The sequence below is a fragment of the Hemiscyllium ocellatum genome, chromosome 15, assembly GCF_020745735.1.
Source record: "Hemiscyllium ocellatum isolate sHemOce1 chromosome 15, sHemOce1.pat.X.cur, whole genome shotgun sequence".
Lineage (NCBI taxonomy): Eukaryota > Metazoa > Chordata > Chondrichthyes > Orectolobiformes > Hemiscylliidae > Hemiscyllium > Hemiscyllium ocellatum.
In genome coordinates, this window is record NC_083415.1 from 32,358,108 (window position 1) to 32,495,086 (window position 136,979).

General features: G+C 40.9%; 2 protein-coding genes across 8 annotated transcripts; one reads left to right on the forward strand and one right to left on the reverse strand.

Moving 5' to 3' along the window:
- Positions 1–19,407: 19,407 nt before the first annotated feature.
- Positions 19,408–35,234, forward strand: LOC132822739 (acyl-coenzyme A diphosphatase FITM2-like). 2 transcript variants are annotated; one of them, XM_060836027.1, is made up of 3 exons: positions 19,531–19,618; positions 22,660–22,790; positions 33,837–35,234. In XM_060836027.1, exons 2-3 carry the CDS (start codon positions 22,756–22,758, stop codon positions 34,435–34,437), a joined length of 636 nt encoding a protein of 211 aa, XP_060692010.1. In that variant the 5' UTR covers positions 19,531–19,618; positions 22,660–22,755; the 3' UTR covers positions 34,438–35,234. The 2 variants fall into 2 exon arrangements, with proteins under 2 accessions (XP_060692009.1, XP_060692010.1); XM_060836026.1 differs by lacking the exon at positions 22,660–22,790 and having other exon boundaries at positions 19,408–19,618; positions 33,837–35,233.
- Positions 35,235–46,419: 11,185 nt separating this feature from the next.
- On the reverse strand, positions 46,420–109,406 carry gdap1l1 (ganglioside induced differentiation associated protein 1-like 1). 6 transcript variants are annotated; one of them, XM_060836028.1, is made up of 7 exons: positions 109,206–109,406; positions 91,524–91,532; positions 89,889–90,081; positions 68,772–68,945; positions 61,127–61,221; positions 57,698–57,812; positions 46,420–46,763 (listed from the first exon to the last, which is right to left on the reverse strand). In XM_060836028.1, the coding sequence occupies exons 1-7, from the start codon at positions 109,404–109,406 to the stop codon at positions 46,420–46,422; spliced, it is 1,131 nt and encodes a 376-aa protein (XP_060692011.1). The 6 variants fall into 6 exon arrangements, with proteins under 6 accessions (XP_060692011.1, XP_060692012.1, XP_060692013.1 ...); XM_060836029.1 differs by lacking the exon at positions 91,524–91,532; XM_060836030.1 differs by lacking the exon at positions 91,524–91,532 and having other exon boundaries at positions 68,772–68,932; positions 89,876–90,081.
- Between the last annotated feature and the right edge of the window lie 27,573 nt (positions 109,407–136,979).

Genomic DNA, 136,979 nt, shown 5'->3' on the forward strand with positions numbered 1-136,979 from the left:
AAAGCTCTCAGAAATCTTTTTATCAGGTACAGCATGTTGTTGTTGAGGGTGAATCGCCAACTCCAGAACAGACCTTACTCAATTGACAATGACATTGAACAAATTATTTTCATTGATTTTCTTCAGTGAAATGGGCTGTAAATTTCTAATTTACTTCTTCTCCCCCTTTGCTGATGGTGATAATACCTTTCCTCATTAGATTTGAACACATTATCCACTGGAAGCATTCTCCCATACATCCCCATAAGGTAACTCCTACAGAGATGACTATAACTTGGATAATAAGCCACCACTTCTGGGAGTTCTGTGTCATACAGTCCTGCCTGAATGGATTTGCTGATGTCAGACTGCATTGGCTTTACCAAGACATCTTCTTCCTTCAGAATGCTGATCACAGAGCTCTCTCTGTGTACCTTCTAGAAGAAATGCAAACACATGTTATCCTGTTCCATGGAGCAGATGCTGGAGCAGAAAGTAATCTTAAAAGCCTTTCAGGCAAACAGCAAGGTTTTTTGGCTTTTCACCACTTGGAGATCCTTCTTGGCATTGACTCCCCATTGACTGCAGCTGGAGTAGCTTCTGCAATGTGTTTCTGTTGGCCTAGATGTCCCTCATCTCTGAGCACTTTGAGCCAGAAGAACCTTTTGATGTTTACCTTCATTGCTTCCCACCAGAATCTTGGAGAGTCAAACAGGACTTCATGGATCTCCAGCCTTTGGGATCCCTTTTCAATTCCTTGATGTTTCCTGGGTTCAGAAAACCTTCTCCTCTTAATTTCCTTCTCCCTCTGCCACCCTTCTGGTATTCCTGTAGGTGACAGTCAACCATAAGGTGGCAATAGTCAGGGAAAGACACCAATCTGAGGTCAGTGGATTTGACCATGAATGCATGGTACACATACAGGAAGTCTATCTTGGAATGACAGATCTGTCTAGTCTTGACCATGTGTATTTACTCTGTACTCAGTCGGCAGGGTTGCTGAAGAAATCATGCAGTTTGGCATCTTTTACTGTTTCTACTAGGAATATAGAATGATGTGCAGTCTGCTGCCATCTCTGCAGAATCTCTGCCTCATCTATGATGTAGTTGAAGCCACTGCCCAGAATAACTTGCCAGATTCAATAGGTTAAAAGTATCAAGTTAGACAGAATGCATAAATTCTGCAGACTAATTTTATGTAGTTTGAACAGTTCTAATCATGTTAAAGGAATAGTTACTGCAGTTGGGTGTCTTATATTTTAAAGTGCCATCTGTTGGTCAATAGCATACACTTCACAAAGTCTAGATTAGAGTGGTGCTGGAAAAGCACAGCAGGGCAGGCAGCATCCGCGGAGCAGGAAAATCGACTTTTCGGGCAAAAGCCCTCCATCACGAATACTTTTTTTACCTACACTTCACAAAACCTTGGACAAAATTAACTCCATCCATCGATTTTAACTTATGCACACTTAATGTTATAATAGTTACTTAATTTGAGTCATCTAGCAATTTGATTTGAAATAATTCAATTAAAACACTTCCACTGAAATTGTAACTGAAATCTGTTGATTATTTTAACTCTTCCAATTCAATGTATTCAAATGTCCAACTCAATGGGGGTCTTTACCAGAAATAAGTGCCGCTTATTTCAAATTCAATCTTGTTCCAGCAAACCAAAGTGGTTATCATTCCTGGACTATTGGACTTTGTCTCACTTGAACAGGCAAGTTCATTCACCAAAGGATTTAGAGCTGATTCCAGTTCCTGTATTGTGAATCAACAATTTCAGTTATCATCAAACAAATAAATCTAACTTTTGATGGGGAAAGTGAATTACATAGAAATATAGAAATCTGGAATAAGAATAGGCCATTCAGCCCTTTGAGCCTGCTCTGCTGTTCCGTGTAGTCACAGTTGGCTTCTACCTCAATGATCATATTCCTGCTTTCACTTCATACCCCTTGATGTCCAGCCCTGATAGAATTTTATACATTTCAATCAGATTGCTCTCATTCCTCTAAACTTCATTGAATACAGGCCCAGTCAAACCAATCTCTCCTCCTATAACAGTCCTGCCATTCCTGGTTAGAGACCAAAAAAACTGCAGATGTTGGAATCCAAAATAGACAGGCAGGAGGCTGGAAAATATAGCAAACCAGGCAGCATCAGGAAGTGGAGAAGTCAACATTTTGGGTATAACCCTTCTTCAAGGCTGGAGGTGGGCGTGGGGACAGCTGCAGATAAAGGGGGTGGTGGGGGCAGGGTAGTGAAGTGAGGATAGGTGAAGACAGGTAGAGGGTACGGCCTGGTTGATCAGTAGGAGAAATGAATCGTTACACTGCTCTCTCCTACCAACCAAATTCATTCCTCCCATTGACCAACCAGGTCATACCCTACCCCTTGACTTCACCTATCCCCATTTCACCACCCTGCCTCTGCCACCCCCTTTATCTGCATCTCCCCCTACAGCCACCACACACCCCCCCCCCCCCACCCAAAGAAAGATTATACCCAAAACGTTGACTTTTCCATCTCCTGGTGTTGCCTGGCCTGCTGTGTTCTTCCAGCCTCCTGCCTGTCTATTCTGCCATCCCTGGTAGCAACTTAATGAACCTTTACTGCACTCTCCCTAAGACAAATATATCATCTCTTACTTAAGGAGATCAAAATTACACACAAGAGCCCAGGTGTGGTCTCACCAAGACACCATATAGCTTCAATGGTGCAACTCTACTTCTGAACTTAAATCCTCCTGCAATGAAGCCAGCATATATGGAATCCTAATTGCTTGCTGTACCTGCCTGTTTATTTTTAATAAATGGAGTACAAGGACACCCAGATCCCTTTGTACATCCATATTTCCCAATGTGTCACCATTTAAGTAATACTCTGCCTTCCTGTTTTCACTGGAAAGTGGATTACTTCAGATTTATCCACACTATGCTGCTCTGCCACATGTTTTCCCACACATTCAACTTGTCTAGATCACCCTGAAGCCTCCTTATATCCTTCTCACAATTCACAATCCTACCTAGTTTTGTATTGTCAGCAAATGTGGAAATACTGCATTTGGTTCCCTCATTTATATATATCATGAACAAGTGGGGTCCCAGCACTGATCCCTGCAAGATACTACTAGTCAACCCCTGCCACCCAGTAAAAGGCATATTTCTGATGTGAAACCAATTTGCTATCCATGCTAACATATTACCCCCAATGCATGTGCTTTCATTTTTCCTACTAGCCCCTTGTGTAGAACCTTATCAAAAGCCTTACTGAAATCCAAATACACCCCATCCATTAATTCTCCTGTAAATATTCTTCTAGTTACCCCCTCAAAAAATTACAGTAGAGCATATTTTCCCTTTCATAAACTAATGCTGACTTCGTCTGGTTCCATTTTAACCAAAATTTAACATTTTCACCAAATTATGTTCTGACTGTAAGTGTCATAACAATAAAAGTTTAAAAGGTAATTCTGATGCTCTTTGGGATTGATGGCTCTTTAAAATAAGCATCAATTTTCGAGCAACCCAACCAAAATAATCACATATAAATGTTTCACATTTTACAAGTTTGCTATAACAAATAAATTAAACCAACGTTGATTGAACATTATATAGTAGACAAATAACAGACAAAAGTGCAGAAAAGGCATTTTTCACATTGCTAATTGATACAACTGAAAGCCTCACACCATGTTTAAACATCAGTCAATGAATATGCAGCCTTGTATTTAAGTCTCCCCAATATTCCATCAGGTTATCTCTTCCCTGTCACATCAGTATGTACCAGCCAGTATTCTTTTCAAAGTTCCAACCTTCAAGCTCCTGACTACAATTGAATTAGCTTCTAGCATCAAGGCTTTCTCCAGTGAATTCCTTCTTACCAACATTCTGCCTGATGATTAATAAAAACAGCCTTTCCCCTGCATAGCAACCACTATTTTTAACCTTCCTCTCATGTTTCTCTGTCTAACCTGAATTTTCACACAGTCAGTGAGATTCTGGAAAACTTCCAAAATGACAGGCTGGACCTAAATTTGGAAATTCTGCCCTTATTCCCAAACTTCCCATTTTCAGGTACAGGATAGGTGGTGGGCTGTGAACAGCCCATACAGGAACTCAGCATACTATTTGAACTCATTCCTGAATTCAAACAGACCCATTTTACACAGGCTACTGCTCTGGATACATCAGTTAAAATTATAGCTTGAAAACTAATAATCAATTAATCAATAATTCTGTAAATAACAGCTCCTCACTTGAACCTTGGAGATAGTGTCCAGGCATTGAGGAGATAGGAGGTCAGATAGTTGTTGAAGGATTTCCAGCCCGAATCTGTTGTTTGAGCTATAGTATTTATGTGGCTAATTCAACTCAGTTTCTGGACAATGGAAAACCCAGGATGTTGATTGTGGGGAAATCGATGATGGTAAAGCCATTGAAATTCAAGAAGTGGCTATGCAAGCAAGACCACTGCATTTTTCCATTATCAGTTTTTGTAGGAATGATGACTGCATAGTCCTTATGGATGCAAAGTCCCATCTTTTGTATACCAGATTCCATCCAAATGTTGTGAGGCACTATTACTGTGCAAAATGGAATAAGTTCAGAGCAGATCCAGCACCTCAGAACTAGTTATCCATGAAACAGAGATCTGTGTTTAAAAAAAAAGTGTAGCTATGGCTCAGCAATCTTCTAACTCTAATATAATGATCAAAGCAAGAAATAAATACATGTTAAGTGTGGTGTGTGGGATTACATATCAGGATCCGTACTTAGCATACCTAAAAATGGGATATCAACCTGGTGAAGCTACAACATAGGACCATGTTAAATAAAGAAGCATGGTACTGTAAATTGTGCCAATCAATCCCACAGACAATGAATCAGGTCAAAGTTTGACAGATTTGCCACATCAGGCCATGAATGATGGTGGGCATTTAAACAACTAATTGGAAGTGAGGGTTCCATGAATATCGCAGTTCCTAGTGATGATGAAACCCAGCACATGAATGCAAAAATCCACTTGGGCCTCTTCTTGAGATCTGCAGCATCATAGAAGCCAGTCTTTATCTGATTCAATTCACTCCATGTGATATCAAGAAACAATTAAGCATGTTGGACACAGCTAAGGCAATGGACACTGACACCTCTAAGTTGTTTTATTGAATATTTGTGCCCAGAAGTAGCTACTTCTACCACCAAATGGTTCCAATACAGTTACAAAACTAGCATGTATGTGACAAAATTGAAAATTATCCAGATATGAGCTGTCTGCAAAAGAAGAACAAATCTAATGCAGGCAGTCAGCAACCCATTGCTATTTTCCTGTTCAACAAACAATGGAAGGTGCCATCAACAGTAATATCAAATGGCACTTGCTTAGCAAAAACCTGTTCATTGATGCACAACATGATTTTTACCACAGACATAGCTTTGGTTCAAATATGGACTCAAAATAACTGAATTCCAGTGATAAAGTATTACACGCCCCGATAACAAGGAAGCATTTGACTAAATGTAATATCAAGGATCCCTAGGAATATTGATTAATAGGTATCAAGGAAAATCTCTCCCCTAGTAGAGTAATATCTAAAATGAAAGAAGAGGATTACTGAAGGCCAGTAACCAGGATATCACTCCAGAAGTGCCTAAGTGACTTATGCCCAATAATATATTGACTCATCAATGAACTTGTCACCATGATAAGGTCAGAATAAGATCTGCAATGATGATTCAGGAGTGTGCAGTTTTGTTTAAAATTGTTCATATATTAGAGTAATCTGTGTCCTAATACAACTACACCTGGACAATATTCAGGCTTGTTTAATTGATGGAACAGCATTAATGCCATAGGATTTCCAAGAAAGCATATTCTCCAGCAGAGAAAGCCTACATTTTATGGCACATATCAAACTTCTGTCAAAGTGTGTCTACTACTGTCTAGGCTGAAAATGTGTTGCTGGTCAAAGCACAGCAGGCCAGGCAGCATCTCAGGAATAGGGAATTCGAAGTTTCGAGCATAAGCCCTTCATGAAGGGCTTATGCTCGAAACGTCGAATTCCCTATTCCTGAGATGCTGCCTGGCCTGCTGTGCTTTGACCAGCAACACATTTTCAGCTGTGATCTCCAGCATCTGCAGACCTCATTTTTTACTACTGTCTAGGCACAAGTCAGGAGTATAATCAAATTTTTTTCATTTGATTTGGATGAACAGAATACCAATGACAGTCAAGAAACTCTGCACTAACCAAGATGAAGAAGCCCATTTGATCAGCCCAGGCAGTCCTTCCATTGCAGGTTCACAGTGGCAGTTGTATCTATAAAATGCACTGTAGCAATTCATCAAGCTTTCTTTGACACCATCTCTCAAACTTGTTATCTCTACAGTCTAGAAGTCAGCAAATTCCTCTTTATGTCACATGCCATTCTGAATTCAAAATATATTGTCATTCCTACAGCATCACTGAGCCAAGATCCAGAAACCTACTCTCCATTAGCGCAGAGTGTATCTTAAACACATGAATGGCAGAGATTCAAGTGCAATTGGCATGGGCAGTAAAGGATGGTCTTCCAGTGACACCCACATTCTGTGAACTAATAAAAACAAAATCATGTGTGAATAAGAAAAAAAAAAGCAAATTACTGTGATGACTTGTACCAACATTATTGGGAAACAAAAGAAATACTCGTGATTGGGAATTCTAATTTCATCTCCATTTTGATGTTGCAGTTACTCTATTGGTATCTTATAGAAAAAAAAATAGAAATATGGGCACAAGCATTCTTGGTGCATGAAAGGCTGGGAACAAAGCCTTTGCAAGGTAGAAAAGCCATGTTGATAGATGACAATTTTGGGGCTTGTATTAAGTTCCTACACCTAAGGGCGAAATCCATTTGTAAATTTTGCAGATGTATACATTCAGCTCACCACACTCAAGGATCATAAATAGACACTGATAGTCAGGTATAATGCTGTAAATTACTTTTAAAGTTAGTATTTTCTGTTACTGGTTCCTGTAGTTATAAGATTTGAGTCCATTATCACTGTTGATAAGAAAATTCTAATGTCAAGATTGCTGACAAATATGAGCATTGTTTTTTTCTATGTACTGATGATGATGTGCAGGATATTCCTTATGATGAGAGTGGGGAAGAGATCTGATGACAAGACAATGCTGAGAAACCAGGCCCATCAAAGCTATAGCATCTCGTTCTGTACAATTTTTACAGAAAAAAAATCACAAGATGTATCAAATATCCCCCAAAAGAAATTCTGTGCAGATGAATATTTATATATATTCACTACAAACATACCACAGTCACAGAATATTTTGAGATGACTGAACTTTGGTTTGCAATCAAGTTTCAGTCAGAAGAAGACAATATCATTGCTCTGATCTTTCATAATTTTTCCCTAATGTTTCTATGGTGTTTTTGTACAGCATTGCTTCACCATAATTACTTCATTCCAACTGCTAAATAGTACCTTTAGTGAATTTTGAATTTTATCTAACTATTGGGATTTACCCAATTTACTATTTACCCAATTGTCTCAAATCTCTCAGACTTCCCTAGAGCTTCATGGATGCCTTATTATTTGTATTTTAAAAGTCCTGTAATATTTGTTGTGACCCTTCCTTTCATGGTGCTGTTCCTACATAATGAAGCAAATTGGAAATGCTACGGGTGAATTAGTGAGAAACAAATCCCCCCAAAAAAGATTATTTAGTGTTCATAAATAACTTCATAACCAAAATGAATAAATCATTCCTGCTTCAAGTAAATCCCCATTTCTAAAAAAGAATTGTGTTGATGGTGAGACAGTTTGTAAGTTGCTAAGCAACAGACTTACAGCTAACTGAAGGCAGAAAACAAAGTAGCTGCAGTGGCTAGATAACTGAAACAAAAGCAGATTGTGGTTGAAGTACACTACAAATCAGAAGAACTGACAAAGAGCCAGAGATAAATAACTGACAAATTGTTATAATGGGTGTAGACAAGCAGATATTACCAATAAACAGCACTGAAAAAGAAGAAAACAGAGGAGAGGGAAATAGCATGTTCATGGGGAAAAAAAACCCATAAAACATTCAAGAAGAATTGGAAATTCCTTGATGGCTGATAATATCTGTGTCAATTGCAGGTAATATGAGAAAAGTTCAATACACTTAAGTCTCCGAGACAATGTGAATATTTGCAATAAGACAGAAGCACCAGAAACCAAAATTGTGAATTAATCTCCATCCCCACAGCAGCCTAGCAACCCAAGATAACAAGAAGCATTTCGAAACAAAACAGAACGTTCTGGAGAAAGTCAGCATGTCTGGCAGCATTTGGGGAGAGAAAACAGAGTTAACATTTTGAGTCCAGTGACCCTTCTTCAGAACTGACTGTAGCAAGGAAAGAGTGGTAAATATATTGAAAATAGGGTGGGGTGGATAGAGGGTGAGAAGGAATGAGCAACTAAGTGGATATATTACCCAGAGAGAGAGAAAGACAGCTAGGCAGACATAAGGTTGGATAATAGTAAGCCAGGTAGAAAGAAAATCTGATATTGTATGGGAAAATGGGTTGGAAGCATGACAAGGCCTGGGGTGAGGTTGGGGGTGGGGGTGGGGGGGTGGGGGGGTGGGTGGTAAATGGTAAAGATATGGAAGGAGGTGTTCAGGTTCTAAAATTATTGAACTCGATATTGAGAGCAGAAGGCTTCGGGCTTCCAAAGTAGAAACTGAAGTGCTGTTCTTTCCTGAAGCATTGCAGCAAGCCTGAGACAGAGATGTTGGCCTGGGAACGCAGTGGTGTGTTGAAGTGTCAGGCAAGTGAAAGCTGGTGGCCATTTAGTAGACAGAACATAAGTGTTCTACAAAGTAGTCACCCAGTCTGCATAGATCGACACTGAAGGCAAAGGCTATCCACTAAAGAACATTCTACTGATAAATTTTAATGATGGGTCTATATTCCAAGCACCAAACCAATCCTCTCCCCAGTCATTTCTTCCTTTAAAGAGATATAGTAAAAATTTACAATATTAACTGATTGCTTCCCTCCACAGAAGCTGAGTTACCGGCTGAGTGCTGAGCATAGTGAAAGCTGCTTCCACTATGATGCAGCTGATGCTGCAGAAATTACACCTGTGACAATGATGCTCCTTTAACAAGGTTATGCTGCCCTTTGCTTTTCTTTCAGAGAGGTCGTAAAAACAACAATTCCAAAAAGTCTGAGTTTAACTACTTGTACTATGAAAGGGGAGTGGCCAGTTCTCCCAGCTCAGCTTTTGTCTGGTTTGGTTTGGTTTTAGTAGTCTGGCTGCTTACTGAAAACAGGCAGTCAGTTGTGAAGCTGCAAGACGCAAAGAAGCAGGTCCATGCTGATCCTTCCTCTCTCTGATATTTCTTCTATAACATCTTGTGTTTCATTTTACCTTTTTTGACAAGAGGTGTTTATGGGGATTATTGCACGTATTTGGAAAAGCATCATTAAGTTGGGGTGATTTGTTGGGCTTTCAGATAGGTTAAGTTATTCCATATTCTGTTCTTCTTTATGTTTCATTCGATAGTCTTACAAGTAAATTCTGTTTTGTTTAAACTGTGTGCTGGCCAGCTGCATCACTCCTGGAATATCCACATTACACCTGCTTAAAACAACTGGCAAAGTTAGGGTCTGGGGTACTTTCTTGAAATGTTGTGAGGGGGTCTGGCCTGATCCGTAACAGTACCCATGTTTGACAAATGAACTCTATGCAAGTCCAATGACTTAGTGAGGGCATCCACAATGACTAGGAATTTAAGCTCATAAAGCAGCTAGCAGAGTCAACATGTAACCAAGTCCAGGACTTACCTAGCCATTCTGACAGGAGCTGCTGGTCTCTCTTTGAGTTTCCAGCAGAGTGGTGGGAAACAGGCAAAGGGAACATCAAGAGGCACTTTATCCTCAAAGATGTTCATAAGGCAATTGAGAGGTGGGCAAAACTGTCCAAACTCTAGAAAAGCATACAGAACCTACTCTTGCTACCGACAATTGTAGTCAATGTCATGAAGGATCTCCAGGAGGTGAAGACCCAACAAGCCTCGCACTTTGTCTCCGAGGCCTCCAAGATAATGTTTTGGTTCAGGTTCCACACTGTGGAGCAAGATGAGACATGCTTGCATTTCGTCTTCCAGAAAGTGCACAAGGAGAACTCTGTGCTCAGCAGTCTAAAGGAAGAAGATGTCATTTCAGTCTTACACACTGAGGAACAGCAAATCATTTTTGGTCAGACTTTATGACATGAAGCTCGTAGACAGAACAACCTTTCAGTCGTTCCTGTCATCTATCATAAAGGTCTTAGACAACAGCATGTGGGAGATGCTTGACCAGCTATTATCTCTGGATGAGGTGAACAAGGCTCTCAAGTCCACAGAAAATAATAAAACTCCTGGAGGCGATGGCTTACCAGCTGAGTTGTATTCAGCTCTTGGGATTTGATTGGCCAGGAAGTATATGACAATATGTTTCTGGCAAGTACCATGTATGATTTGATGAGGAAAGGTAATATTTCCTTTATCTTCAAGTGGATGGGGGAGAGGAGGAAAGTAGAAATTGGCAGCCAGTATCATTGCTGAATACAGACTACAGACTACAAAATTCTGTCTAAGGTCATCGCCAACCAGGTCAGGTCCACTCTGGGATCGGTGATCCACCCCAACAAATCTGTGCTGTGCTCCTCAGGGATATGATTGCCTATGAGCAGGACAGGGGCTGATGCATTGCTCATCAGCCCAGACCAGAAGAAGGCCTTAGACAGGTTGCCATCCACATACATGTGAGGAAAGTGAGGACTGCAGATGCTGGAGATCAGAATTAAAAAATGTGGTGCTGGAAAAGCACAGCAGGTCAGGCAACGTTCAAGGAGCAGGAGAGTTGATGGAGACTCTCCTGATGGAAAGCTTATGCTTAAAACATTGACTCTCCTGCTCCACGGATGCTGCCTGACTTGTTGTGCTTTTCCAGCACCATACTTTTCAACATACATGTGGGACATGCTCTCCAAAATGAGCTTTGGGGGGAAATTCTGCCATGGATCCAACTGCTCTATGCCAACATCGTTAGTGCAGTCTCAGTCAATGGGTGTTAATCAGAAAGCTTCCTGATCAGATCCAAAGTCAGGCAGGGCTGCCCGTTCTTTCCTGCCTGGTTTAATGTTGTATAAAGCCCTTTGCTGAGTCGATCAGGAAGGATGTGACCCTGAGAGAAGTGACTATTCCAAGGAGCAGAGACCAGCAGGTCAAATTGCCCCTGTACCCGAATAGCATTGCCATTTTCTGCTCGGATCCATTGACAGTGTGCAGACTGGTGAGCATTTGCGACCGGTTCGAAGTGGCCTCGCGAGCCAACATAAATCAAGGCCACGTTCTTTCGGAACCTGGCTTACCAATCCTTCATTCCCTTCACCATCAGGACAGATTTCCTGAAGGTGCTGGGAATATGATTCGGAGGGGTCAGGGCATGCACAAAATCTTGGGAGGACCATATTGCTAAGGTGATGCAGAAACTGGTCTTTTGGACGCTCTGCTCCTTCTCCATTGCGCGTAAAAACCGGATCACTGGATGTGAGACACTCTGTCTGTTGTTGCATGTGGCACAGGCCTGGCCCATTCCCTGAAACTGTGCTGTTAAAGTTACCCGAGCCATCTCCTGTTTCATCTGGAAGCCTACGGTGGATCAGGTCTGCAGGAACTTCATGCACAAACTCTGGATGGCAGGGAAGACCATACCTAATGTTGTCCTCATCCTGATGGCCACCTTTGTCTGTGGCTGCATCAAGCTGTGCATTGATCCTAGGTATGCAAACACCAAGTCCCCCCAGTCCCCGCTGTTGCGAAGGATGAGACTGGCCTCACTGCTGCAGAATGCTCCCAAGTAATTAGACCGTTCTGTATTACTTGTCAAGAAATTTGCAAAGAAAAACACCTTTGATCACCAGTCCATCAGGAAGTGATCAGCACACTGCATCCTTGAGACACTGAGGGAAAGAGAGAGAGTGGATCGTGTTGCGTGGTTCCCTAAGCAGACTGTCAAAGTCATTCGGCAGAATGCCTCACGATCAGAACTTTCTAACAAGCATCAAGACCTCGCTGAGCTGGTGATGAGAAGGGCACCAACAATAAGATCTGAAAATGTGTTGCTGGAAAAGCGCAGCAGGTCAGACAGCATCCAAGGAGCAGGAGAATCGATGTTTCGAGCATGAGCCCTTCTTCACCTATGAGATCCTTCATGCATGCCTGTTTGGTCTGCGCCACAGTATACTTGCCTCAAAGTGGCTCCAGGGGGTGTTGAGAGTGTCACATGTCTCCTTCTGGAATGTGCCTTTGCAAAGGAAGCCTGGAGGAAGGTGCAGTGGTTTGTGTCGAGGTTTGTCTTGAACAGCTCTGAGATGCAGGGCTCTGTGTTCTATGGTCTACTCCCCAAGTTGTACACTCTGTCAGACATCAACTGCACTTGGAGGACCATCAACTTGGTGAAAGATGCTCTTTGGTCTGGCTGAAACTTGTTGGTCTTTTGGAACAAGGAGTTGACCCCGACTGAATGTTGCAAACTGGCACATTCCAAGGTCCAGGACTATGTGCTGAGGGATGCACTAAAGCTTGGGGCAGCTGCTGCAAAGGTGCAGTAGGGAAAGACCACTGTCTGAGGTCTTCTTGTTGAAAGTAAATGGGGAGGGGGGGGGGGTCTGTTGGGTCATCAGACTCTCCTAATGCCTCAAATATATGAAAATATTAGTTTTGCATATGCAAAGGGATGTCTTTTTTTTGGATAGTGTCCCATTTACTTGATATGCAACTGTACAGAACCAAACTGCTTTTGTGACAATGTATATATACAAACAGACTTTTTAGGAGTAAAGTATATTTTTGAAATAAAAAAAGAAAGGGCTGGCAGTAATTTTTGTCCTTGCTGGCATTCTGGCCAGTGCCACTGCATCCATTCCTGGCCACCAGACATAACTTCATGAGAACATCTTCATTTTGGAAGCCCCTGGAATGACCCTGGTAGAGTTCAACCAGGATCTGGCAGCAATCTTTGCTTAGGATAATCAGTCTTATTGCTCATAATAATATGCCATCCCCTACTGTGATCTAGTCTCGCTGGGTCTAAAAAGGTTTCAATTCTAGTTGTGACAGCTCTTTTACTTCCCCCTTCACCATCAACTGTTTTAGTTTTGCCAGGATGAGATCTTTTTCTGTTGACAGTTGGATATTGTCAGCGTTGACTGGAAGGGTGTCCACAAAGTTTAAAACCAAACAGACTGTTCCAGAAGAGGCACCAAAAGCGGTGTATCTGCCAATGGGAGATGGCTTGAGGGATCTGCCTTTGCCACTTGGCCTCCTGAATGCTGTTCTGACTTGTAATCATATGCACTGAGTGTAAGGGCCCACTGCTGAATTTGACCAGAAGCTATGGGCAGCATGGCCCTGTCTTCTGTACGTAGCCCAAGCAGGAGTTTGTGGTCTGTTACTGTTACAAATTTACATCCATAAAGATTAGATTAGATTACTTACAGTGTGGAAACAGGCCCTTCGGCCCAACAAGTCCACACCGACCCACCGAAGTGCAACCCACCCATACCCCTACATTTACCCCTTACCTAACACTACAGGCAATTTAGCATGGCCAATTCACCTGACCCGCACATCTTTGTGACTGTGGGAGGAAACCGGAGCACCCGGAGGAAACCCACGCAGACACGGGGAGAATGTGCAAACTCCACACAGTCAGTCGCCTGAGTCGGGAATTGAACCCGGGTCTCTGGCGCTGTGAGGCAGCAGTGCTAACCACTGTGCCACCATGCCGCCCACATATTGATGGAACTTTCTCATACCAATGATGATCGCCAAACCTCTCTTCTCTATCTGGTCATATGTGTGTTTAGCATAAGCTAAAGTCCAGGAAGCATACACTATTGGGTATTCCTCTCTGCTGGGCCTCTGGTGAGCCAACATCACCCCGATACCATACTGGGAGGTGTCACATGGCAGCGTTACTGGTCACTTCTGATCATAGTGAGTGAGCACCAAAGATGACGATAGCCACTTTCCTGGAGGCTACTTCTTGGCTACGTGACCATTTCCAAGGCTGACCCTTTTTCAATAGGAGGTGTAAGGTTGCCAAGATGAAGGAGAGGTTACGTATGAACTTTCCGTAATAATTCACCAGCCCAAGGAAAGACCTAAGTTCCCATAAACAAATGGGAGCCGGGGCATCTTTGATCGTCCTCACTTTATCTTCAAAAAGGTGTGACCCAGTCTTGTTGACTCAGGCCCAAGTAGGCCGCTTAGGTTGTCTGGAACACACATTTTTTCCTTCTAAGGCATACGCTTCCCTGGAGAAACTTCTAAGGACTGAGTCCAAGTTCTCTAAACGCTCCTTATTGGTCTTCCCTGTTATTAGTATGTCATCTGGACAAATGACAATCTGGGGTAGACCTTGTAAAATGTTCTCTCTCATCCACTGAAAAAGGGCACAGGCTAATGATACCCCAAAAGGCAGTCTTGTATATTGGCACAAACCCTTATGGGTATTAATTGTGGCATACTACCTGGACTCCTCATTTCATCACAAATCCAAATATGCCTGGCTCATGAATGAAAACTCCCCAACCCCATTAAGGAAAGGATTTACCATTTACTTAAAATCCCCACAAAGGCAAACCAACCTGTCAGGCTACACAATCGATACGACCAGTGTTGCCCTCTGCAAAATGCACTGGTTAGATGATTCCTTCACTTTCCAGCCTCCTGATTTCTGCCTCCACTTTTGCATGTAAGGTAAATGGCACTGGGCAGCCCTTGAAGAAATGTGGAATTGCTTCCTGGTCAACATTTAAGGTGGCCTTGGCACCGTTGATAGTCCCTAGACTAGGGATGGGGAACCTGAGTACTTTTGGGGTACTAGTTGTGATCTTCTGTCTATTTGTCTGGAAATATTAAATCCACATTTTTAAAATCTGAGTACCATTTTTAGAATTTTTACTGGTAACCCAGTCACGTCAAAAACAAAGAAAAGAGCATTAAAGGAAGAGAACAGAGTATTCAAGACAGAATGGGAATTTCAGTATTAGGTGGTTGCTGTGAAAGTAAAATGGCATGTTTGCTCTGCAACACTATAATTGCAACAGCGAAGAAATACAATGCAAATCAGCATTATGCAACTCATAAGGATCATAAATATGCTAAACTGGAAGGAGAACCCTGAAAATCTGTACTTAAGGAAATGAAAGATCAAAAGCAGCAGCAGCAGCCAGTATTTAAAACAATGTCTGGACAAGGGACTGACCTCACCGTAGCAACTTATAAGCTTGCATACATACTTGGAAGAAGAGGTAAGCCATTTACTAATGTGGAAATCATAAAAGAATGCATTGTTGAAGTTGTCAAATGTTTAGATTCAGATAAGGTTAATAAGTACAAACAACTACCTCTTTCAAGAAGGACTATTACTGATCAGCAACATGAATTAGCCCTCAATGTAACAGAACAACATCATACAATATGCCAAAGTGAAGACATTTATTATTCGATTGCCTTGGATGAATCCACTGACATTACTGACTCAGCACAGGTGTTATTTTTTATTTGTCCTGCCATGAGGAATTATTGGCTTTGGTGAGGACACATGGAATTGATATACAGAATAAAAGAATCTCTACAGAGTGGTCAACATTTGGTCAACAAATCTATGCTGACCCTCTGAAGACTAACCCACCTAGATCTATTCCCCTGCCTTTAACTCTACATTTCCCCAGACTAAAGCGCCTAACCTACACATCCCTGAACACTATGGGCAATTTAGCATGGCCAATTCACCTAACCTTTAATATCTTCACTATCTTCAAAGAAAAATGCCATGAAATGAAACTGAATTAAAGTAATTTAGTAAGTGTATGCAGGGATGGTGCACTTTCCATGAGAGGAAAATTTGAAGAATTCATTGCGTTATAGCAAAAAGAATTGCCAGATCCATATACTTTGATTTCCTTTCATTGTCTTTTGTATCAACAGAATCTCTGTGCCAAATCTACTATTTTAAGTAACACATTAAAGAAAGTTTTGGTACAGTAAACTACATTTGAGCAAATGCATCATGGCATTGCCAGTTTCACAACATGCTTCAGCTTGATGGTGAAACATTCAATGTGGATTTGCCATATCATTCTCAAGTGCAGTGGTTGTCATGAGGACAAATACGGGTAAAAAGTTTATCTTTGCAAAAACAAATCACAAGATTTTTTGAGAAATTGAATGAATCACATGAATTGTCAAAAGAGCATTTCTGCAGAAATGCTGCATTTTCGTGTGATATAATGTCAAAGCAAATTATCTGATTTTTTTTGCAAGATGAAGCTAAATCTATAAATGATACGTGGCTAAAGATCCAGGCATTTCAGAAAAAGCTGACCTTTTTCTAAACTCTCCTTACTGAACGAAACTTTTGATACGAACAAATCATTAAAGAAGTGTGACGTGAAGCTGTTCTAGACTCCTTGATTAACACAATGTGAAAAACAGGATCTCACACTGAAACTAGCTTTTCAACCACACCTGGTTTATATCTTCAAAGCACCTGATGATTTACAGAGAGAATTTATTGAGCTCTCAGAAGATAATATTCTGACATCTCTATTTTATGCTAAGAAGGATCCCACTGAAATATGAAAAAATGTTGTTGAATACCCACATCTATACCAACATGCTCATCGAATGCTGTCTTGTTTTGGCATTACTGAATGTTGTGAATCAATATTTCATATGTGATACAAATTAAAATGCACTTGAGATCTCAGATGATGGATATTCACCTGAGACCAATTAAAACTAAGGCCAACGATGTTGCAACCAAATTTCTGATTCCTATTTCACAATAAGCAATCACAAAAACGTAATTGAATGGCTTGTTGCCTAACTTTTTCACTTATTATTAGCTCTATTGTCAACTTTGCCAAGCAAATAAAAGTGTCTGCTGAATTTTTATTTTGTTTAAAGTCCTCATATAATAGCAGGCTTTAATTAAAATTAGTAAATATGTTGATTTACTAATGCTAAAAGTGGCTTAATAGGATCTCAGTAAACTAAAACATGGCCTTCCAATGTAAAAAGGATCCCCACTCCTGTCCTAGAACTTCCTGAAAATCTTGCGAGTATTTCATTAGGACTTCACTTAGGCCACCATTTTCTAATCAAAACCTGTTGAGGTGAATCAAGGTGAATCTTTCTCAACCAATTCCACTCCATCAAGCTTGGGTCCAAGCCTTTTACTGCAACCAGTGGTAAATGCACCAACCGCTTCTCATAGGAGACCAGAACCCTTAATCTGTAACGGTTACCTGGTATACGTTCTCAGTCTGGCTGAAGTCTTGCACAAATTTAAGCATTGGAGTTCAGAGAAAATCTTGTTAAAGACTGGTTCTGCAATTATTGATAGAGTTGCACCAGTATCGACCTCCATTAGAACCACGTGACCATTTAACCAGGCATTTATTTTGATTGGTTCTGTATTGGATGTTGTTGAGCAATTTAATGTTCCAAACCACATGTAGGTGGGCTTTTCAGGCTGTGTGCTCTCCTGGATAACGGCCCATGAGTTCTTTTACTCAAGTAAGGCCTTGTAAAACTCCTTTATTGTCTCATGTCCACACACCAGCAGCACCGTTTAGCTATTTGGCTGAGGTTTGGCTTTGTTTTGTGGTTTGTAGTGGGCTGACCTATGGTCATTCTGATCAGGAAGTGTCCTGTGTGAGGCTATTCAATTGCCTACACTCAAGTGATGTTCCCTGAGCTCAGTTAGACAGGTGAGGGTTTCCACTTCCTGTGGGATAGCCTGTAGCTCCCATGCTCCACTTGCTGCATATTGTAAAGACGAAGCCAGTTGTAGCACCTGTGTAAAGTCCTGTTGGGCTTCAGCTGATAGGTGCTTTTGCATGGTTACATCATGAATCCCATATACCAAACAGTCTCTCAGCATCTCATTCATGGTTAACCCAAAATCAAATGTCTCCGCCAGTCATCTTAACCCCAAGAAAAAGTCCAATACAATTCACCCGTTCTCGAACTGCCAAATTAAATTGATACCGTCTCAGATTTAGAGGAGGCTTGAAATCGTAACATTCCTTAACTAAATACATCAATTCCTGAAAAGCTTTAGAATCTGTTCCCTTAGGATCAGGCTCCTAATACCTGAAAATGCTGCAGGTCCACATGCAGTCAGAAAATTTACTCATTGCTTTTCATCTGCCCCAATATAATATGTTTGGAAAAAATATTGCATTCTTTCCACAAACTGGACCCAGTCTTTGACATCAGGATCTAATGAGTCCACCTTCGCAAATAAAGGCATTTTGCCAGAAATGCTTACCCCTACTCAAAGATGACAGTTGCAAGTACATTTTCTTTAGGAGTGTACTGTTTTCTCTTGTCACCACTGAAATAACTCCATTGTATCATATCACCAGGTCACTCTTTATTTACACGTGCACAGCATATGAACTCTGACCAGTTAGCTCAAGCCAGTCCCTCGAATGAGGAGAATCTCCGAGATTCCTTTTTATACCTGCCAGCCAGGACTTCCTGATTTACTTTCATGTTAACAGCCCCAAATAGAGAACTCATACTCAATAAGATCAACCCTGGCTAACCTCTTTCCATCAGGACACGTGTTTAGGTTGGAATTATCTCCCTATGCGTTTCTGCTTTGTTACTTCACTTCCCTCCTTTAAGTCACTCTAGCGTTCCTCTTTGACCTAACCTTAGGGCATCTTATCTTGTCATGTAGTTCAGTGTTATACTTTGCTGCAAAATTGGGCTGTTTATGTGTTAAAAGCATCATAGAAGTATAGGTTACTGCAGTTGGTTGGGTTGTATGCCATCTTTGATGAATACATCTCTCATTCATACATGATTTGGAGGTGCCCGTGTTGGACTGGGCTGTACAGAGTTAAAAATCACACAACACCAGATTTAGTCCAACAGGTTTAATTGGAAGCACTAACTTTCGGAGCACCGCTCCTTTATTAGGTGGTCGACAACCATTAGTGCTTCCAAATAAACCTGTTGGATTATAACCTCATTCATACGATAATTGACAGTCAAACACAGGAATGTGAATCTGGACTGGTCTCAACAGCGAATTGTAATGTAGAAGGTCGGGCTGCTTTTGGCCAATCCAGTCGAGTGGGTCGGATTCTTTTAACCAATCCAGTGCAGCGGGTGGGACTTATCCCCAGACTATTCAACTTGATGGGCGGAGCCTGAGGTCTCCAGTACCTGCAATAGGCTGGCACGTTCTCATCAAACCAGAGGAAATGGGCGGGGTTGGATATCACCAATCAGGGGCCGTGATGGGTGACGGGACTCACCAATCAGGTGGCAATAGGTGAGGGATGGTCATCACCAATCAGGGGCAGTGAGCGGAGGCCGCCTTCCCCGGGTGAAGATGTCGTTTGATGGCGTCGTGCGGTCTTTAACGGCCCTTCATCGGGCCTGCCTGTACCGGTATGGGGCGCCAATCCTCGCTCTCATCACCCTGGGGGGCTCGCTGCTGAAAGCGAACCAACCCCTGGCCGACTCCTACTTCTCTGACCGGCGGAATGCCCTGAATATGTGAGTACCGAAGGCCCCGGGCTACGGCTGTCACCCAGTGCGCGTGCCCCAGCGGCGGTTATGGTTTGACTCTTCGTCTCCCGGGCGGGTAGCCGCGAGCTGAGCCCAGCCCAGCCTGAGTGACAGCAGTGAGAAGGAGGTGGGCGATCCCACTGTAAATGGGAGGAATCGTCTCTGATTAGTGTTTTTATGTTATCGCAAAGTGATTGTCTTAGCCTCCTGCTCCTAACATGCTGCTAAGATCATGGTAATGGATGTTAGACAAGAACAGCAGTGGGCTGAGCTCTGATGTCTTCAGTGACCGAATAGCTGGCTGATAATTACAGGGGCGAGGTCTGAATTGTTGCTGACCTTGCTCAGAAGATCATTTTTGACCTGTTTAGCCTGCTCCGTCGTTCGTTTCGATCATGACTCATTTTTGCGCAGAGAACTCTGGAGAAACTCAGCAGGACGAGCAGCATCTGTGGGGAAAGAGTTAATTGTTTCCAATCTGGTATGACTGTTAGCAGGGCAGTTTCAAAATTGATTTAGATTTCCTGCATCCTCGGTACTTTTCCTCTTACCGGGTCTCGGCTGCACTTCTCTGCCTACTCCCCATATCCTTTGTAAAATTAGATTAGATTACTTACAGTGTGGAACAGGCCCTTCGGCCCAACAAGTCCACACCGACCCGCCGAAGCGCAACCCACCCATACCCCTACATTTACCCCTTACCTAACACTATGGGCAGTTTAGCATGGCCAATTCACCTGACTCGCACATCTTTGGACTGTGGGAGGAAACCGGAGCACCCGGAGGAAACCCACGCAGACACGGGGAGAATGTGCAAACTCCACACAGTGAGTCGCCTGAGTCGGGAATTGAACCCGGGTCTCAGGCTCTCAGGTCTCAGGTGAGACAGCAGTGCTAACCACTGTGCCACCGTGCTGCCCACAACCATCTACAGGCCAAAAATCTATGAGCAGCTTAAAAGTATTTCGTGATGCAGACTCTCAAGGTGAAAAATTCTAAAGATTTATAACCCTTTGATAATGAAATTTCTCTTTGTCTGAGGCTTTACCCTCAAATTATGCCCCATGTTTTAGATTCCCTGACCAATGATCTCTTGGCATCTGTGCTTTCAAACCTCCTTGAAATCTTGTATGTATCAACAAAAGCATCTATCATTCTTCTAAACACCAAAGAATGATAGATTTTGCAACTTTTTCATATTTCTGGCTAGTTCACCCACATTCTACATTTTCCCTGATCAACTTGTTTGTAGTTTAGTTTTTAGTTTTGTTAGTTTTTAAAAGACACTTTGAAATATTCTCTATAATATTTATTTCCCATCATTCTTACCTTATAAAAATGTCTCTACATTAGCGATTAGATCTAATTAATTTGTCTCTGGTTTTGCCACTAAACATAGGAACAAAGCCATTCCGACCTTCAAACCTGCTGGGCCAATCAGTATGACCGTGGCTGATAATCCAGCTGGATACCTTGTTCCTGCTTTTTCATCCTGTCCTTTGATCTCTCTTGACCTAATATCTATCTACACCTTTCTTGAAAGATCATATAGCAGATGATTGTGCATTCAGACAAGAAACCTTTTGAAGTTATTTGTTTTATCTCTTCCTGAGGAAGAGGTGAGTTAGAGAAGGAAATATTTTCCATTTATCCATGCTGCTTTTTGATGTGGAAAGCTCGTGCATGACTCAGAGCTAGTGTGGAGGAAAGTGGTACAAGTGCACCAATTGCTGTTGAGATGTATCACCATATATCTCCATGTTAGGTAATGCTTAAAGGAAATGCGTTAATTCCAAACAAGCTGGAGGAAAGTGTATTATTTTCTGTGGAGTGTTACTGTTTCCTTTATTGAAGGTTTCTATTATTTGGATCCTCATTGCCCAAAAAATGCTGGATTTTGTTTTGGATGTGATTGCTGTTGACAAGACCAACATTTGTCCCAAATTGTCTTGTAGCAGTGATTTGCATTCTTGAACTGCTGCAGTCCATATGGTATAACTATACATGGGGTTGTTACGAAGGGACCTTGTTGCTTTTGACCTCGTAATATTGGAGGATATACTCCCAAGTCAGTGTGACATGTCCCTTGGGAGGGGAACCTCCAGAAAATGATGCTTGCTTTCTAGTGGTAAGAGGTCACTGTTTGGAAGTAGTTTTGCAACAATTGGTGTTTGGCTTATCTGAGCAGTAGTTCTTTGTTTTCTCCCACCTGTCTTTCCTGAAAAGTGATATAAAATTTGGCAGCTTCCAATCTGATGTTGCCCTACCCAAACCTTAGAAATATTGGAGGGGTCTGAGCAATTTGCTGCACTACCTCTGGTATATCATGCATTTTACTTCCACTGGTAGTTGGTGGCAGATTGGGTACCGATCAGATTGGCTGGCTGCTTTGTCCTGGATGGTGTTGTTGGAGCCGCATTGATGCTGGCAAGTAGAGAGTATTCCATCACGCTTTTTGACATGTATCTTGTAAATGGTGTTCAGACTTTTGCAGAGTCAGGACATGAATTACTCACCACAGAGTTCCCAGACTCTAACTTACCTTGTAGTTCCAGTGTTTATACAGCTGGTCCAGATAATCTCTGGTCAGTGATAGATCAATGGGATGTCGATGTTAGGGGTTCGGGGTGAGAATCAGGAGAATGGTTAGGCTCTCTTGTTGGTGAAAGTCATGGCAGAGGACTTGTATGGTGCATGTATTATTTGCCACAGCCTAAGTCTGGTTGGTGTCCAGGTTTTGCTGCATATGTGCATAGGTTGCTTCAATATCTGAGGAGTTGCCACTGGAACTTGCTATAATCCAGTTCAGGATCGTTAATATTCTTTAAAAAAAAATCTGAATACCTAGTTAGAGTGAATAGATTTTGCATCTTAAAACAAAAAAAGATTTTATAAAATTAAACAAAACGACTATTAGCTTAATAATATAATTTAGAATTATCTGTGTTATGCATTCAGGTTTACTTATGATTTCTCCCAATAACTCTCTTTGTAAGTTATATTGATCTTAAAGCTATTTATTTCTCTAGGGATGATCCATAACTATACCACAGTCCTTTTGGAAAATCCTCCTCAAGAACAAAAGCACAAGAAATAGGAACAGGACCAGACCATATGGTCCATCAATGATATATAATTTAGTAGCTCCAGACATTCTCAGGTAAAACTTTTATTACAATCTTGTGACTAGATGCCTCACTTCCTTGTTCTAGTGTCTGTTCAATAGTTCTAGGCTAATTCAACAGGTTAGTTTATTTTGTAATAAGACACTATGGGGGCCATTGTAGATCCTCCTAATCACTTCAACCTGGGCAATCTTCCACCTCTTATTCCCCTCAAAATTCAAACAGGGACTAAAGCAAACCACATGAGGTCTAAACTGCAAATTGAAACTCTCAGCAAACATAATGTGGGGCTTATAGAGTCATAGTCATAGACATGTACAGCATGGAAACAGACCCTTCGGTCCAACCCGTCCATGCCGAACAGATATCCCAACCCAATCTAGTCCCACCTGTCGATTTCTCCTGCTCCTTGGATGCAGCCTGACCTGCTGTGCTTTTCCAGCACCACACTCTCGACTCTTAGCAAACACCCAGATAATTCAAAACTATCTCCTTGATGATGAAGCCTATTGTGCTGTCCTCAAACCTTTAAATTAATATCTCTCTCTTATAATTTCCTTTTTGATCTGATTTGAGTAAATGGGTTTTCCAGTCTTTCAATGTTTACTCAATGCACTTAAACTAATTTAGTGACTATATTAAACAAACACAGGTTTTTTTTTGTTTTCTGGCAGTCTCTAAATTCCAACATTTTAGTTATCATCTTAACCAGCTGTTGACCCCTCAAGGAAATATGGCTGCTAACTTGCTTTAGTTGCAATTATCCCTTTATCTACATAAACTTTACTTTCTAGAGCTAAAACATATATACAAAAACACATGAATCATGGAATGAGTAATGGCAACAAACTGAACATTGTGCAAGTATCAGTGAACATGTTTACTTTTAACCTTATCATGGTGGGAAAGGCATTGATGAAGCAGCATAAGATGTCTAGGCCTAGGACATTATCCTGAAGAACTCTATAATAATTGCCTGGAGTTGCAGTCTTTGGTCTGCGCCACCTTTATGCTTGTTAGAACCCCAAACAATGGTGTGTTTTGCCCGATTCCAATTAACTTCAATTTTAGAAGGGCTTCTTAAAGTAATGCTTGGTTAAATGCAGCCTTGATGTCAACAGTGGTTTTCTCCACTTCACCTCTGTTATTCATTTCTTTTCTCCATATTTAGACAGAGGCTTTTATAAGATCTGGAACAATGTGGCTCTGATGGAATCCAAGTAGTATTAGTGAGCAGGTTTATTTCTGTGTTAGCCTGCTTGATGGCACTGTCAATGATAGTTGCTATCACTTTAAGAGCAAGCTGATGGAGCTGAAATTGGTAGGGTTGCTTTTTGTGATCAGAACTTGTCTGGGCAATTTTTCACATTGATGCTTAGATCCCAGTGTTGAAGCTGTATTGAAACAGCTTGGTGATGGATGTGGTTAGTTCTGGAGCAAAAGTCTTCAGAATGACAACTGGGTTTTTGTCAGAGCTTATAGCCTTTGCAGTGTCCAAATTATTTGGCAATTTTCCTATAGTAAAATAAAGTTGCCATAGAGCTGCTATCTCAGATGCAGATGACTGGTGGCAGGTTTAACCTGAGGATTGCCATGCCTCAGGTGAGGGGCGAGGTTGAGAAAGCGAGACATTCATGGTACCCTTGTGGTACTGAAGCTGTACCTGTACTGTTGACATTACTGCGCTGTAACCAGCTGTCCAGCCAACTGAGTTAATTGACCCTAATACCATGTGAAATGAATTACTTTGGCTACTGTGATTCTGGGAATCTTGGGAAGAGGCTAAAGTGGGTCATTCGCTTAGTACTTCTGGCAGAAGATGAATTTTCGCACTGATGGGCAGCCCTTCCACATTATCAGGAGAATGAGATGGTTTCAGATACAATCAGTAGTTATTTGTTTCATTGTCCTTGAATATTCATGACTGAATGTAGCAGGGCTGAAGAGTTTTGATCTGTAGAGTTAGTTGTGGGATCTCATGTTCATCACATCTTGCTTCTGTTGTTTAGCACTGGTATAATCCTATGTGTAACTTTACCAGAATTGATGCCTCATTTTTAGCAATGCCTAGTTCTGTTCCTCACATGACCTCCTGCATGTGTCATTGAACCATTATTGAGCCCATGGTGTGACGGTAGTGGAAGAGTGAGATTGCAGACTGCTGAATGATATTCAGCTACTGCTCATGGCTGCCAGTGCCTGAAGGATTGCAATTGATTAGGTCCATTCTGAATTTGACCCACTTAATACAGTGGAAGTGCTGCACAATATGACGAGCAGTGCTCTCAATGTGTGGCCTGGGCTTGTGTCCACAAGAACTATGTGGTACTCATTCCACCCAGTATTGTCGCGTGAAAGGCACATTGGTGAGGATGGGCCTAGTACATTTCTATCTCCCATTGGTTCTCCCAACGGTTGCTGTAGGTCCTGTCTGGCAGATATGTGTTCAAGGCTTCTAGCAGGCCCGTCGGTCATCATGCAGCTGCACTTCTCTTGCTGATGGACATTGCAGGCCCCCACCTAAAGTACATTCTGTGCCCTTGCTACCCTGAATGCCTCTTCCAATAATTATTCAGTACAGGCTCTCCTTGATGTTTCAAGGCATGAAAAACATCAGCAGTGGGTTAGAGTCCATGTTGAAGTTCTTGAGTCAGCTCTTCTCCAGCAATTATACATCACAGTGCTACTACCTATAGTAGGTTTATCCTGCCAGTAAAACAGGACATATCCAACGATATTGATGGAGGAGTCTGGAACATTTGTCTTCAAAGTATGATTTTGTGAGTCTGATTGTCAGGCTGGAGGATAGCTCTCCAATTCCGATGCAAATTCCCTGATGTTAGTAAAGAAGTTTTGCATGGTTGACTGAATATGGTTAGTGCTGAAAATGTGCTGCTGGAAAAGTGCAGCAGGTTAGGCAGCATCCAGGGAGCAGGAGAATCGACGTTTTGGGCATGAGCCCTTCAAGAATCAATGTGTGATCTGGGCTTGTGTCCACAATGACTATGAATATGGTTAGTAGTTGTTTCTGATGCCTTGTTTGATTCATCCATAGTGCAAATATCACAGAACAGGTTTCAGTGCATGATGTCTTATTTTCCTCCTGGACTTTGTTGTATCGTATATGATATAACTAACAACTTTTATTTGTATAGCAACTTTAACACAGTAAAATTCTTGAGTGTAATCAGATGTAAATTGATACTGAGCCAAAGAAAGTGATGGTAGAACAGGCGCCAAGAACTTTGACAAAATCATAGGAGATGAGGATTCTCTGAATGGAGAAAAGTTATGATCATCTAGCTTCTTTTTCTGACCTCCATGCTATTGTAAATTGTGTGCATTTCCTCGAGAACCTTAGCTCCCTCCCTTTAAAAATCTTCATACTTTCTCAAAAAATAGCTACTGTTTACCCTTCAGTTCTTGCAAACCGCTCCAAAACCCTTGACCCTATTGCTCAACAAGTCCATTTCCAACTCTCTGAATTTCTCAATTCTAGCATTTGTCTGTATCATAGACCTCATTTTATGAAATGACATTCAGAGTGTGAACATAATGTATTCTCCCTGTTTATTACTGACTTATGAGTCTTCGTCTGAAAAGCTACAATAATCAAAATCCTCTCCTGAGGCACCTCTGGTGTTTAGCTCAGTGACACCTTTGTTTTTGTTTGGGTCATCTCTTTGGGAACAAGACATCTCCAAAAATTGGTTCTTTTTCCATTCCTGTGCTATTCTAAGGATCTGTCCTTGGCTGTCCAGTTCCTCATTTACAATTCTCTTTCATAATACCTTCAGCAGACTGGGGTCATTTTTCACACATAAACTGAAGATATCCGGCTCGGTCTCTCCACATATCTTGAAGCCTGCACTACTTTGATTCATATTGTTTAATGACCACCTGGATTTTAGGGAAACAATTATTTATTAAGTATCAAGACGGGAGCCAACTCTTCAATCTGTCAAACTCCAATCCTATTGTCACTGATTCTGTCCATGTTCCTAACCACTTGTCAGGCTGAATGAGACTGTTCACAACCTTTAGGGTGGTGTGTGAGTCACAGCTGAATTTCCTAATCTCCTATCTGTGACATTGTAAAGATTACTTTGTTCAAACTAGGTCATTTGGCCCAATTTTTGTCCTCCTACCTTTCTATCTGCTGCTGATACCTTAATCGTGTTATCTTCTCCAGACTACATTGACTGAGTGCTATCACAGCGTTCTGTTCCCATCCTCCTGAAAATCAGTTCATCCAAAATTCTGCATTTGTTATTTGCAAAAACCAAGTACTATTCAATTGACTCTCATCATCACTCCTCTTTGTTAACTGCATTGGCATCTGTCTACCAACACTTAAAATTCAAAGTTCTCTTCTCTGTTTAGATTTCTCCAGACCGTACCTTCCTCTGTCTCAAATCTTCTGCTGAACTGCAGCTCTATCCTCCCCCACCAAGGAACATCCCAACCTATTACTGCTTTATGCCTTTTACTCGACCATTAGTGGCTATTCCTTTTATGTATGTAAACTGGAGTTTTCTTTGTAGACCAGTGTACCCGTAACCACCTTCTCATCATTTAAGATACTTACTAAAACCAATTTTAAAAAAATCATTTGTCCTCTTTCTGCAAGGTTGCATGGCATTTGCTTTTAGTTTTTTAACCACGGCATGGTGGCTCAGTGGTTAGCACTGCTGCCTCACAGCACCAGGATGCCAGGTTCAATTCTGTCTGTGTGGAATTTGCATATTCTCCCTATGTATGCATGGGTTTCCTCCCACAGTCCAAAGATGTGCAGGTCAGGTGAATTGGCCATGCTAAATTGCCCATGGTGTTAGGTGCATTAGTCAGAGGGGAAATGGGTCTGGGTGGGTTACTCTTCGGAGGGTCGGTGTGGACTTGTTGGGCTGATGGGCCTGTTTCCACACTGTAGGGAATCTAATCTAATGTTGTGGTTCTGTTCGCCGAGCTGGAAGTTTTTGCTGCAAACGTTTCGTTCCCTGGCTAGGGAACATCATCAGTGCTATTGGAGCCTCCTGTGAAGCGCTGCTTTGATGTTTCTTCTGGTATTTATAGTGGTTTGTTCTTGCCGCTTCCGGGTGTCAGTTTCAGCTGTAGTGGTTTGTATGTGGGGTTCAGGTCGATGTGTCTGTTGATGGATGTTCTTGCCGTTTCCGGGTGTCAGTTTCAGCTGTAGTGGTTTGTATATGGGGTCCAGGTCTATGTGTCTGTTAATGGAGTTTGTGGATGAATGCCATGCCTCTAGGAATTCCCTGGCTGTTCTCTGTCTGGCTTGAGTAAAAAATGAGGTCTGCAGATGCTGGAGATCACAGCTGCAAATGTGTTGCTGGTCAAAGCACAGCAGGCCAGGCAGCATCTCAGGAATAGAGAATTCGACGTTTCGAGCATAAGCCCTTCATCAGGAATAAGAGAGAGAGAGAGCCAAGCAGGCTAAGATAAAAGGTAGGGAGGAGGGACTAGGGGAGGGGCGATGGAGGTGGGATAGGTGGAAGGAGGTCAAGGTGAGGGTGATAGGCTGGAGTGGGGTGGGGGCGGAGAGGTCAGGAAGAGGATTGCAGGTTAGGAGGGCGGTGCTGAGTTGAGGGAACCGACTGAGACAAGGTGGGGGGAGGGGAAATGAGGAAACTGGAGAAATCTGAATTCATACCTTGTGGTTGGAGGGTTCCCAGGCGGAAGATGAGGCGCTCCTCCTCCAGCCGTCGTGTAGTTGTATTCTGCCGGTGGAGGAGTCCAAGGACCTGCATGTCCTCGGTGGAGTGGGAGGGAGAGTTAAAGTGTTGAGCCACGGGGTGATTGGGTTGGTTGGTTTGGGCGGCCCGGAGGTGTTCTCTGAAGCGTTCCGCAAGTAAGCGGCCTGTCTCACCAATATAGAGGAGGCCACATCGGGTGCAGCGGATGCAATAGATGATGTGTGTGGAGGTACAGGTGAACTTGTGGCGGATATGGAAGGATCCCTTGGGGCCTTGGAGGGAAGTGAGTGTGGAGGTGTGGGCGCAAGTTTTACATTTCCTGCGGTTGCAGGGGAAGGTGCCGGGGGTGGAGGTTGGGTTGGTGGGGCGTGTGGATCTGACGAGGGAGTCACGAAGGGAGTGGTCCTTGCGGAACGCTGATAGGGGAGGGGAGGGAAATATATCCTTGGTGGTGGGGTCCGTTTGGAGGTGGCAGAAATGGCGGCGGATGATACGTTGTATGCGCAGGTTGGTGGGGTGGTAGGTGAGAACCAGTGGGGTTCTGTCTTGGTGGCGGTTGGAGGAGCGGGGCTCAAGGGCGGAGGAGCGGGAAGTGGAGGAGATGCGGTGGAGGGCATCGTCGATCACGTCTGGGGGGAATCTGCGGTCCTTGAAGAAGGAGGCCATCTGGGCTGTGCGGTGTTGGAATTGGTCCTCCTGGGAGCAGATGCGGTGGGGACGAAGGAATTGGGAATATGGGATGGCGTTTTTACAGGGGGCAGGGTGGGAGGAGGTGTAGTCCAGGTAGCTGTGGGAGTCAGTCGGTTTATAATAGATGTCTGTGTTGAGTCGGTCGCCCAAGATAGAAATGGAAAGGTCTAGGAAGGGGAGGGAGGAGTCTGAGACAGTTCAGGTGAATTTGAGGTCGGGATGGAAGGGGTTAGTAAAGTTGATGAACTGTTCAACCTCCTCGTGGGAGCACGAGGCAGCGCCGATACAGTCATCGATATAGCGGAGGAAAAGGTGGGGGGTGGTGCCAGTGTAGTTGCGGAAGATGGACTGTTCCACATATCCTACGAAGAGGCAGGCATAGCTGGGGCCCATGCGGGTGCCCATGGCAACTGGCATAGCTGGGGCCCATGCGGGTGCCCATGGCAACTGGCATAGCTGGGGCCCATGCGGGTGCCCACTATGGAATCCCCAACGCCTTATTTTCACTATGGAATCCCCAACGCCTTATTTTCACTATGGAACTCATAGTCCCACAACCCCGCACCGCCCGTTTCTACCTCCTGCCCAAAATCCACAAACCTGCCTGCCCCGGCCGACCCATTGTCTCAGCCTGCTCCTGCCCCACCGAACTCATCTCCCAATACCTCGACACGGTCCTGTCCCCTTTAGTCCAAGAACTCCCCACCTACGTTCGGGACACCACCCACGCCCTCCACCTCCTCCAGGATGTTCGCTTCCCCGGTCCCCAACGCCTTATTTTCACTATGGACATCCAGTCCCTGTACACCTCCATCCCCCATCACGAAGGACTCAAAGCCCTCCGCTTCTTCCTTTCCCGCCGCACCAACCAGTACCCTTCCACTGACACCCTCCTTCGACTGACTGAACTGGTCCTCACCCTGAATAACTTCTCTTTTCAATCCTCCCACTTCCTCCAAACTAAAGGAGTTGCCATGGGCACCCGCATGGGCCCCAGCTATGCCTGCCTCTTCGTAGGATATGTGGAACAGTCCATCTTCCGCAACTACACTGGCACCACCCCCCACCTTTTCCTCCGCTACATCGATGACTGTATCGGCGCTGCCTCGTGCTCCCACGAGGAGGTTGAACAGTTCATCAACTTTACTAACACCTTCCATCCCGACCTGAAATTCACCTGGACTGTCTCAGACTCCTCCCTCCCCTTCCTAGACCTTTCCATTTCTATCTCGGGCGACCGACTCAACACAGACATCTATTATAAACCGACTGACTCCCACAGCTACCTGGACTACACCTCCTCCCACCCTGCCCCCTGTAAAAACGCCATCCCATATTCCCAATTCCTTCATCTCCGCCGCATCTGCTCCCAGGAGGACCAATTCCAACACCGCACAGCCCAGATGGCCTCCTTCTTCAAGGACCGCAGATTCCCCCCAGACGTGATCGACGATGCCCTCCACCGCATCTCCTCCACTTCCCGCTCCTCCGCCCTTGAGCCCCGCTCCTCCAACCGCCACCAAGACAGAACCCCACTGGTTCTCACCTACCACCCCACCAACCTGCGCATACAACGTATCATCCGCCGCCATTTCCGCCACCTCCAAACGGACCCCACCACCAAGGATATATTTCCCTCCCCTCCCCTATCAGCGTTCCGCAAGGACCACTCCCTTCGTGACTCCCTCGTCAGATCCACACGCCCCACCAACCCAACCTCCACCCCCGGCACCTTCCCCAGCAACCGCAGGAAATGTAAAACTTGCGCCCACACCTCCACACTCACTTCCCTCCAAGGCCCCAAGGGATCCTTCCATATCCGCCACAAGTTCACCTGTACCTCCACACACATCATCTATTGCATCCGCTGCACCCGATGTGGCCTCCTCTATATTGGTGAGACAGGCCGCTTACTTGCGGAACGCTTCAGAGAACACCTCCGGGCCGCCCAAACCAACCAACCCAATCACCCCGTGGCTCAACACTTTAACTCTCCCTCCCACTCCACCGAGGACATGCAGGTCCTTGGACTCCTCCACCGGCAGAACACAACTACACGACGGCTGGAGGAGGAGCGCCTCATCTTCCGCATGGGAACCCTCCAACCACAAGGTATGAATTCAGATTTCTCCAGTTTCCTCATTTCCCCTCCCCCCACCTTGTCTCAGTCGGTTCCCTCAACTCAGCACCGCCCTCCTAACCTGCAATCCTCTTCCTGACCTCTCCGCCCCCACCCCACTCCAGCCTATCACCCTCACCTTGACCTCCTTCCACCTATCCCACCTCCATCGCCCCTCCCCCTAGTCCCTCCTCCCTACCTTTTATCTTAGCCTGCTTGGCTCTCTCTCTCTCTTATTCCTGATGAAGGGCTTATGCTCAACGTCGAATTCTCTATTCCTGAGATGCTGCCTGGCCTGCTGTGCTTTGACCAGCAACACATTTGCAGCTCTGTCTGGCTTGTCCTATGATGGTAGTGGTTTCCCAGTCAAATTCATGTTCCTGGTTGTCTGAGTGTATGGCTACTAGGGATAGCTGGTCGTGTCGTTTTGTGGCTAGCTGATGTTCATGGATGCGGATTGTTAGCTGTCTTCCTGTTTGTCCTATATAGTGTTTTGTGCAGTCCTTGCAAGGACTGCACAAAACACTATATAGGACAAACAGGAAGACAGCTAACAATCCGCATCCATGAACATCAGCTAGCCACAAAACGACACGACCAGCTATCCCTAGTAGCCATACACTCAGACAACCAGGAACATGAATTTGACTGGGAAAACACTACCATCATAGGACAAGCCAGACAGAGAACAGCCAGGGAATTCCTAGAGGCATGGCATTCATCCACAAACTCCATTAACAGACACATCGACCTGGACCCCACATACAAACCACTACAGCTGAAACTGACACCCGGAAGTGGCAAGAACAAACCACTATAAATACCGGAAGAAACATCAAAGCAGCGCTTCACAGGAGGCTCCAATAGCACTGATGATGTTCCCTAGCCAGGGAACGAAACGTTTGCAGCAAAAACTTCCAGCTCGGCGAACAGAACCACAACAACGGACACCCGAGCTACAAATCTTCAACCAGACTTTAAATCTAATCTAATCTTTGGCAGTGTCCATTTTTATGTTGTGCATTGTTGCCAAACTAAGTGACAGAATATTGTCCTTTAGGACAGATGGACAGCAGATTCCTGTGACTGTTCTTATTGAACCTCTAATGTAATTTAGTTGTGTATAATGTTGTTGACAAGCTATGGCATCGAAGCAAACTAGGTTGGTCTGGAACCTGAACATTAATTGATGAGTAATGATCCATGCTTTTCAGTCTATTCAGTCAGTAAAATAATAACATCTCCATAATTGATTTTATAGACTAGACTCTATAAAATCAGTACAAAAGTTATTCAACCCTTAATTCTGGGCTAGTATTTTTCTTTGATCAATGCAAGTGTATTTCCACTGCCCCACATTCTCCCTATAATTTTGATTCTACCAAATAACTATTTAAAAAAATGTTGGTGTAGTGGATCGTGAAGAAGATTCACTCAGTACAGTGATCAAGATCAGATGGGTCAAGAAGTGGCAGATAGAGTTTGATTTAGATAAATGTAAGGTGTTGCATTTTGGTAAGGCAAATCAGGGCAGGACTTATACAGTTAATGAGAAGTGTTGCTGAACAAAAGGACCTAGGATGCAGGTACATAGTTCCTTGAAAGTGGAGCCGCACGAAGATAGGGTGGTGAAAAAGCTGTTTGTTAAGCTTGCTTTCATTGGTCAGTGCATTGAGTATAGGAGTTGGAATATCTTGTTGCGGCTGTACAGGACATTGGTGAGGCCACTTTTGGAATACTGCATTCAGTTCTGTTCTCTCTGCTTTGGAAGGATGTTGTGTAACTTGACGTTGCAGAAAAGATTTACAAGGATGTTGCTGGGGCTGGAGGGTTTGAGTTATAGGGAAAGGGAAAGGCTGAATAGTCTAGGGCTTTTCCCCTGGAATGTTGGAGACTGAGGGGTGACCTTATAGAGGCTTATAAAATCATGAGGGGCATGAATAGGATAGATCGCCAAGGTCTTTTCTCCAGGGTAGGGAAATCCAAAACTAGAGCGCATAGTTTAAGCTGAGAGGGGAAAGATATAAAAGGAACCTAAGATGCAACTTTTTCATGCAGGGTGTGGTATATACATAAACTACCAGAGGAAGTGGTGAAGGCTAGTAGAATTACAACATTTAAAAGGCATCTAGATGAGTATATGAATAGGAAGAGTTTAGAGGGATATCTGCCAAATACTGGCAAATGGGACTAGATCAGTTTGGGATAGCTGGTTGGCATGAACAACTCTACAATTCTTTTATTAAAAGTGTTGCTTCAATAAATTTTGCTTCAATAGGTTTGTGATGGGAGTATTTCACATTCATTTATTTGTTGAAGTGTTTAAACTTCCTCTTCGATTCATTAATGCTTTAGAGAGAACTATTAAAATGAGTAATTTAAAAAACCTACCAGGAAAATTTCAGTTATTCTGTAAGTAATTGGGATAATCTGGTTTATAAGAAATACTTTGGTTTATTAACGGAAAACTTCAATAGTTACCACTGACAAAAGCCCTACATTGACAGTTGTGATTATTCAAGACCTATCTTGGAATTCAAGTTATTCACATTTTGTTTTGGCAGGTACTTCGTCAAATTTTCATGGGGTTGGACCGTGGGCCTGCTATTTCCCTTTATTTTCACTTCAAATTACTTTCTTCAAAGGGATGTTCTGTTTGCAGTACGTCGTGTAACTTCATGTCTGGTAGGAACTGGTGTTTGGTTTCTTAGCACAAGGACTTTTCATATTATTGAAAATTTCACAGGTGAGTGCTACGAATCCCAAAATATGACTGTTCTTCATGAACTTGATAACCTATACACCTGCAAGAAAAATGGCCACATTTGGCTTGGCTTTGACATCTCTGGACACTCCTTCTTATTGTCATACTGTGTACTAATTATGACAGAAGAAATAGCTGTCATGAATGAACTTCACAAAGTGGAGCAAAAGCCAGGAAAGGCCATAGCAACAATCATTAAATCACTGTTTATTGCTTTAAATGCCTTGCTTTTGTTGTGGATTTGGATGTTTTTTTGTACTGCAGTGTATTTTCATGATATGCCTCATAAAATAATTGGAACTGCTTTTGGAATTTCTGCCTGGTATGGAACATACAGGTTTTGGTATAAGAAACCTTTTTCTCCTGGATTGCCACCTGAAACTGGGAACAAAAAGGAGTAGTATTCTGAAATCTTCAAGTATTGATGTAATTTTTGCCATTCTTGTATACAAGTTCTAGGCATTATTGAATTTGTATTTTTGCAATGTGATGTACGTGTAAATATTTACTATTCTCCCGACATGAAACTGGCTTATTTGTCGAGCTCCGATTAGAGGAAAGTATTGATATTCAACACCGGTTGTGAAGTGCATCTAATATAATCAGGTTCAAAATGACAATACAAATAATATAACTGAATATAACTTTAAAACGCTAAGGATTTGCTTTTCAATTGTTTCTTCACTGGGGTGGATTTTAAAGTTGTTACCTGCAGTACAGAAAATTAGCTTTCCAATTTCTGTGTCAGTCTAAACCAATGGAAGCAGCTTTATTTTAAATGAGGAACAGTTGTTTGCAGCTTGCATTGCCTTAGCATGTCTGTGTACATATAGTCACATAGCAGCCCAGGTGTAATTACAGAATAATATGTCATGTGGATCTTTATTATATAAGATGCTGGCCATTATTCTTTTTTTAGTTGTTCAACCACAAAGTGTAACAATATTAGCAATTTTTAAAACTTTAGTCTCCTCTATTTTTGTTTAAAATCAAATAATTACATGAATGAGTAGAGCTGGTGGCTATTCTATCCATTTTCTAAAATTTACATTTCTCCGCTTTAATTTTGTTCGTCCATTCTTCATTATTTCTGTTTGCATTATATTAAGTGCAATGTACACTTATCTGTATTTCATCTTTTTCAATCTGAAAATCTGTGATTTTTAAAGCAATTATGTAAGCAATGCCTGTAATCAGTAATTCTATCAATAATCTTATGTCTCCATTGCTTTTTTGGATGTTGTTTAAAAACATTTTGAGTATAAATGTGATTGGAAATATTCACTCACAGTATTTAATATAATAAAAGGCATAATAGATTTAGTTATAATTGCTGCTACTTAGTATAAGTACATACGTCTGCTAAACCCAATATTCAACAGAAGTGTAATCAATTAGCCAGTCTAACTTTATAAAAACAAAAGTAAGTCAAACAAATCGATTCAACATGCTTATTGGGCAGTTACTTTGTTACTGCACCTTTTCAGTAATCTCTTTATATAAATTGCAGCTTTATCTTTCTAAGCCCTCACTAAACTATGAAATCAGAGTTGAGTAGTATTTGTTGAATGATGTCTACATTTGTTCTTGCAACTCTTATGTTTATTTCTCAAGAATAAATTAGAGTTATTTCTCGCCTGCACTTGAGTTGTTGCTTAAACTGTTAACTTCATTGTGCCTAAAATATTTTGCCTTCAAAGCATAGTAATTGTCAACGTTCATTGCTTATGAAAGGCGTTGCTGACAAGTTTTGTATAACAATATTTATATGGTCTGATAGACTTAAGAAATTATCTTCTATCTTATGTGTTGAAGTCCAGTTGTTTTGTTGTAATCAACTGAAGATTTTTTGTGGAGAGAAAATTGCTTGGATAGCGATGTTTGTTTTATTCTGTGTATGTGTTTTTTAAGGGATAAATATGGTTGAAAGAAATCAAACTATAACATTTTTAGACATAAGGTAAAACTGTAGCATGTGTTTTCCTTTTAACCAGCTTCTACTCCCATAGGAAGAACTTACATGAAAAGTGTTTATCTGATGTACATTGTATACTTTAAATATAATGAAATATGTTTTTGAAATGTAAGCTGGTGCTGTTAACCAACATGTATGTAGAGTTAAGAGTTGCTATTGGATGCATACATGCTCGGAAATGATCCATTTGTAATTAATATGTCTATTTAAGAAAAAATGTTTTGTAAATTGGATGGCACATAGATATAATGGTTTGGGAATTGGCACTGCATACCTAATTTACTTTCTTTGCATAAGTAACATTTTAAAAAATGCTTTTAATGCAAGTGAGATTGTTTTTTTTAAAATGTAATGATGCACTGTGATATTTAGATTTCTCCCAGAATCTACAGGAATTCTTTGACCTACCTGGCTCCATTTGAAACACTATACAAAGGAATAAGGCATATTATATGTTTAGAATTCATTAGCTATGTACTTCTCATTAAATATTTAAACATTTTTAACTATTATTGAGTTTTGCCTTTTCAATTGCATCAAAGGTGATCGTTCACCTTCCTATCGCCCTCCATTAAGACCTCTGTTTCAGCTATGGTTGTTCCATTTAGTCGTCTTTGGCAGCTATGTTTTCAGCCAATTCATTCTGATACCTGGCTTTCTTGCCCCAAAATTTATTCTTAAGGTGTGTTTAGTTGGCTAGGCTTTAAGTCATCCTTAACAATACATCTTGTACTTTTGTGAATCGTGCATTAGAGAGGTTTTCCCTTGATAATTGTTATAAATAAGCTGACAGTATGAATGCTGAGGGTTCTGTATTAAGTCAAACAAACTAGAGAAATAACTTGAAGCCAGTATCTAGAAGATTATGTTGCATATGGTTTTATATGAAAAATAGACAACTAAATAGAGTATCTAACATCCAATCTCTGTGCATGATACTTGAATATTGACATGTCTGTCTTGTCTATTTTATTTATCATTATTTCTTGGTTTGGACAGGAAAATACAGAAATGTAGGTGATCTCCTCCCACCATGACTTTTAATTGCTATAATTGAGTTGCTTGCTTGACTGGTCCATGGGTGAGTTGGCCTCTGTGTGGCTGTGGAAATTCAGGGAAAAAGGACTTGCCAATTGAGAAGCAGCTCAATAATTTAAGCATATTTTGTAGTTTGCATTTATGAAGGTCCATAATATTATTTTGAGAAGATGGGCTCAAAAGTGGAGGGTGAAATTGATTCTTGTTTTCAGTTCTGTCCAGTGCACTTCAGGAGAAATCTTATAGTTCAGAGATGGATTTGCTACAATCCCATTTCTTTATTGCTGACCTTGCACATGGTCACTAAGATCTCTACCCTACAGTGTTGCGATTGAGATGGGAGGGGTTCACTGTCTTTGGCTCGTCCCACTTTTCTGTGGAAGACAACATAAATTATACTGTTTTTCCAGATCTGGTCAGTCGTATGCTTTCTTGTTATTAGACTTGGGTTACCTGGTTGATTTTGATTTTAATATAAATACAAAATTATTGATTTTATTAAAACAAAACTTATTAAATGACAATGTGAAACTGGCTAATCCTTAGTTCATACTATGGAAATATAAATGTGGACCCTTCTAAATAAGCCAAAATATACAAAAAAACACTTTCACATTCTACATGAAGAGAAAACAAAATTCTTTCTGTGGTAATTTACTCTGGGAGAAGATAAAACACTTCTTGCTTAAATGTTAGATCCTGAAGGCAAAATAAAAGACACACAAGATGTGTAATGTTCAGACAACTGTCAGTCTAATGTTCTGATGCAGAAAGATGAATCTCACTAAACACAAGCAATTGTCTCTGAGATCTTAGCATGTTTCTTAAATAAGCTGTGTTGGCATTCCAAGTTTTTAGAAACATAGTTATGGGTTGGACTAGAGCAATATTCCAAATACCACACTGGGCCCACAAAAAGGCATTTTACAAAAGCAGAAGTGCTGGGCTGAGAAGCTTTTCCCCTTTCCAAGGCTGGCCAACAACTGAAGAATTCAAACAATCTCCAAACAAACTGCAACCTGAAAGTTGTAAACCCACACAGGGGTTCTACATGAAATAAGCAGTTACCATAAAATGTGACTTTCAGGAAGTGCCTTGCTTAAATAATGATCCTTCGAACCTAATTGCTAAATATGAAGAAAGAGTATTTTTAAAATGCTTAAACATGAAGTCACAATATTAGCATTTCAATATCTAATGCCAATACAAAGTATTAGAGCAACTCAGCAGGTCTGGCAGTATTGTAGAGAGAGAATCTTCTTTTGTATCTGATTTTATTGTTGTTTATTAGATGACCACTTTTTTGGAAAGGACAATCCAAAAATATCTTCACCTTCTCTTGCCATGTGCTGTGGCCAATTTGCTCATACAAAGTCTCATTCACCCATTATCTGTGTATGTAACACAAACATTTTGAAGCCAGTGATGTTTCTAATTATTAGATTGTCGCTAAGTTCCATGTGTTTTCTCCTTTACATCATTCTAGTTAAGTTTCTGCTAACCCAGCAAAATTTAGGTTGATATCTACACACCCTAACTCTGTTATCTCCTCCCATTCTGCACTATGTACAGATCTGTGTACAGTTCCAGTTCTGGCTTTTGAGCATCTCTGACATTCACAGTTCTACTTTTGTTCACTGTACTGCCATGAATGAGTTCTGAAATACTGTATTCAAACCTCTACCTCTCTCTCTCTTTGGTCTTAAGCAGCATCTTAAAGAAGGAAATACTGTTTATGACTAAGCTTTCAATTATCTGCCTTTTTTTTTGTAGCTTGACAGTGGAATATATTTGATTACACTCATTGTAGCACTGTGGCACATTTTACCATGTAAAAGTGCAACACATTGAGCACAACAAACATTAACTCCACAAACCTCATTTTATGAACTTGAGCAAAATCATACTGCCCTTAGACACTGAAGATCCATTATGGCCAACATATTGCACCAATGCATATATCATTAGCAGTCCCAATTTTTACAATTATTCTGTCTAATTTAAAAGATTAGTAATTGCTTGAATTTCCACCAGCAGCTACTGGCGGAGTCAGTAGGGATTGGGAAGCTAGCTCAAGATTCCTTCACAATCAGTTTGCATTTGACCAGCATAGCAATGACAATGGAGTCACACAGCACAGAAACAGACCTTTCAGCTCAACTTGTCCATGCTGACCAGGTTTCCTGAACTGAACTAGTACCATTTGCCTGCATTTGGCCCATATTCCTCCAGATCCACTATTACTTTGCTTCAAGGGAGCTCTCACATGCCTGAAGCACAACTGAAGTTCCGAACTGGAAAGCTCCAGTTTGATTCCTGCCAAGTCAAACAGGTAACAAAGTCAACCATACCCTTCCCACCAACTAGCTTTCTCTCTTTTTCTCCCACCAGCCCCACCTGCTTTCTGAATAACCAAAACTAGCTCTTCTACTGTTAGCATCTCACTCTTGCAAGAATCAAACTCAAGTTATGGTACACATCTACATTCATGTTAAACAATTAATTTGTGGTCTTTTCCAGCAACCGTGTTTCCTGGATGAACATTCCAAGTACTCCAATCCTAATTGCAAATGCATATAATGGTACTGTAGTAGTGACAGACGAAGTTCAAATCCAAACTTTTTTTTTAATTTTATAGTGTGTCACTCATCAGGCATCATATGGCAGCTCATTTAGAGGATTGGGATGTTGGAAACATTGAAAGATGACATGATGATTGATGGATGAAAGATAGCTGCTTGATGCTATCTGCAGTGACCAGAGAGTAGCTGTAATGTAGGATGTTTGCATAATGGAATGTAAAAAGGCAGTTACAGAGTATTGTCAATTCTGGTCTAAAGCAAGAAATCTTTAAATGGCATTGATTTTGTCCATACATATCTACTCTGTTCAAACAATGCTTCTGATTGTCTCACTAGTTTTGCAATTGCATTACAATTTCATAAATTTGTAACAGTATTCAGATACATTTTTGTGTTTGTTTAAAAATTCTCCAGCTATGCACATGCTACAATGTATAAGGGATAACTTCATAAACTAGCTTTGAAAACTTTCAAAATAATTGTACTTAACCTAGAAATTATCTGGTATCACTGAGAATTTGGTATATCTTGTTGGTCTTCCTCCATCTCTTTCCATTTTGAAATGAACGGTAAACTTGACCTGACTTTTTATATTTATATTATGGTTTGATCTTCTAAACACTAATATGCAGCAGCTGGCTACATATGCTTTTTCTTAAATAAAACCTAGAATAGTGTGTTATTATTCTGGGGCAGCCACATTTAAAGTAGGCAAGGTGCAGATCAACTTTTAGCTCTGAGGGCATGGGATATGCCCCTCTGTAAAATCCATCCCACTTTTTAAGATCTCTGCGAAGATCTGTAGCTCAGGCCTTGGATGAGGTAGTTGGTTAGTTTGCCAAGCTGCTGGGTTATGGTGTAGACATTACCGTGCTAGGTAACATCATCATTGTGACTTCTGTGAATTGCTGTTGTTCTGTCCCGCTTAGTTTTTTATGTGGTCCGATCTGTTGGGGTGAGTGTCACTTTCAGGTCTGCCTGAGCGGTTTGTAAGGCCTTCAACAAATCCAGAAGTAGACCCAGTGTACAAACTGCTGCAGAGAAGACCCTGGAGTGGACACTCGCCCCAACAGACTGGACCGCATAAAAAAACAATTGGGACAGACAATAGCACTTCACGAAAATCATGCTGATGATGTTACCCAGCATGGTAACGAAACATCTGCACGATAACCCATCAGCTGGGTGAGCTAACAAAGTGCCTCACCCACTGTGGGAGCAAAGCACCTGCTTACACATACAAAAACACTTCTCTGCATTATTGTACACTTGGTATTAGTGATCCTCAGATGCCACTGCCATTTTACCTACCACTCATACACAATTACTCCATTTACCAGCACTCAACTTCCTCCCCCATTCTAACGGCTCTTTAGTCCAAACTGAAGGTAGCAAGTCAACAAGACACATCACATCCTGTCTTTGTCTATTGGCAGCAGTGCATCACATAATTTGTCAATTGTCAAAGGGCTCTTCAGATGTGTCTGAGTCCAAGTGGTGGCATTTATGCAAACCGCAATTAGGTTGAATAGTATTTAGCATTAATAGAGTTGGTGAACTGGGACTCCAGCTAGAGCATTGCTTGCTCACAACCACAATAACTCATTGGGGTCTATTCACACAAAACTAGTTAATTTTAACATTTAGACATCCACAGGAACAACATACACATTTTTAAACAGTGATTTCTTTTATGTAATATTTTGCTTCTCAACTCATTTCCTTTACCAAATTAGTCTGCACAAGAAGGTACATTTTATATGGAAAGGAACTGAGAACTGAGTAGAACATTAATTTATGGTCTTACTGCTAATTAAGTAATTTTATCTTAAGTGAACAGTACAAAATAAGGCAGCAGTGTTGCTGGAAGACAGATAAATAAAAATGACAACGCCTGTATCATCACTTGACCATCTGCAAGACTCTAAAAGGTTTATATGAAGCTAATAACTGCTGTTGCCTAGAAGTTACCAAAATATGGTGACCATTCATTTATTTAACATGTCATCACAAAAAAAGGTAAAACAGTAATATTGATATTGTCATACATTGTATATTATAAATCATTTTCGATTCAGTATCTGAACAGAAATGAAGTATGTTTGCAAGGTGAATGTCATCAGTAGTACAGTACATTGTGAAATTTTCAGTACTTAGTCATATTTGACGTCGATTGCTAAATCGTTTATTAAGATCTATGTCAAGTCCTGATGTCATAGTCAGGCAATTAGACATGAGCACAATCCTGAATTATTTGTGAATGGCTCTTTTTTTTGCACTGGAAACTTGGTGGGAAACTGGCATTGCAATATGTTGTTTGCTGTTTCATAGCCACTGACCTGCATTCAGGAACTGAGAATGGACAATGGCTTCAAAATACAAACATAAAGAAAATGTACTATTTTGTTGTTTCACGGTTTCTTTTTGATAATTACAAGAAGAAAGTCCTTCAGTGGCCACAAGCTAGACTTCTTTTGTTATGAATTCTGTTATGGATGCAGATGCACTTTCTATAAATGTTGTAAATTCTGATCTGTTGGTCCAATAAAATTATCTCTCTTATAAATGAGCAGTTTTCATTGTTTTTCTTATTTATTTGCACTGGCCATCAATTGCAGAGTTTGAGTGTATTTTTTTGCATTACACATTAATGGTAGATAGATTGATTGAACATGTAATGCTGTTATTTTGGGTATTTGAAGCTAAGAACTACTTTAAAATGATTTTGTATTCTATTACCTTTGTAACGTTTAAGGATGATTTTGGCAAATGCAACTGACAATCAGAGAATTTACCCAATCTATTGTAAACTCCAGTGGCTCCTCATAGCCAAACATTAGCATGCTTATATTTTGTCATGTTATTATGTGATATTTTGCCCTGTATGCACTGCATTTAGAGTTTATAGCAAGTTTGAAAATGCATTTATGAAATTTTAAAATGTGATACACACGTAATATTCTTTCCTGTGACATGGGTCTTTACTCTTCAAGGCATCACTTATTTTCCTTTCTCTGAAAAAAGACACCTTTTTTTCAGGGCAAAACAAAATACTAAGAATTCATGGTATATCAATTAACTAGCTAGCTGGTTTTAAAACCACTTTTTGTACACAATTGCTACTTCATCATTTGGAAAGAGAATTTGGAACTAATAATCAGTCTATTCACATTACTAGTAAACTGAAATACTGCCACATTGCATTTTGATTTCTTCAAAAGAAATTTACAATCAAATAGAGAATGTATTATTTAAGAAATGTTCAAAATGGTATCATTGTGATGGTGTATATTTTAAGGCTGCTGTATTCTCAGGAAGGCTAGATTCCTGATGTAAACATTGAAGATGAGGTCCTTCCTCCTACATCAGGTTACTATGATATCCATGTTAAAGTCAAATTTTAAAGATACAGTGGCTTGTTTAGCAAAGCATCTTGTTTGAAATCTTCAGTAGAGGCAAACTTAAATTACACTATTAAGACTGTTTGTTTAAGTTATTCATTTTTTAAAAACCTCTACAGAATTTTGTAGAAGGCAAAGACTGTGCTTTGACCAGTATTTATTATTTCAGTTTCTGACTAAAAGGAAACCACAACACAATTTTTTTGAGTGACCATTTTAAATTGCCAAAATTGATCAGTGATGAGGATGCATTGATTCTAATCATGGCCATCCAGTCACAAAAGCTCTTCCTTTTTTTTAAAACCATCTCAGTGGAGTAATTGGGGAAACAGGAATTGACATCTCCACAACATCTAATGGCAGTCCACCTATTGATGACTTTTTGTAGTTTCTGTGATGTAACTAGTCGTGGTCTAAATAAAAATTTAAGTCCGTTATTAGAATGGGAATGTGAGAACTTATGTCCACAACTGTTATGCATAAAGGGAACATCTTAAAATACTGCTGAGGTTATTTGAAATTTACAGTTTTATGTCATGAACCACTGATTTGTTTTCTCTTTGAGAGAAAATGGCACGTGTTTGAAATTTCTCAAAGAGAAAACTGAGTTGTATTCATTGTGGAATATTTTCATAGGATAATAATATTTCAGATCGCACAAAGAAATATCAGGCAAAGGTGGAATAGATTACATTATGGTTCTTATCCAGGGACCCCCATTAAAGATACTAACATAAAGTATGAACAAATACTGAAAACATTCTCTTGTTCTGGTTTCATTGCTGCCTTCTGAATTTTCACATTGATCAGATGGGCCAAAGGTCTGAGGAGTGGCAGATGGAATTTAATTTAGGTACGTGTGACATGTTGCATTTTGGTAAGGCAAATTAGGACAGGACTCATACAGTTAACTGGGAGTGTTGCCAAACAAAGACTTAGGGGTGCAGTTCCTTCAAAATGTCGCAGGTAGATAAGATGGTGAAGAAGGCTTTTGGCAGACTTGCCTTCATTGGTAAGTGCATAGAGTATAGGAATTGTGAGGTCATGTTGCAGCTGTACAGGACATTGGTGAGGCCACTTCTAGAATACTGTGTTCAGTTCTGGTCTCCCTGCTTTAGGAAAGATATGAAGTTTGAAAGATTTCAGAAAATGGTTACAAGGAGGTTGCCAGGATTGGAGGCTTTAAACTATAGGAAGAGGCTGAATTGACTGGGACTTTCTTTCCTGGAACATTGGAGGCTGAGGGATGACCTTAAATATGTTTATAAAGTCATAGGGGACATGGATAGGGTGAATAGCCAAATGTGTTTATTTTTCCCGCAGGGTATGGGAATTCAAAGCTAGAGGGCATAGGTTTAAGGTTGAGGGGTTAAGGTTTAAAAGGGACATGAGAGGTAATCTTTTCACGCAGAGGGTGATGCATGTATGGAATGAACTGCCAGAGGAAGTGATGGAGGCTGGTACAATTACAGCATTTAAAAGGCATCTGGTTGGGTACATGAATAAGAAGGGTTATGAGTGATATGGGCCAAATGCTGGCAAATGGGACAAAATGAGTTTAAGACATCTGGTTGGCATGGATGAGTTGGACTGAAGGGTTTGTTTATGTGCTATAAAACTCTGACTGTATAGCAGTTTCTGTACACCAATCTGGGCGTGTATATGGTTTGAGTTATGACACCAAGATTATCGAAATTTATGTTATCATTAACAAGCTTTTTGTCGGTTTTTTAGGGTTTGTTTCAACTCCATTGCCATACTGGCATGTCATTTTTCACATAGGTCATTTTTGTATGTATTTTAAATTCCAACTTCATTCCAGTGTATTTAGATGCTTCTTGTTTTATGTGTTCAATAGATATGTTTTGACAAATATTGAGCTAATTAGACTTTGATATTATGATAGATCTTATCAAGAGTAACCATCTCATTACATGCAATATGCCAAGTGGGCAGGGATTGGCCACTACCATTCTAATTTTTGTTTACTTTTTAACTAAAGTCGAATGTCCCTTTCTGGCAATTTTCTCAAGTTCCCCCAGTAGCAGATTAATTAAGTACATTGTAATGTATAACTGAACAATGGAAACTCAAAATCTACCAGGTTGAAATTATTATCTCTAACAGCTAATTCTGGTTTGGGCACTGGGTAGATATCATGTTGGCCTTTGCATCCCTGGATTATTCAATAAGGCTTCTGTTCCAAATAGTTTAATGTTTGGACATCAAGTGAATCTGAGCTCATATTTGGCTGTGGTGGATTGTACCAATATTCTGGGTAGCAGGCTAATTAGTTTGCCTAACTGAAAGGGCTATTTGTGATTTGCAGCGAAGGATCAAAGATAATAGTGGAACAATGTCTCAGCATTAATTTGCTGTCTTTGGAAAGAGGAGAGTGACGTAGATAAAATATAGGCAAAGGCCAGAAAAGAGAAGAATTTATGACTGAATAAACAGCACATGATGTATTGAGAAGTGAGTAATGAAGAATAAGCTATTGCATGTAAATCACAATATGATTAACTCATGAATTCTGCAGGAATGTAGGGTAGAACTGCTAGCTGCATTAACAGTATACTCAGTGGAAAAGAAAAGCTGAAAAATTCACATGGATGATTATTGCTCTTCAGTCACTGAATGCAGACTCAAAGGCCCAGGTGCAAATTGTGTAGCATCCCCTGAACTGCAGAATGATCTAAAGAAACCTTAAATGGGGAGTATTGACATGTTTTCAAAATAAAATTGCAATTATAAGTCAAGTAAGTGCACTTCATTTTTTTAACACAATTATGAATGTTAACTTCATCCTTTTCAAGTATGAAATACATTCATAATTCATTCAAAAGTAATAAATGTATGTTTGAAAATTATCCATTAACACCTCTCAAAGCAGAGTTCAAACTCAAAATCAGCAAAAGAAAATATGGTTGGACCAAAGTGGCTTTGTATAAACCTGATCATAAAATAATTTGAGCAGATTGACTTAGTAGAAGTCAGTGACATGTCTCATGAAAATGTGCTTTAGTCCAACTCCCTAGAGCCTGTTTATTTCTAAATATTATCAACAGGGCAGAGTTTTGCTGGATTGCTAGCTTTTCAAGTGTAATATACAATGCAATTTCCTAACTGTCAATTGATTCACTTCTAACTTAGCTATTTGGTGGGATTTATGCTGCTTGATGAAGTTCAGGTCTGAAGTTGCATGGGAAATCTAAACCTATGCATTTAAAAAAAAACAGCAGTGAAAGAATATGTGCTGTGTAATATACCATTCTATGGCATGGAATGTTAACAGTACTACAGAGTTCACCTACTGAAATTAGTCACATTTTTTAAACATTCCATAATATCACACATTACATGGACCGCAGAATTACACTTACTCCTTTACATATATTTTTTCTTGAGATACCAGTAAGCAAAATATCCCATTCCACCAAGGGTTCCCATTAAAAATGAGGCGCCAAAGAAAGAAGGTGGTTTTCTTTTCACAAGGCGGAATGCGTTAGGCAAAACAGCTGACAGCAATGTGGTATGTATGTCTCCCAAAACCTTTCGAAATGCAGTACGTTTCTGCACTCTTTCAAAATATGCTTTTAAATTGGGTCGATCTGCATTTCCCCAGTACTTTTTAGCAAGCCCCAAGAATTTTAAGCGATGTAACGTTGCTCCAAGGGAGATATCCGCTAAGGTAAAAATTGATCCACAAAGCCACGTTTCACACTTCTGTCCTGGAAAAACAAAGGATGTAAAGTCTTGCATGAGATGTTGCACTGAAACTTTCAATATTCCAGTGTTGTAAAATGCTTATCATTTTAAGAAATAATATAAAAGTTGTATTTCAGTCAGCAATGCTCTTTGATGACTTTGAAGTAAGTTCCAACAAACATGTGATGATTTCTGAGATGTGGATTTCCCCTTTCCCAATATTAGGTTGTATCTGGTACCAGGTCAGTGGATTTCCAGGGATCTGGCAACAGTGATGTCATCAAACAGGTAGATAGCCTACATGCAGCATTCTTACAGGCAACAAGTGGGAAATTGAATTCTTCAAATTCCAGCACTTTGATTTTATTGACAGTGAAATTAACAGTTAGGATAGTCACATGGTTTAATATAGAAGCTAAGTCATAAACTATTATTTTAAAATGAAGTTTTTTTCTATTTGTTATTCAACAAATAGAAGTTCTTGCTGAGTCAATGATGGTCTTTACAAGTAATTATGAATACAGCATGTTATTAAAAACATGGCTTCACCTTATTTAACAAGATAAAACTTTTCAAAGGGTTTTACAGCCAGTCTAATACTGTATTAGTGAACATTATTGTGAATTAAATGATTTTAAATTTGTTTTCTTTTGAGTGGGCTTCAACAGTGTACCCTCCAATGAAACACATTATCACAAAAGCAACATTTGAATCTTTGGGTTTGACATGTGAACTCCAGAAGTTGCTGTCAGGTTCAAAGGACTAGCAATGGTAAATGCTGACCATTTTGCCATGAACTAGGCAAAAGTGAGGACTGCAGGTGCTGGAAATCAGAATCTATGATGAACGGTCTTTGCCCAAAACATCAATTTTCCTGCTCCTTGGATGCTGCCTGACCTGTGCTTTTCCAGCGCCACTCTAATCTAGTTTCACTGTCACTACTGCTGTAATAACACAATGATAATATGACAAAACATAAAATAGATAATTTACTGATACATTAAGTTCTCAGCAAATGTTGGTGTCAATCCTATCTACACTTCAAACTAAAAAATGACACACCACTCGTGGCTAAATCAAAATGTAAGCCAGCTGAATGTAAAGAGTCTCAAAGCACCCATATTAGTTACAAGAAGCAATGATTAAGGAGGAAATAGAAACAGAAAATGGTGGAGAAATTGAGCGGGTCTGACAGCATCAGTGAAGAGAGGAGAGGTAATGTTTTCAGTCTGGTTGCACTTCTTGAGAAGAATAGGGTTTAGCCATTTGTCAAGATGAGGATATGCTATACCCTATTTCAATGTAAAGTCTATAAATAATAGTCGGCTGCATTTTAGTATGTTTACTAAATCAAAACACAGTTTACAATTTACTAACTAACATTCCTAATCATGAAGTGCGAGGAAGGAGTCACTTTTCTATTGTTGTGCTCAGTTTTCCAAATGTGTAAAGTTAGCCATCTGACATAGATCAGATTTAATGTGAAGGTGACCTCTATCTCTTGTGGATTCTTTTCTAATGCCAGAGGAAATGAACAGCAGAATTAGTTTAATTCTCAGTGATTGTTGTGCATTATCCTTTCTTGTCCTTGTTAATCCACTGCAATCTTCAGTATAATTAAACTTATACCATCCTTCAATGCCAGTTTTCCATTATGCAGTTTGCTGAGCCTGTCTTTGCTTGGTTCAACTCATATATCCACTTATAAATTATGTATCTTTGGTAATGGCCTCTTTAGACCTGAAACTGTACTCTTAGGGACTGGTAGTATCCATCCCTGCCTTCACCACTTTATCTTATGTATGTTAAAACTTGATTTCATGGTCTGCAGATATGGTGTCAATTTCCAAATGAAAGCTAGGACTACCGCTATATAATCACATTCAGCACTCTGTTACATCAAACCTCTGACTGAATGTTGGACAATTTTCACAAGCTAAACTTTCAGAACTCAAGCCATTGTTTCTGGGCTGAACACACTTCTCACTCTTCTCTGTGGCTCAACTTGAATTAGATCATTCATAAACTTGATTACCCCTAATCTAAGAGTTTGACTCACCCTAACCTGAGTTGGCTTTCAGTTCAAAAACACCCCTGAATTTGTTTTTAGGATGATTAGACATTTTTGAGTTCTCTGCATGTCTACAACTTCTTCTGGTCAAAACATTAGCTCTTCCCACCCAAACACCAAGCAAATTCACAACTGATCTTGGAGAAACTTGTTTGGGAGAGATCTCAACACAGAGACAGCCTTGCTGTAAGTCTTCAGTAGTGAATAGAGTGGATTCTTTCTTAATTATATGTCTTACTGAGATCTGTCCCTTGATTAAACGTAAAAATATAAGCCACAGGTATTAAGTTAGCTTGGAGTGGTGTTTTGTAGAGGAATAGAAGGGGTTATTTTCTGGGTCTGCAGATTGGAAGAAGCAAAAATGGCCCTTGGTAGAGTGCCATGGTCGTCTTGTCAGATGTGGGGGTTTAGGAAGAGTTTACGTGTTAGTGAGGATTATAGCTGCAATAAATGCTGTAGGTTGTGAATCCTATCAGATCAAATGGAATGGTTGGAGCAACAGTTAGAGATACAAAAACAAGGGGGTGTGATGGACGGCAGTTAGAGGAAAAGAGAAAAGTTGCAGATACAGTCACATAGATGGGTTAACTCCAGGAAAGGTAAGAGTTAGGCAGGTAGTGCAGGAGTCTTCTGTGGAAATCTCCATTTCAAACAAGTATGATGTTTTGAAAAATGTAGAGAGTGACGGATTCTCAAGGGAATGTAGCACGAACAGCCAAGTTTCTGGTATCGAGACTGCTCAAATGCAATGAGATTACAAGAGATCGATTATGTTAGAAGACTCTAGTCTAAGGTTTCTGTAGCCAGTAGCAAAAAAATCAGGATTGTGTGTTGCTTCCCTGGTGCCAGGATCCAGAATGTCTCGGAGAGGGTGCAGAGTGTTCTCAAGGGGGAGAGGGCTCATCAGGAGGTCATTGTACACATTGGAACCAACAATAAAGGAAGGGAAAAGGTTGACATTCTGAAAGGAGAACACAGAGGGTTAGGCAGGAATTTAAAAATGAGGTCCTTGAGTAGTAATATCTGGATTATTCCTGGTGCTACAAGCTAGTGAGGGTAGGAATAGGATAGCGCAGATGAATGCATGGGAGAAGGATTCACATATTTGAATCGTTGGAAGCTCTTCTGGGATGAAGTGACCTGTACAAAAAGGATGGATGCACCTAAATTGGAATGGGACTAATATACTGGCAGGGAGATTTGCTACAGCTGCTTGGGAGGATTTAAACTAGTAATGCAGCAGGGGAGGGTGCATGGTTAGGAACATGGGACTGGGATATCATAGCAGTTACAGAAACATGGCTCAGGGATGGGCAGGACTGGCAGCTTAATGAGCCAGGATACAGATGCTACAGGAAGGACAGAAAGGGAAGCAAGATAGGAGGCGGAGTGGTCTTTTTGATAAGGGATAGCATTACAGGATATTCCTGAAAATACATCAAGGGAAGTTATTTGGGTGGAACTGAGAAATAAGAAAGGGATGAACACCTTATTGGGATTGTATTATAGACCCCCGCCCCACCAATAGTCAGAGGGAATTTGAGAAACAAATTTGTAAGGAGAACTGTTATCTCATAATAGGGTGGTTATGATACGAGATTTTAACTTTCCAAACATCGATTGGGACTGCCATAGTCTTAAAGGTTTAGATGGGGAGGAATTTGTTAAGTGTGTACAAGACAATTTTTTGATTCAGTATGTGGATGTACCTACAAGAGAAGGTGCAAAACTTGACCTACTCTTGGGAAATAAGGCAGGGCAGGTAACTGAGGTGTCAGTGGGGGAGCACTTCGGGGAGAGCGACCATAATTCTGTTAGTTTTAAAATCGTGATAGAAAAAGATAGACCAGATCTAAAAGTTGAAGTTCTGAATTGGAGAAAGGCCAGTTTTGACAGTATTAGGCAAGCTCCTGCCCCACTGAACTCATCTCTACCTACCTCGACACTGTCCTATCCCCCCCAGTCCAGGAACTCCCAACATACGTTCGAGACACCACCCACGCCCTCCACCTCCTCCAAGACTTCCGATTCCCCGGCCCACAACGCCTCATCTTCACCATGGATATCCAATCCCTCTACACCTCCATCCGCCATGACCAGGGCCTCCAAGTCCTCTGTTTTTTCCTTTCCAGACATCCCCAACAGCACTCTTCCACCAACACTCTCATTTGTTTGGCCGAACTGGTCCTCACCCTTAACAATTTCTCCTTTGAATCCTCCCACTTCCTCCAGACCAAAGGGGTAGCCATGGGCACACGTATGGGCCCCAGCTATGCCTGTCTCTGTTGGCTATGTAGAACAGTTGATCTTCCGTAATTACACCGGCATCACTCCCCACCTCTTCCTCCGCTACATTGATGACTGCATTGGCGCCACCTCGTGCTCCCGTGAGAAGGTTGAGCAATTCATTAACTTCACCAACACATTCTACCCTGACCTTAAATTTACCTGGACCATCTCTGACACCTCCCTCACCTTGACACTGACATTTTTTACAAACCCACCGACTCCCACAGCTACCTGGATTACACCTCTTCCCACCCTCTCTCTTGCAAAAATGCCATCCCATATTCCCAATTCCTCTGCTCCCAGGAGGACCAGTTCCACCATAGAACACACCAGATGGCCTCCTTCTTTAGAGACCGCAATTTCCCTTCCCACGTGCTTAAAGATGCCCTCCATCGCATCTCGTCCACATCCCGCACCTCTGCCCTCAGACCAAACCCCTCCAACCGTAACAAGGACAGAACGCCTCTGGTGCTCACCTTCCACCCTACCAACCTTCGCATAAACCAAATCATTCGCCGACATTTCCGCGACCTCCAAAAAGACCCCATCACCAGGGATATATTTCCCTCCCCACCCCTTTCCGCCTTCCGCAAATACCGTTCCCTCCGTGACTACCTGGTCAGGTCCATGTCCCCCTACGACCCACCCTCCCATCCTGGCACTTTCCCCTGCCACCGCAGGAACTGTAAAACCTGTGCCCATACCTCCTCCCTCACCTCTATCCAAAGCCCTAAAGGAGCCTTCCACATCCATCAAAGTTTTACCTGCACATCCACTAATGTCATTTATTGTTTCCGTTGCTCCCAATGCGGTCTCCTCTACATTGGGGAGACTTGGCGCCTCCTAGCAGAGCGCTTTAGGGAACATCACTGAGATACCTGCACCAATCAACCACACCGCCCCGTGGCCCAACATTTCAACTCCCCCTCCCACTCTGCCGAGGACATGGAGGTCCTGGGCCTCCTTCACTGCCGCTCCCTCACCACCAGACGCCTGGAGGAAGAACGCCTCATCTTCCGCCTCGGAACACTTCAACCCCAGGGCATCAATGTGCACTTCAACAGCTTCCTCATTTCCCCTTCCCTCACCTCATCCTAGTTTCAAATTTCCAGCTCAGCACTGTCACCATGACTTGTCCGGACTGGTCCAACCTGCCTATCTTCTTTTCCACCTATCCACTCCACCCTCTCCTCCCTGACCTATCACCTTCCTCTCCTCCCCCACTCACCTATTGTACTCTATGCTACTCTCTCCCCACCCCACACCCCCCTCTAGCTTATCTCTCCATGCTTCCAGCTCACTGCTTTTATTCCTGATGAAGGGCTTTTGCCCGAAACGTCGATTTTTCGCTGCTCGTTAAAGGATGCTGCCTGAACTGTTGTGCTCTTCCAGCACCACTGATCCAGAAGAACTTTCAAAAGCTGATTGGGGGCAGCTGTTCACAAGTAAAGGGATGGCTGAAAAATGGGAAGCCCTCTGAAATGAGATAATGAGACAGTATATTCCTGTTAGGGTGAAAGGAAAGGCTGGTAGGTATAGGGAATGCTGGATGACTAAAGATATTGAGGTTTTGGTTAAGAGAAAGAAGGACTCGTATGTCAGGTATAGACAGGATAGGTTGAGTGAATCCTGAGAAGAGTACAAAGGCAGTAGGAGTATACTTAAGAGGGAAATCAAGAGAACAAAAAGGGGACATGAGATAGTTTTGGCAAATAGATTTAAGGAGAATCCAAAGTATTTTTATAAACACATTAAGAATGTTAGGGGAACAAGGGAGAGAATAGGGCCCCTCAAAGATCAGCAAGGAGGTCTTTGTGTGGAGCCACAGGAAATGCGGGAGATAGTAAGTGAGTATTTGAACTGTGGAAAAGGACATTGAAGGTATAGAATGTAGGAAAATAGACAATGACATCTTGAAAAATGCCCATATTACAGAGGAGGAAGTGCTGGATGTCTTAAAATGCATAAAGATGGATAAATACCCAGGACCAGATCAGGTGTACCTTAGAACTCTATGGGAAGCCAGGGAGTGATTGCTGGGCCTCTTGCTGAGATATTTATATCATTGATAGTCACAGGTGAAGTGCCAGAAGACTGGAGGTTAGCTAACGTGGTGCCACTGTTTAAGAAGGATGGTAAGGACAAACCAGGGCACTTTCAGGCTGGTGAGCCTGACGTTAGTGTTGGGCAAGTTGTTGGAGGGAATCCTGAGGGACAGGATGTTTATATATTTGGAAACTTGCTTAAAAATGTGTTGCTGGAAAAGTGCAGCAGGTCAGGCAGCATCAAAGGAGCAGGTGAATCGATGTTTCGGGCATAAGCCCTTATGCCCGAAACATCGATTCTCCTGTTCCTTTGATGTTGCCTGACCTGCTGCGCTTTTCTAGCAACACATTTTTAAGCTCTGATCTCCAGCATCTGCAGTCCTCACGTTCTGCTATATATTTGGAAAGGCAAGGACTGATTAGGGATAGTCAGAATGGCTTTGTCTATGGGAAATCATGTCTCAAACTTGATTGAGTTTTTTGAAGAAGTAACAAAGAGGATTGATGAGGGCAGAATGGTAGACATGATCTATATGGACTTTAGTAAGGTGTTCGACAAGTTTCCGAATGGAAGACTGGTTAGCAAGGTTAGATCTCATGGAATACAGGGAGAACTAGCCATTTGGATACAGAACTGGCTCAAAGATTGAAGACCAGAGAATGGTGGTAGAGGGTTGTTTTTCAGACTGGAGGCCTGTGACTAGTGGAGTGCCATAAGTAGTTGGGCCCACTACTTTTCATCATTTATATAAATGGTTTGGATGTGAGCATAAGAGGTACAGTTAGTAAGTTTGCAGATGACACCAGAATTAGAGGTGTAATAGACAGCAAAGAAGGTTACATCAGATTACAATGGGATCTTGATCAGGTGAGCCAATGGGCTGAGGATTGACAGATGGAGTTTAATTTAGATAAATGTGAGTTGCTGCATTTTGGGAAAGCAAATCTTAGCAGGACTTATACACTTAATGGTAAGGTCCTGGGGAGTGTTACTGAATAAAGAGACCTTGAAGTGCAGGTTCATAGCTCCTTGAAAGTGAAGTCGCAGGTAGATAGGATAGTGAAGAAGGTGTTTGGTTTGTTTTCCTTTTATTGGTCAGAGTATTGAGCACAGGAGTTGGGAGGTCATGTTCCGGTTATGTCGGACATTGGTTAGGCCATTTTTGGAATATTGTGTGCATTTCTGATCTCCTTCCTATCAGAAGGATGTTATGAAATTTGAAAAGATTCAAAAAAATTTACAAGGATGATGCCAGAGTTGGATGATTTGAGCTATAAGGAGAGGTTGAATAGACTAGGGCTATTTTCCTTGGAGTGTTGGAGACTGATGGGTGACCTTATCGAGGTTTATAAAATCATGAGGGGCATGGACAGGGTACATAGACATGGTCTTTTCTCTGGGGTGGGGGAGTCTTGAACTAGAAAGCGTAGATTCAGAGTGAGAGGGGAAAGATATAAAAGAGACCAAAGAGGCAACTTTTTCACCAGTGGGTGGTACTTATGTGGAGTAGGCTGCCAAAGGAAGTGGTGGAGGCTGGTGCAATTGCAACATTTAAAAGGTGTCTGGATGGGTGTATGAATAGGAAGGGTTTGGAGGGATATGGGCTGGTTGCTAGCAGGTGGGACTAGTTTGGGTTGGGATATCTGGTTGGCATGGATGAGCTGGACTGAAGGATCTGTTTCTGTGCTGTACATCTCTATGACTCTCTGACTATCCCATTGGATTTAGCATCTTATACATTCCATTAACCCCTTTCTATTATTGATTTCAGTGCTTTCTAACCTAGACCCCTTCCCTTACCTCACTTCCTCAATTATGTTGCTTCACCATCTTCATTTCTCTATAGAGTAAAGAGAATTATAGTTGGCTGATAGTTATAGTTGAGCATTTGCTATAAGGCAGTTGATCGTCACTGGAGTGTATATTTTCTGATGCCTGTAACTTACCTACATTTATTTTGTTTTGTAAATAAGGTGATGCACCCAAGCCACTCTTGGTGATGGACACTGAAGTCCACCACCCACAGTACATTTTGAGTTCTTGCCATCCTTAATGCTCTATCCAGGTTGTGTGCAACACTACCTCCACAATCAACGCTCAGTAGCAGCTGTGAATGCTTCTTTAGACAGTACATTAGATTAGATTAGATTCCCTACAGTGTGGAAACAGGCCCGTCAGCCCAACAAGGCCACACCAACCCTCTGAAGAGCAACCCAGCCAGACCCATTCCCCTACATTCATCCCTGACTAATGCATCTAACGCCACAGGCAATTTAGCATAGCCAATTCACCTAACTTCCACATCTTTGGACTGTGGGAGGCAACTGGAGCACACCCATGCAGGCACTGGGAGGATGTGCAAACTCCACACAGACAGCTGCCCGAGGCAGGAATTGAACCTGGGTCTCTGGCGCTGTGAGGCAGCAGTGCTAACCGCTGAGCCACCGTGCTGTCCTTTAGCAGTGGGAGTCGAACCCACGACTCTGCTGAGGTTGTAAACCTGAACCCAGCGGCTTAGAACGCTTGACCATGTTTGTATCTTGTGTGCACATGTTTTGTGTGACACCTTCCATATCCATGACCACTACTATCTAGATGGACAAGGGCATCTACAAATCCCCCTCCAAGTCACTCACTATCCTGACATGGAAATATGTCACTATTCCTTCAGAGTCACTAGGTCAAAGTCCTGGAATTCCCTCTCTAATGGCATTGTGGGAATACCTACAACACATGGATTACAGTGGATCAAGAAGGCAGGTCACCATGACCTTCTCAAGTACAACTACAAATGGGCATTAAATGCTTGCCCAGCCAGCAATGCCTGCATTCTTTGAATGAATAAAATAGAAGGCTCTCTTGATCATATGAGGGTTTGAGATATTTGAAATTACATCCTTGGTTTGAATGTGCTCATTGAGATCAAGCATAAACTATTGTTCTCCCTGTTAGATGAGAAAGAGTTGACAAGTATGCTTCTCTGGAGACAGATTCAGATTATCTGTCTTATAAGATTTATCTACGTAATGAAATATGGACAGAGGAAGCTACAGACATTCATAAGTGTGCTCTCTAGAATGACAGTAGAATAGAATGAGTGCAGTGAAAAGTTTCCAATGTCGCTTTCCGGTCCCATCTTAGCCTTACTATCTATAATGGATCATTTCTTGAAAATTTGCTTGAGTCGTACACTTGGGCCACAATGGCCAAAAAGCTAGAGCACTTTCCATCAAATATAATCAGAAGTAAAGGTTGTCTGAGAGTGCGTTAATCGCAATATTGTGATGAAGGTTGGCCAGGCAAGAAGGCCTATTAGCTTTGCCTGAAGACGTATTTCACATATTGACAGCATTTTGTGATTATAGATGACATACTGGTGTTTGACAGATTGGCTGTTCTAGCCTTACTGATGACTAAATCCAGGACAGGAGACACCAGGTTCACTTAAAGATAATCAGGTGCAGAGCCAAAGTTCAAGTGCTGATGCAGTCAGAGATGTCAAAGGAGTTTATAGATCCCATAGCTGACTGAGAGACTTGTGTTGTCATGGGACTGAGCAACATGAGTCACTGATACCCACTACTTTCTCCAACAGACTGTGGGAACCAATGCAAATAGAGCTACTTATGTTTGATGGACAATCTTTCTTCAATTGCTGTCAGCTAATCTTTATGATAGATAGAGTTACATACCACCAACACATGGAATTCCTGAGGTAGTTGTGTCAAATAATGGACTACAGTTTACTCATTATCTTCCAGCCAATTTGCAGCTAGTTCTAGATTTAAACATGTAACATGTTTGTCAGCATGCTCACAAAGGAATGGGAATCTGAATATTTCCTGCTCGTTGGATGCTGCCTGACCTGCTGTGCTTTTCCAGCACTACTCTAATCTTGACTCTAATCTCCAGCATCTGCAGTACCCACTTTTGCCCAAACTGAATGTGGTCTAGACAGTCATTCTCCTTTTGAAGCAAGATGCTGACTTTCCTACAGCATTATTAAATTACCACTCCACCCTGCTTCAATATGGCTCATCATCACAATTGCTGCTGCGCAGAAAATTGAGGAACAGCCTTGATGGGCTGAATGGACTACTTCTGCTGCTAATTCACATGTTTGTATCTTGTGTGCACATGTTTTGTGTGAGTGCAATTACATTTTAGGTGTCATGAAAATAAATATCATTCGTTTCTATTTATTCAAAGTTACAAGAAAGCTTGTTTGTCTCTCCTTAAAAGTCATAGCACTGAAAGGGTTAAAGTACTCCTCCAAAATACATCTTGTCAGGAAAGATGTGTGAAAAGGAGAAAAAAATCCCATAAGTCTCCCTTACTACTGCCCTATTATGTATGTTGATTGGAAGGGTAGATTTAAAATGGGAGCAAAAGATGTCTTTTACTAGTCAGACCAGCACGGTAAATTTCAGTGAAGCACCTGATGTTGGCAGCTTTATGGCAACTGTCCATTTATGATGTACTTTAGACATTGGATGGCACAAGCACATATGATGGACTCACTGCCAATATCTTCTTTTAATAACTCCATACCTGCTACTTCATGCTTTCGCTGTTCAAGCTCTGCTTCCACTTGATCTAAAACTTTTCCTAACTCACTAAGAATTTTCTTCAGATTGTTCACATCGTCATGGTCAAGTATCTTAGTCTAGGAAGAATAGAGAAAAGGATATTACTGTGTTTTAATCTTACTTGGTAATAGCAGAACAGTCCTCAATATGGCCAGTGGTGTGAACATAGAGCGTAGAATTGGCTTGCTACTGATAAGCTTATTGAATTGGGAAAAGTGACAGTCTGCTCATTCATACAAACAAGAAGCCCTGCTTGCTGGCCTCGAGTTTCCTGTGATAGTTTTAATATTTGAGATTACTGATGTAAAGTCAGTTATACACTGACTTAAACTGCAACTTTGACTTTTGACTTTGTAACACTTACAATGACACTGCAACTAAAATACAACACAAATATTATGTCTACTGATTGACCTTACTAAATTGAAGTAAAAACTCAGTTACTGTAAAGTCACCTATAGGCATAAAAGAGAAGTTTGTTTCAATTAACATCCAGACAAGCTCAAATATTAAGTAATTTTTTTTCATGTTGATGTTAAAATAAATTGAATCTTACTTCTGAAAGCAACATTTTCAAACTGCCTGCACATATATGGAGAATGTGACACTTGAATTAAACAATGAACATTTGTTTGGCATGCCATGCAGCACAATGCACATTCCTAAATATATTAAACAAACAATGGAAAATTCTTGGGAAATGACTTGACAAAATGAGATCAGGCCTTAAACATTTGCAATCTAAGCAGACTACTTTTCAAAGTATTTCAAACAAAGTGTATAGTTTTTGCTTTTTTTTTCTGTTTCCATGGTATATATGATGTTAGCAGGGCTACATTTACTACTGCCCCAGTTGTCCTGAACTGGTGGTGATAAACCTTCACCTTTACCTGTTGGAGTCTTTGTGATGATTGTGCTCCTACAAAGCTGGTATCTACATATTCCACAATATTGATCAGGCCACAATGAAAAACACTGATATACGTTTGTGTTTGTCACGAGGATGAAATGTCAAGGACACCTCATAGAAGATGGCATGAAAGATGTGGTATTTTTGCCCGCATTATCAGTCATAGAGATTGTTTTCGTTGCATCTCCTCCAATGACAATCTTGATAAGTTACTGCAAATAAGGCTACATAATAACTAGAGTATGCCAGTAACTGAGGAGGTGATTGTCTGGATGCTGATCTGGCAAATGTTCACTTTATTGAGTAATTGTAGACTATCTCATCTTGGCAACTGACGAGTATTGCATTACATTCTTGACTTGAATATTGTAGAGGATGGAGAGGAATTGAGGGTTCAAGAGCTAGACCAACTAGTGTAGTGTTTCCAGCATCTTGTAGCTATGGGTTTGATAGAGCTAACCTAGTTATGTTTCTCCTTTGAGAAATTCAATCAGCCAATGGGCGAGGTAGTGTTAAATTTGAATGGATGCGAGATATTGCCCTTTAGCAAGGCAGGATTTGTACAGTTGATGGTGGGGCCCCGAGTAAGGTTGAGTGGAGAGGCTGGGGGTGCGGGGGCGGAGGGGTTCAGGTGTGTAATTCTTTGAGATTGTGTCACGGGTGGACAGGGTGGTTGGGCGGATGCTTGGTGCAATTGTTTTCATTTCTGAGCTGTGTTGATGGGGTGTTTGGGGACAGGTGGCGGGGTAGGTGAGCAGTGTCGGGAAGAAGGGGTGGATGAGCAGTGTCAGGGAGTTGAGCAGGGTGAGCCGTGTCGGGGAGGGGTGCAGGTGTCGGGGGTGGGTGAGCCATTTCGGGGAGGGGAGCAGGTGTCGGGGAATGGGGCAGGTGTCAGGGGATGGTGAGCCTTAGCGGGGAGGGGAGCAGGTGTCGGGGAGTGGGGCAGGTAGCAGGGAGGGTGAGCTTTATTGGGAGGGTGAGCCATGTTGGGAAGGTGGTCAGGTGTTGGGGGAAGGGTGTTGAGGGAGAGTTAGCCATGTCGGGTGGGGAGGTGAGGGGTGTGGGGGCAGGAGTCGGTGGAGGATGATCCGTGTTGGTGGAGGATGAGCCCTCTCGGAGGAGGGCGATCTGTGTCGGATGAGTGTGGTCTTGAGGGAGAGGGGTATTGGGGGGTGGTGAGCCATGTTGGGGGGTCTCGGGGGGCGGGGGGGGTGAACTTGTTGGGGTAGGGTGTCAGGTGAGGGCGAGCTATGTCGGTGACTGGGAGTTGGAACGTTGTGTTGAGGTTGTGTGGGGCGTTGATGGGGACTCTTCTGGAGTGCTGTTCTGGTCCCCTTGCTATGGAAAGGATGTTGTTGGATTGGAGGGGATCAAGACGATTTTCAGGAATGATGCCAGGAGTGGAGAGTCTGAGCAGAATTGTGGGGATGGGCTGGGACATGTTTCACTGGAGTGAGGGAGGTTGAAGGATGGGCTTGTGGGATCATTTAGGGCATGGATAGGGTGAATAGCTAGGGTCTTTTCCCTAGGGTGGCAGAGTTCAAAACCAGGGGGCATATTTTTAAGATGAGAAGAGAAAGTTTTAAAAAGAATATGAGGGACAACGTTTTTACACAGAAAATGGTTCATGTGTGGAATGACCTGCAACAGAAAGTGTAGGTACAATTACAACATTTAAAATACATTTGGATAAATATATGAATAGAAAAGGTTTGGAGCGATATTCACCAAATGCAAGCAAGTGGGACTAGTTTAATTTGGGAACATGATCAGCGCGAACTGGTTGGACTGTAGAGTCTGTTTCCATGCTGAATGACTCGAAGATTTTCACAGTAGGAGGCTTGATGATTGTTCCATTGCTCTTGCTACATTAACAGTGTTATGCAAAATGCATGTTGTTACTGCTGTTGTTGTGTATGGCAATGGTTGCAACTTCTCTCGTTCATGATGGTGATAATCTGGTGCTAATGTATTGTGAATGCACCTGTCACTTTCAGCCAAAGTCAAGGTATTGCTTAGTCTCTGCTGTAGGTTGACATGACCTGCTTCATTACGAGGATATATTAATAGATCTGAAAACTGAGGTATTGTGAATGAAATAAGGTAAATTATTCTGAGCCTGTATCAAATTTTGCTTTGGTCACAACTAGAGTATTGCTGTTAAAAAGAACTTGTTGCAGAAGGCTTTTGTCTTTCCTCATCAGAACAAATGCATGAATGTTAAATTGAAAATAATCATGCCAATTTACTCTAGAGGAGAAATGGTGCAGCAAGATTCTAATTTGTTTGTAGAGAAAGGCAAGATAGGGAACACTTAATTTTTACTGGAATAAAGTTTGTCTTCACATAGCTTATAGCTCAAGTAGTTCAATATTCCATATCAGGTCTAATGGCAACTTGTTTGCAAGAATGCTTAGCCTGAAGCGAAAATTGACACCTTCATTTTAGAATCAAGTTGAAAGTAAACTGTATTTATATTACCATAAGTTTTTTTTGTTTGGAAAGGTATGGCTCTGTAAGTTGAGGTTGTTCTTGGTCAAGCTTCATGAGTTCTGCAGCGGTGTTTACTAAATGTCCTGTCAGAAGAAAAGTCAAAGATATATGATTTCATATCTATTATGCCTTGTACAACATGAAAAAAATAATGGTACACTGAAGCAAAACTCATTGCCACTGGTACAGCTTTTGGTCTAGAAAAACATATTTCTAATTACTATTTTGATTAAGAAGATTCCACTAAAGTTCAAAGTCCTAGCTGTACATGGGATGACAACCAAACTTAAATGTTTGAATTAGTGTCATTTCTTTTCATATCAAGTTATACAAAATATTCTAGCAATTATTCCAAAACCAAAATGGGTTACAGTAGAGCTCACTGAAGTTGAGTTTACCTGACAATACAATGTTCAAAGGAAATACCTATTATTTTGTGGGAATTTAATTTGCAATTACCTTTGGACACACATCCATATCACACAATGTGAATGACTGATATCAACTTATGTTATATTTGATCTGAGCAGAATCATAAATGCTGCAAAATGAGGTACTATTTCAACTTGTTAAACAAAAGTTGCTTTCACATTTGTTCTGAGAAAGGGCCTCTGGATTTCTCTCCAGAGATACTGTCAGACCTGCTGAGCTTTCCCAGCAATTTCTGTTTTTGTTACTTTCACATTACCCATTCTCCCTTCATTAGTTCATTGTGTTTAATGAAAAGCATTATACACAACCCAAAGCTCCTATGACCAGTGGTTATGATGGGGTTCCATTAAGTAGTTGGCAAAAGAATTCAACATGCCACTATCCGTTTCATTACTTGCATTCATGTCCAATCATGTATCATCCTTTGGTAACTGACTAACTCTAGCTCTCAGTTCATCAACTCCTCTGTTTTAAAATTCAAATTTTTACTTTCAAATCTCTCCCAGGTCTCACCTCTTCTGCTCCTGCCCATGTCCCAATCCCTGCAACAGCATCCTGACAGCACTGAAAGTGTTTTGCATTCTGCCAACTTTGCCCCTTGCAATTGTACTGCTGGGTAGTATTGAATATAGCTATGTAGAAACTCATACAATTATCAGTTCCATAAATTATATTTGTCATTGATTTCACACTGGTTCAGTACAAAACAATTATATAAATAGAGGATTTCATCACCAATAAACCATCTTTTAAAGATGGACTTGGTTACTGAAGTAATCAGAAAAAAATTAACCAGTAGTGTCAATGGATAATATTCTTGTCATTCAATTTGGGTTGGCTTGATTGCATCTACATAAATATTGTTGATTTATCATAAGCACAAATTTCAGATTGCTGACCTTCTTTGATCATAAATCTTAAATTAACTAGAATGCTGACACAAATTATTTTTTTGAATATCATATAATTTCACCAAATTATGTAACAGAACCAGACTTTTGGGCCCTGTTAGTGTGAGTGAGGTTTGAAAGTACTGAATGCATGCCCACTAACCTGAGTGGTCATAAAAAAAGTGGGCAGTAAATGAAGAAGGAAACAAAGCTGGTGCAAGCCTATTTGGAACTATAAAAAATGCATAACCAGGTTTTGAACAGATTCTTATGTTTTCAGGCAAGTTCAGTCCAGTTCATGTGTTTATTCTATTCAGAATAGGTAATTCACAATAGGAAGTAATAGGATTCAATGTGGGTAACAACAGCTCAGACATGGCTCACAAGGCAAAGGTTTGTAGAGATGAGATGGCAATTTTAAGGTCAGACTTTCAATATAGGATTACTGAGTTGCTGTTTTCCATACAGAAGATAACATTTCATAATACCAATTTTCCAACATTCCGCTGGCAATCCCATATGTGTTGTTTGAATTGATTTTTTTTCACAGTTCTGCATTGTACATCCTATCTCTTCTTTTTTATCTTGTTCCTTTGTTCCACTCACAAATCACTTGGTTGAGAGATTCCTGTTCACTGATCCTATACTTAAACAGTTATAAAGGTTGACAGCACAGAAAAAGGCCTTTCAGCCCATCACTTCTGCACCAATCAAAAACAAGCACCTAACCATTCTAGCCCCATCAAGTCCAAGGATTACCAACCAATCATATTTGACAACACAGTTTGCAGTTTGTATAATGTATCCTATACTGTAACATAACAACTTGCAATTATACTGCAGCTATCCTGTAAAAACAATTGCCAAAGGTGGCCTAATCAGATAAACAAGCATTTAAACAAGCACTTAGCAATGGATTGATCAAAGAGCTTGGTAGACACAGGGTTGGGATTTGAATATAAATTTTAGAACTATGGTCTAGATCCCTGGAGCTAAACCTTGTTTTGACATTGGGATCCCAATGTTGGGTAAATTTTCACATTTGAACTCCATCACACATTTGACAAGCACACCAATTAGAGTAACTCAGGGTGCCCACTTGACATCAGATAAGGATGGTAGGTATATTTCTAAGGCTGGATGGCTAATAGGACACTCTTTAATACTCACACATTGGCCAGTCTCACTATCAGAAGTCAACACAGCCAAGCGTAGAGGAATGGAGGAAGGGGAGGGTGCCTCAAGATGGAGGTGCCCTATAAAAGATTTTTTTTTAGTTAAACTTTAGAATTATTGCACTTTCCATTGTAATTGTGACTACAATTAAGAGAATTTAATTTGCATTCAAGTGCTTCAGGACATTCTCAGGTCATTAAGGCATAATGGTTGAGAGGGGATTTGTTTAGGTGGTGGGGGCTTGGAATGTTGTAATTTACAAGGTTATGAACTAAGAGCTAGAAAGTGGGATCAGGTTAGATGGCTACCCACCACAGGCTTAGATATATTGGCCAACTGTCCTCCTTCCATGCTCTAAATGTCTAATTTTATTGAAAGGCTGTTCATAATCATGTAGGGAAAGCACCTACATTGAATGGTCATTGGTTGCAAGTATAGCCTAATGGCTGTGAAGGGTGAGAGAGTGAGGGAATTGTGGAGTTCCTTAACTGGATATGTAGGACAAGAGCAGCCAGTCTGTTTTTATTGGTCTATCAGATTGCCTGCAATAGTCGGAAGGTAACCATTACTATCACCTTCCCCCCACCAGCTACAGGTGAGAGTTATCATAGACTGGCAGTGAAATCCCAGGATAGTGAAGTTGCCTTGTAGGACCTAAACATTCACTTCTCCAGTGAATTTTTGAGTAAACTCAAAAACAATTAAGATGTAGTAAAATAGTCAAAATAAATTCAGTGAGGACTGCCTATAATTTAATGGTTAATCTTTAATACAGAGTAATAAATATACATGCCAGGAATTTCACAATTATCACTCTGTAGCAAACTGGAACTGTGATCAAGTAATAGTGGAGAAAAATAAGACAGCAAGTAAATTAAAAGGAACAGGATCACTCCAGGATGGCATTTTCTTCAGAGATATGAAACAATATCCTCATTTTGTTTTCCAAATGAAATGGGGTAAATAAAAAGAATGCCCACTTCATTAAGAAATAGCTTGTAATGGAATAGTAACATTAGCCGTTTCACTATTTCTTTCCTACCTGACTTTACAACAAATACAGAGCATTGCACCAGAATCACAGTTCACAGAGTGACCATGTGTAATGCAAAGTAAGTGCTACTTCATGACATAATTTTGTCTTTATCAAAATGCTTTGTGCTCAGATTATGAAAAACATGCAGGAAGCTGACAACTTCTCCTCAATTATGAAGAACATGTGCATGTAAGTGCACATATATTTGTATACAGTACCACCATTGTGATTTGTGAGTTATGCTTGTCTGGTTTGTTTTGAAGGTTAACTTCAGGACATTTTGATCTACTCTCTCTAATCATCAGTTCATTCAGCAAGAATACTATTCATACATGATTAATAAGCTAAGATGATGAATCAATATCTCTTGAAATTCATCCTTAACATCCATTAAGACTGATATAATTTCACAATTTGTACCTATTCATGTACAAAAAAAATTACAATGTAAATGTTTTATTTATTCATTTATTCCAGATAAATTTCAATGTTCTCCAATGTAAGCAAGTACAGACAAATAAGATATGTTCAACTGTGTCTTCTCAATCACACATTATCCAAGAAATATTTTAATGCTATTTACTGCTGCAAATGTTCTTGGAAGCTCTATTTATACATATTTCTGTAATATTCTGGGTTGAATTGAAGCAAGTCTGAGGAAACTGCAAATTTGTGCTGAACAGATTATTAAACAATAGCAAGAACACTTGCTTTCTTTCCCTATGTTCACTCTGGAAGACACTGTCAAGACAGCATTTCTGTCTCATTTTTATTGACCTCAAGATGTTAACAATGTGGAACTGGAAACATATAGTATCGTAGCATGAGAAACCCACTGAATGTGTGCCAGTGTTTGAACAACAATCCAGTTAGTTCCACTCCCCCATTCTCTCTGCATATCCTAAGCATTTTTTTCCCCTTCAAGCATTCATTCCATTCCCTTTTGAAGGCAAATATTGAATATCTCCCCTCCACTCTCTCAGGCAGTCGATTCCAAATTCTAATCATTCATCCAAATAAATGTTTTTCTTCACATCATCTTCAGTTACTTTGCGAAGCACCCTTAGATCTGTGTCTAGTTATTAAGCTCTTAGCTATTGAAACCATCTCCTTATTTATTCTATCTAAACATTCATGATGATTAATCTCCTCCTGGCCTCCTCTGATCTAAGGAAAACAAACCCAACTTCTGAGGTCCACTCATATAATTGCAATCTCTCATCCCGAGTAATTTTTTTTCTGGATCTGATCCAAAGCTTTCATGCCCTACTTAAAGTTTTGGATCTAGAATTTGACACAATACTCAAGGTGGAGCCAGGATGTTTTATACAGGATTAGCATTATCTTTCCAGCTTTTGTATATTATATCTCTTTTATTAATTTGGAGATCCCGTATGTTTTATTCACTGCTTTGTTAACCTGTCCTACCAGCTTCACAGATTTGTGAACAAACATTCCCAGGATTTGCCTGCCTTGCTCTCCTTTAAAATTATTCCATTTACAATGTGTTATTTCTCCCCATTATTTCTATAAAGCTTTAGCACTTCACACCTTTGCTGCATTAAAATTAATCAATAATGAGTGCACCAACTCACCAATCTGTATATTCATAAAGTCTGTTCCTATCTCCCTCACTTTATATTTCTTATTTTGTGTGGTCTGTAAATTTCAAAATCGTATCCTGAACCCCCAAATTTAAATAATTAATGTGTGTTGGAAACAATAGCATTTCTAGTACTGAATCATGGAGATCCCTCCAGGATTCATAAAACAGCCATTCATAAAGCTCTCTGTTTTCTATCCCTCTATCAATTTTGTATCTATCTAGCTAGTGCCACTTTTATCTCATTGGATTCAATTTTGCAAACAAATATATAATGTGGTACTTCATCAAATTTCTTTTGTAAGTTCATATACATAACATCAACTGCACTATCCTCATCCTCCTTTTCTGTAACTTCATTAAAATACTCATCCCAAGTTAGTGAACACAATATGTCCTTGGAAAATCCATTTTAGCTCTCTCTCAATAGTCAGAACTTGTTCAATAACTGTTAAATTTCTCCCAGACCCTTGGTCTGAATCTTCTGAGAGCCACAATTACTTTCAGACTGCTGTTTTAGTTTCTATTTTTTAACCTGTGCCCAAGTCCACAAAGCCTTGCCTGTTTTTACAGCATTGACTGCTGTATTTTGGTAAGTGAAGAGTTTAGTTACTTTATTGAAAAGTTACAGGGAGAAGTTAAGTGGAATGAGGGGATAGGTGACAGATGGGTGAGGTGCAAGGTAAAAAGGTGAGAGAATAGGGAGGCAAATAAGTAGGTGAGTGGACAGAGTGGAAGCTGGGTGAGGAGAAAGAGTGGTAAATGTATGAGGGAATAAGGTAAAGAAATAAGGGGGTAGGGTGCATTGGGGACGGTAGTCAAGTTGGATCAGGGCAAGTTGGGTGGCAAATTTCGATGTTGAATAAAGAGGAGTGAGTTGGGGGATTTGGGTGGTACACAGATGTGGGTCACGTCAGGGAAAGGTTTAGTGAGGTTGAGTATAGAAAGTGTCAAGGTTGCTCAAGTTAGGAGAGTGGGAGGGAGATATCATTTGGGGGATGTTGCTTGGTGCGGGTGCTCAGTTTTATAGTTTCCCTTGAGTTAGATTAGGTTTTAATCCCTTTAACATTTTAGATTTAGATGTAGATTTAATTGTCACATGTACTTAAGTACAGGAAAACATGAAAATTGGAGAAAGTCGTCATTCTCCAGCATATCTTATGATACAAAAGACAGGATTAAAAACAGAAGCAGAAATAAAAGAGTCAAAAGAAAAGGAAATGTCCAGATCACTCCCTTACCCCTGCAATGAGGCCTTGCCACCAGAAAAACAAAGCCACAAAGTCCATCCTCAGTCTGTGAGTACTCAGGTGCCCCAGGTCCCCACATGCTGCTGCAGCTACAACACCACAGTCATCCGCTTCCTGGACCGAGCCATGGCCTGGAGCTGCACCACCACTGCTGGAACCGTGTCACTATTCTTCGAAGCCATTTTACCATCACCAACATTGTCACCACCATAAGTCTTCTGAACTGACTCAGACCTGACGCTAGACCCATTACACTAAAGCAGCCTGTGCCTCGTTCTAGCTTACAGTGCTGCCACCTCCTGGATCCACCATTTTGTGGATAACTATTCAGGTAGGTGAATCAGAAGTCTTGAACCGTAACTCAGGATTGAGACTTCTTGGAGGGACCCAGCTGCCGGCTAATTGACCATAAAATATTTTAACGTCTCTGACAATTCCTGGGTTGTTGGTATTGGGATCTGGGCAGGATCTTTCAGAATATGTGGCTACAATGATTTCCTTCCAATCAGAAGATCTGGGCTGTTGTTTCTAAATGCTTCTCCACCATTTATTTTAAATTGACCAGGCTGTAATTGTTAGATTTATCCTTACCAAAATGTTTTTGTGAACAAAGGTGTAATATTTGCAATCCTGTAGTATCACACTTGTATTAAAGAGGATGGGAAAACTGGGGGCAATACTTCAACAATTTCCAACATTACTTCCCTTTGCATGCTACTTTCTCCATTTTAGTACTAGTAGTCTTTCTAATATCTCCTCTTGCTTTTACTGAATCCAGTATCTCAGTAACCACTTAGCTTACAATAAATTAGTCAAAAATCTCTTGTTGGTAGATACCAATGCAAAAATCATTTGGTAGCATGCCTTTCTGCTTTCACCAATCGATCTACATTTTGGTTCCGATCTAGTCCACTGCTTTTCTGACAGCTCTTTAACGCACTTTTTAATGTGCCTTTGGAAAACATGTAAGCTAGCACAGTAGAGGTGATTGGTTCCCTATCTTACAGGATACTAATGTTTCTGTTGGGTTTTTGCAACAATATCAGTAGTTTTCATAATTCTTTGGTGTTAGTCTATTAATTAGCAAAATGTTTTGGATACTGTTTCATTTTTTTTTCTGTTGACATTTAAGCTAATATTTGTTGGACTGGCAAACTAACACTGTAATTACCCTACCATACCCTGGAGTAATAAAGCTAACCCCATTCTAAAGTGCATTACTCATTGTTCAGACGTATTAACTTACTGCGGATTTCAGCTGTAGCATACTTCGGGATCATGGATTCTGTGGTCAATTCTGGATGTAAAATGCAGCCATGAGTGTAGGCATCCATGGGCAGTGAGTCCAGCAAGTCTTTAAAATGCTGCATTCTGGAATAAGTAAGGCTCCCTGCTTCTGGAATTAATCTTGAGAAGTTTTCTGGAGATAAAATAGTAATTTGTCAAACATTGCCATATAAAATCTGGGTTCTTCCATTTATTCAAGATTATATAGTTCTAAATCAAAAGTAAAAATCACACAACACCAGGCTATAGTCTAACAGGTTTATTTGGAAGCTCTAGCTTTCAGAGTGCCGTTCCTTCAATCAAACGACTTCTCTAATATAAAGCAATATATTAATAATTTGACAATGCACCATTGCATTACAACAACATTTTGACCACACTCAGCCTAGCCTAAGAAAATTTTGCTCAGTGAATTATATCTATAAAGATTTCATGTAACTACATCGACTCAGAAAGAGATAAAAGTTAATGTCCCACTTTTCCCAAATTTTAATATTTAATACATTCTCATGTTCTAACCTTCAACACATCCTGTCTTGAAGGCACAAAGTTAACTTCACCCAATTAATTTTACAAATAAAGTGCTACAATGTAATACTGTTTCATTCTTTTGCATTCAGAGTTCTTGAGAAGATTTGCTCAGGTTGTGGATGAGATTGTTGACTTGCTTGCTAAGCTGGTAAGTTTGTTTGCAGACGTTTCGTCACCACTCTAGGTAACATCATCAGTGTGCCTCCGGTGAAGCGTTGGTGTTCTCTCCTCCTTGCTATTTGTGTCTGGGTCTCCTGGGGTGGGTGTTGTCATTTCCATTTTGTTGCTGGTTCTGTGTCTTAGTGGTTGGTATATGGAATCCAACTCTATATGTTTATTAATGAAGTTCTGGGTTGAGTGCCAGGCCTCTAGGAAATTCCAGTGCATGTCTCTGTTTGGCTTGTTCGAGGGTGGATACGTTGTCCCAGTCGAACAGGTGTCCTTCATTGTCCGTGTGTATGGATACAAGTGATAGCTGGACATGTCTCTTGTGGCTCGTTGGTGCTCGTGTATCCTGATGGCTAATTTCCTTCTGGTTTGCCCTATGTAGTGCTTTTGACAGTCTTTACATGGTATTTTGTATATAATGTTGGTTCTGCTGGTTGTGGGTATGGGATCCTTTATACTTGTTAGTAACAGTGGTAATGTGGTATTTGTCTTGTGGGCTACCATGATACCCAGATGTAAGAGTAGTCTGATGGTCATTTCAGATATGTCCTTAATGTATGCAGTGTGCTGCAGTATGTTATGGCTCACTTGAACAATGTTCTGAAATGACACTGTCAACCCCAGCAGACTCAGGCACACAAATAGCAAGCCGGACAGAACACCAACGCTTTGTCGGAGGCGCACTGATACGTTCCCGAATATGGTGACGTAACGTCTGCGAATGAACTTACCAGCTCAGGGAGCAAGTCATTCTTTTGCATTTTATGGTTAAGTAAGGCAAATAGCAATGTTTATTTTTCCCTATAGTTTCTGGTTGGGACAGTAATAAAGAGCAGAAAGAGTCTAGAGTTGGTAGGGTGTGTTTGGAAAAGTTTTTGGTATGAGTATGTTTTCAGTGCCATTGAAAAAGAAGGCAGTGTTGTCCCTCACTCTTAGCAATGAGGTAGATCAAATGGATAAAGTGTCAGTAGGGGAACATTTAGTGGACAATGATCATTTTATAGTAAGGTTACTATACTGATGAAGGCTACTCCTTCACCAGATATCTGTGACAATAACAAATTGAATATGAACTTGACAAAGTGACAGGAACCAAAATGTACTGGTGAATGGTTATTCGCAGGTTGAAAAATGGTTTATAATGAAATTGTCCAGTGACTGGTGTTAAGACTCTTGATCTGTCTGATATAATTTAATAAGTTAGATGTTGATATACAGGAAATTATTTCAGAATTTGCAGACAATACAAAATGTATGAGTGAAATTAGAAAAGAAGTGGCAGTGAAATTAAATGAAGAGAAGCTTGAAGTGATTCTCTTTGTTAGGAGGGCAGAGTGAAAATGTAAAATATAAGTGAAAGATACAATTCTATTGGGCGCAGGTGGTGGGTTATGTAGGAGCAGATGGACCTGGATGTATAATGTTCCTAGATCATTAAAGGTGGTATACAGATTGAGAAAGTGTTTTAAAAAAGCATATGCCGTTCAGGGCTTTATCAACCATGGGCATAAAGTACAAAAATAAGTAGACAGTGTTAATAAAACATTAGCTTAGCCTCCATTGGAATATTACTTCCAGTTCTGAGGGTAAAATACTTCAGGAAAGAAATGAAAGTAATAGACAGTGTGCAGAAAAGAATCATGAGAATGGTTCCAGGGACAAGCAACCTCAATTTAGAATCAGAGAATCCCTAAAGTGTGGAAACAGGCCCTTCAGCCCAACAAGTCTACACCGAGCCTCTGCAGAACAACCCACCCAGACCCATTGCCCCTACCCTATATTTACTTCTGACTGATACATCTAACATACACATCCCTGAACACTATAGATAATTTAGCACAGCCAATTTGCCTAACCTGCGCATCTTTGTACTGTGGAAGCAAATCCATGCAGACACAGGGAGAATGTGGAAGCTCCACACAGACAGTTGCCCAAGGCTGGAATCAAACTCTGGTCCCTGGTGCTGTGCGGCAGTAGTGCTAATCACTGAGCCACCATGTCACCCAATTTAAAAGGGAGATTGGAGAAGTTGGGACCATTTCCTTGGGAAAGGCAAGGCTCAGAGGAGATTGATAGTTATTCAAAATCTTGTGGTATTACAATGGAGTAGATAGGGAGAAATTGTTCCTCTTGGTGGAAAGATCACAAACTAGAGGATGCAGACTTAAGTAGTTGGTAAAGGAATCAATGACAATACAAAGAAAGGATTTTCCATAGAGTGAATGTATAGGATCTGGAATGCACCGTCTGAGAGTATGGTATCAGGAGGAAAACGTCAATTGAGCCTTTCAAAAATGATATGGATCATTATCTTAAAAGAAAGCCGCAGTTACAGTGAAAGAGCAGAGGAGTGGCATCCTTCGAGAACCAACATGGACATGACAACCTGTAACCGTTCTATGATTCCATATATCAACTACTTACTATGACTACTGAATAAATTGATGTAATCTTGGTAATTGAATAAGAATTTTCTTCAGCTCTCATACATAAATATAAGTGTTTATATTTAATATATAATATTATATTTTATATATATAATATAAGTCCACAAATTTATAAATCTCAGCCTCAATAATTGGGCTTTCCAGGGTTGAGAATTTTAGAGATTCACAGTGAAAAGTAATTTTTCTCATCCCAATCTTAAATGGCCAACCCCTCTTGACTATATCTCTATTTCTCAGACTTTCTGACAAAGAAAAACAGGCTGTCAGCACCAAATCCATCAAGTCCTGTAGGAAACTTATGTTTCAAGGAGATCGCTTCTCATTCTTCTAAACTCCAGACAGCTTAAATTCATTCTATGCATCCTCATCTTACCTGAACTCCTCATCTTACCTGAACTCCTCATCTTACCTGAACTCCTCATCTTACCTGAACTCCTCATATCAGGAATCAATGTAATGGACCTTCACTGCATTCCAAAGCATGTATATATTTCCTCGGTACAGAGATCAAAACTGCACACATTATTTGTCATCTTACCAAAGTCTGTACAAGTGAAACAAGATTACCTTTCTGTTACATTCTAATTCTTTTACAATAAAGGCTAACATTTCTGGTTTTGTCATGTTCCCAGCTCAAGGTTTGTTTTAAATTACTTCTGTGGCCCATGGTTTCCCTCCAGTCAATCACTTGTTTCTCTTCTGCGGGATTCTTGAAAGTTTAGCTCTTTTAGCTGCTGATTGTAAATACAAGCAGTGTTCTTAAAGCTGTGTTAGAAGATTCTTCAGACCTCCACCACATGTTTTTCAGTAGTGAGACAAAACCTTAACAATACTGAAACAATTTATACAATGGATCCTCACCACTGCTCATCATGGTGTAAGATTCAACTGGTAGATTTGGTTTCACAATTCTCTTACATAAATAATTTCCATAACAATGATCCTAATGATCTCCAGTTTGCCAAAGGCAGTGTCTCTGCAGATCCATGACCCATTTCGCATTGCAAATGCCACTTCAGGTCAATGAAGAAGCTTATGTCCAAAACAGTTCTCGACTTTGTAGACTGTGGAATTACTTAATCATCATCTAATACACCTTAGAAATCACTCTAACCTTGGACTAGAACTGTGCAAGTATCAATATCAGAATAATCCATTCTCACCTCATTCTAAACTGCAGTTATAGAGTCATAGAGATGTACAGCATGGAAACAGACCCTTTGGTCCTACCCGTCCATGCCAACCGATATCCCAACCCAATCTAGTCCCACCTGCCAGCACCCGGCCCATATCTCTCTAAACCCTTCCTATTCATATAGCCATCCAAATGCCTCTTAAATGTTGCAATTGTACCAGCCTCCACCATTTCCTCTGGCAGCTCATTCCATACAAGTACCACCCTCTGTGTGAAAAAGTTGCCCCGTATGTCTCTTTTATATCTTTCCTCTCTCACCCTAAACCTATGACCTCTAGTTCTGGACTCCCCGACTCCAGGGAAAAGACTTTGCCTATTTACCCTATCCCATGCCTCTCATAATTTTGTAAACCTCTATAAGGTCACCCCTCAGCCTCCGATGCTCCAGGGAAAACAGCCCTAGCCTGTTCAGCCTCTCCCTATAGTCCAAATCCTCCAACCCTGGCAACATCCTTGTAAATCTTTTCTGAACCCTTTCAATTTTCACGTCTTTCCGATCTGAAGAAGACCAGAATTGTACACAATATTCCAACACTGGCTTAACCAATGTCCTGTACAGCCGGAACATGACCTCCCAACTCCTGCACTCAATACTCTGACCCAGCTTCTCTGGGTTGGAACTTGATATTTGTTTATTATATTCTGTTGTTTAAATGACATCTTTCTTGACACTTTGTAATCATCTGCCTACAAATTGAACAAATAAGAAACAGTGTTTCTCAGAGAACCTGAAGCATGAAAATGAAGTTCACAAATCAGTGTTTTGCTGTTTTGGTACTAGACAGCATTCATGATTACAACTCTTTAATGTACCTGTAATGTTGAAGAAATATCCTAATTTTAATATCACTGGCTGCAGTCCGCATAGTTCTGATCTAACTAATATGATAGATTTTTTTGATGGTCTTCACCTCTTTGTTTCTATTCCCTAATGAAGGGGATACAGATATAGACATTTTTTATTCATTCGTGGGACGTAGGCATCACTAGCTGGGCCAGCATTTATTGCCCATCCCTTGTTACCCTTTGAAGGTGTTAGTGAGCTACCTTCTTGAACCAGGGCAGTTAATGTGCTATGGGTAGATCCACAATGGAGAGAATTCCAGGATTTTGACCCAACAACGTTGAAGGAATGATACTATGTTTCCAAGTCTGGATGGTGAGTGGTTTACTGAGGAACTTGCAAGTGGTGGTGTTCCCATGTATCAGCTGTCCTTGTTCTTCTAGATGGAAGTAGTTGTGGAATTGAAAGAGGTTGTCAAGAGATTAGATGACTAACAGTGTGGAAACAGGCCCTTCGGCCCAACAAGTCCACACCGATCTTCCGAAGAGCAACCCACCCAGACCCATTCCGCTACATTTACCCTTTCACCTGACACTACGGGCAATTTAGCATGGCCAATTCACCTAACCTGCACATTTTTGGATTGTGGGAGGAAACCGGAGCACCTGGAGGAAACCCACACAGACATGGGGAAAGTGTGCAAACTCTATACAGACAATTGCCTGAGATGGGAATTGAACCTGGGTCTCTGGGGCTGTGAGGCAGCAGTGCGAACCACTGCGCCACCGTGCCACCCATCTTTGGCAAATTTCTGCAATGCATCTTGTAGAGAGTATACACTGCTGCTACTGATCATTGGTGGTAAAGTGATTGAATGTGGATGTGATGCTAATCAAGCATGCTGTTTTGTCCTAGCCAGTTTCAAGCTTCTGAAATGTTGTTGGAGCAGCACTCATCCGGACAGGTGGAGAGTATTCCATCACATTCTGACTGAAAGCGATTGTGAATGCTTAAGCCTTATCTTTTGTACTGATATGTTGGGCTCTTCTATCATTGAGGATGGGATGTATGTGGAGCATTCTTCTCAAAACAGTTATTGATTGTCCACCACCAGTCACAACTGAACGTGGCAGTACAACAGAGCTTAGATTGATCCACTTGTTATGGGATTGCTTAGCTCTGTCTCTCACTTGCTGCTTTTGCTGTTTAGCTGGCAAGTAGTCCTGTTTGGTAACTTCACCACATTGACATGTTTTTTTCAGGTATGACTGATACTGCTCTTGGCATGCCCTCCTACATTCTCCATTGAATCAGGATTGATCTCTGGCCTGATTGCAATGACATAATGAGGGAATATACTGGTCTGTGAGATTGCAGATTATGTTGGAGTATAATTCTGCTGCTTCTGATACCCCGCAGAGCTTCATGGATGCCCAATACTGAGTCGCTAAATCTGTTCAAACTCGGTCCCATTTAGCAGTAATAGTGCCAGACAACATTTTGATGTTGTTTCAGCTTGTCGGATGTGATTGAGGGCTACAGGGGGGATAAGTCAACACATCACAGTACCATAGTATAGGGAGTAATTCAAGAGGGGAGAGCATGATAGAATGTAGCAATTGTAGGGAATAGTACAGTGATGGAGATTGACACTGTTATCTGAAGCAAAGAGCATGAGTCCAGATGGCTGCGTTACTTGCCTACTGCCAAGATTCAGGTAATTTGCTCATATTGGAAAGGAACGTACAGTGGGATGGGGAAGATCCAGTCATCCTCATCAATGTAGGTACCATCAGCATAGGAAGAACAAAGGAGAAGCTTGGCAGAGATTTTTTTTTTTCATTCCTATGATGAGGGTGTCACTGGCTAGGCCATCATTTAATTGTCCTTCCCAGAGGGAATTTAAGAGTCAATCACATTGCTGTGGATCTGGAGTCGCACGTAGGCCAGACCAGGTGAGGATTGAATTTCCTTTCTAAAGGATAATAGCAAACCAGATGTTTTATTTTCCCTGACAATCAACAACTCATTCATGGTCATCAATAGACTTTTAATTCCAGATTTTTATTGAATTTAAATTCCACCATCTGTCATGGCTGGCTTCAAATCTAGGTCCCCACAACACGACTTGGGTCTCTGGATTAATGATAATAGCAATAATACCACTAAGCCATCACTCAGCACCAAATTAAGAACTTCAAAAGTCATAAACTCTGCATTATTACTGAGTGCTAATTGGCATAGAGCAAATTACATTAGTGACATGAATGGGTGGCTCAAAGAGTGCAGGAGAAGTGAGTTCTGCTTCATGGGGCACTGGCATCAGTTCTGGGGAAACTGGGATCTATACCGATAGGACAATCTCCACCTGAACCATGCATAGAGCACAACTAGGGAAGAAAATACTATTTTAAACTGCATAGTGGAGGCAAGTGAGTAAATTTGGCAAGTAGCAGGAAATCAAAAAGCATAGTCAAGGCTAATGGGATTAATATGGCAAAATGATAAATGGACTGTGATAGTAAGGGATAGAGAATATGAATCAAGAGCCAACCAAAAGATAAGACTTGAACTTACAAAAAGAATAAAAGAATAAAAATAAAGGGTCTGTATTTGAATGTAGCTAGCATCCATGACAAAACAGATCCGCTGCAAGCACAAATAAAAATGAATAAGTACAATCTGTTAGAGACATAGCTGTGGGGTGATATGGATTTGGATCTGAATCTTGAAGGGTATTGGAGACGTGGGTATGACAAGAAGTTAGGAAAAGGTGGATTGGTAGCTCTGTTGGCTAACTATGGCATTAGTACAATCGACAGCAGTGCCTGAAGTTTAATGAATCAAGATGTGCAAACAGTTTGTGCAGAAATGAGAAATGATAAGGCATAAAGTACTTGTGAAAATGGCGTACAGGTCCTCTAACAATGACTTCATGGTACGGAGGAATTTAAAGGAATGCATAATGACAGCTTGTCATCAAGGCATGGCAATAATCATGTAATTTTAGTTAGCAGATAGAATGGAAAAGATCAGAGTGGTGCTGGAAAAGCACAGCAGGTCAGGCAGCATCTGAGGAGCAGGAAAATTGACGTTTTGGGCAGAAGCTCTTTTGCCCGAAACATCAATTTTCCTGCTCCTCGGATACTGCCTGACCTGCTGTGCTTTTCCAGCACCACTCTGATCTAAATTCTGGTTTCCAGCATCTGCAGTCCTCCCTTTCGCCTAGATAGAATGGAAAAGTCTTATCGGAAGGCAGCCTAGATGATCAGTTCAGAAAATATTTTCAGAAGTGTTTCATGGAACATCAATTTCTAAAATAACCAGAGAGAAGGCTATACCAGAGCAAGTATTGTGCAATGAGATTGGGGCATCTTCACGATGACATCATTCATTAATCCTAAGTAGCAAGAACCATAATATGGTTGAATTCTTCATTTAGGTTGAGGGAGAGAGGTGTAGGTCTAAGACTATTTAAAACAAAAATTAAGAAGGTGAATTATGAGGGCATGAAATCAGAGATAGCTAAAGTGAATCAGCAATTATGTTAAAGGAAAGGCCAGTAGAGATGTAATGGCAAACATTAAAGGGGATATTTCAGAATACACAGTAGACACATTCCAATAAGCAAGAAAAATTCCAAGGGAATTAACCTACAATCTGTGGTTAACTTGAAATGTTAAAGACAGTTTGAAACTAAAACAAAAAGCATATAGTTGTGCAAAGTCACGTGGCAGGGAATCAGTCATGTGGCTGTGGAGCTCCCAAGATGAAAATACGCTGAGCTGCACTGGAGCACTGCAGTGAGCCTGAGACAGAGTTGCCTTCCAAGCCTTCTGGACTCAGCATCAAGTTCAACAATTTTATTACTTGAGGCAACATCCCCTATGCCTTTATGCCAACCTCCACACATCAGGTCTTATTATCACATGGTCTGCTATTACACACAATTCATTGTTAGTCCCCATTAATGGCAATTCATTCTCTCAAGTTGATCATTATCAACTCCTTTGTCTGTTCAATTGTTCTTCTCTCTCGGCTCTATCACCACCTATTGTTTAATCCGTCCCCCACTGCCACCCTATCTTCTACACAAAAAAAAAATTTCCTCGCTACCATCAGTTCTGAGGAGGAGTCACTGAACCTGAAACATTTACTCTGATGTCTCTCCACAGATACTGCCAGACCTGCTGAGCTTTTCCAGCAATTTCTGTTATAGTTTAAGATATATGTGAGCTGTGTTCGCAGGTTGTTTAAGGATTTCATGAGGAGACATTAACTAAAGAAACTAGTGCCAAGTGAATACAGAAATTTATCAGAAGGAAACAAATACAACCATGTCAACAAAGAAGTTAAAAGTAGAAATCAGGTGACCCTTTACTAAAGTTTGTGTATCTATAAGGTTGCTGTTGAAAGTAAAACAGTTGAGTCTTTGTTTCTGACATGTATAATCAAATTATTCCAAATAGTTCCTACATAACGTAAAAGGGTCTTTTTTTTTCCTGTTGTGATAATAAACTTTCATGTTCTTTTGTCAACAGTACATTGACAATCACTGAATAATATGTTTAATGACTCACCATCTTGCAAATAAAATTTCAAAAATAAAACCCATGGTCAAACAAGCCAGGTTTCACTCAGGAATCTGAGTTGTTTATTCATTACCAGCAACTGAAATCTTAATATACATGCACTTTCAGAAAGTTTTCTGGAATATGAATAGAAGATCTTATGTCGTACATCATTTCCCATTTCAAAAGGTCAGTTGTTCTACTGTTATCTCCAAAACCACTTTGCAACTGTCAAAAAGGAAATATACAAAAGTAAAAAAAAAGATTGATTTGTCTTTAAATGCGCTTTTTTTTTGCGTGTGTGTCAGGGAAATGACTCACTCTCTGATGGTTCTCACAGGCTAGCTCAGATCAAGACCTTGTATTTTAGGGGACTATGGGCAAGGTAATGAAATAAAATTCAGACCAGGTGAAGTACGCCTAAATGTAGATTCAGTTCCTTCAACTCTTCCCCAATGCATGTCTTAATCTCGAATTCAGAAATCCAATGCTATCAATGTAATTTTCCTCATATTTGAGATTATTAAACCATGTAGTCTCACTGAGTATTTGTAATTTTCATACTCATTTGAGCTTATTTAGATTGTTTGTATAATGAAACTATGCCCTTATTTAAAATCACCTGAGGATTTTTTGAAAAATTGTACATGATAGGTCATCCCTTCAGACCAAAATCAGTAACATATTTCAATAGGGAATAGCTATTAATTTATTGCAGCATTCACTCCCTAAAATCGGAAATTAACATAGATGTTGTCCGAATGAAGGCAAATGCTTTGAAAATTAAATATCAACACAACATTTTTCTTTCAACAAATTTCAAACAGGAACCAAATTATACAAGGAAAACTGTCCTGGGAAGTATATTTTACTCAAAGTATTGTCCTGAATGTACAGCAACATAATATACTGGAAAAAAGGTTTGTCAGATGCACTAATAAAAACAACTGGAGGAATCATAAGGAGCTTGAACAATGTGGAAACAAAAGCAGAAATTACTGGAAAAACTCAGCAGGTCTGGCAGCATCTGTGGATAGAAAGCAGAGTTAATGTTTTGGGTCCAGATTATCAGAACTGATGATAACTAGAAAAAAAAGTTTGGTATATATGTTACAGAATGGGTGGGGGAGGGTTAAGAAGTAAACAATAGATAAGATGCAGCCCAGAGAGAGAGGAAAAACAGTTGGGCAGACAAAGAAGTGGGTAAAGATCAGTCTGGGAGTATGAATTGCTGCTAATGGGGACCACTAGTAACTGACAATGGGTTGTTTGTGGTAGCAGCCCATGTGATGATGAGGTCTGTGTGTGGAGTTGGTGTACAGACTTAGGAGAAAGTGCTCAGGCCCTGAAGTGATTGAACTCGATATTGAGTCCAAAAGATTGCAGGGTTTCCAAGCAGAAAATGAGATGTGGTTCTTCTAGCTTATGCTAAGCTTTGCTGAAGCACCATAGCAAGCTCCAAATAGAGAACACAGGGAACACAGTGTGTGTTGAAGTGGAAGGTGACAGCAAGTTCAGGATCATTTTTGCAGTCAGAACGTAGGTATTCTGCAAAGTGGTCACCCAGGCTATGCTTCATCTACCCAATGTAAAGTGGTCCACATTGGGAGCAGTGAGTACAGTAGACTATACTTAGTGAAGTGCATATAAATCATGAGCAGTTTGGGCCCTGTATCATGAAGGATGTGCTGGCATTAGACAAGGTCCAAAGGAGGTTTACAGAAATGGTCCCAGGGTTGAACATCTCGCTATGTGAGGTGCAGTTGAGGACTCTGGGTAATGCTCCTTCCCCACCTCGCCACATTTCTGATGAAGGGCTTATGCCTGAAACGCGTTGATTCTCCTGCTCCTCAGATGCTGCCTGGCATGTTGTGCTTTTCCAGCGCCAGACCTTTCAACTGAGAAACCTATCAGCCATGACTGAATAGCAGATCAGTATCGATAGCGCAAATGGCCTAATTTTACTCCTATATCTTATGGTCTTACAGATGTTTCCCCTCATGGGACATTCTAGGACCAGACAGTGTAACTTCAAAATAAAGAGGTACCTATGACGGGGAATTTCTTAGAGGGTTGTGAGTAGGCTTGAGTGGCTGAATGGCCTAATCCTAATCCTGTTTCTATTCCTTATGGAATTCATTTCCACGTGCTCACAAAAAACTCTCACATTCTCGGGATGATAGGACAATGTGGATGGGCTAATTGGATTGGCTGAACAGTGGCAAATAGAATTTAATCCTAAAAAGTTTGAGATCATACATTTTGGGAGAAATAACAAGGAAAAGGAGTATACATTGAATGCTAGGACTCTTGAAAGTCGAGAAGACCAGAGTGACTTTGATGTGTATGGCCATAGATTCTTGAAGGCAACAGGACAGGTAGATAAGGTTGTTAAGGAGGTATGAGATACTTGCCTTCATTAGTCACGGCATTAAATACAAGAGCAAATAAGTCACAAAGAAGCTGTGCAAGACATCAGTTAGGCCACAGCTGGAATACTGTGTGCAGTTCTGATTGCCGCATTACGGGAAAGTTGTAATTGTACCAGAGAGGGTGTAGAGGAGTTCAGCATGATCTTGCTTGGGTGGACTGTTTCAGCAAGGAAAGACAGATTAGATAGAGTGGATTGTTTTTCTTAGAGCAGAGAAGGAGAGGGACCCTGTTTGGAGTTACAGGGTAAATAAAGAAATTATTTTTTGCCTTTAGTACAGGGGTCAATAACCAGAAGATACAATTTTCAGGTAAGAAACAGGTGGTTTAAAAGGTGTGTGAAAGGAAAGATTCTTTCACCCAAAGGATGTTATGGTGTTTGGAATTCACTGCCTAAAAGGGAGTAGAGGCAGGAACGCTCAAGATATTTGAGTATTTAGATTAGTAATTGAAATACCATAGCATGCAAAGCTGTTGGCTAAGTGCTGGAAAATATGATTAAAATAGCTAGATGCTGGATGAGTGTGTGGACACAATGGGATGAATGGCCATCTCTCACTCTGTGCAAACTCTATGATTTTACAAGTTCTGGAGTGTTTGACTCAGGTTTGTTTTTAGAGTCTGGCACTGGGATAAGTGAGACAGATTTCATTGTATAAATTCCAAGAGGCTGCTATTAGATATTTTTCTTCATATTAAAACAATGCCAGTCAGCATGCTGGCACTCAGCAGCACTTTGACAATGCGCAGTTCCATATTTTAAAATGTTTATTAACACTTGGACAAGACTTTGGATTTAATCACAATATAGACTGATGTTAATGCATGGCTGGAAGGGTCCTACATAAACATTTTGTCCAATTTTGAGTTATTACCTTGTAGGTACACCCACAGCTTGCATTCAATTTGTAGAAGGCACTTTTACATTTATGAACTGTCGTGCTGGCAGATGTATAGTTTTGTGGCTATCAACCATAGCTGGTAACATAAATTTGATGACTTATCTTCTTGTAACCATAGCAAAGGTTCACTTTTTCGTTTTTCAAGATTCAATAGATTTAAGTATTCTGCTTTTTCCCTCATACCTCATGCAGAATGATATCTGTTCAAAGGATAAATGGGGGAGGGGGGGGGAGTACTAGGGAGGATGGTTGTCCTGTCATTTTCCTGAAATCAGCACAGAAATATTTCTGTAGCTACATGAGACATGATGAGAGCTGGCGCAGCAAGTGACAAAACATACACTGCACAGAACACTTTTCAGAATTTGTTGTTAAGCCATGTTATAAAGAAATGTACTAACAATGTTATATTGGCTATCAGAGTGTTCTGTACTGTAATTACTCACCTTCATGAACACAATTTTTTGAACATAAACAGAAGAAGCTGGAAAAGTTCAGCAGTCTGGCAGCATCTATGAAGAGAAATCATTGTTAACACTTTGGGTCCGGTGACCCTTCCTCAGAGCAACTAACTCTGATTTCTCTCCACAGATGCTACATCAGAGTTAACTGTTCTGAGGAAGGGTCACTGGACCCAAAATGTTAACAATGATTTCTCTTCATAGATGCTGCCAGACTGCTGAGCTTTTCCAGCTTCTTCTGTTTATGTTCAAAAAATTGTGTTCACGAAGGTGAGTAATTACAGTACAGAACACTCTGATAGCCAATATAACATTGTAAGTACATTTCTTTATAACATGGCTTAACAACAAATTCTGAAGTGTTCTGTGCAGTGTATGTTTTGTCACTTGCTGCGCCAGCTCTCATCATGTCTCATGTAGCTACAGAAATATTTCTGTGCTGATTTCAGGAAAATGACAGGACAACCATCCACCCTAGTACTCCCCCCCCCCTCCCCCATTTATCCTTTGAACAGATATCATTCTGCATGAGGTATGAGGGAAAAAGCAGAATACTTAAATCTATTGAATCTTGAAAAACAAAAAAGTGAACCTTTGCTATGGTTACAAGAGGATAAGTCATCAAACTTATGTTACCAGCTATGGTTGATAGCCACAAAACTATACATCTGCTGGCTGAGGGGTGACCTTATGGAGGTTTACAAAATTAGGAGGGGCATGGATGGATAAATAGGCAAAGTCTTTTCCTTGGGGTTGGGGAGTCCAGAACTAGAGGGCATAGGTTTAGGGTGAGAGGGGAAAGATATAAAAAAGACCTAAGGGGCAACTTTTTCACGCAGAGGGTGGTACGTGTATGGAATGAGCTGCCAGAGGATGTGGTGGAGGCTGGTACAATTGCAACATTTAAGAGGCATTTGGATGAGTATATGAATAGGAAGGGTTTGGAGAGATATGGGCCAGGTACTGGCAGGTGGGACTAGATTGGGTTGGGATATCTGGTTGGCATGAACGGGTTGGACCGAAGGGTCTGTTTCCATGTTGTACATCTCTATGACCTGCTGAGTTTTTCCAGCAACTTCTATTTTTGTTTCTGATTTACAGCACCTGCTGTTCTTTTCATTACAACTTTTTAAAGAATTGCTTTTCCAGGATCAGAATGTTTAAAATCTAAGTGTTGCACCAAGTGACACATCAAACATTTAACTAGGCTAAGGGTGGGGAACCTGCGGCCTTAAGGCCTTCTAGGCCATTGTGTGTGGCCTTTTGAATGAATCCAAATTTTGCAGAACAAATCTTTTATTTTTTATTAATATAGTTTTTTTTCATCCTTTATTATTATTTTTATTTTAATCTTAAAATGAATGTATTTAAAATACCAGAGAGTAAAAGAAAATTCAATGAAATAATCTTCACAGACTGACTGCCACAATTAAAACATTGGTAAGTCATAAGGAATATTTCAACACCTGCTACGCTCATGCTTTAGTTATAATGCGACTCTAGTTCGATTTTTACAAAATAATGTGAATTTTGAAGAATATATAATTGAAGTTTCTTGGATGCGGCCTTATTAAATTACAACTAACATAATGCGGCCTTCCAACATGAAAAGGTTCCCCACTTCTGAACAAGAAGAATGCAAGGAAAGGTTTGCAACAAAGTGTGAATTTCTAATCTGTACCAATAATATTTGTGTACAATTAGCATGTTCATGCTAAGGGTAAAGGTTTGTGTATTTTTATTGTTTAAGGCACTTTTGTTGACAATTCAGTTTTTGATTTCCAGGGAGAGAATTAATTTAAAATGAAGACAATAGGGTATTTTTGAATGTGCCATCTCCCTGATTGGTGAGATTTGAGCTTTCTATGTGAGAATCAATAAATGATCGGACCATTGTTAGTATCAAAAAGGTCCTCAAGTAAGTAGTAGATAGAGCCAGGTCCATAATCAGGATGATCAGCAGCATTCCCTGAAATGTTCTTATCAGCTTCGAGGGCAAGACAGTGACTTCTCAATGCCATGATCAGTGTACCAATACTGACTGTTATGCATGGAACATTGGAGCAGCTGCACAGAACGTTGATAATGAGTCTGAGATAATGAATGGTGCTGTGGAATTACAGTTGTAATTAGGTCCAGGTATCCCTCCTGGTTCAAGGATCGAGGTGGATGGATCTGGGTCTAGGGGTCATGAGTTGGGGAAGGACCAGGAGTAGATGTCAGATAGTGGGAGAGGGTGAGGCCAGAAATTGAAGGAGAAAACTGAGGGTTGGGAGTTATCTGTTTTGTCACCAGCAAAGCTCTTTTAGATCCCTTTTAGGCCTTCTTTTAGTTTTCCGGTCTCTAGTGTAAACTAAAATCTTCTTCTGCCTTATCCTTGGCAATATACTAATTTGCAGTATCCATTATTGTGAAACAACGATGTCAACAGATGATAGGAAATAAAGATTTATTTGAATAATTTACCTGAAAGGTAGTTAATCCTTGATATATTCCAGATGCTTATTTTGAAAGTATTGACTTTATTATGTTGGGTAAATGTATCTTGAACTCTGTAGCCATTCAATGAATAATTGTGTATCGATTACTTTTAAAAAACTGAGACATCAAAGAGTAACTATTTTCAATGAAGGAATTATGCTCATTTTAAAACAGTTTTCAATTTATTCTGTAAAACCATCCATGTATTGTGTGGTCTTTCATGTTTATATTACAGTTGTCTTCCCTGACTACTGATTTCTATTTTTCAAGGATGCAAATATAACAATGAAAAATCCTTCAGGAGGTCAAGCCAGCCGGGGATCTAGGTTTACATTTTACAAATGATGAGAAACTGAACCATGAAGTGATACAGTGTCTAAGCTGGTTCAGTTCTTTTTGGTATAGCTGAACTTCCCAAAATAAGGTGTAAACCATTCAGGGGTGTCAGAGTTGCATTCTGCAATCCACTTAAAGGTGGTAAGGTTGCACTTTGTTTAATAATGAATTATAAATGGCAGATCCCCTAATGATCATCACAATTAAAACCTAAAGTTTTAACAGCTTTCAAATTTGAAAGTGATTCATGAAACTGTACTGGTAATTTAATAAACTATTAAATTCCACTTTAACCTTTAGCACTCTTTGTACATTTTCTGCCAACATACCATAAGGAGCCTCATAAGGAAGAGCAAATATCAAAAATTTGTGTTTCACATGACATTTTCATGTTTATTTATTTCATATCTTCTTTTTCTATTTGGAAATAGTGGACACGTTTTGGTAAGATTAACAAACTGACAAACTAACTAGTTTGAGCACATCATGATTGCCCCTTCTGTAGCCAACAAATTCTAGAGACTTGAACTGAGAGCTTCTGGTTCAGACAGAAGGGTGCCACGTATTGAGCTGGCCAGTTGGCATTTCCATGCTGGCCATCAATTAAAATGGTTAAAAAATCATGCTCAAATCATCAACTCCTAAGTTGCTATTAGCTATTAGCTATGTGAATTTTGAAAAAATAATCCTCATATTTTCCATTAACAAATAAATATGTAGTTCTGAATGAATGAATAACCTTTAATATTGCATGAATATATACTTATGACTTTTTATTATTAAGCAAATACATTTGAGTTTGGTTTTCCATTTCTAAAAGTTGGTGAAAGCCACTCCAAATCAAGTGGCTAAACATTGGCCCGTGGGAAAGGAACAGGGAGCGGACAGAATGAGTATTCTGGGTTCAGAGGTTGCTGGGTGGACCCTAATGGAAAAAATTAACAAGTATCTCTTGAGAAGCTGGAAAGAGGCCAAGATGTTCACCAGCTGACATGTGGGAACTTCCAGTGTGGCTATAATGTTTCTACATTAATAACCTTGTTTAGAGTAGGGCAGATATTTTAATCTCTAATCAGCATACAAAAACATCTGGGAAGACAATGATTATTGGGGAAAGGTCCTTGCCTATTTTTATGGGCAGGTTTTAATCCATCTGTCAGCATTACACAAAGACTACAAAATTTGGCTCCTTGATGTTTAAAAGTAGTCTGCATGTCTGGAAAAAAAATATACTGAACAGAAGGATACCACTGTTTACTTAAATGCATAATAGTTAGAATGATTATGACTGTTTTCAGGATTCATGGGAATAGCAAACCAAACTGTGCCCCTAAGGAAACCCTTTTCAACTACATTATGGTGTGACATATCAAGTATAAAAGCTATCGAGCTCTATGCTCTGGAATTTCTTTCCTCAACCCCTCCAATGCTCTACCTTTCTCTTTCCTTTTGAGGGCTTGCCAGGAGCAGCATCAGACATACCTAAAAATGTGATGCCAACGTGGTAAATGTAAACCACTGGACCACTTGCACACTAAACAAGAGAAGTAACATAAAATAGGGCTCAACAATCTCACAGCCAACAGATCAGATCTAAACTCTGTAGTCTTGCCACATCAAGTGGTGACTAATGGTGAACAATTAAACAATTAACAGGAGGTGGAGCTCAAAGGTGGAAAGTCCAAAACATCAATGCCAAATCATCTGCATCCATCTTTAGCCAGAAGTGCCAAGTTATTCCTCTTGGCTTCCTCTTGAGGACACCAGCATCATAGATGCCAGGGTTCAATTTAGTGCACATGATATTGTTAAAAAGCTGAAGGCATGAACTGTACTTTTAAGAGAAAGAGTATGCTGTCCTGAACTGAGAGATTACAAGTGTCTGTGTATACGACTTGATAGCAGTCCCAGAGTGTACTTGAAAATTTAAAATATGTAACATTTGGCTGAAAAATTGATACCTGAGTTTTGGGTGCTGTTTTGACAACAATTTGAATTTAACCAATTAGTTTAAATTATGCCTCAGGATACTAAAACCTCATTCAGTTTGAATTGATTGTTTTGCCAATATTGAACCAATGAGACAATCTGATGTTGGGGGTATAAGAATGCAGACATTTGAAAATTGGTCAGAGAGCAACTTCCATAAAGAGAGAATCTCCTGGAGAGCTAATTGCCAATCAAGCATCTCATTCTCAAACAAATTAAAAAAGACTCTCCATCAAAGGTACCTTTTCATGTGAAACATATTTTCAGTAAGAAGAATGAAGACGACCCAGTGGAGATCAGCAGCCACAAGAGTGAAAACAGAAGAATTCAGACTGTGTGATTTTGAAATAAAGTTGTTGCAATTTTAATAAATGTCTTATTGGAACAGCATATTGTTATACAGCTGGAGGCAGATAGTAAGCAGTTAAGAGAAAGGGGGCTTAGATTTGTGAATAGTTTTTGTTTAAAGTTCACTTTTAGAGTTATAAATAAATGTTATTATCTTTAAGTAGTGGAATTTGGGAGTTCTCTGTTACTCATATTTTAACAGATTATGAGGTGAGATGAGCTTTTCTGGGTGTTTGGTTTAATTAACAGAAGGGTTCACCTCCATGTCGTATCAATATCAAGAAACAACTGAAGACACTGGATACCACTGTGTCTATGGACCCTTCCTATTCCAGGTCACTCTCAGCCAAGTTCTAGGGCAGTTACAACATTGCTCTCTAACTGACAATGCAGACAATTGCTTGTGCACAGAAAGCATGACAAACCCAGCCAATTACCACTCCATTAGTCTGTTCTCGATCATCAGCAAAGCAATGGAAGGAGTTATTGATAGTGCTTTCAAGTAGCACCTGACGAAGTAGTAACTTGTTCACTGATGTTACATTTGCATTCCAGCTGGGCCATTTGACTCTTGATCTCCTTCCACTTTGGTCAAAACATGGACAATCTCCAGAAGTGGAGGTAACAGTGACTGCCCATGACATCAAAGTAGCATTTAACCAAGCATGACTTCAAGAAGCCTGAGCAAAACTGCTGCCAATGGGAATCGGGGCAAGATTCTCCACTGGCTGAAATCATATTAGTACAAAGGAAGTTTGTTGTGGTTTTTGGAGTCAAATTCCCCAGACCCATGTCATCAGTGCAGGAGTTCCTTAAGGTAATTTCTAGGCATAATCACCTTCAGCCGCTTCATCGATGATCTTCCTCCATCATGTGCTTGGAGTATAGACGTTTATCACCATTTATGGTTCTTCAGATACTCAAGCAGTCTGTGTCCATATACAGCAAGACATAGACATCTCAGCTTTGATTGATAAGCACAAGTAACATTTGCACCACACAAATGAATAGCAATGACTAGTTCCAACATAAGATCACCTAGATGTCATGGTTCGATATCCAAACTGAATTAGTTACCATTGACCAGACTAACTGGACTGTTCACAGAAATACAAAGGCAGTAAGGGCAGGTCATTGGGTAGAAAATCTGCAGCAAGTAACTCACTCCCTGACTCCCAAAGCTTGTACATCATCTACAACACACAAGTCAGGAATGTAATGGAATGTTCTCCACTTGCCTGACTAAGTGCAGCTTCAGGACTGAGCAGTCCACTTCACTAACACCTCATCCATCTCACCTTTGACATTCATTCTCCTCACCCTGATGCACAATGACAGCAATGTGAACCAGCTAAAAGATGCAACTTAGCAAGGCTCCTTCGACAGCATCTTCTAAACCCACGACCACTACCACCTAGAGGGACAAGAGTAGCAGCTGTATGGGAACACTATAACTTGCAAATTCCTCTCAAACTCACAGACCATCTTGACATGGAACTATATTGCCATTCTTTTATTGTTGCTGGTTCAAAATCCAGAAATTTGCTTTATAACAGTATAATGAGTATCTCTACATTCTAAGAACTGAAGTGGTTCAAGAAATTAGGCCACCACTTCCTTTTCAATGGCAATTAAGGTTAATGCTGGGCTAGCCAGTAACACCCACAGCACATGAATGAATAACAAAAAATGCCAAGCTCTTCAATCAAGTTTTTTGTTCATTTCTTTTGCCACCGCATTCATGTATTTCTTACTCCTATGGGAAGTAACTTTGGACCTTTTTTAGATGAAAAACACTATGTAATTGTATGTGGTTGTTTTCGCTGTCATTGATTATAACATAGTGGGTCACAGTTTTGATTTTAGACAAATACAAGTGGTAGCTGCAGAATTAGTTGCGCTCATTTGTAAAATCCTTATCACTAAATTGTAAGCAACAAACTTTGTCAAAAGAAGCATGTTTTGTATAAAGGCTCAAGTTATTAGTAACAATAACCTGCTTTCCCTTTACACTGGCTTTTCGAATTTTTGTAGAATACAGACATCAAATAGAATTTGTTTTTATTTAGTTTACATAAATTTACAAATTCCTGTTGACTTATGGTCATATATGAATTAAAAAGAGTATTGTTTTATATTTGGACAACTAATTAACTCATCCAGACTCAAAACGTTAGCTTGCTCTCTCTCCATGAATTCTGCCTGACCTACTGTGATCTCCAGCATTTGTTGGTTTCAGTTCTATTCAAGCATCACTGGTGTTAATATTTAGATTGAGAGATAAAAAAAATCCTGTGAACAAAAAACGAACTCTCTCGTTGCTTTCAATGGGAAAGTTCAACAATAATTTCTCACACATATTTCATATTAACAATATGCTGAAGACAAACATTATACTTTGTTCGATAAATACTTGATACTGTAAAACTTTACCTCCCACAAAGACCTTCTCTAGGTAATCAATAATTTGGTTGTAATCACTGATGATATTGTCCCCATGGATCAGTACTGGCACTTCTTCACTTAGGTTCAGGCGCATAAACCATGGTTCCTTGTGTTCAGTTAATGGTAAACTAACATCCCGTTCATCACATTGCACACCTTTCTCTGCAATCAGTAGACGAACCTGAAACAAAGGGATACTTCTCATATTACATGACCGTGACATCAAATCTGTATATCAGATTTTGGGGAGGAAGTATATTGGTTTGCATATTTGCTTTAAAAAAAAAGACTGCCTTGACTGAGGATTTTTAAAGACATATTTGTGCTATAATCCCTGTTGGGAAACATAAATCAAAATAACCAAATTTTTCAAATGACCTCCAAATTTTAAAAAAATCATCTCTTGCAACTTTTACTTCAAATGAATCAGAACCAATGCAAATTAAACATGAATTAAAAAGTAAATGATGCTTCAAATAAAAAGGCAAATTTCACAAAGCAAAGACACACCTTACACAAATCAAAGCACTCACAACACTGCATAAATGTGATACCATGTACAAATCCAAAGTCCTCTAACTTGGCTTATTATAAGTTAGGTTTCTCACTTTCCCATTCAATCAGTTTAGCCCTCGTGTCATGTTCACTGCAGCTGTATTGTATCCAAGTTTCTGGAAATGGTGGTCACCCAACTGGTACACACCTGCTGAATGTTTGTAGCAAGTTTCAGAACAATCTTGTTTGCCCAGATGTCCCAGAGACCCCTTTAATAAATCTCATGAAATGGTTTGGGCACCTCTGGAAAAACTGAACGACATCAGTAAAAATGTCCAAATCTCAATCCCTGCAGTAACACAATGTTCAGCTTTCTGTCTCTTTTAACTCCACACACAGTTTCTTGTAAAATGCCTTCTCTGTTCGTCACTGCTGCATTCAAGACATTGTGGCACTGTCTTTCAGCTGAAATATTAAACTGAGACTGTATGATCTTGTAGCTAGTCAGAAAGTCCTTAGGACACTATTTTGAAGTGAGGAAGTTACCCCAGTGTCCTTCCTGGTCAATATTCATCTCTCAATCAATATCACAGAAATATTACAATAAAACAAATAACTACAGATTGGGAGATCTGAATCAAAAACAGAAATTGCTGGCCGAACTCTGCAGGTCTGGCAGCATCTGTGGGGAGAAAACAGAGTTAACATTTTGAATCCAGTGACTCTTCAACAAGACTGATGAAAAATTCTGAAAGAAGAGTCACCAGACTTGAAAAGTTTAACTCACCGCCACATCTCTTCTTGGAATGGCCAACTTGAAGAAATTCTCTTCCTTTCTGATGGGCTTTCTGTTCTGACCTTTGTTCTTGCTCTCCATCATTACTTTTGTTTTCTCTTCTAGTATTTGATGAAGTCTTTGCTGAAATCCACTTCCACAGCCACATCTCAATCTTCAGTGAATGTCTCCTGTTCAGACTCACCCCATATGGATTCAACTGAAATTTCATCCTTTGTGTTTCAAATTCAGCCAGGATCACAGATATCTCTTGATGGACAACAATCCTCAGACAGCTGTTCTTGTCACATCCTGAGATCAACACACACTGTTATGCAACACCCTATGCACACTCTCAACCTCTCTCTCCATCAGTTGGCTCAAAGCTGTTCTGCCTCACAGTTCCACTTCATTGTCTGGCTTGATCAATGTTCTAACAAGAAACTTTATCCCTTCCTTTCAGGAATTAAGGAACACAGGAATAAAGAGACACTAGACTCAAAACGTTAACTTTGCTTTCTTCCCACAGAGACAAGGAGAAAGTCAGATGCTGGAGAGTCAGAGTCGAAATGTGTGGTGCTGGAAAAGCACAGCAGGTCAGGCAGCATCCAAGGATGAGAGTTGACGTTTCGGGCATAAGACCTTCATCAGGGATGTTGGTGGGGGAGGGTGGGGGCTGAGACATAGAGGAGGGTGGGGGGGGGGGGGGTGCTGAGGGTGAAGGTAGCTGGGAAGGCGATAGGTAGATGTAGGAGGGGGGTGATGATAAGGTACGGTGGAGTGGATAGGTGGGAAGGAAGATGGATAAGTAGGTCAGGTCAAGAGGGTGGTGCCAAGTTGAAAGGTTGGATATGAGCTGAAGTGAGGGGAGGGAGATTTGGAAACTCATGAAGTCAATGCTAATGCCATGTGGTTGTAGCTTCCCAAGGTGGAAAATTAGGCAATCTTCCTCCAGTGGACCTAACAAGGGAGTCATGGAGTGAATGGTCTCTGCATATATATATATGCAGAGAAATATATATATATGGTGGTGAGGTCTGATTCTAGGTGGTAGAAATGGCAGAGGATAATGCGCTGTATCGGAGATTAGTGGGGTGGAAGGTGAGAACCAGGGGGTTGGAGGGGTGGGGTTCTGGGGCAGAGTGCAGAAAGTGGAAGAGATGCGCTGGAGAGCATTGTTGATCATGTGGGAGGGGAAACTGTGGTCCTTGAAATAGGATGCCATCTGGGATGTTCTGGAGTGGAATTGCTCTTCCTGAGAGCAGATATGGTTGAGGCGGAGCAATTGAGAGTAAGGGATAGCATTTTTACAGGAGGGTGGGGTGAAGGAGGTGTAGTTCAGGTAGCTGTGGGAGTCGGTCAGTTTGAAATAGATGTCCATGTTGAGTCAGTCGCCAGAGATAGAGATAAAGAGGTCCAGGAAGGGGAGGGAGGTGTCGGAGATGGTCCAGATGAACTTAAGATCAGGGTAGAATGTGTTAGTGAAGTTGATTAAATATTCAACGTCCTTGTGGGAGCATGGGTTGGTGCATGAGTCATCAATGTCGTGGAGGAAAAGGTGGGGAATGGTGCCAATGTAACTGCGGAAGATGGACTGTTCCGCATATCCTACGAAGAGACAAGCATAGCTGGGGCCCATGTGGGTGCTCACAGCTACCCCTTTGGTCTCAAGTAAGTGGGAGGGTTTGAAGGAGAAGTTGTTGAGGGTGAGGACCAGTTCCGCCAAACAATTGAGTGTGTCAGTGGAAGGTTACTGATTGGGTTGGCGGGAGAGAAAGAAATGGAGGGCTTGGAGGCCTTCGCCATGCGGGACAGACATGTACAGGAACTGGATGTCCATGGTGAAGATGAGGCATTGAGGGTCAGGAAAACAAAAGTCAAGGGAGGAGGTAAAGGATGTGGATGGTGTCCCAAAGATATGTGAGGAGTTCCTGGACCGGGGCGGGGAGAACAGAGTCAGGATATGAGGGGATAAGTTTGGTGGGGTAGGAGCAGGCAGAGACAATACGTCAACTGAGGCAGTCAGGTTTGTGGAATTTGACTAAGAGGTAGAATCAGGCGATGCAGGGTTCAGGGACTATGGAGCTCTGGATGGAAGATCCTCTGAGGTGATGAGGTTGTAGATGGTCTGGAGAATGATTGCTGAGGCCCATGCTCAAAGGTTCTTTTCACATCTCGCAGAGATTTTCCTGCACATACATCCACCTCATCTATCTTGTCTGTTGCTCTCGATGTGCCCTCCTGTACATCGGGGAGACAGGACACCAACTCCGCAGAACACTTCAGGGAACATCTCTGGGACACATGCATCAAACTACCCCACCACCCTGTGGCCGACCACTTCAACTCCCCTCCCACTCCACCAAGGAAATGCAAGTCCTGAGCCTCCTTCACCGCCAAATCCAAGTCACCTGATAACTGGAAAAAGAATGCCTCATCTTTCACCTTGGAACTCTTCAATCTCACGGCATCAACATCGACTTCACTAGTTTCCAAATCTCCCTTTCCTCACCTCATCCCTGACCCAACCCTCCAACTCAGCACCACCCTCTTGACCTGTCCTAATTGTCCATTTCAGCCAACCGCTCCACCCTCCTCCACCTACCTATCACAATCATCCCCCACCTGCACCTAACTATTGCCTTCCAATCTACCTCCCCCCATCCCCACCCTCACCCTCCTATTTATTTCTCAGTCCCCCTCCCCTCTGCACATTCCTGACGAAGATTTTACGGCCGAAATGTCAACTCTCCTGCTCCTCGGATGCTGCCTGACCTGCTGTGTTTTGACAGCACCACACTTGTTGACTCCTTCTTCCCACAGATTCTGCTGAGTTTCATCAGCAATTTCTGTTTTTGTTTCACAAAAATATTTTCTAATCATTTTCAAGATGCAGTTTCTGATAACGTGCTAAATGGAAATTTTCTGCCACATGTCCTACACTTCAATAGTGATTACACTTCAATAGTGATTATACTTTCCTGGCTGTATAGCATTTTGAAACATCTGCTGGTCATGAAAATTTTATTTTATCTCTTGAATTCCATGGATATCGCTTCCATTCTTATATCCTTCTCATGTCGGTGATTACAATAAAAATTACAGTTTTCGGAAATAAATAGTGCAAACTGGGAAATATACATAGGTCTAAATTTTACAGGTGACAGCTGAGAAACAGTTTTACACATTTTAATTTGTCTTCATCATTACCAACATTCATTAATGTGAGACAATTATCTCAGAGATGATAAAATGTGATAGATGCACCTAAATCATTAAACTGAGAGGTTCTGGTTGGTTATTTTTAAATTAGGCTCTTCCTCACGCTGGTGTGTGCTTCACAGGCAAATGTTTACTGATATAACTTACATCAACACTATTTTTGCAATACTCTTGAGTTTTTTAATTAAATCCTAAGGATAAAAATGGTGGCTTATTCTACACTATAAATAGAGATTTCTTATCATACATTTTTACTTGTGGCCACATTGCTACATTCTATAACTTTTGAGGTCATTTGAGATTCATAGTATTACATTGGTTACTCCAGCTCCTCATGACACTACATTCAGGAAAGATTACTTAACGTTTTTGGGCTGAAGGCCTCTCTAGTTGCTTTAATGGTAATTTCATTGGATTCTTCAAGAATTGATCAGACGAATTGTACCATGAACAATGCATGCTTTGGTCAATTTCAAGCTAAGTTTGCAAAGGAGCCTAAAATAGGAGCTGCATCAAAATTTATGTTGGCCCACAGCCTTTGCATCCTGGACATAGCTGGGCAGAGGGAGCAGGGTAGCAGGATAAGCTCATAACCTCACACCTGATTGAATGCTCCTCCACCTCTCACAACTAGTCACCAAGGAGGCATTAAATTCTGCCCATGTTGTCAAAGATACTTAATTAGCTATTAAGGCATTTAAGACATCCAGTTGTCATGAAATATGTTATTTAAGTATGTTCTTATGCTGCCATTTTTGAGAGAATCTGAATTCAAAACCACCTGAATTAAGACAAAATATATAATATAATTGTAACTTCACTGTATTTCCTCTGAGTTCTGGTTGCTGCATTGCTGACAAATATGCAAGCATTGGAATAAAATGCAGAGAAAAGCAAGAAATTTAACTCCACGTGTAAAAATCAAAACCTAAAACTGAGTTGATGAAGCAACAGAACTCACAGCATTATATACACCATTAAATTGTATAAGACAGGGAGAATGCTGGTAAGTGGAGTTGAAATGCCCATCGGCCATGATTGAATGGCGGAGTGGACTCGATGGGCCGAATGGCCTTACTTCCACTCCTATGTCTTATGGTCTTATGGAAAACCCAGATCATTGCTTCAGAGTAAACAAAAAGAATGTTTCCAACAGGCATTAGATTTAAATTAATGATGAGTGAATTTAACAGGCAGTGGGAACAATCTTTTAGTTAAGGGTGTCACATAATTAGAATTGTTTGTCAGGCAGGGTCCTAAAGGTAATAAAGTTAGATATGTTTAAAATGTGTTGGATTCTGTGATTGGAACAATAGTGGATTGAAGGAATTTGCTTGAATGGGACAAATGGTATTTTCTTATCTTTGGTTTCTCTGTTATAATGTTATTAAACTGATTAACTGGGCTTGCCAATACATACTTCAGGCTTGAATTCATTACATTTATATCCAAAAGTACTTATTTAAAAGTTAGGGAGTAAACTGCTCATTTGAACAAGATTAAGCTTATTTATGAATCTCAAAAAAAGGGGGATAAAATTATTTGGTCCATCAAATCTGCCATATAGAATAATCACATTATGTATGTTATTCATTGAAGAAAAATGGTTCAAAATTTAAATTTGGAATTTCTATCTCTCCCATTATCCAATATTGGTTGGCTACCCTGTGAAGAGACCATATTCTACACTCTCTCATCCTCTGGATCTGGAGTACAGTAAGTGTTGTGCCATTTGGAATACTAGAATTCAAATTCCCCGATTCCAGATAGTTATCCAGAATATTGGCCCACAGCTGAGAGATTTGCTGAAAACCTTCTAAAGTGTAATGGCTGAGAGTTTTGTGGCCAGTAGAAAACCTAGACTCGCTGAAAGATTGAGAAATCTCTCGAAGTAAGAATTTCACCTCTACCACATGGTAGTGATATTGCATCTGACTGCAATGTTCTTTACTGGGCACAGAGTAAGAGTGATGTAATCAGGCTTTCTAAGCAGTCAACCACTTTAGAGGATTTTCACAGACACTCAAGAAGGAAAACATTTGCAATAAAAAAAAATAAATAAATAAAAAAAAGGGCGGCACGGTGGCACAGTGGTTAGCACTGCTGCCTCACAGCGCCAGGGACCTGGGTTCAATTCCCGCCTCAGGCGACTGACTGTGTGGAGTTTGCACATTCTCCCCGTGTCTGCGTGGGTTTCCTCCGGGTGCTCCGGTTTCCTCCCAGAGTCACAAAGATGTGCGGGTCAGGTGAATTGGCCATGCTAAATTGCCCGTAGTGTTAGGTAAGGGGTAAATGTAGGGGTATGGGTGGGTTGCGCTTCGGCGGGTCGGTGTGGACTTGTTGGGCCGAAGGGCCTGTTTCCATACTGTAAGTAATCTAATCTAATCTAATCTAATCTAATCAGTTTTTACTTTTCTAAATTAAAATTTTAAAAATTAGGACATAAAAATCATTTGAAGGTAAAAGATAAAACAGTGACCTTTCTTCACACACTTCTTTGGAACAAATACTAGAGATGCACTTACACACAGTGCAAACTCATGCTAATCTAAACTAAAAAATGAAAATGTAAAATAGTCAATTTTAGCAGGAAAAAAGAAAGAGAATCATATTATCAAAATGTGAGACAGCAGAGCTCCAAGTTACAATGACATCCATAATCATAAAAGGTTAGGATGTGCGTACAGTGAGTAATTAGGAAAGCAAATAGAATGTTATTGTTTATTGTGGGGGAATTGAATACAAAAGTAAGCAGATTGTGCTTCAGTTATTCAGGGCATTAGTGAGACCACATCTAAAATATTGACTGCAGTATTGGTCACCTTATTTCTGGAAGTACAGAGTCATAAAGTCATACAGCATAGATACAGTCCATGCTGACCACAATCCCAAACTAAACCAGTCCCATTTACCAGCGATTGGCCCACATCCCTTCAAGCATTTCATATTCATGTACTTGGCTAAATTTGAAACATTGTAACTGAATACACATTCACCACTTCCTCTGGAAGTTCATTCCACACATGAACCATTCTCTGTTTAAAAAAAATTACTCATCATGCCTTTTTAAAATTTATCTCCTTAAAAATATGCTCTCTAGTCTTGAAATTTCGCACCTTCCATTCACCTTATCCATACCTCTCATGATTTTAGAAACCTCTATATGCTCTCCAATGCTCCAGTGAAAGAGGTTCCAGCATATCCAACCCTTCCTTATGACTCAAATCCTCCATTCCCAGCAACATCCTGATAAATCTCTTCTGAACCCTCTTCAACTTAATAATTTCCTTCCCACAATCAGGTGACCAAAACTGGACATATACTGCAGAAGAGGCCTCACCAATGTCTTCTACAACCTCAACATAATGTCCCAATTCCTGTACTCAAATGTCTGGGCAATGAAGGCAAGTGTGCTAAATGCCTTTTTAACTACATGTGACGCAAACTTCAAATAATTATGTAGCTAAACCCCTAGGTCTCTCTGTTCTACAATACTATACAAGGCTCTACTTTAAATTGTATAAGTCTTGTCCTTGTTTGTTTTACCAAAATGCAATACCTTACATGTATCCAAATTAAACTCCATCTGCCACTCTATAGCCCATTGACCCAATTGATCATGATCTATTTGTAACCTCAGATAACCTTTACTGTCCACTATATTACTAATTTTGGTGCCATCTGTGAACTTACTAACCATGCCTTCTGTATTCTTATCTAAGTCATTTCTATAAATGACAAACAAATGTGAATCCAGCACTAATCCCTGTGGAACACCACTGGTCACAGGCCTTCAGTCCGAAAAATAAACTTCCATCATCATTCTTTGTCTCCTGCCATTAAGCCAATTTTGCATCCAATTGGCAAGTTCACCCTGAATCCCATGTGATCTAACTTTACTAATTAGTCTCCCATGTGGAGCCTTGTCAAAGGCTTTACTAAAGTCCAAGTAAATAATGTCTACCACTCTGCCCTCATCAATTGTTTTGGTTACATCCTGAAAAAACACTTGATTGAGTTTTTTGAGGAAGTAACAAAGAGGATTGATGAGGGCATATGATCGATATGGACTTCAGTAGGGAGTTTGACAAGGTTCCCCATGGGAGACTGATTAGCAAGGTTAGACCTCACGGAATACAGGGAGAACGAGCCACTTGGATAGAGAACTGGCTCAGAAATAGAAGACAGAGAGTGGTGGTGGAGGGTTGTTTTTCAGACTGGAGGCCTGTGACTAGTGAAGTGCCACAAGGATGGTGCTGGATCCTCTACTTTTTGTCATTCACATAAATGATTTGGATGCGAGCATAAGAGGTACAGTTAGTAAGTTTGCAGATGACACCAAAATTGGAGGGGTGTAGTGGACAGCAAAGAGGGCTACCTCAGATTACAACAGGATCTTGACCAGATGGGCCAACGGGCTGAGAAGTGGCAGATAGAGTTTAATTCAGACAAATGCAATGTGCTGCATTTTGGGAAAGCAAATCTTAGCAGGACTTATATGCTTAATGGTAAGTTCCTAGGGAGTGTTGTTTACGAAGAGACCTTGGAGTGCAGGTTCATAGCTCCTTGAAAGTGGAGTCACAGTTAGATAGGATAGTGAAGAAGGCGTTTGGTATGCTTTCCTTTATTGATCAGAGTATTGAGTACAGGAGTTGGGAGGTCATGTTGCGGCTGTACAGGACATTGGTTAGGCCATTTTTTTGGAATATTGTATGCAATTCTGGTCTCCTTCCTATCGGAAAGATGCTGTGAAACGTGAAAGGGATCAGAAAAGATTTACAAGGATGTTGCCAGGATTGGAGGATCTGAGCTTCAGGGAGAGGCTGAACAAGCTGGGGCTGTTTTCCCTGGAGCGTCGGAGGCTGAGGGGTGACCTTATAGAGGTTTACAAAATTAAGATGGGCATGGATAGGGTAAACAGACAAAGTCTTTTCCCTGGGGTTGGGGAGTCCAGAATTAGAGGACATAGGTTTAGGGCGAGAGGGGAAAGATATAAAAGAGACCTACGGGGCAACCTTTTCACACAGAGTAGTACATGTATGGAATGAGCTGCCAGAGGAACTGATGGAGGTTGGTACAATTACAACATTAAAAAGGCATTTGGATGGGTATATGAATAGGACGGGTTTGGAGGGATATGGGCCGGGTGCTGGCAGGTGGGACTAGATTGGGTTGGGATATCTGGTCGGCATGGACGGGTTGGACTGAAGAGTTTGTTTCCATGCTGTACAAACTATGACTCTAAGTTTGTGAGACACGTTTTCCCTCGCATAAAACCATGCTGACTATCCCTATCATTCCTTGCCTCTACAAATGCATATAAATCCTATCTTTCAGAATCATTTTCAGCAACCTACCGATGGCCAAAGTCTATAGTCCCCACACTTCTTACAGCCTTTTTTTTAAAATATTAGCCATTCTCCAGTCATGTACAGAACAACCTTGATTATCTGAACGTCAATTATCTGAATTTTGGGATATTCAAACAAGATCTCAAGGTCCGGTAAAAATGTTATCCATTATCTGAACAATCAGTTATCCAAACAAAATACTCCCCACACATCTCGTTCGGAATAATTGAGATTGTTCTATAAATGTGTTGGGCGCGACGTTCCGCCTTCAGACCTTGCAGCAATACCTTTACGTCGAGCCTCCTCCTAGGTGGTGCGCCCTGGCAACGTTTGTTTTCCGCCAGGTACGTAACCTCGACTACAACACGCAGCTCCTGTTCGTCGACCGTGATGGTTTGGAAGTTGCCCTCAAGACGCTGCCGGTCTTTTACCAGGACCTGATCACTGTTTGGAACATGGTCAAATCGTGCCGCGCCTACCCTCCGGCAGGAGTAGCGGCTGTCATCAGGGAGCTGTTGCTCAGGAATCCGCACCTCCATACTCGCGGGTTCGAGTGGCTGTCAGAGAGAAGGGCTGTGGCGGCGAGGGTGACCAGGGTGGGGGATGTGCTGGGTGCCTGGGGCCTGGGCTGGACGCTGCCGCAGGACATAGCGAGCAAAGCAGCGGTAGACGTCCGGTATGTGGCCACCGCCATCCGATGCCTTAAAACGGCGGTGCTCGGACCCGACGTAGTGCACCAGTTGGAGGACGCTCAGGTGTGTGGTGGGATCCTGTCCGTGCTCACCCCAGCCGGGACGGAATTTCACATTGACCCCAAGGTCCCGTACTTCCCGCGGGAGCCTGTGCCCCACAACCTGAGCCGCCTCAGGAATTTTAATTTTGTTCCCTTTCAGGGGGTAAAAAGGCGGGCCCTGTATAGACAGCTGCTGCACACCGTCCACCTCTTATCCCTCATCCACCGTCTGGACACGCCTTGGCGTGCCCATTTGCCACTGGGCGGTGGGGATCCCTATTGACAATAGACAATAGGTGCAGGAGTAGGCCATTCTGCCCTTCGAGCCTGCACCACCATTCAATATGATCATGGCTGATCATCCTTAATCAGTATCCTGTTCCTGCCTTATCTCCATAACCCTTGATTCCACAATCCTTGAGACCTCTATCCAACTCTTTCTTAAATGAATCCAGAGACTGGGCCTCCACTGCCCTCTGGGGCAGAGCATTCCACACAGCCACCACTCTCTGGGTGAAGAAGTTTCTCCTCATCTCTGTCCTAAATGGTCTATCCCGTATTTTTAAGCTGTGTCCTCTGGTTTGGCACTCACCCATCAGCGGAAACATGTTTCCTGCCTCCAAAGTGTCCAATCCTTTAATAATCTTATATGTCTCAATCATATCCCTTCTCAGTCTTCTGAACTCAAGGGTATTCAAGCCCAGTCGCTCCAGTCTTTCAATGTAAGGTAATCCTGCCAATCCAGGAATTGACCTCGTGAACCTCCGCTGCACTCCCTCAATAGCCAGAATGTCTTTCCTCAAATTTGGAGACCAGAACTGCAAACAATACTCCAGGTGTGGTCTCACCAGGGCCCTGTACAGCTGCAGAAGAACCTCTTTGCTTCTATACTCAATCCCTCTTGTTTTGAAGGCCAGCATGCTATTAGCCTTCTTCACTATCTGCTGTACCTGTATGCTTACCTTCATTGACTGGTGTACAAGAACACACAAATCTCTCTGTACTGCCCCTTTACCTAAATTGATTCCATTGAGGTAGTAATCTGCCTTCCTGTTCTTGCCACCAAAGTGGATAACCATACATTTATCCACATTAAACTGCATCTGCCATGCATCTGACCACTCACCTAACCTGTCCAGGTCACCCTGTAATCTCCTAACATCCTCATCGCATTTCACCCTGCCACCCAGCTTAATATCATCAGCAAATTTGCTAATGTTATTACTAATACCATCTTCTATATCATTAACATATATTGTAAAAAGCTGCGGACCCAGTACTGATCCCTGCGGTACCCCACTGGTCACTGCCTGCCATTCCGAAATGGAGCCGTTTATCACTACTCTTTGTTTCCTATCAGCCAACCAACTTTCAATCCAAGTTAGTACTTTGCCCCCAATACCATGTGCCCTAATCTTGCTCACTAAAGTGGAGGGACTCTGTGTGGGAGTCCTCCCCCTTTCTCTCGGGGATCTGGGGTGGAGGGTGCTGCACGCAGCAGTCCCCTGCAACCGCAGATTGTGGTGGTTCACCGACTCCCAGCCCAACTGCCTGTTCTGTGGCGCTGTGGAGTCCGTGGACCACGTGTATATTGGGTGTGGGCGTTTGCACTCCCTTTTTGATTTTTTAAAAAACCTCCCCCTCTGCTTTTGGTTGCACTTCAGTCCCACGCTCCTGATCTTCGGGCACCCGGTGCAGAGGAGGGAGGGCAAGTCTGAAGACCTCCTCGTGGGTCTGCTCCTGGGCCTGGCCAAACTGGCCATAAACAGATCCAGGCAGCGGGCCGTGGAGGGGGTCGTTAGGGCCGACTGCCTGCCCCTCTTCCGCGGTTATGTTAGAGCCCGTGTGTCCTTGGAGAAGGAGCACGCAGTGTCCACCAACACCCTGGAGTTGTTCAGGGAGAAGTGGACGCTGCAGAGAGTGGAGTGCATTATTTCCCCCTCCAACTCTATTTTGATTTAATCCCTGCCCTCCCCTTCACTGTTTGATCACACAGGAATGCCCTTTTGTGAAGGGTACTGCTTGTTACTGGCCACCTGGGTGTTTTCCTATCTTCCTGGTGGTGGAAATTGAATAAAGATTCGTGCACCTTGTATCTCTCACTGTGTCTCACACCTGCGCACACACACCCTGGGTGCTGGGGAAAAATAAGCACTACCGCAGTTAGACAGTAGTGTGGGGGTTAAATAAAGAAAACAAAGAAAAAATACATGTGTTGGCGGCAGTTCAGAGAAGGGTTACTAGAATAATGCCTGGAATGGGTGGAGTTATTTTCTGGTTCACTCATAGGATAAAGGTGTTGCTCTGGGCAGAGTAGGTGTGGAAGGGATTTTCATCTCTTGGGCAAATCTATAAGTAGAGATTTCAATTTAAAAATGAGAGGTTGCCCAATTAAAAAAAAAGGAGACTCTTGTTCTCATAGTTCTCTTTCTTAAAAGGTAGTGGAGGCAGAATCTTTCAGTATTTTTAAGGTAGAGGAAAATAGATGCTTGATTAGCAAGGGGTGAAAGCTTATTGGAGGACAATGATTGTGGAGTTGAGGTTAAAATCAAGTCAGCTATGCTTTACAAGACCATCAGAGCAAGCTTTAAGGGACTGAGTGGCATCCTTCTGCTCCTAATTCATTAAGATGAGAAACTTATCACAATCCCTAGAAGACCATGCTTCTTTTTCATTGTTTTATGCATCAATGTAGAATTTTAAAAAGAATTCGATTATTGCCTGCGTAAAATGTAATATTAATATAGTCAGGAAGAAAGAAAGAGTGAACAGTCACTTATGTACAGCATAAAACATAATTTAAAATGTACTGCTCTGTGGATGTAGTTGCATAGAAGAAACTTGACTTTTTAAAAAAAGAACACAAGCACAATTGATGTACATTCTAAAACCAATACATTTTTTTTTTACCTTTTTAATCTTTTGCAGTGAGCACAGAAATATTGGAAATTTAATGTTTTTATGTTGAATTTGATATATTTCCAAAACTATTTGTGAACCTATTTTGGTATGACCTAAAATAACGAGTGCCGTTACTTAAAGTAATACTGCACGAAAGAGAAGGAGGTAAGAAACGTGAAGAAGTAGCTGGGGTTGAAATGTGAAAAGGCACACATTTTAGGACCTACTGACATTTTCCATTCCTGATGGATCATAACATGTGGCTCCATAACATTGGTGTTTTTAGCACTATAATACCAGCTTTGCAGTGAAGGGCCTCAGACAGGGAAACAGTCCTCCAACCTTTGTGAAAGTCAAGAGCAGTACATTCAGTATCTGTGATTCACAAAGGAAGTGGCCAGAGAACTCTGCCATCACTTTGAACTCGTCTTGTGATCTCAGATCAAGAGGAAGATGGTCCTACAGGTGCATGTGAAGATGACTGTGGCCCTAAATTTGTGATCAGAACCTTCCAGGCTGGAATAGGTCACATAATTAACATTTCCCAATATAACTTTTATTGTTGCACCAGAGATATGGTAGAAGCTCTGTAGGTTGAGAAGTCCCCATTGTCTTCTGTCTGAAGAGCAGAAGCAGTGTGCATGTGGCTTTTCCAGGAAAGTAGACTTTTCAGTGGTGCAGGGTTGCCATCACACAAAACACACATGATGTAAAAAATACCAGATCTCAATGCTGAGATGTTCTAAAATATACCCCTCATTCAATGTGCAGTTACTGTGTGGCCAAATCCAGTACATTGTTGATGAATACCTGCTTTCCTGGCAGCAATAATGCATTAGTGCACTGTTCTAACAATGTTTAAAAATTGCACCAGAGCATTGGTAGTTACTATGTGACAAATATTAAATGATTCCTTTCCTGATTCCACTACACATTGTCAATATTCCGATGAGAAACTATGCTGCCACAAAGAATGTAATTGAGCAGACTACTGGGATATTGGAGCAATGTTTCCATTGCCTTGGTTACACATGAGGCATCCTCCAGTACATACCACAGTGGATGTCCCAATACATGATGGTCTGTTGCATCCTCTCCAATCTGACTATCAGGGCAACATAACTCTGGGCACTGGAGTTTATGGTGGCACTTTAGGAACAGGAAGGGAGGAGACAGCCAGCACATTCAATATCTCAACATCCCTCTGGAGTGGAACAATATCCACAATCCTGAAATAAAAGCCTGCACAAAACAACTAATATATAGACACCTTTTCCAACAAAACATCCTATATTCCACATAAAATTTAAGTAATCACCCTTCATAATTCCTTATTTCCCATTGTGTGCAAACCTTTTTCAGTCATAGGATCATCCCTGTGCATACAAAGTTGAGAGAAGGCTGATGACATTCACTGGGCAAAACTTCATATGGTCTTGCTGGACAACCTCATTTAGCCCTGGTCATAGAAGGCCTGGTTTAAGATTGTACCACCTCAGCAAGGAGTCAGCAGTCTGCAATGGGTTGCTAGCAGGATAGGCAACAGAAAGGGCTATGAGTAGTGGAGTAGCAGTGGTGGGACACAAATGTCCTCTTGACATAGGACAGAATGTTCACAGTTTACTGTGTCACTGCTACTCCATTAGAGTGGTATTACAATTATTTTAGTACTCTGTTGGAGGATTGATTGCTAGACTGCTGTGACACTCTGAAAACCTCTGTGAAAGTGAGCATCCACAGTTATGATGGCAGCAGTCTGAGTTGGCATGGCACCAAGCTGGGCTTGTATGGTGAAGATCTCAATCTGAACTTTCACTGCAGCAGTCGGGCAGTGGGCAGCTCTGATTATGCTACAATAGAGTTTGTGGTATTAGTCATCAGATGTGGGTTCATTACTTGATTATGTGTTTCCATGGAGTTGCCCACTCTTGCACACTAAATATTTGGAGTTATACATTGCCGACCTGAGAAGCAAGTTCTGTGCTAAGTCTTGTGCCAAGGTGGAGCCAGACTACTCTATGCTTCTTGACAGTGGTGATTTTGCAATTCAATCTGTCAGTCCAAGTTGCTGTAGTAACATGTGTATTTACATGCATGTTTTGGTCTGGAGCTAGGAATAGTGATAGTAGCAGCTCCAATCTTCTTTCCATCAGATTATTGGCCAGGAATCTCTCCTGTTCTTATTGTCTGTCTATGGCATGTGTTGGAAGAAATCACAGATTAGTAAGCAACCTGTTTGGCCAAAAAATGAATGTATCATCTTTACGATCAAGCCTTGGGATGGCACTCAAAATTAAAGCTTCTGAGTCAGAGGTTGAGCTAGGGATGTTGTATCAATACGCCATAAGATGTCCTCCCCTTGACCGTGGCATGTGTCTTCACACATATGCCAATGCATCAAGAATTTCATTGTACATGCCATCTTATAGGATTTTGACATCAGGGAAGCTAGTACCTACACGATCATTTCCTGGCTCTAGCTCACTCTTTCCCAGTGACACATTGTGTGAAATTTCACGTCTAAGCTATCCTTCAAAGTGTGAGCAGTGCTGTGGCTGTTAGCGTGAATTTAAATGACAGTGTTTCTTCTTCATTGGTACCTCGGTCCTCAAGAACTTCAGCCTCCTGCACTAGTACCTTAGCAGTTTGCAGTTCTTGTTAATGTGGATACAGAAAACCATTTGGATGGTTAGAGAATCTAACCAGCAGACAAGCATCTGTGAAAATAACCTGGTAATTTAAGTATTTCTGCATTTTTAGTTGCAATAAAAGACAGGGAAGGCGTGATGGAAAGCAATAGAAGAGACATGGTGGTGGTACAAATTAAAAGATTCATATTTACACCATTTGCTGATCATAAATTACAGTAGATTGTGGGCTGAAGAGGAAGCAGAATTTGAAAAGGCAGAATAGACATCTTTGTCCATTCTCAGTGGTACCAACTCTGTCGCTTGCAAATGCCTCAGCAGTAGCTATTCCTCTGATGGCCTGCACCAATTCCTTTATGGAAATAAGCATATGTAGCTGTGTCTGTACGTTCCAGTTAGCTACTGCTGCTGTTGATTGGGGTCCACATTGCCCTGAAAACAGGCAACATTGTTTGTCAGTGAGTGTGGTGCACTGGTTTTGTTGTGCCTGCTAATGTTGAATAGCTGGCAGTGTTTGCTATCTCTGAGATGTCAGTGTATGGGTTGTTATGTATGTGGGGTAGGTTAAGGTCATGATTCTGAGGTATGAAAGATGGATGATAGATATTAGACAAGTTAAGAGCCTGCAATGCATTAATATGTAAAGATGCATTCTACAATCTTTGACCATTCACGTAAGGTTATTAAACTTTTTTCAAAAATTCAATGCAGTCTAGACTTCTGGCATTGGCCGCATTGGTTACTTGCTTCAATTGCCTTCTTGATATTTGTGTGAATGGTTTCCTAGCGCTCGCTATGAGATCTCTCGTCTGTGAAGCTTTTGAATCAAGGACTCCAAGGTGGCATCTCAGAACCTTAGGGCATGAATTTTGGCCTCTTGCCCCACTTGTTTCAGTTCTTTCTGGTCTTCAATTCTTCTTTAACCATTTCCAGCCTCTGCTTCAACAAGAATGCATCCTTCCTTTAAGAGGCACAATTTTGGCTTTTAGTAGTACAGGCTAGCTTTAAATGGTGTTAGCTTTACACAAACTTGGACTTCACTGTTGAGCCATACAGTCAGTCAACAATTCATGTAGCACTGGACTGCATGCTCCAGTCTTCATAATGGAGGAATGCACATGGTAACATGGTTCCAAGAAAGGATATATCAAATTTGAAAATGAGTAACATGCACATACATATATATAAAATCAACTTGCACAATACTTATTGGTAGGTATTTGATGATTCAAACTAAAGAACAATTAGAAGTTGTAAATATTTATGTATATGTTGTAGTTTTATTAATATATCCAAAGTATGAAGTTTTAAAATATCTTATGTTGAACAAACAATTTATTCTACAGTTTTGAGCAATGACTTTAGTCTAACGTTAGTGAGGTTTTTGCTACATGTTGATTACGGTACTCTACATTGAGGAATACAAGTTTATAATTTTAAGTTGGCTTTGTGACAAGTGTTTAATGCTTTTATTTATTAAAAATCAGGTCAAGAATGAGGATTAAGTAATTTTTAAAGAATATTTTGGTGAATATGTAGATGTGATATAAGAAAATGAAATTGTTCCGTATTAGTAAAATATTACAGGAACTTAATCTGTATCAACTGACATAACAATATAGTTTTAAGCACTTTTAGGTGCAGAGGATACGTTCATTTATTATGTCAGAGGTTCATTTATTATGTCCGAGGTTCTTAACAGTTTGGAACTTCAACACAATTGGTCAAAAGTCATCATAACCTGAGGACAAGACTTTTCTTTTACATATTTGGCCAGATTTGTCAGCACATGATGGGTCAAAGGGCCTGCTCCAGTACTATACTGTTCTATGTCCTATCTTGCAGAACACAACTTCAATGCAATAACGCGATAGAACGTCGTACCCAGAAATGCTTTGCAGTGAATTTCAAAATAGAAGTCCAATCAAAGAAATCAGGTGACCTCATAAAGCTTAACATTTCTGTTCAACATCTAAATAGAAGATTTTACTAACTCATTATTTTAATCCTATGCAAAAGCTAGACGGCTAATTCCTATTGTTATTTTTAATAAAGAAAATGGTACACGGACTAATTGTTTGCACCATCACGCTCTCGGAAATATCACTGAAGACAAAGCGAGTTAATCAATGTTATAATTGGAACCTAAAGGTATTATTAGATTGGCGACAGTGAAACAAGGTTAGTTTTGGTTCGCTCTGCAGATTCTCCTTTACTCATATTTGTTACTGCGTTCAAAACGAAATGCGAGTTCTCTTAAATCTTCCATGAGACGAATACTGATCAGAAACTACTTTTGATTTGAAAGTCTTAAACAGATCATTGTAGCTCTGATATGTATGAGCTCATGTTGTTTTCTGCATCTTATACCAGTGTCAAGGGTACCATGCATTTCCTGTACATTATACCACGTCAAAATACTACAGAAGTCGTATTCGAATATACTCGTGTTAACCAATAAACACCAAGAGGAAGTAGAAACCCGTCACCCGCTTCATAAACAACAGATGTGAACACGGCAGGAGCTTGCCATTTCTGCACTTTATGTCAAATAACACAATGACATTCAGAATCAACCTGCTCGTGAAGGTATCACTCATTCAAACCAAGAGAGAGGCATAAAACGAAAGAAATCCCTCCTGCCTTTTATTGCGAGAAAAGTCTTTCTATTATCTGGTCCTTTTCACAGATACTTTCACCCCTATGTTGGTTACACTTGCACAACAGATGCCACAAACAAATCATTTTAGTAATTCATAAACATATGTCTGATTATGCAACACCACGGCAGTACACAATGTCTCCCGTGTGTTCTCCCCATTATCCCATGTTTTTGAGACACTGTGGGCGTTGCTGCGGTATTTCCTTCCACAATGAAATGGCATTCCTCAGGTAAAATTCATTCCGGATCTCATTGTCTAGAACAAAAAAAAATTCCCCTTCATGCAACAAATCGAGACAAAGTACCTGACAAAATCTAGAGATCGTAAGAAGGGCACACTGCTGGAAGCATTCAGTACAGAAATCTAGCAAATTCCCGGTGTCTCTAATACAAAAAAGTTTATATTGCAAATAATAAAATGTTATAAATCGCCTTACAGGCAGTGAGAGTTATTTGAATTCCCCACAGTTGTGTAATTTTATGCACTCTGTTCACCTCAAGCGAATTGCAGTGTTTACCTTCTGAGAGCTGAATGACTGAGTCCAATGATACAAGACGATGCTGTCGCTGCTGTCTTTTTCGTTTTTATCCGAGAACAATCCCGCCTGTTCTGTGGCTGGGGTGCTGCTCTGGTCGCCCTCGTTGATCTTTCCATCGTTTTCTGGGGTTGAGATCGGCCACCAGCTGCAGTTTGAAGCTGGAGAATTCTGAGCCGCCATGACAGAGAGAAAAAAGGGCGAGAATCGAAGGGGGAAAGCATCAACCTCAGCATCAGCACCAGAACCAGAACCAGAAACAGGAAGAGACCCGGCAACCTCCAACCTGTCACATCATTTTAATATGTATTCGATATGGATATACGCGCGTGTGTTATCTTTCTATGTGTGTGTGTGTATATATATATATATTAGATGGGATGGCAAGGTATTCTTCGTTTGAGAGTGATGACTTATAACAATTTACTGTATAGAGTACACCTATCAATGGACTGGTCGAATTGAACATTATAGATTAAGGCATTCAATTGTTTTGTTGAGTTTAGCAGGATTTAACTAAATTGCACGCACACTTGTGGTTATATCTTAGAAATGTGAGGTTGTTTCAGGTGAAAACATCCTACATTTCTGAAATACATGCAGGTTGCTGGGGTTCAACCTATAGCAATGCCTTGTTAGATAACATCTATTGTAAGAATACTTACAAATAATACATATAGTTTTATTATGAGTTTGTATATTCTGGGATGATAAGTTATTGTGTTACTTAAGGTAGTCATTTATCAATAAAGACCAGCAGAGATGATAGAATTTTAGCATCTGTATTTTTGACCTGACGACTACAGTATACAAGCATCCAAATTTTAGAAATTGTTATTGAACTGAAAATATTCTGACGTTAAGAGAAGGTCAAAGACCATACATCAAATGACTTAGTATGTAAACATATTGTCTGGATTTGAATTGAGCAATACCACTCAGGGCCTCTGATATAATCCTTGGTCTTTGCTACTTTAGCTGATAGTTATTTGACCAGTGATATAGCATTAAAATTGATTACAGTACCGATAAGTCACAGAAGCAAAAAAGAAGCCAATGTTCTCTGATTTTGAAGCATTGACTCCTACTGTAAACTTCAGCAAAGGGTGAGATTGGATTCAACTATATAAGGGTTCAAGTTTAAAACAAGTGCCTTCATTTAAAACTAGAGCTTAATTCAGCATATTTCTGAGCTTGCAGATAAAATAATATTATTCCTTGATTGTTGACAACTTTAAATTTTGACTTTGGACCTTCGGGTGACCATCGGACCTTCGGGTGACCATCCTCCAAGGCGGACTTTGGGACAGGCAGCAGCGAAAAGTGGTTGAGCAGAGGCTGATAGCTAAGTTCCATACCCATAGGGAGGGCCTCAACCGGGACCTTGGGTTCATGTCACATTACAGGTGACCACCATTGCACTATACACACACACAGGCACTCCTATATACACACATGCACATGGACACACATATACACAGACACACACACACAGACACTCACACACACTCCCACGCTCACACATGCATCCTCTCAGAGCCTTAGACCACTCTACACTCACGCACACACATATATACTCTCACAGACACTCACAACCCCCCACTCCAGACACACACACACTCCCACACTCACCCATGCACCCCGTCACAGACTTAAGACACTCTACACTCACATACACACACATATACAATCTCTCTCACACTCACAACCCCTCAACCCAGACAGACAGACACACACATACAGACACAAAGACTCACATACACACATATACATATGTTTTGTGGGGTGATTTTGTAATTGCAGACTCACGTTGTACTTTGCTCAGAAACTGCATGAATTTATGTAAAACTCTGTTATCTCATTTTTTTAGATTAGAATCAATCTAAACATCATGGCATAGACAGAGAACACGGGGGGCGAACACCTTCAACGTATTGTTGAGCTAACACCAAGTGTTACAGTTAACCTGAGAATGCAACTTTAAAATAAAAATTTTGTCATTTACACATGAAAGAAGTGAAACTATCATGGTATTCAAACAGATGACAGACTCAACAGACAATCAAGGTATTTTTCAATGTATAGTTTCAGTTACATCACATTGTAAATTTTTGCTATAAATTCTGTGCCTTACAATTGTGTCCTCCACAACCACCTGATGAAGGAGCGGTGCTCCGAAAGCTAGTGCTTCTAATTAAACCTGTTGGACTATAACCTGGTGTTGTGTGATTTTTAACTTTGTACACCCCAGTCTAAAACTGGCATCTCCAAATCATTAAATTTCTGAGTCTGCTATGCTAAAGTTGTCTATCTTGTCTTACCCCGGAAAGCTTAAGTTACTATTAGATAAATACATTCCCTATTTACAGTTTTGGAGTGAAACTTTCAACTTTGGCTTTGTAAAATGACTGACAGTGATCTCACTGCAAAATTTGGTGGTGTTCATTTAACAAAGTTGAAAATTACTAGCACAGTTTCCTGCTTCCTCTTAAAAAGTCAAATGCCTCTCTTTCTGATGATATAACCTTGCATATTTCATCTTATTTTTGGAATTTTTGCTAATTCCAATTTTTGTTTCTCTGTGCCCAGATAAATGGATCTATTTTATAACAAACAATACATTTTAAATGTTCATCTCAGTCCAAAGCTTCTTGGACACCCAAGTTATACTTAAACACATCTTCAGTACTTACAGAAGTCATACTGTGAGCACTTAAATTTTTAATCTTCCGAACATTCCTTCAGATTTATTAAAGGTTATCTGAATCACTTGGAATATGTCTTCCTATTTATCTGCTTGGGGCGTCAAAACTAATTTATGTATTTAATTTTGTAAACTAAAAGCCCCTTTCCGACCAACTTCAGTATCAGACCAATCAAGATGACTCATTGGTCTCAAATCTTTTGGACATATATAAATAACAAAATAAGTGCATTTTAAATATTTCAATGTAAATATATTAACTAACAAATTGGTAAACTTTTAAAATTATCTCTAGCCTTAAGTAATGAATAAAAGAGAATATGATATAGGATGGCCCTCTTTGTAAGTTATCTCAGGTTTATTTTGACTCAAAGACACCATTTCCAATCAACCTTGTCAAACTCTGGGCATCAAGTAGAATAGAGTACTAAAATTCCAGTCTGAGGTAACTATGGTTATAATAGAGGCTGTGGGTCCCAACCCACTGCAGAACTTAACAGTTAGAATGTAGAGCAGATCAGCACAGCACAGAACCAGGCCTTCTAGTCCACCATGTCTGTGCCGATCATGATGCAATTCTAAATCAATCCCATATAGCTGCACATGGTCCATATCCCCTCTATTCTCTGCCTGCTCTTGTGTGTCTCTAAATGGCTCAAACTCAGATATCTAGGTGGTAGAAATATGCTTCTTTTTACCAGCTTCCCTGGCAGTATTTCCAGGCTCCCTTCACCTGTAAAAAAAAACTTGCCTCTTTACACCATCCCCCTCTCATTTTAAGCCTATGTCCCCATATATTTGACATTTCCACCCTGGAAAAAATACTCCAACTGTTCACCGTATCCATGTCTCTCATAATTTTACATACTTCTGTCAGGTCATCCCTCAGCTTCTGAAGGTCTAGGAAAAACAATCCAAGTTTGTCTAAACGCTCCTTATAGTCAAAAAGTGTGGTGCTGGAAAAACACAGCCAGTCTGGCAGCATCCAAGGAGGGGGAGAGTTGACATTTCAAGTGAAAGCTCTTCATCAGGATTCCTGTGCTTTTACAGCACCACACTTTCTGACTCTGATCTCCAGCATCTGCAGTCCTCACTTTCTCCTAACCTCTCCTTATAGTTAATTTGCTCCAATCCATGTAACATCCTGGTGAACCTCTTTTGCACTCGTTCCAAAGCCTCCTATAGTGTGGCAACCAGAACTACACACAATACTCCAAATGTGGCTTAACCAAAGTTTTATACAGCTACACAGTGACTATCCTCCAAAAGTACTTCATTGGTTGTTGAGAACTTTGGGGATGTCCTAAGTTTGTTAAGCATTGTATATAAATACAATCCTTTTTAATTCTGTCTGTTTTGCTGAAGCTCAGCGCTAATGTTAAGAATATCATGTTAGATGCTTTCCTTCAGCCGTGATATCCTCTCATTGTCAGGATATTTTCTTTTTATTATATAGGCATCAAGATAAAGAATCACGTCTTGGAGGAGGGACCAGAAAGCAAATATCTTTGGCACCATAGCTCAGTATGTGTCCAAATCTTCAACAGAATATAGAAAGTAAAAGAGACAAAAAGCTGAAAAGGTATGTTAGAGTGCAAAGTCCTGTTAGAATGCAGTTAATTTAAAAGTCATTAGTAGAAGTCTCTTGTGGGTTTAAACAAAGAGGATTATTTGTTCACAGACACCCTAAAAGATCTAACATTACATCAGTTACACATCATACACTCAAGAAAGATACAAATGAAAGAAGGCACTTTATTAGTAATAACACCCAAGGAGTAGGTAAGAGTTCATGTGTCTTCGAGAATTCAGTGAAGAAGGGAACTTTTCTTACTCTGGAATTGTAGTTGGCTATGTTTAGATGGTTGGAATCAGATCTAGTTTAACTATAAAATTTCTTCACAGTAAAATCTGTTCAGAAGGACATGTAGATAGTCAATGGTGGCTGATTTAATAGGAGGTTCAATTACTTTACAGGTGAAATTGGTGAATTTGTAGTAAGGCTGGAGGCATTGTTAAAAGATGTATAGGCTTCAAAGTTATAGAGTCATAGAGGCATACAATACGGAAACAGATGCTTTGGTCCAACTTATCTGCACTGACCAGACACCCCAATCTCACCTAGTTCCACTAGGCCTCCAATGCTCCAGGGCAAAAAGCCCCAGCCTATTCAGCCTCCCCCTATAACTCAAAGTCATTAGTTTCAGCAACATCCTTGTCAATCTTTTCTGTGTCCTCTCAAGTTTAACAACATCCTTCCTATAGAAGGGCGACCATAATTGAATGTAATATTTTCACCATTGTAGTGGCCTCACCAATGTCCTGCAACATGACATCCCAACTCCTTTACTCAATGTTCTGACCAATGAAGGAAAGCATGCCAATTGCCTTCTTCATCACCCTGTCTACCTGTGGTTCCACTTTCAAGAAACTATTCACCTGCAACCCTAGGTCCCTTTGTTCAGCACAGGGCCCTACCAAGTCCAATCTTGATTTGCCTTACCAAATTGCAACATCACCTTTATCTAAATCTGCCACTTCTTGGCCCATTGGCCCATCTGATCAAGGTCCCTGTGATAATCTTCTTCACTGTCCACTGTATTACCTATTTTGGTGTCATCTGCAAACTTACTAATCATACTCCTAAATTCACAGCCAAATCATTTATATAAATAATAGGACCCTTCATTTCTCCCTATAATCAGTGTAGTTTGTTTTAGAAAAGATTGATGTGCATGTTACCAAAGCCTAGACAGGCTTCCTTTGTTACATTACAAATATGAAGTCACGTCAGGGTCAAACTAATTTTTGAGGGCTCCTCTTGTGGGGTACCTTTTGATTTGGTGAAGGTACATTTTGATTTTCAGGAGCTACCTTTTTCATTCTCACTAATTTCTTTATTAGTGGGATCAGTCATATAGTAACATGGTCAGCTGTTATTTGTGTTAATGTATAGAGTATGTACACTTACCTAGCAACAGATTTCAAAGAATTCATCACTATCCTCAATAATTAACAAACCAATTAAACATAAATTCACAAGACATAAAGAAGGCAATAATTTCCAAGAAAGGACTAAACTTACATTGCCAAAAGGCAACAAGCATTAGTTAACAATTTCTTTTTCAAAATAATTGTTGTGCACTTCTATACACAATATGACATCACTCAAAACACAGTTTGCAGTCTGGTTAATTCACAGTTAATGCATTTCATCATATATTTACAAAGTTGTAATGTATTATCTAAGCAGTTACAATGATAACTACATTCTTGCCCACAGAATAGCTCCTGAATGTATGCAGCTTTATAGAAAAACAACATTCATTTGCAAAACACAGTTCTTTGTTTTATATCAATTCACTATCTCAGTGATTTCAAATTTTAAGAGTTGCTTATTCGGTGAATGTTCCTTTACTGATAACTTTGAAACTATTTTCTCTTTGTAGCCTCCCCTTTCTTGATCCTTTGCAATCGCCCTCTCTTTTCCACACTCTTACTATCTCCATCTCTTGCAATACCTCTTGCAGACTCCAATCTTCTCACCTCCAACATCTCTTTGCAGTTGCCCTGACCACTCCAAAAATCCTATGCTGCCTCCTCATCATCAATAGCCCACTTGAGGCTTTTCCATCTCTGCTAACCACCCAGCAGCCTTCTCATCACGCCTTACCCCCCTTCTGAACCCTTCCCCCCAACTCTCACAATGTCTGTTACAGCCTTGCCATCCCACCAAACCCTTTGTGGTCTCCTTCCAACCCGTTTGAGCCAATCCTCTTGTCTTACTTCCTACTCATTGAAGTCCTCATCTCCCCCAACTCTCTTGCAGAAATTATTTCTCCTGAGGTAATTGGTTTCCTGAACTAAACACTTCCTTCTTCGGAACTGATACCTTGAACCTTGGGTGCTGAAGTCAAAACTAAACTAAGAACCTCAATATGTTTACTCTGTCCTAAACTCAACAATATAAACATGTATTCATTAACACTAAAGAAGTTCCCATAGGAACTTGACTGTCTTTACATGCTTTCCTAAACTTGATGCATTTAGATCACTGTCCAAGTGACATTCTAGCTTGTTTAAAAAACAAAATTCATAGGAATGATCCATATCTTTCTGCCTCTATTTTTAAATACAAATCCAAAATGTGTATTATGCATCTTTGACTACAATAGTAACATTTGAAGGTATGAAATTGTTTTGCAGAATGTTCCTGACTCTCCAATAGATACTTCATTTATTTCAGAAGATTTTACATTTCTTCACAGCTCTCAAACCTGGTGGAATTTTAATGGGCTTCCAAGAGCTTGCACCACCAGATGAAAATGGTGTATGGGGGTTATATCTGATTTTGCCTCCCATTTAAAATATAGAACCTGACCTTAGCAGGGATGTTTTGAAGACTAGGTATTTCTAGCCCACTATAAAAGCTGAAAGGTGATGATGTGGTTCACCTCCATCGCCCCTCCCCCTAGTCCCTCCTCCCTACCCTTTATCTTAGCCTGCTTGGCTCTCTCTCTCTCTTATTCCTGATGAAGGGCTTATGCTCGAAACGTCGAATTCTCTATTCCTGAGATGCTGCCTGGCCTGCTGTGCTTTGACCAGCAACACATTTGCAGCTGTGATCTCCAGCATCTGCAGACCTCATTTTTTACTCGAAGATTTTAACCTACTGCGAATCCTCTTACAAGGATGCCTTCCTTGAAGAAGCTCTCTTCCTCCCTCTACAAGGATCCCACCTCCATCGCCCCTCCCCCTAGTCCCTCCTCCCTACCCTTTATCTTAGCCTGCTTGGCTCTCTCTCTCTCTTATTCCTGATGAAGGGCTTATGCTCGAAACGTCGAATTCTCTATTCCTGAGATGCTGCCTGGCCTGCTGTGCTTTGACCAGCAACACATTTGCAGCTGTGATCTCCAGCATCTGCAGACCTCATTTTTTACTCGAAGATTTTAACCTACTGCGAATCCTCTTACAAGGATGCCTTCCTTGAAGAAGCTCTCTTCCTCCCTCTACAAGGATCCCACCTCCATCGCCCCTCCCCCTAGTCCCTCCTCCCTACCCTTTATCTTAGCCTGCTTGGCTCTCTCTCTCTCTCTTATTCCTGATGAAGGGCTTATGCTCGAAACGTCGAATTCTCTATTCCTGAGATGCTGCCTGGCCTGCTGTGCTTTGACCAGCAACACATTTGCAGCTGTGATCTCCAGCATCTGCAGACCTCATTTTTTACTCGAAGATTTTAACCTACTGCGAATCCTCTTACAAGGATGCCTTCCTTGAAGAAGCTCTCTTCCTCCCTCTACAAGGATCCCACCTCCATCGCCCCTCCCCCTAGTCCCTCCTCCCTACCCTTTATCTTAGCCTGCTTGGCTCTCTCTCTCTCTTATTCCTGATGAAGGGCTTATGCTCGAAACGTCGAATTCTCTATTCCTGAGATGCTGCCTGGCCTGCTGTGCTTTGACCAGCAACACATTTGCAGCTGTGATCTCCAGCATCTGCAGACCTCATTTTTTACACGAAGATTTTAACCTACTGCGAATCCTCTTACAAGGATGCCTTCCTTGAAGAAGCTCTCTTCCTCCCTCTACAAGGATCCCACCTCCATCGCCCCTCCCCCTAGTCCCTCCTCCCTACCCTTTATCTTAGCCTGCTTGGCTCTCTCTCTCTCTTATTCCTGATGAAGGGCTTATGCTCGAAACGTCGAATTCTCTATTCCTGAGATGCTGCCTGGCCTGCTGTGCTTTGACCAGCAACACATTTGCAGCTGTGATCTCCAGCATCTGCAGACCTCATTTTTTACTCGAAGATTTTAACCTACTGCGAATCCTCTTACAAGGATGCCTTCCTTGAAGAAGCTCTCTTCCTCCCTCTACAAGGATCCCACCTCCATCGCCCCTCCCCCTAGTCCCTCCTCCCTACCCTTTATCTTAGCCTGCTTGGCTCTCTCTCTCTCTTATTCCTGATGAAGGGCTTATGCTCGAAACGTCGAATTCTCTATTCCTGAGATGCTGCCTGGCCTGCTGTGCTTTGACCAGCAACACATTTGCAGCTGTGATCTCCAGCATCTGCAGACCTCATTTTTTACTCGAAGATTTTAACCTACTGCGAATCCTCTTACAAGGATGCCTTCCTTGAAGAAGCTCTCTTCCTCCCTCTACAAGGATCCCACCTCCATCGCCCCTCCCCCTAGTCCCTCCTCCCTACCCTTTATCTTAGCCTGCTTGGCTCTCTCTCTCTCTTATTCCTGATGAAGGGCTTATGCTCGAAACGTCGAATTCTCTATTCCTGAGATGCTGCCTGGCCTGCTGTGCTTTGACCAGCAACACATTTGCAGCTGTGATCTCCAGCATCTGCAGACCTCATTTTTTACTCGATGTGGTTCAGGAATCCAGTGGGAAAGAAAGTGTGGTCATTCATGCACCAAAATGCAGCTCCATGCCTGGATAGATATTCAACACCTGAAGAGAAAAAAATCTCCGTTAGGTACAGAGTCATAGAGATGTACAGCATGGAAACAGACCCTTCAGTCCAACTCGTCCATGCCCAACCTAATCTGGTTCCATTTGCCAGCACCCATCCCATATCCCTCCAAACCCTTCCTATTTATATGCCCATCCTGATGCCTTTTAAATGTTGCAATTGTTCCAGCCTCCACCACTTCCTCTAGCAGCTAATTCCATACATGCATCACACTGCATGAAAACGTTACCCCTGAGGTCTTTTTTATATCATTTCCCTCTCACCCTAAACCCATGCCCTCTAGTTCTGCACTCCCCCACCCCAGGGAAAAGACTTTGTCTATTTATCCTATTCATGCCCCTCAGGATTTCATAAACCTCTATAAGGTCACCTTTCAGCCTCTGACACTCCAGGGAAAACAGCCCCTTCCTATGCAACCCCTCCTTAAAGGTTAAATCCTTCAACCCTGGCAACATCCTTGTAAATCTTTTCTGAACCCTTTCAAGTTTCCCAACATCCTTCCAATAGGAAGGGATCCAGAATTGCATGCAATATTCCAAAAATGGCCTAACCAACATCCTGTACAGCTGCAACATGACCTCACAACTCCTGTTCTCAATACTCTTTCCAATAAAGGAAAGCATACCAAACATCTTTTTCACCATCCTATTTACCTTTGAAGGAGTTATGAACCTGATCTCCAAGGCCTCGTTGTTCAGCAACATTCCCGAGGACCTTACCATTAAATGTATAAGTCCTGCTAAGATTTGCTTTCCCAAAATGCAACATCTCGTATTTATCTAAATTAAACTCCATCTGCCACTCCTCAGCCCATTGGCCAACCTGAACAAGATCCCATTGTAATTGGAGGTTACACCTCCAATTTTGGTGTCATCTGCAAACTTACTAACTATACCTTCTATGTTCATATCCAAATCATTTATATAACATATGGCGTACTGGCTTTTATTGGTAGAGGAATTGAGTTACGGAGTCCTGAGGTAATGTTGCAGCTGTATAAGATTCTGGTGCGGCCTCATCTGGAGTATTGTGTGCAGTTTTCGTCGCCATCCTATAGGAAGGATGTGGAGGCACTGGAACGGGTGCAGAGGAGGTTTACCAGGATGTTGCCTGGTATGGTAGGAAGATCATATGAGGAAAGGCTGAGGCACTTGGGGCTGTTTTCATTGGAGAAAAGAAGGTTTAGGGGTAACTTGATAGAGGTGTACAAGATGATTAGGGGTTTAGATAGGGTTGACCATGAGAACCTTTTTCCACGTATGGAGTCAGCTATTACGAGGGGACATAGCTTTAAATTAAGGGGTGGTAGGTATAGGACTGATGTTAGGGGCAGATTCTTTACTCAGCGAGTCGTGAGTTCATGGAATGCCCTGCCAGTAACAGTGGTGGACTCTCCCTCTTTATGGGCATTTAAACAGCCATTGGATAGGCATATGGAGGAAAGTGAGCTAGTGTAGGTTAGGTGGGCTTGGATCGGTGTAACATCGAGGGCCGAAGGGCCTGTACTGCGCTGTATTTTTCTATGTTCTATGTTCTATAAATGATGGAAAGCAGTGGACCCAGCACCAATCCTTGTGGTACTTCACTGATCACAGGCCTCCAGTCTGAAAACCAACCCTCCATCACCACCCTCTGTCTTCTATATGGAAAGGATTAGAAATGAGAAAAGCGAAATGACACCACAGAGAATGATCATAGGCTTGATGTGCTGAATGGCCTCCTCCTATGCTACAGCTGACCTACTGTTCTATTATTCTGGATAATTAAGCCTATTCTTCCATTTTTTTCTGACAAGAAGCTTCTTACCTACTGTTAACAGACTTTTGAATGGATCCGTTGAATGTTAAAAATCACACAACATCAAGTTATCGTCTAACAGGTTTATTTGGAAGCACCAGTTTTCACAGCATTGCTCCTTCATCAATCACCTGATGAAGGCGCAGCACTCTGAAAGCTAGTGCTTCCAAATAAACATGCTGGACTATAGCCTGGTGCTGTGTGATTTTTAACTTTATCCACTCCAGTCCAACACCGGCACCTCCACATCCTGTTTAGTGTTAATATTTAACCCTCAATGCACCTTCTCAGCAGCTGTAACATTGTATCCTACACTTTGTTCTGTTATCCTGATGCACTTATATAATATGATCTGCCTGTAGAGAACGTAAAACAATATTTTTCACTGTACCTCGGTACTTGACAGTAATAAGTCAAATCAAATCAAACCTTTCCAAAATACGATATAGAATTTGCTTTCAATTAATTTAGTCTCTTACATAAAACGAACAACTACAGGTTAAATTTTCAAGAAGAAGAAAAAAATGAAATATTTTCTTTGTCCATAGTTGACTGTAAATTGAAGCATATCAATAACATCAACAGGAACAACAATTAAAAATAAGAATCTGTGAATGTTGGAAATTTGAAGTAAAATCAGAAACAGCTGGAAATATACTATAAATGTTATGAACTGCAGATTTGTTATTTGAAATTTAATCTGCAACAAATGGGAATTTGGACTGCTTCATTGCAGAGGATTAATCAGATGTTTTATAAATCTTGAAGGAAAGTGGAACTGTGTCGTTATTTTGTATTTCAATAGTTTTGCGAGACACATGACAAAAACCAGGTGTTTTGGAAAATACAACATAATAGCCCAGCAACAGGGTTTGGATGGTTTAAGCACAGTTATCACAGACTTGAGGAGCAGTTGAGACACAAACTTCCAAAACGTCTGCAGCAGGTGAAGTTGCTCTCTTTCACTCTCTCTCTCACTTTGAAAATGGAAAAGAAATAACACTCAAAGACTCTGCCAAAAAACAAAACTTCTAATTAAAGCCAAGATATAGGTCCAGATGACCAGCAACCAAATTGATGATTGCTACAGTCAACAACAAAGTGACATCATCATAAAAGCCCAAAAAATATTTATAAGAAAGTTTCCTCATTCCCTTTTTGGTTTGGATTTTGATGCAGAGACTCTGTTCCTTTTTAACTATGTCTTCCACCCATGATAATCTGAAAAAGACTGTTTGTCCACGTGTCTATTCTACTTGTGTTTGAAAGTCTGTACTTGGATTTAAAGGTGATATAGTTTAACTCCACTTATTAGTAAATAACAATCTGTGTTTTTTACATATTAGTGATTAAGTTTGTTATAAGCCGAGAATGGGTTTCTTTTATCTGACACAGTTATTAATTATTAGGCTGGTCACATTTCACATTGATAACTGGTGGAACAATAGAACTTGCACTATTTTCACCAGTTTGTGGCAACATCTGTTCATATCAGTTTGTTTTCATTTGAATTCCACTTTCATTTTAGGTGTAGACCCTTCCTCAGAAACTGACAGAACCTTTTCACTCTGTAAATTCTGATTAACAGATGATACAAAATCTAGATTCCAGAGCATGCCCATATTGAGACATGATATCATTCCAGTGTGCTCACTTAATGATGTCAACAATGGGACCACACAAACAGCTCTGTGGCCTGATTAGACAGAGACTAGGGAATTACAGCAATCTATTGCAGATCTAGAGGCAACTCATCACTTACGGGAGTGGGTCACAAAATTAACTTCAATGTTGTTTGAGTGCTTCTTGTGAGTTCAGGATGGGGGGTGGGTAGGACACGGAGAGCAGGAAGTCAGGGGAGGGCAAGCAGGGACTGGAGTTAGCTCAACAATAAAGTAATAACAAAGAATCACATTTTATAGAATCATAAAATTTTAAAGTATGGAAGAAGGCCATAGGGCTGGATTGGTACTGGATTCAAAAGAGCTATCCAGCTAGACCCATTAGATTACTTACAGTGTGGAAACAGGCCCTTTGGCCCAACAAGTCCACACCGACCCACCGAAGTGCAACCCACCCATACCCCTACATTTACCCCTTACCTAACACTACGGGCAATTTAGCACGGCCAATTCACCTGGCCCGCACATCTTTGGACTGTGGGAGGAAACCGGAGCACCCGGAGGAAACCCACACAGACACGGGGAGAACGTGTCAGTCGCCTGAGGTGGGAATTGAACCTGGGTCTCTGGTGCTGTGAGGCAGCAGTGCTAACCACTGTGCCACCGTGCCGCCCATTCTCCAACTCTATCTCTGTAAATTCATCACATTCCCTATACGGGGAAATATTTCAATTTCCAATTTAATCAAACATAGTAGTATTGAAGAGTCTTAAACAAATCAGTATTTTGCACCCTAACTAATTCAGGAAGAACAGTTACCGGTTAAGCACAATCTACCGATTCCTGCACAACAGAACTAAACAGGAAGACACAACATGCCCAGAGACTTTAGCCATCTTATCATACATCAAAGACATTTCAAAAATAACAACCAGACTATTTTGGCCCCTAGGCATCGTAGCAGCCCACAAACCAATGACCAAACAGCTCCAGATGATTCGAAAGGACCTAATACCCACAGCCAGCAGAATGAATGTCATATACAAAATACCCTGCAAGGAATGCAACAAACATTACATCGGACAGATGGGCAGGAAACTCGTCACCAGGATACTTTAGCAACAAATAGCTGCCAAAAGACATGACCAACTGTCACTGGAATCCATACACACAGATGAAGAGGGACACCAGGTCAACTGGGAAAATGCATCCATCCTGGGACAGGCCAAACAATGACATGCATGGGAATTCCTAGAGGCTTGGCATTCAAACTGGAACTCCCTCAGCAAACACGTAGATTTATACCCCATTTACCAACCTGAGAAACAGAGCTGGAAATGATATCACCCACCACAACAAACCAAGACACAAATAGCCAGTGGGACAGAACACCAGCACTTCACCAGAGGCTCACTGATTATATTATCTAGCATGGTGACGAAAGGCTTGAGAACAAACCCACCAGCTCAGCAAGCAACTTACAACCGGATCCACAACCTGAGCTACAAATCTTCTCCAAAATCTTGTACAATCACCATCTTAATTGCTCATGGTCATAGTCTCCAATTGTTGCTTTACCACTGATTTGGTCAGACAGCATGATTGCATAACTAATTTCACAAATGAAACTTACATATGATTTAGGCCTAAAACCATATTGAAATATTTATCCTAGATTTCTTGTGATCAGCCAAATCCAATATTGCCATAGCAATTTTGGAGCAAAATTAACATGTGCATGATAGCCTGCACATTTTATTCTCATTTTACATGTAGAAATTGATGGAGCATGTTCCAATATCTACATCACTGACCTTTGTAAACCTACACAAACTGCAAGCTTTCTGAAACTCCAACTAAGTTAATATTTTTAATGTCTGGTGGATTTTAACTCTGTAAATGAATGGGTTTTCAGAGTTAAAATTGGCCCCTCATAAGTCTCCACGTAACTTGAATATCAATATATTTGTATGATGACATTAAATGTATGATGATTATGTCAAATGGCACTCCAAAGTCTGCCAAATTATGTGCAAAGTACATTTATTGCCGGTTTAAATTACATTCTGTACTGAAATATATAATGCTTCTCAATGGTTTGGGAATAAGAAACAGTCAAAATACCACAGTCTTATTTGGACATTGATTTTTAATGCTTGTCTTATATTTATGTGCAGAACATTTAAGGTTCGGGTAGAGAATTAAAATATATTCTTTGACACAGTTATAAATGTTATAAGCACAAACATAGAAGACTCATCACGCAACTAGTTCCTTTGGAAGTACTTTTAGTATTACTAAGCTATTACCCATTTTGGTACACCATGTTTTATTTGTTGAGTAGGCTATATTGAAATTGCATTAGAAGTTGAAACCTTCTGTTAACTTACTGTACCATATAAACTTACGATCAAACTATATGACAAATTATTAGTGAAGTACATAAGTTCCTTTTGAATTAGCTGGCTTCTGCCCTTAATTATTTTATGTTGGTTTTTCTACACAGTGTTAAGTGATCTATATTAAACCATATTTGAAAGGTGATATTAAAACTGGCAAGTTTAACACTATAAACCTCCAAATACACTCATTCAGAATATCTACCTCGCAACCTTGGTTGGGTTGATTTGGTGGAGCCAAGAGCACATGTTATTATTGTGTAAACAACAGAATAACCTTTTTTTGAGAGTCTTGGGATGAGGAGAAATAGAAACAAAGCGTCTTGTTAGATAGTGGATATTTTAACAGAGACTAATAGAGTGACATTCTTATTTTGATACCTTGGCATAGCAGCTCTGGCAGTTAAACTCCTGACACTAATCTATTCTATGATTTATTTTCCCTGTCTCCTGAGTTGGTGCCTGAAAATCTATTAGCTGCATGGGCTCAAGAAATATCCTAGTTGAAAAGTGTGGTGCTGGAAAAGCACAGCTGCCCAGGCAGCATCCGAGGATCAGGAGTCGTTTCAGGCATAAGCCCTTCATTCCTGATCACCTTTCGATTCTGATCTCCAATATCTGCAGTCCTCACTTTCCTTTCAAGAAATGTCCTATCTTACCCTCTGCTGTGTTCTTTCAACATTTGTTGAAGCTATTCGCTTTTGCTGAGTGTCTCTTTCTTCTGGAGACAAGAGTGTTCCTTATATTTAAGAGGAGTTGATTGTCTTTCGGTGGCATCAGAGATAGCTGATGTCTGGCTTTCCTCCTTCTCACATAGACATGAAGTTAATTATTAGCCTGGCTAGCACCAGCTTTCTCCTGCATAAATATGATGATCAATCAGCATAGATGTTATATGTTGCATAAGTCTATCCAATCAGGTGTGCGTATCAGAGGCTGTGGATGTAATCAGAGACTATGAAATTTGTAACTTTAATGCTTGCTTTATTTTTGCTTTTGATAACCAGCTCGCCTATTCTCGATGGCCCAATTACAGGAACAGAGACTATCCCATCTCTATTCTGCCATTCAGTTAGGTTCTGGCTAACTTGCATTGTACTCCAATAATCTGCCTTAGTTTCACATCCCTTCATACCCTTGTTTTACAAAAGCCTATGAATTTTCATATCTTTGATTAACTTGGGCACAACAGTGTTTTAAGGAGTGTGTCAGATTGCCACTACTTTCCATGTGAAGAAATGCTTTCTGACATCACTTGTTAACTTCTTCAGTCCAATTTTAAAGGTATACCCCTTTACTCTGGACCCATTCTATCTATCTTATCAACATATTTAATCAAATTACACACTTCAATCAGATTTAGGCCTTAACCCTCTACTGAATAAATGCAACCTTTCATAATTTAATCCTTTTTTAGGTGCAACCTCTCTGAGATGGGATGCCCAGAACCCAATACTCCTCTAAGTATTCATGGTATGATAGAATGGTTACAGGACAAGGAGCTTTTTTATTTTAGATTACTTACAGTGTGGAAACAGGCCCAACAAGTCTACATCGGCCCGCCGAAGTGTAACCCACCCAGACCCATTCTCCTACATTTACCCCTTCACCTAACACTACGGGCAATTTAGCATGGCCAGTTCACTTAACCTGCACATTTTGGGATTTTGGGAGGAAACCGGAGCACCCAAAGGAAACCCACGCAGACACGGGGAGAACGTGCAAACTCCACACAGTCAGTCGCCTGAGGCGGGAATTGAACCCGGGTCTCTGGCGCTGTGAGGCAGCAGTGCTAACCACTGTGCCATCGTGCCGCCCATTTGGTCTAGCCAATGCTGGTTCTCTGTAACAACAACTCAGCTTGTCTCATGGCTTCATTCTTTCCCTGTAGTCTTGGATTTTTTTTTTCTCCTCTGGATCAGTTACATTTATACTGTGGTCACTATAGCAGGTCAGATACCCTGAACTGAACACAATACTCTACATGTGGTCTGATCAATGATTTGTAGAGATGCAGCATCACTTCCTTGTTTTTAAACTTATGCCTTTGTTTATAAACCCAAGGATCCTATAAGTCTTAACAGCTCTTTCAACTTCCCTGGCTATGTTCCTAGAATTACACACGTGAATCTCAAACTTCCTCTGCTTGTCTCAAAGTTGTATCTTTGAGCCTGTATTGTCTGCATTTCTTCTACCAAAGTGCATATTTTTCTGCATTGAATTTCATCTGCAAGGTGTCTGTCCATTTGGCCAACTTGTCAATGTCCCTCTGAAGTCGCTCAGCATCATCTTCATAATTCATTATCTTCCATAGCTTAGTATCATACGCAAACTTAGAAATTTTGCCCTCAACACCCATTTCCAAATCATTTATATATGTCAGAAAAAGACAGGGTCACAACACCAACCCCTGGGGAACACTATTTTCAATTTGTTTCTAATCTGAGAAATGCCCACCTGTACATTGCCTCTGTATCCTGTCTTTTACACAGCTTATAATCCAGGCTGCCGAGGACACATTAATCCCAAGCATTTCTAATTTTCTAACCAACCTGCCACGTGGCACTGTCTCAAATGCTTTCTTGAAGTCCAAGTATACAACATCCACAGCTTTACCCTCACCCACTGTCTGTATCACCTCATCAAAAACACAATCAAGTCTTTGTCAGACATGACCTGCCCTTGACAAAGCCAAGTTGACTGTCTAATATTAACTTATTTTTCTCTAAGTGTATATTTACCCTATCTTGCATTGTGACCTTGATCGATTTTCCCACTATTGACCTCAAGCTGACAGGTCTGTATTTCCTTGGGTTATCTTTTGGTCCTTTCTTAAACAATGACATCGCATTTTCAAACCTCCAGTTCCCAGGGACTAATCCTGTGATCAGACAGGCCTAGAAAATTTCTATCAACAGCTCCACAATTGCTTCCTTACCTCTCTCAGCAATCTAGAATGCATCACATTTGGGCCTGGTGACTTCTCTATCTGGAATGCTGCAAATCTATTTAGAAACTCTTTTTTATGTATCACTACACCACTCAGTTGCTCAACACTAGGCCATTGTCATCATCTTCTAATTTGGTAAAGACAGAAGCAAAGTATTCAGTTAGTATCTCTGCCATACACTTTGCTTCAGTGAACGGCTTAACTTGCCAGTTCCTTATGGGCTCCATTCTAATCTTCACTAATCCTTTACTATTAATATGTTTGAAGAACATTTTATTATTTGTTTTAGCACGGCTTGCCATCCTTTCCTTAGGTTTCCTTATTCCACCCTTAGTTTCCTGCATAGACATACTGTATATGATTTATTTTGCTATTATTATTCTGGTAAACATCACATGCCTCATTTTTCTTCTTTATTTTCTCATCAATATCTTTAGTCATCCAGGGTACTCTAGCTTTGAGTATCCCATATTTATTTTTCAATGATACGTCCCCAGTTTGTACCCTATTCATCTCTCTCTTGCAATTCTCCCATTTTTCATCCACTGTTTTATTTACCAAAATGCATTTCCAAACAATCTGCTCCAGTTCAGCTTTTAGACCTCTAAACTTCTGCCCTTTTCCAATCTGGGTTCTTCACCAGTGACAGATTTTTATTCTTTTCCAACTTAATGTTGAAGCTTATTATATTATGATTGCTATTTCCCAAATGCTTCCCTACTCTGATATTCCCCACTTGGCCTGCCTCATTTCATAGGTCCAGATGCAGCCCAGCTCCCTTCCTGGTAGGATTGGAAATGTACTACTCCAGAAAGTTCTCCTGCACACATTGAAGGAATTTTTCCCCTTCCATACCTCACATTATTTTTCCCAGTTTACCCTCTGGTAGATGACATCATCAAGTATTACAACTTTACTTGTGCTCCACATTTCCATAATCTGCCTATAAATCCTCTCTTCTACTTAGTCCCAATATTTGGAGGTCTATAATAAATACCCAACAAAGTCACCACACTCTTCCTATTTCTCACCTCCAACTTTATAGATGTGGTCATTTATCTCTAGAGGTTTGGAAAATAAAAGCAGCAATGTGCTTCTGAGACTTTATAAAGCTCTAGTTAGGCCCCATTCAGAATACTTTGTCCAATTTTGGGCTCCACACCTCAGGAAGGACATACTGGCACTGAAGCGTGTCCAGCAGAGATTCACATGGATGATCCCTGGAATGGGAGGCCTAACATATGATGAATGGCTGAGGATGCTTGGATTGTATCCATTAGAGTTTAGAAGGTTGAGGGGAGATCTAACAGAAACTTACAAGTTCATGCACAGCTTAGAAAGGGCGAATGCTGGGAAGTTTTTTCCATTAGGTGGGAAGACAAGGACCCACGGGCATAGCCTTAGAATTAGAGGGAGTCAATTTAGAATGGAAATGAGGAGACATTTCTTCAGCCAGAGAGTGGTGAGCCTGTGGAATTCATTGCCACGGAGTACAGTGGAAACCAGGACGTTAAATGTCTTCACGGCAGAGTCATAGAGTCATAGAGATGTACAGCATGGAAACAGATACTTCGGTCCAACCCGTCCATTCCGACCAGATATCCCAACCCAATCTAGTCCCACCTGCCAGCACCTGGCTCATATCTGTCCAAACCCTTCCTACTCATATACCCATCCAATTGCCTCTTAAATGTTGCAATTGTACCAGCCTCCACCACTTCCTCTGGCAGCTCATTCCATACACATACTACCCTCTGTGAAAACATTGCCCCTTAGGTCTCTTTTATATCTTTCCCCTCTCACCATAAACCTATGCCCTCTCGTTCTGGACTCCCCGAGCCCAGGTAAAAGACTTTGCCTATTTATCCTATCCATGCCCCTCATAATTTTGTAAACCTCTATAAGGTCACTCCTCAGCCTCCGACACTCCAGGGAAAACAGCCCCAGCCTGTTCAGCCTCTCCCTGAAGCTCAAATCCTCCAACCCTGGCAACATTCTTGTAAATCTTTTCTGAACCCTTTCAAGTTTCACAACATCTTTCCAATAGGAAGGAGACCAGAATTGCATACAATATTCAAACAATGGCCTAACCAATTTCCTGGACAGCCGCAACATGACGTCCCAACTCCTGTACTCAATACTCTGACCAATAAAGGAAAGCATACCAAACACCTTCTTCACTATCCTATCTACCTGTGACTCCACTTTCAAGGTGCTATGAACCTGCACTCCAAGGTCTCTTTGTTCAGCAACACTCCCTAGGACCTTACCATTAAGTATATAAGTCCTGCTAAGATTTGCTTTCCCAAAATGCAGCACCTCACATTTATCTAAATTAAACTCCATCTGTGACTTCTCAGCCTATTGGCCCATCTGGTCCAGATCCTGTTGTAATCTGAGATAACCCTCTTTGCTATCCACTACACCTCCAATTTTGGTGTCATCTGCAAACTTACTAACTGTACCTCTTATACTTGCATCCAAATCATTTATGTAAATGACAGAAAGTAGAGGACCAAGCACCGATCCTTGTCTTCTACCTTTGAGCCAGAGATTGATAAATTCTTGATTTTGCAAGGAATTAAGAGAAACGGGGAGAGTGCGGGTGAGTGGAGTTGAAATGTCCATCAGCTATGATTAAATGGTGGAGTGGACTTGATGGGCTGAATGGCCTTACTTCCACTCCTATATCTTGTGCTCTTACACTTATGCTCTTATGCTATGAAGTCACATCCTCCCCAAGCAATTGCTGAATGTATTTTATGATAGGGAGCTTTTTAAAAAAAAAATCACATTTGTATGAGTGAGAGCTCTATTAGATCATGAGACATTAAAAAAAATCTTTTCATGGTTCCTGAGGCCTGTCCATAGTGTTGCTGGGCTTGTGGCTATGGGAACAACATGGGATTACATGGGGCCATAGTTGTTTGGAGCATAACTTAACATTAGCTTGGGGCTAAGGAGTCATGGAGGAATGGATAAGTTAGCACTGAATTAGGATTGAATTGCCTTGGAGTGTATGAGGAGCAATAAAATTGGGTGAGAGGATGTTAGGGTGAGGGCTGTTGTTTGTGTGAATTTCAAGAAGAGGTCACCTTCAAGAACTCCATGGGGTTTGTTGTAGTTGGTCTGAGGATCTGAAAACTGCACACTCAAAAATTAATTGGTTTGCTGTATTGTCTGCTTCATAACTTATAATGTGCTTTATTGTTTTAAATAAACTAAATAGAGTTAATAATCTCTGATAAGCAATTAAGTATTAGACCTTTATCATTAACATCATATGGTGAACAATGGTGGTGCTCTAAACAAAACAGATAGCTGATGAACATTTAACAAACATGTTAATCGATGAGCAACACATATAGTTCACTGTCTGAAATCATGCTAAGGTAATATTAGACAATCCCAATGTCTTTTCCAGGATAGCAGACAGTGACTAGCGGAGTTCTACAGGAGTCATTGTTGGGACCCCAACTATTCATGGTATACGTTAACGATCTGGACAGAGAAACTGAGGGTTTTGTTTGCAGAAAGATTCAAAGGTGTGGCGGCACAGTGGCTCAGTAGTTAGCACTGCTGCTTCACAGCACCAGGGGTCCAGGTTCAATTACAGCATCGGGCGACTGTCTGTTTGGAGTTTGCACATTCTCCCTGTGTCTGCGTGGGTTTCTTCTGGATGCTCTGGTTTCCTCTCAAAATCCAAAGATGTGCAGGTTTGGTGAATTGACCATGCTAAATTGCCAATAGTGTTCAGGGATGTGCAGGTTAGGTGCATTAGTCAGGGATAAATATAGGGTAGGGGAATAGACTTCGGAAGGTTGGTGTAGACTTGTTGGGCCGAAGGACCTGTTTCCATAGGGATTGTAATTCTAATAGGTGAATGGATGGGTGGTGTCGAGGAAGCATGGAGGCTGCAGAATGACTTTGTATGAACTAGGAGATAGGGCAAAGAAGTGGTAGATGGAATACAATGTTGAAAATTGTGAGGTTATGCACTTTGGTAGGAAGAATAGAGGTGTAGACTTTTTTCTAAATGGGGAAATACTTTGGAAATCTGAAGCAGAAAGGTACTTGGGAGTCCTAGTTCAAGATTCTAGTAACATGCAGATTCAGTTGGTAGGTAAGAAGATGAATGCAATGTTGGCATTCATTTTAAAAGGGCTAGAAGACAAGAGCAGCGATGTACTGCTAAGGCTGTATAAGTCTCAGATTAGACTGCATTGAAATAATGTGAGCAGTTTTAGGTTCCATATCTAAGGAAGGATGTACTAGCCTTAGGGGGTCCAGAGGAGCTTTACAAGGGTGATCAAGATTGATCTTGGGGGTGAGGGGCTTGTCATATGAGGAGTGGTTGAGGGCTCTATTTCTGTATACAGTGTTTAGAAATATAAAGGCAGATCTCACTGAAATTTTGAGAATACTGAGAGACTTGGATACAGTGGATGTGGAGAAGATGTTTCCACTAGTAGGACAGATTCGGACCTGAGGACACAGTCTGAGAGTGAAGGGATGATCCTTTAGAACTGACATGAGGAGATATTTCTTCAGTCAGAGGATGGTGAATATGTGGAACTCATTGTCACAGAAGGCTGTGGAGACCAAGTCATTGAGTGTATATAAGACAGAAATAGATAGGTTTTTGATTAGTAAGGAGATCAAAGGTATGGGGAGAAGCAGGAAAATGGAATTAAGAAATATATTAGCCAGGTTCAAATGGCAGAGCTAACCCGATGGCATAACGGCCTAATTCCGGTCCTATATAGAACATAGAACATTACAGCGCAGCACAGGCCCTTCTGCCCTTGATGTTGCGCCGACCTGTCATACCAATCTGAAGCCCATCTAACCTACACTATTCCATATACGTCCATATGCTTGTCCAATGACGACTTAAATGTACTTAAAGTTGGCAAATCTACTACCGTTGCAGGCAAAACATTCCATATCCTTTACTACTGTCTGAGTAAAGAAACTACCTCTGACATCTGTCCTATATCTAGCACCCCTCAGTTTAAAGCTATGCCCCCTTGTGCTCGCCGTCACCATTCTTGGAAAAAGGCTCTCCCTGTCTACCCTATCTAACCCTCTGATTATCTTATATGTTTCTATTAAGTCACGTCTCAACCTTCTTCGCTCTACCGAAAACAACCTCAAGTCCCTCAGCCTTTCCTCGTAAGACCTTCCCTCCTTACCAGGCAACATCCTAGTAAATCTCCTCTGCACCCTTTCCAAAACGTCCACATCCTTCTTATAATGTGGTGACCAGAACTGTACACAATACTCCAAGTGCGGCCGCACTGGAGTTTTGTACAGCTGTAGCATAACCTCATGGTTCCGGAACTCGATCCCTCTATTAATAAAAGTTAAAACACTGTATGCCTTCTTAACAACCCTGTCAACCTGGGTGGCAACTTTCAAGGATCTGTGTACATGAACACCGAGATCTTCTGCTCATTTACACTACCAAGAATATTACCATTAGCCCAGTACTTTGCATTCCGGTTACTATATCTCTTAGCCTTTTCCACTAAGCTCTGAAATATGAATGAAGAGACGGAAGAGAAAGAAAAGAAGCAGCAAGAACTACAAACTCTGCGCTATCAATCCAATGAAAAGATTGCTGGTTTACAGGAAGATCTGGAGCAACTCACTAAAAACAGGCTCAGCAGAAGCAGCTAAACAAACCTCAGTTTAAGTTCAAAGCAAAACTAGAGAAAATAACAGACCTTTAAAACAAGTAGGGATGCACAATTCACACAACAAGGATCTACAAATCACTCATGAGGCCGTCCTTTTAGGAATAGATAGCAACAAAAATTGCTCTAGTAAAATAAATCAAGCTGGTCATCGAAGAATCCAAAGAACGGCCAAAGCAACTAACCAATGAAAGAAATCTAGCTTCAAAGAAAACAAAAAAAAGAAAATGTAGATGAGGTTTGACAGCTTTTACAGCAGGTTACAGAGGAGAAAATATACCAGAGAGTTTAAAATGATCTGAATGTTATTATGGAACATGACATGAACCATAAAAATCACTCAAAACAGCTTGAGGAAAGAGAACAGTCAGTGGTCAATCTGGAAGAAATATTGGCTGCAATGAGTCAGGATAAGCAAAAAAAACTGCAGTCCTTGAAAAATAAAATGATAATATAAACTGGCGCAACAGACCATATCACTGATGACTGTGGAAATTAAGGATGCCTCTTGAAAAAGTTACCTTTATCAGTTCTGTATATATCAGTAAATTACCTATATGTTAGAGAGACTCAGGCTCATCTGTTATTATGACTAGTTAAATATTCTTTTGAAAAGGAGGGGTATGTTGCATGTGTGTGTAAAACCTTGCCCCTTCAGTCTAGTTCACCTTTAAGGACTCTATGTGCTGTGTACATACAATGTTGCAGTTTTGCCTGGCAGTCAGTCTATTGTGGGTTTGCAAACGGCATGCATACAGAAAGCAATTGGTTTGCTGTGATGGCTGTTTCATAACTTATAAGAATTTCTGCTACCAAGGTTGGCACACTATCCTTTATTCCAGGCACAAAACAAAAACAATACATGGTACCTTCTACGGAACTTGAGTTGAGAAAATTTCCACTTTGTTTGGTAGTGAAAGTCCAATCCATAATGCCTGATTTCCACTTGTTTCATGTATTCTGCATTTTTCTGGTAAACGAGGGACAGGTAAAGGAAAGTTGTTTGAATCAACTAGGAGTTTTTTTTATCATTTATAACAGCACCATTCTAATATCTCACATCTTACAAATATATTAGTGCTGTTTTACACCAACAACCATTGTAGATGGTTATTCAACATAATCATGTGCTGATCAAAGCTGCCAAATGGATCTGAATGGAAAAGGGTGCCACTGGAAAAAGCACAGCAGGTCAGGCAGCATCCGAGAAGCAGGAGAGTCGATGTTTCAGGCATAAGCCCTTCATCAGGAATGGGCTATGCTTTTTCCAATGCCACACTTTTCAACTCTGACTCTCCAGCATCTGCAATATCACTTTCTCCAAATGGATCCTAATGGCCAAAGATTCCTTTATCGGTTTTGAGAGAACTTTGGGTTTTTTTAAAAATCGTTGTTCTCCCCTCACTTGATTCTCATGAACCTTTGTTTTGTTAGTTTGCAGTACAACTAGACATTAGTGTGAATTCTACTATTACCATTACTAGGGAGAAACAATTATCAGACAATCGGCAAAATGATCAGACAATGCGGACAAGTGATACCCATTCATTAGTTTTCATTCTGGTAGATCTGCAGATACAGGTGACCAGATCATACTTTAGCAAATGAACAATACGTGTGAAGACTCCAATTCAAAATGACTTAATGACAGATGTGTAAGTAGGCCTGACTAACTGTTATGCTGTAAGGTTCTCTAGAAGCACTAATACATTTTGTTATGTTTCACTGCGCAATAGAAGAGATGCCAGGATGAGCCATCTGCCAACAAAGCCTGATTGGTCATAGTGAGCAAAATATCACCAATCATATTTGTCAATAGTATCTGACGGAAGCTGTGGAAAAGTACTTTCACAGATTCTGGGTCAGCAGAGTGCTAACTGCAAAGTTGTAACATCTGTCATAAGGACATTTTTTGCTAACAGGTATCATTGATCAGCTGCAGCCTGAAGCCTGCAAAAAGATTCCTTTCCTTTCAGTTCTGGTCTCACTTATTAATTGTGTGTCTGACTTAGTAACCATCTTCATGAATTCCAATGTCTTTTGAGCTATTCCATTGGAATTCATAATTCACAATGCCCAGCCAAGTCCACTCCCTGAATCATTACCCAAACTACCCATTCTAACATCCTCATTAATTTGCTCATGACATTTTACTTTTTTATAAAAATGCAATATGCACTTCCATCAATAATGTGTTCCTATTGGCCTGATCTACATATTTTGTTCCAGATTATGAGACAGTCCCTACATGTTGTAAAGTATCATTATTTAAGAAAAGCAGATAGAAAGGAACTACAGACCTGTTAGCCTGACATCCATTGTACAAAAAATGCTTGAACCTAACTGAAAGGATATGATACCTGAACAATTGGAAATTCCTTGGCCCCCTATGTCTTATCTTCACCATGAACATCCAGTTCCTCTACACATCCATCGGCCATGACAAAGGCCTCCAAGCCCTCCGTTTTCTCCTCTCAGGCCGTCCCAACCAATACCCTCATCTGCCTGGCTGAACTGGTCCTCACCCTTAACAACTTCTCCTTCCAATCCTCCCACATCCTCCAATCCAAAGGGGTAGCCATGGGCACCCACATAGGTCCCAGATATGCCGGTCTCTGTTGGCTCCATCTTCTGCAGCTACACTGGCACCATCCCCCACCTTTTCCTCTGCTACAATGATGACCACGTGCTCCCACAAGGAGGTTGAACAGTTCATCAACTTTGCTTACACCTTTCACCCAAACTTCAAATTCACCTGGACAATCTCAGACACCTCCCTCCCCTTCCTGGACCTCTCAATCTCCATCTCCAATGACCGACTAACCATGGACATTTACTACAAACCTACGGACTCCCACAGCTACCTGGACTACACTTCCTCTCACCCTGCCTTCTGTAAAAGTGCCATCCTTTATTCCCAATTCCTCCTCCTTCACTACATCTGTTCCCAGGATGACCAATTTCACTATAGAAAATCCCAGATGGCCACAATTTCCCTTCTCACGTAGTCAACGATGCCCTCCAAGCATCTCCTCCATCCCGCACTTTTGCCCTTGAACCCCACCTCTCCCAGCACAACAAGGACAGAATCCCCCTGGTCCTCACATTCCATCCCTCCAATCTCCATATACATCACATCATCCTCCACCACTTCCACCACCTACAAACAGACCCCACCGCGAGGGATCTATTTCCTTCCCCAGCACCATCAGTGTTCTGGAGAAACCATTCCCTCTGCAGCTCCCTTGTCAGATTCCCCTTCCACTGCAGAAGGTCCAAAATCTGTGCCCACATTTACTCCCTCATTTCTATCCATGGCCCCAAAGGATCCTTCCACATCTGACAGAAATTTACTTGTACCTCTACAAATGTCATCTACTCTATCCATTGCACTCAGTGTGGTCTCCTGTACATCAGGGAGACAGGACACCAAACGGATCATTTCAGGGAACATCTCTGGGACACCCGCATCAACCAACCCCACCACCCCATGGCTGAACACTTCAACTCGCCCTCCCACTCCACCAAGGACATGCAGGTCCTGGGCCTCTCCATCACCAAACCCTAACCACTCGACGCCTGGAGGAAGATCCCCATATTTTTCGCCTTGGGACTCTGCAACTACACAGGATTAATGTGGATTTCACCAGTTTCCTCATTTCCCCTTCTCCCGCCTTATCCCAGTCCAAAGCCTCCAACTCAACACACCCTCTTGACCTGTCCATCTATCCACTCCACCCTCCTCTCCGACCTATCACCTTCTCCTCTACCTTCATCTAGTTATTGCATTCCCAGCTACCTTCCCCCTAGCCCCACTCTCCTCCTAATTATCGGTCAGCCCCCGGCCCTCATTCCTGATGAAGGGCTTATGCCCGAAACATCGATTTTCCTGCTCCTTAGATGCTGCCTGACTTGCTGTGCATTTCCAGCACCTCACCCTTGACTAGGAAATTATGGTAGAATTGGGCAGAATTGGTCTGATATTTTACAGGGTTAGAGAGGATAGATGCAGAAAGCTATGTTTTCTCTCCCTGGCTCATCTATAACCTAGAGATACCGTCTCAGAATAAGAGGTAGGTCATTTAAAACTGAGAGTAGGAGGAATTTC

Excerpts from the sequence above, each read along its gene's own strand:
- LOC132822739 (XM_060836026.1), top strand. The coding sequence starts at position 19,452 with ATGTCGTTTGATGGCGTCGTGCGGTCTTTAACGGCCCTTCATCGGGCC. Across the intron at positions 19,619-33,836 it reads CGGCGGAATGCCCTGAATAT|GTACTTCGTCAAATTTTCAT; the intron begins GTGAGTACCGAA and ends TTGTTTTGGCAG.
- gdap1l1 (XM_060836028.1), bottom strand. The coding sequence starts at position 109,406 with ATGGCGGCTCAGAATTCTCCAGCTTCAAACTGCAGCTGGTGGCCGATC. Across the intron at positions 68,946-89,888 it reads AGAGAAGGTCTTTGTGGGAG|AAAACTTCTCAAGATTAATT; the intron begins GTAAAGTTTTAC and ends TTTTATCTCCAG. Across the intron at positions 61,222-68,771 it reads TGCTACAGCTGAAATCCGCA|GACATTTAGTAAACACCGCT; the intron begins GTAAGTTAATAC and ends TTCTTCTGACAG.